At 42.3% G+C, this 144,179-nt stretch overlaps 2 protein-coding genes across 3 annotated transcripts; both read right to left on the bottom strand.

Moving 5' to 3' along the window:
• Positions 1-41,945: 41,945 nt before the first annotated feature.
• On the bottom strand, positions 41,946-61,851 carry ints2 (integrator complex subunit 2). 2 transcript variants are annotated; one of them, XM_031748057.2, is made up of 25 exons: positions 61,519-61,851; positions 60,561-60,869; positions 60,236-60,374; positions 59,752-59,854; positions 59,006-59,119; positions 58,054-58,184; positions 54,789-54,959; positions 53,892-54,112; positions 53,652-53,777; positions 53,360-53,431; positions 51,898-52,012; positions 51,362-51,430; positions 50,326-50,460; positions 50,054-50,230; positions 49,754-49,868; positions 48,894-48,998; positions 48,613-48,777; positions 47,745-47,946; positions 46,703-46,828; positions 44,827-45,028; positions 44,297-44,578; positions 43,706-43,813; positions 43,393-43,498; positions 42,910-43,086; positions 41,946-42,387 (listed from the first exon to the last, which is right to left on the bottom strand). In XM_031748057.2, exons 2-25 carry the CDS (start codon positions 60,863-60,865, stop codon positions 42,206-42,208), a joined length of 3,648 nt encoding a protein of 1,215 aa, XP_031603917.1. In that variant the 5' UTR covers positions 60,866-60,869; positions 61,519-61,851; the 3' UTR covers positions 41,946-42,205. The 2 variants fall into 2 exon arrangements, with proteins under 2 accessions (XP_031603917.1, XP_039474397.1); XM_039618463.1 differs by lacking the exon at positions 61,519-61,851 and adding an exon at positions 61,241-61,466.
• Positions 61,852-63,082: 1,231 nt separating this feature from the next.
• med13a (mediator complex subunit 13a) lies at positions 63,083-131,090 on the bottom strand. The gene is made up of 30 exons (XM_039618278.1): positions 130,476-131,090; positions 123,735-123,969; positions 111,267-111,435; positions 94,511-94,656; positions 90,273-90,473; positions 89,983-90,177; positions 89,706-89,868; positions 88,412-88,522; positions 84,806-85,561; positions 83,340-83,556; positions 80,104-80,134; positions 79,544-79,665; positions 79,267-79,351; positions 77,790-78,001; positions 76,937-77,133; positions 74,221-75,137; positions 73,803-73,970; positions 73,112-73,335; positions 70,935-71,124; positions 70,212-70,614; positions 69,821-70,052; positions 69,422-69,613; positions 68,521-68,744; positions 68,118-68,260; positions 67,796-67,954; positions 66,730-66,918; positions 66,285-66,427; positions 65,986-66,150; positions 64,386-64,486; positions 63,083-64,173 (listed from the first exon to the last, which is right to left on the bottom strand). Exons 1-30 carry the CDS (start codon positions 130,539-130,541, stop codon positions 64,041-64,043), a joined length of 6,489 nt encoding a protein of 2,162 aa, XP_039474212.1. The 5' UTR covers positions 130,542-131,090; the 3' UTR covers positions 63,083-64,040.
• Positions 131,091-144,179: the final 13,089 nt, after the last annotated feature.

Below are 144,179 nucleotides of genomic sequence, written 5' to 3'. Positions count from 1 at the left end.
AAGGGATGCAATATTTTAGCGATCAGTACCAAGGATATGTGACCCAAATATCTACAGAAAGGATGACAATTACCACAAGATCTCCATAACTGAGGCTCTAGAACCTCCCAAATAAAGGCTCACAGCTCGGTCTACTACGAGAAGCATGGCCACTTCTAAGACCTGAGTGTGCTCACAGATGGAAGGGAAGCTCTCCATCCCTTCATGCTTTTGGATGCAAAAATCGAGAGGTGCACCACCGAACGTGGGGACGACAACAGAGAGCATAAATGGGCCATAACAAATGTAAACAGGGCCATGCATGTATTTTAAAAGAAAGAAGGAGTGCTCATAGTCAGAGCAGTTTCTGTAAGCATCCACTGTGCTGTCCTGTGGTTTGTTAAATCAGCAGTCCCCAACCCCCGGGCCAGGAACCGGTACCGGTCCGTGAGTTGTTTGGTACCGGGCCGCAAGAATTTATGGTTTTCAGGGTTTTTATCATCAACTCTGTTTCCCTGGGTCTTTTCCTGTGTGTTATGAACAAATCTTCTTTTTATTGTCAGACATAAACCGGTGCAAAAAAGGTTGGGGGCCGCTCACACCTCAGTCATCTCTACATGTGTTTCTGTAATTATTAACAAACACAAACACATAGTTGAGTGTAAGGATCTGTCACACAGTGACATCACACGCACCCATGAAGCTCATTTTTAGCACAGCTACGCTGCGGATTCAAATGACACACACTAATAAGCACAGCTTCCCGTACTACCGAGCAAATTTCATTCTGACAGGGTAGTGGGAGAAATAAAAGCGAGCTCCTCTTTTCCCTTGTTCAGCACAACGGCAGCTTTGTTCTTAAAATAGTCGGCCTTGTGATTTAAATTCAGTCTGGAGTATTGAGAGCAATGAGACAAGATCAAAGAGGTCTCTTTAGACTCACTTACTGCAAAAAAGAGACGAGGCAAGAGAAAATACAAGTCTCGCTGGATCACACAGGGAAATTGTTCTCTGCACATTTCCAGCAAATCATATTAGATAGAGTCACTGTGGCAACTAGAGAAGATAATCTTTAATGTGCTCTTTAATGAGAGGGAAAATGTTTGTCTCTTGTGATTGAAGCCCTCGCTGTGCAAATTATATCCAAATCAGTTCACCAGCATGGGCCCTTCAATGATGAAAAGTAGCTGAGGGATAGCATTCAATTAGTGCATTAGATTGAGACAATCAGAACATGTAATGGGCTTTAAGGCTTTGGCTACGAGCTCGTCAGCCAGTGAATGTGACTCTTTCCAAAAAAGATCATCACAAGCGAGCTAAAATGCGATATATCTTTGGACTCCCTTTGCTGGACATTCGGCTGCTTTTATGTGCACAGTGTTGCGTTCCACCTGCAAGCAGCAGGTACGCTGTGGGGTGTAGACAGATTTGTCAGGTTTACTCTGGAGGACGGGCCTACTGGTGCATTGGCTGGTCAGGAAACGTAGAGGAATTGTTTTCTCCCATTTGAAAAGACAACAAAACTGACATTAAACTTATCCTGGCAAAAAGACAACATTAATTAGCTAATAATTAGGTGTTTTGTAGACGTTATCGTGTAAGATTGACATGTTTGCACATAATCCCTGACTTTTTACTACTGTGTTTTTAGTGTATGTCACATTATTTGTTAAAGTCACATGCCTTCTGTCTTCAAATTTAATACTAATCTATAACAAATAGATAGAAACTCTAATAACTCTAATAATAACTCCTGGAGCACAGGTCTTTGATGAGCTGTACTGCCCAATAAACCATATTATTATTAGTCCTCCCCCGGCTGGGTACCGCAGATAGCCGCCCCTCCCTGAGCCTGGTTCTGCTGGAGGTTTCTTCCTGTGAAAAGGGAGTTTTTTCTACCGCTGCTCATAAGGTGGTCGTTTGATTGCTAGTCAGATAATTCTATTAAAAAGTCACAATATTACAAACTGTAACTGAAAAGTCCAGTTAAGTGCATCGATTTAGCCAAAGAGAGGCCTAGCAGACAGCTGCTGGATACAACTCACTCATTTAGCACACCTGTCAATCAAAGTGAGCCTTTTAACCTTAAAAAAATCTGAACAGGTTAGTTTGAAAAACCATAAAGTTTGTATTTATGGCAATGTTAGCTTTATCTGTGTAGGTTCCTCTATCTGTTACGTAACAATGTTTCTTGTGACATTCAGTGACTGTTGTGTGTAAAGTGGAGCTAACTGAGGCTTCTGTTTGTAGAATTACAAGGTTATTAAGGTTTTTAAGTAAACCTTAGCAGCAGTTTCTGACTTTGCAGATGTCCATGTGGAAGATATATTGAATACAGTAAACTGACATTTAATATAGGAATGTTAATGACTAGCTGCTAGCTGCCCTGCTAACCAGCAACTAGCATACTAGCATAGCATGCTCAAAGACAGATGACACCGTGGCACTTTGATGGAGAATATAAGTGGTTATATGTTTGCTTTATTAGAGTATACAAACTAGTACATTGGCTGTGCTTCGATGTGAGTGGTCTACCATTTGGCAGGTTGGTGGTTCAATTCCCCAGCTGCACCAGTCTGAATGTTAAAGTATCTTTAGGAATTATGCTGAACCCCAGCTTTGGTCAGTGCTGGGCTTAGGCGTAGAAAACAGTGAATGTGTGTGTCATTGGGACAGGAGTCAGTCTGATTTTTTTGAATAATGTTTAAACTACAAGTAAATTACCTGCCAAAAGTATTCCCTGATTTCATAAACTTGATACTCATAACCTGACATTCACATTAAATAAGAGGACAGCAGATAGACACTGGACTCTGGGTGTTGAATATAGCTCGATCAACAATAAGACCTAATCCATGCTTATAACATGTCTTCAACTATTTCAGGATCTGGCAGAAAATGTCAACAGCTGCATGCACACAGACACACACTCATGTTTACAGTACGACCAAAGCTGCAGCAGTTATGGAGAATATTCACACACCCAATTAAGGCTCTTCTGTATGCTCTTTCTGTTTTCTTCTCTAGCATGCAAATGATACTAATGTAGCAAATTATACATTGAAACAAACACGCACACATAAAAGACTTTATCTGACTATTAGAGTTCAAATCGATTGTGTCGTGAAGAAACATTTTTCATTCTGTGGTTCAGTCGTTGTGCTTTATTACATCCACTTTAAATGATGGTGAAGAAATATTGTTAAAAAGCTTAACAAAAGAGAAATGAAACCTCAGACAAATTCAGCAGCTTGTGTTGTTAGTCATCTTTCTGTGTCACATAATGCGACTGCAGCTCCCACCCAGAGACTTCATATCGTGTGACCCTAGGACTGCAGAGCTTCCCCTGTGAGAAATCAGCCTGGTCTCCAGCACGGCAGCTTGAGCCGACCCATCGGCTCGAGTTGGTTCATTATTCAGGTCCCCCTGGCCACGAGAGTCAAAGCCAACAGTCTGATCACATTATCAATCAGAAGGATGTCGCTGAATTTGATTTTCTCGATGACAGGTGAGAGCAATGCAAATGCCTCGTGATATCAGTACCTCCCCTGCGACAGCTGAGATCATTAACTGCAAACTGTCATCTAAGTGTGGAAAATGGATAGCCTGCACCTCACCCCCTTTTCCTCTTTGCCCATCTGTGTAAATAGTAAAGCATTCATAGCCTGAAGGCAGGGACTAGGACAAATGGGTAAAATGTAGATTAAATCTTTTTTATAATAAGTGCATACAGTGTTATATGTGCTGTTGTAACGTCAGGAAAACGATCCTCTCTCTGCTGGAGAGTCGAAATGAGAAATGTAACAAAAACTAAAACTCAAAAATTGTCTGTGATTCAGATTTGGCCTGCCTTCTTTAAAGGTCATAGTTGTGTTCTGATCACATTTGTGCCTCTGCAATGTGCGCTGGATATCCTCCAGCATGTCAAAATAAAGACACTTATACTAATTTTAATTTTGGGGAAATGCAAAAGGAGACCTAAATTATCGCTGCACTTTGTGCCAACATACCATGGCCATGGCATGCAACACAGCTCAGGTCATCCTGCTGAACGTGCTCTCTCTAAATGTCTCAGCACAATCCCATTAACATGGGAAAAAACAAACGTGTGACCTGACGCACAGCCTTTGGGCTGTATGTGCTCCATCTGAAAACTGCTGTCTGATCTGTGTGCACTCAAAATAAAGTTGGGCCAGTTTGAAAGACATGTTTGCACCCTGTGCAAGTTTGAGGTCTGTGATGAAATCACATTGGGAGAGAGCCGGACGTCCACAAAGGAAAGCGACAGCAATCTGTGGATTCACAGGATGATGGCTTTAAGGGTAACTCAGTTCAGTTTAAATCACACGTGGTTTTTACTTCCTGCACTTTTCGATGGTACCTCGTATCCACACACTACCTGCTTCTTTTCCGCACGTTTAATTTAAAGTTCGGCACAATCGTAACACTAACTCCTGCAATTTGGGCTGAATTTAATTTTCATTCTTTAATGACACTGAATGAGACTTTAACACACTTCAGTTTTGTAAAAGTTGCAAGTTTTGAAGTGCTAACTCTGGGCAAGTTTTCAGATAATCAGCTCAGTTTATCCATATCTTTTATATGTATTTATATTACTTGCCACGAGAGTGCTTGCACTGTGTGATATTATGTAGAAACCCAAAATAATACATTAAAAATTCATAGTGTCCTTTTAACCCCTGCTGTGACAATGGAGCCCAGAGCAGCCTCGAAAAGCTCGTTTGTAGCTTGAATTCAGTGCTCCACAAGCAAAAGGAAAAAAACATCACAATTTATCTCATAAAGGCTGAGCATATCAGTGCTTAAATGAATCTCATCATGCCAGCAGCTTTAGCCATCACTATTAATAATATCCACTTTTCATAATGCTGCTGATTTCTTTTATTTACGCTCAGTCGTCTCTGCTGGCTGCCAGTGGAAAGCGGGCCTACATAATCACTGCTAATAAATTAAGCCCAATAGAACTGTCACATCTCATTTGGACTCATTTGCACATGATTGTGTTTGTTTATGTTCAGTCTGGTTGAGAAAAAGCAGAAGCTTTGACTGGCAAATGGGTGGAATTAATGAATTTCACTGCCGTTCCTCTCCACTCTCCCTTCCTCACCGCGCTGCCGGGGAAATCAAAACTGAAGCACTTTCTTTCTGTTTCCTCTGGCAGCAACTCAACGTGGCGGAGTGATCCTGAGTTGAACGCAGCTGTCAGACATCAGCACACTCTTCTTTGATAGTAGCGTATGCGTGTGTGCTATTGGGTCTATCTTCCTGGATTATTAGTGTGGTAAAAGCAATCAGCTGCCAAGGGAAGATGATTAGGCTAAAGATGATGAGATGCACTGAGTTGAGCTGTGAATGACAGATCAGCAGTCTCCAACCACGCCACCTTTATTCTGAATGTGTGATTCTTCTAATCACACATTCAGAAAGACACTTACAGGAATTTATGTTACACATTAATTGATCAGAATCTATATGATTGGACTTTAGTCAAGTGAGTTATGATTTTGGAAAAAATGTAAGCAAACTAACTTGTTGATAAAGTGACAAAAACATAAAGCATCAGAAGAGTTTGACCTGTACCTGCCACACACACTGTTCAATAGTTGTATCTTCTACCAGAAAAGTAGGTTAACTGTATGTGCGCTCCCATGATTGTCTGTTTTTCAGAAACTTGCTGGTCTGGCTCTATTTTATCGGCCGGCGTCCATCTGTCTGCTTTCTGATGCTGTCTGAAAAAGAAACAGACTCACACGAAGAGCTTCCAGGTTGGAATCGTCGTTAATCATCGGTACGCCATAAGGACAACTAAATCTGCAAAATGATTTATCTCTGTACTCGTTACAGTAAAATGTAACATTTTTTTTCAATTATGTAAAAAGATTCATTAAGAATGAAGAAAACAGCTACATGCTGAATCTCTAACAGCAAATGACTCTATTGTTCCATTAATTACTCACAACTTGTGTTAATTTCATTGTGTAATTTCATGCTGACTTGTGGTAGCTGGAGTAAAAACAACCTTTAACACAGTGAAGCAGAAGCTTGCTACGGCTGGGTATGAGGTATAAAGACATACTTTTAAACAAGCTGTAGAATGAGCTGCACCATGCTGACACGTATTGAACCAAATAATAAACCGACCACCATCAGTCTCGTGTTAACCAAGAGATGACCTCCACGGCTCCAAAATTAAGCCGCCCTGGATGGGCCGCACGCTGCAGCTCCTCGAGTGCAGAGGTCGCTAACTTCAATGAGCTGCGGGCCACTGTCGTCTCATGTGAGTAGCACGAAAACAAACAAACAAGAAAACACAAATATTTCTGAAAATGTTGTGTTTTGGTTGTTTTTTAAAATTGAGATATTGTATAACAAGACAAAACTGCAGATTCTTTTTTCTCACTCTTAACTAACTGAAGCCTTTCATTGAACTGCTATAAACACATTGGTCCTCTCTGTCTGTGCACACATGGCAGCACTTCTGCCGTCATTGTGTTCGTATCTAACAAAATAAAACTGCAGACATAAGTGTCCACATGAGTTTGTACTCTCTGCTCATATCGTCTTCATGTTAAATCATTTTTTGCTTTTTAAAGAACTTCTTTTAATATTGCATTCAACAACAAACAAATCCTCCCTCACAAAAAAAATAACTCCAAGAGCCAAATTGCGTTATATATTTCTTCATGTCAATATAAGTAGGGGTCACGTGGGCCGCAACTGTTTGAGACCCAGGTCACATGTTAAAATGTCCAACTTTACAATGTTAAAAAACATGTTTAGAAAGCTTTTGGCCTCTGTGTACAGTTTTTCTGTTGTAAGGACTCAGAGTGGGGTGATTTCTACCTGATACTGGTGTCGGGGGTGTGGCCACTTTGACTGACAGGCATCCAAACAGAGGACTCCAGAAAGGCTTGTCTGTTAGGCTTCATCCACTACTTTGAGTTAAATTGCAGCTCTTCAGTGTGTGTGTGCTTTAGGAGGCTTTGTGGAATATTGTAATGGATTATCTGATGAATAGGCTTGCTGCGGGGTTCAGATCATCACTGAGGTTTTTTGTGTTTTGATGTTTTAATGAATGAGTTTTTCAGTATTTTGTTAGTCTGTTACATGACAACAATTAGCTAATATGTCTGTCTTTGTGTTTTACCCATGATGTTTATGAATGCAGCTTGCTAACCAAGTAAGCTAGCATTAACCGAGTACTTCTCATTCATTTTCCAAAAGTCCATCCTCAGAGTTGTATTATTACTGTGACTGTATACTAAATGTATACTAAACTGCAAACTAAGTAAAAAGCTAATTACACTACTCTATTGCAAATGTATTTCACTTCAGTACAACTACAAAGAGTAATACTGAATGATTGTCATCGGTGATGAATTGTTTACTCCAAACTTTCACATCATTGAAACGTATTGAAATATAATTTCATCCTTTGGGCTTAAAAAGTGTGTAAAGCATAGAAAATACTGAATGCTTTGAACAAAGCCTGTGCAGCCCTGCCTGACACAAAAACCTGACATGACATATGACCGCGCTGCCTACAGAGCGGCTTCACCTGTACGAACAATAATCTAATGCAATACAAGGTGAGGTGTGATTCCTGCCTATTCAACATGACTTCCTTTGATAGCCGATGCCAACATCCTTCCCCCTTGCTATATTTCTCGCTCTGTTGCTACACCGTATGATACAGCTCAGCAGACACAGAGAGGATGAGATTAGAGTGTCCACAAGAGAGAGGAAGCAGAATTTTCCCTTAAAGGAAGGGAGGTGGCGTTAATGAAGAGAGGGCCTACAGCAGGTTTTAATTAGGATGTTGAAACCTCTTTAACCAGTAAAGCTCTCCAAACATTGTTGTATCCATTACCGACTTGTTTCGCTCCTCTGCCTTGCTTCCTGCCAGTCTGCTATGCTAAAGTCCAACATTTAAGTTTATAAATGAATCACTTACCTAATTTTTTGAATACAACGTAGCATTGGGTCTGAAACTAGAAAGAAAAGAACTAGAACGTGGCTGGATACTTTCTCTTTCTGGAGTTGCCCCTGAAGAGAACGCTGAACAGCTACAAGGATACTCAAAAACTCCTGGATGGAAATGGTCACTCCTAATATAACCCACAGTCAGAGACGCCCCAGGGATGGGAACCTTAACCCTGCTGTGCAAATCACTGGAGTTATGGTTCCCATTTTTAAAAAAGCAATTGAAACATGTGCTTGAAAACTATTATTTGGCAAGTTGCTAGAAAGGATGCTCATCATCCATCCCCTTATTCATGTCAAGCAATGTCCAGATTACACAACAATCCAAGCGCTGTAAAAACTGGAGCATCAGTCAGTGAGGACATTTCTACAAGCTCTCTGAGACGTACAAGAGTGTAAAGGCTTCAAAAGATGTTCCCTTGTTTCTGATTCAGTTTGATGGATGGATGAATGGATTGATGGATGAATGGATGTATGGATGAATGAATGAAAGGATGGATGGATAAATGGATGGATGAATGAATGGATGGATGAATAAATGGATGGATGAACGAAAGGATGGATAAATGGATGAATGAACGAAAGGATGGATGGATGGATGAATGAATGGATGGATGAATGGATGAATGAACGAAAGGATGGATGGATGGATGAATGGATGGATAAATGGATGAATGAACGAAAGGATGGATGGATGGATGAATGAATGGATGGATGAATGGACGAATGAACAAAAGGATGGATGGATGAATGAATGGATGGATGAATGGATGGATGAATGGATGAATGAATGAAAGGATGGATGGATGGATGGATGGATGAATGAATGAATGAATGGATGAATAAATGAATGGATGAATGAACGAAAGGATGGATGGATGAATGAATGAATGGATGAATGAACGAAAGGATGGATGGATGGATGGATGGATGGATGGATGGATGGATGATGGATAAAAGGATGAATGAACGAAAGGATGGATGGATGAATGAACGAAAGGATGGATGGATGAATGAATGGATGGATAAATGAATGGATGGATGGATGGATGGATGGATGAATGGATGGATGGATGGATGAATGGATGAATGAACGAAAGGATGGATGGATGGATGGATGAATGAATGAATGGATGGATGAATGAACGAAAGGATGGATGGATGAATGGATGGATGAATGAACGAAAGGATGGATGGATGGATGAATGAATGAATGGATGAATGAACGAAAGGATGGATGGATGGATGGATGAACGAAAGGATGGATGGATGAATGAATGAATGGATGGATGAATGAACGAAAGGATGGATGGATGGATGAATGAATGAATGGATGAATGAACGAAAGGATGGATGGATGGATGGATGAATGAACGAAAGGATGGATGGATGGATGAATGAATGAATGGATGGATGAATGAACGAAAGGATGGATGGATGAATGAATGAATGGATGGATGAATGAACGAAAGGATGGATGGATGGATGAATGAATGAATGGATGAATGAACGAAAGGATGGATGGATGGATGGATGGATGGATGGATGAACGAAAGGATGGATGGATGAATGAATGAATGGATGGATGAATGAACGAAAGGATGGATGGATGGATGAATGAATGAATGGATGAATGAACGAAAGGATGGATGGATGGATGGATGGATGGATGGATGGATGGATGGATTTCCCAGCTCAGTTCTCAGATTTGCCCGATGATGTGATGCATGAGGCAGGAAGGAAACCATTTTCAGTAGGCAGAGGTAGGTCACCCTCTTCTAATTAAGAGCGTAAAGTCTTCAGTTTACCAGTCAGTCCACATTTCAGCTGTTATATTCAATCATTAATTGTAGGAAGAATGACACATAAGTGGTACAGGCTGATCTGTACAGTGTCAGTAATGAATTTTGGCATCTAGTAGGAGAAATAATTTGAAATATATTGGTGCCCCTTGTTGAAAGAAGCCAAAATTGAAGGTTAAGGCATATGAGCAGGCCCAACTGATGGAAAACCCCAAACCCTTCACACTCTGAACACTTTGGTGAGATAACATATCTCGCCTGGATTGGGAAGGACTTGGGATTTCCCTTGATCGGCTATCCATGACCAAACCTGAGAAAAGCAGCAGAAAATGACTTGACAGATGGGTGCAGGAGATAACAGGATCAAATATGGTGATGCAGGAGGAGGCAGGGATAAGCTACACACTCAAATGCACTAATGCTGTCTTTTCTTTCTAAAGCATCCAGGAGTCCATTAAAACATTAGCCAGGATTAAGTTGCGACTGCAGATACCAACACTGTCCACGCTCATACCGCTCCACTCTGAGGTAGATTAAATGAAAAATATGTGTGGATAGCGCCAACATTGATTTTTCTCAAAACCAGAGTATTTGTCTGTTGGTGTGATTTTACACTACAGCTCAGAGTAACTGAAAGACTTGAAAGATTTAGCAGAAAAAGTGAAAATAAGAACCTGACAAATGTTGTGATCTAATATTTTATCTGTTCAGGTAATATTTTTCTACTTAAGTTCATTAAATATTTGATCACTGAAGGAGGATCTCATGCTGCTAACTCTTCATGAACTGCGTACTTCTGTTTTTCCTCTCACCAGCAGCAGCGTTTGTCATGGGTGGACTCCACCATATGAGACCCCAGTCATCCTGTAATGATAGGATGACTGAACTAAACATCAGCCAACCCAACCAGACACTACAATAATAAATGGGGTGAAAGTAAACTTAAATACACGGACAGAGTGACTGTTAAAAACCTTCTTTATGGAGCTTTTGTGAAATAAATACGCCAAACAGGCTGCCAAAGCACCACTGACGCATGGGCTTCACTACACCTCTGAAGCTGTGCTGTGGTGCCCGGCCTCAAGATATTAGCAACAGGCCCCTTAAGTCCTGTAATCTGTGAGGCCTCCGTGAATTGGTCTTGTTTGTCCAGCACATCCCACAGACACTTGGATTAAGATCTGAGGAAACTGGAGGCCAAGTTAACACCCAAAGTCATTGTTGTTCTCCTCAAACCATTCCTGAACCTTTTTATGGCAGAGGCCATTATCCTGCTCAAAGAGGCCACACCCAACGGGAAAAACTTCTTCTGTTAAAATAAGTAAAGTTAAGTTAAATTTTTATTTATATAACTCTTTTACAGACAATCATCACAAAGTGCTTCACAAAACAACAGAGCATAAAAAAAGAGTCAACTAAGTGTAGAAAGATGAATTTATTTTATTTTTTTAAAGAGTCCACAGATCTCAAACTGAGATGGACAGAGTTCGATCCTCTGGAAGCCTCACTGCAGCGTTCTGAACAGCCTGTAGATGTTCCAGGGAGTTTTTGCTTACACAATAAGAGATAAAACCAATAGTGAACCAGAGATTTGACATGAATAATAATTCCTGACAATTTATTTAACAAATGATGCAAGGGGGCCAAGAGCTGTCATTACACTGGCACACAAGGACTTCAGTTTTATCTTCATTAGGTTGGAGAAAGTTTTCATCCATCTAATTTTTAATGGAGTCTAAACATCTATTCAAGGATCTGCAACTTGGACGCATCTTGGGGCTTAAAGGAGATATTTAATTGAATATCATCTGCATAGCAGTGGTAGCAAATGCCTTTAAGGGGAAGGGTGTACATGGTCTGCAACAATGATTAAGTGGGTGGTATGTGTCAAAGTAGCATCCACATGGATGGATGACCCAGCAGAACATTGCCCAAAGCATCACACTGCCTCTGCTGGCTTACCTTCTTCTCATAGTGCATCCGGGTGTTAGATGTTTCCCAGGTGTCAGGAGTTTTCCTGTATTGCAACCCAGGTTGGAATAAAACGCTCAGACAGGTTTCCGTGTACACGGGGACTGGGGATCCACATGATACAGAAGAAAATGTGTTTCATCCGATCAGTTCACCTTCTTCCATCTGTGGTGCTCACATGAGGGGACAGGGGTTCAGCATAGGAAGCCTGATTGGTCTGCAGCTATGTATCTCACATGCACCAAACTGTGATGGACTATTTATACCAGAACCAGCCTTCAGTCCCCATGTGCATCAGTGAGCCTTGGCTGCCCATGACCATGTCACTGGATCATCACTGTCACTTCTTTGGATCACTTTTTATAGACGCTGACCACTGCAGACTGAGAACACCCCAAAACAGCTCTGATTTTGGAGATGCTCTGACCCAGTCGTGCAGCTCCTTGTTAAACTTGCTCAAATCCTTACGCTTGCACATTTTTCCTGCTTCTAACACCTCAACTTTGACGACACAATGCTCCCCAATATTTCCCACATATTAACAGGTGTCATGATGAAGAGATCATCAGTGTTAGGCCCCTCCCCTGTCAGCGGTCAGAATGTTATAGCTGATTGGTGTGCATAGACAGAAACAAGGCGGACATTACTAATGCTTCACTACATGAATAATGTACAAGAATGAGGCTCACACAGGGAGCTGTTACAGCACCATCTGTTTCATGATGTACATGTAAAGAACCTAAGATCTACACATGCTTAAGTTAAGTATGTGTAGTTTCTAAACATCTTGCACTCCACTCACTACCCGCAGTGACAATGAAGCACTTATTCCAGATTTACAACAAATCCCTACAGCTCCAGGATGCATGCAGACTGTAAAACTGTAAGTTGCATCATAGAGCACGCGAGCAAAACCAAAAGAAGAGAAAATACTGATCATTTATGACGCTGCGTAAATTAAATCATTTCACCGTGTAACCACTATGCTGAAAAAGTCAGTGTGGTGACTTGTCATCTTAACACAGCTTAACTAGTGCCCGGGTAAGGATACTTAAAGCTTGTGAGCAGAGGGTGACTCGTTGCTCCCAAATAAAAGAGCCAATTAAGGCGTATACTGTGTTTGAGAGAGATGAGACTGGAAGCACCAGGATGCAGGGTCAGTATGTTTGGCTCAGTGCTCTGTCGAGGGAAGCAGTGACTGAATGGGGAGAAGTGGGTGATATAAATGGTACCTACAGTGTTGGGAAGGTTACTTTTAAAATGTATTCCACTACAGATTACAGATTACATGCCCCAAAATGTATTTTGTAACGGATTCCGTTACTTTACTCAATGAGAGTAACTTATTCTGAATACATTGGATTACTTGATATATTATGAAGCTTTTTACAACTACATGAATGTACTGTTGCTGTGTGGTTTATTACTATTACTGAAGGCTACTCGCCAAACCAATACCAACTAGATGTTTAAATCTTAATATAAATGAGTAACAGTAGGTGGACATTAGGTAAGGCTGTGCTTTTTGCAGCGATCTCGTATAGAAAACTATTCCGCGCGTATATAAAACAGGTCCGCGGCTCTGAACCGTAGTAAAGGGACCTCGGGCTAATACGTCGGGTTCATGTCGGGCTCATAGCTGAAAACTAGCTTTACTTTGTTGTCTGGGTCAACTTTGCTAGCGAGAGACAGAGAGAGGCGTTGAAAGGCTGCTCCAACAGAAAAACATGAACACAGCGTACAGTCGAGTCTTAATAGCTTACTTACAGCTGGGCTCGTCAGGCACTGTTTTTGGCTGCAGTGGTTATTATTATATTTACATGCTTCCAGCTCCCGTTTCTGCTCGGGGACAACTCGTACTTTCCCTTTCTCTCCCTCCCTCGCTCACAGACACATCACGGGGATGGCAGTCCATTCTCCCTGCAGCACGGACTACACTGCCCATCAGGCTACATTCTTTAGGCCTATGCCTGTAACACTCTGCCTATTGCCTTCATCATGTAGAGGTGACATGGCATGAGATTGAGGCGCAGGCATTAGAGCCTCTTAACGCGTTTTGCTTGGGTTTCCCCCGGCGTGGAATTACCAGAAATAGAGAGGGGACAGCCGAACATATGAAGCAGCAAAAGACCGCCGTGTAATCCATTTATTTCAACAAAGTAACTGTATTCTGATTACCACCTTTTTAAACGGTAACTGTAACAGAATACAGTTACTCATATTTTGTATTTTAAATGCATAACACCAGTACATGTATCCCGTTACTCCCCAACACTGGGTACCTAGACCCTGGTGAAGCCCTATGGACATCACCCTTTGGTCTCCTTGCGACAACGTGTTGTAGGGTTGCACAACTCCAGGCCTCGAGGGCCGGTGTCCTGCAGGTTTTAGATGTGTCTTTGGTGCAACACAGCTGATTTAAATGGCTAAATGACCTCCTCAACATGTTTTGAAGTTCTCCAGAGGCCTGGTAATGAACTAATCATGTGATTCAGGTGTGTTGACCCAGGGTGATATCTAAAACCTGCAGGACTGGAGTTGGACACCAACACCGAACCACTTCATGAGATAGTTGCCATGACTGTAGAGCAGAGGCTCAGCCCTGCAATAAAGTGCCATACACTGAATTGCACCTTCCAGAAAATGTGTTTAACAATTTGAAATGTCACAAAAATGCCATGAAATGGATGTCCAGCATAAAAGCACCCATTTGTTTAAACCTTATTAACTGAGTAGCCCAGAGACAAAGGCGATGGTGTTTTAAGGCTGCTGGTGGCAAACAATGCTGACTGTATAACGCAGCAAGAATGCCTGTCAAGTTACCTACATAACATGATTACAGCTACAGCCAAGCGTGCAGTGATCCGGTGTAATTGCAGGATTATTTAAAGTCAAACATCCCCACCCTGTGGCCAAGGACAGATTCCACTCAGTGAAAGGCAGAGAAGTGTTCCTGGAAAGACCGACTCCTCTGCAGTATAATGTGCCCCCTGTGATTTACAGTCATAAGAATTTCAGTCAGTATGCGTACTTCTGAGGTATTCTCGTCTGAAGCCAGTGGTCAGCACAACTTTAAATCGATGAGATGCTTTTGGTGCTCTCCTATCAGCTGAGAGCCTCTGACACCAGCGTTTGACGAGAAATGAGACAGAGCTTAATGACGGTCTGGCAGCATTTAATAGCTAGTGGAGACACACCACTAAAAGACCGTTTAAACGATGACTCATTTTATGAGTCTGAAAAGCTCTCATCTGCTGCCTTAAGTGGAATGTGTTTAACAACGCTAATACATTCCTGTGATCTGGGAGATGAATTCAGCTATTGATTTTCCCCCTGCCTCTCTCACTTTAATCACAGGCTGAGCGTCCTGACACCGTGAGCGGCAGTTCTCATTCATCCAGACACCGGTTTATAGATCGATTTGCTGCGTGCTTCAGATTAGCCAACTCATTTAGTCAACAGTATTAGAGACTTTCAGCCTTTTTTAATATTACATGGATGAGTGGGGACTTAATGGAGAGCCCATAGTCTCCCCATAACCACAGTGAAAAACTGAGTCAATCTGATCGATCATTAGATTACCTTCTGTTTCTCTTTTAAGCCCTCCAGTCTTCGAACATCGGTAAAACAATCTGTCGCAGAATTGTGCGTCTGACCTTGAGTTTTTATAAAACGCTTGTTACTTTAGACACAAACACCTTCCTCAAAGACAGTTTAGAGCTTTTAAAGAATCTTTCACAATCGCTCCTGAAATTACTGCCATAAATGGCGAAAGCTATCTTGGGATTAGTTTAATTATATCTCATTCTCTTTGTGAACCATCGGGGGGGGGTGAACTAAATCTTTCTCATCTCATTATAATTCCATCTGAAGCTTTTAGATACAAGTAAAACGCACTGATCTGTTGCAAGGATCCCTGCAGGAGAAGATTTGAAAAAGATAAAATAAAATAAAAGCAAATTTCCCTGAACTGACGACATACTGTAAACGTTCTCATGTCATCATTAAATAACTCTTTACACACGTGTAGTATATTTGTATGTGAAACCCAGTTCTGTCCACGTGTCCTGAACGCTCCTCCACCACCACATTCATCAAAAGGACAAAGTGATCTTTGATTAAAACGGCTGTGAGTGAAGCAACACAGCTGACAAATGGCCTCTCACTTACCCCTCAGCACAAGCACCATAATAAACCCGGCCTCACACTATGTCTAAAAGGAGCTACTGTCACCTTATGGTTGCAAAGGTAGTGTGTAAATTGAAAGATGATGGCTTTTGAATAGGCCGACAGAGCGATCTGCGTCTGTTTGGTTGTGAATTGACAAGCTGCAAGTTGGCACAGATGAGGATCCATGTGTTGCTCTTACAAAAACAAAAAGAAGACCAGTTATTGTTTTGTATACTCTCTCTGCTGACTGACCCTCTCAGCATTTGCAGCATTGCCAGCATAAGTGGAAGAAGCTGACAGCTGGAGGCCGATTGTTGACGAGTGCTTGATCGCTCCACTTCTCCATCGCCACGAGTTTGAGGTGTTTAAACACATACACCTCCGTGCAGCCACAGGACTCATCGCTCTGTCACAGCTCTGCATGAAGCGCTCTTAGACACTCACTGGTTCATTACCAATCAAATCCTCTAAACACAACAAAGTCTCTGCTCTCATTTGAAGCACCATCACACACAGCAGGAACTACAAACAACATGCTGGTTCAGAACTTCAACCTTTTTCTATTCGAAATGCACAAACCGGCGAGGAGAGCAGTGAAAAGCAGTTCACCTTTGGCTCCACATAAGAGCAAGTCAACTGCTACTCTGGGACCAGTGTGCTTAAAACCTTGACCTGACTTTAGCTGATCTAATTCTGTGAGGCACTGAGGAGGTGACTGTAAATTAGACTGAAGCACTTTTGCTGCTTCTGGGGGATGGACAGGTTTAAAAAGAAAGCAAATAAAAACCATTGTGAAAAACTGAAAACAGTACTGGGCCACCTACACATCACACCTACAGCAGCTGCTCAGCCATCACATGAAGCTCACAGCGCACAGTTTTTGTTGAGAGCTCTGCTGTTATCGAGTCACCGTGCTCCTCGGCACTCAGCATCTTTCTTAATGTGTAATTTTGTATCCAAGTTACAATCAACGTTATTCGACCACGCTAAATATGCAAAGGCCTGCACACTGACTGCTTTCTGTTGTTCTAGAAGTTAAACTGTGAAGTAATCAAATTAGTGCGTAACATTATCCTGCTTAACAATGTATTTGTAACACAGCTCATTAAGCCCATATATGCTGTTCCTGTGTTTTAATCACTTAACCTGATGCATAAATGTAGTGGAGCTTTCAGGGACTCTTAAGACACTGAATTTACTGTCATACTGACATAAATATCATCTACATAGTGTTTGACCCGAGTAGTAAGTCTTTCAGAGATAAAGGAGGTTTCATGGTTTCATTTCCACACATCAGGAGCCGGGCTCACAAATCAGGACTTTCCCTGAAATGCTGTGTGTTTGTGAGGATAGTGGCTTTTCAAGCATTTTAATGGGATTATCTGACTAAATAATACGTGTACATAAAAATGTACTGTTTTATTTGCCTGCTAATTAGATACTTAGCCCTAATTAGCAAACATGTCTGACTGTTAACCAGCCTCGGTAGCATCAGCTGATAAACGGGAACGCTACTCCGGCTCCAAAACTACAGAACGACTCTGAGCAGCCACTTCGTAACATCTTTGTAGAACAGAGCAAACATCAGTAGTAGAAGACTCCTCGCTCTTCATCGTAAATCAGAGACATGCAGAAAATCATTCATCAGTTCTCATCCAAACATTAGCTTTGTCAGACGTGTGAGTTTCCCCCTGAGGCGTATAAAGTTATTATTATTCTTATTAAAAACCGTTGGGTCATAGCTACAATTATCTTTTGTCAATAGCGTGACCTTAGGTGCTATTACTGAATTACTTATCCGTGGCATTATTAAACTATGAAACTAAACTATGAATAATTGTGAATATGTGAACAGATAATACAGAAAATGGTAATGATCTTTAAAATAAAAAAAGTATCGCATTTGGATTTGAAGGATTTTGTATGGTCCAAAAAACCTATTTCCTCTGGAATCAAGTGTGACTGAAATCTTCCCAGATCCATGCTGGACCACGTTTCCCAACAGCGTGGTCTGGTGTTTATTCCATCAGTAGACCTTGGCAGGCTTGTTTTTTTCAGTAAGCTTTTCAAATAAATACTGCTGGCAGACACTGTTAGACATCATATACATATCAAATAAATATATACACCAACAAGATTTGTGCCAAAAGCTCATTTAAAAAAACAGATAATATAAATACTGCAGCAAAATGCAGCGCTGTGTATCAGGCGAGTAAATGCTATAAAGCCTCATACAAACGCAAAAGCACATTTGTTTCAGTTTATGAGAAAAAAGTGCAAATCCTGGACTCTCTACAGGATATCGCCAGCGTAATCGAGGCGCCATCAATGGAAAGACTGAGAGTCAATCTCTCTCTCTGTGATCTCAGTGGAAGGGGCCTCAGGTGAAGACAGCTGTCACCCTGATCTACAGCCCCTGGCAGCCTCAGTAATGTAGGCCAAATTGCCTGAGTCGCTGGAAATGATGCAGTCATTGTGGAGGAAATTGGAAATCAATTCTTGTCATCACTGAACATAACTCTTTTTTTTAGCAGAGCCAGGGCTCAAATATAGTTGTGTAGGCTTTGGCAGCTCCTACAAAGATACCGCTGCGTAGGCAAATGGAACCGGACAGGAGCAAGATAAAGGGATGAGGAGAGGATACAGCTGACGGGAAAAGCCCCTGTAACAGTTTAATCCTAATTCTGGTGTCAGGTTTTAACATGGATCCTGAGTGAGTGTAGATATCAGCGTAAAGAAACAATAAAAAGGTACATTAAAGATATATTTTAGTATCTGTGAGCCTGTACATCCCAAATACCCCCAGGCAGCGTGTGACCCCCCAGAATATTAATTGATAAATATAGAAGCACTAAATAAAGATTCCCTTGTTGTCCTGCCGTTCTGTCCTCGGGGTAACGAGTGCTCATTAAAGAGGTTTCTCACCAGTAATTCTCAGTAGTTCTCGGTAATGAGGTTTCCGAACGCTCTCGGCGAGAAAAGCTTTGGTTTCCTGGAGCTCATCTCGACATTGTTTACAACTTGGTTTATTTCTTCAAGGAGACTTTCGCCATCCCACGCAGCGTGTGAAAGTGAAGACAATAACGGTGCATTAATGAATTATAAACCAGCTTTCTCGCGGACTCAATGGCTGCTCGTATACTCTGTGCAACTCGTGTAGGTCATAGCACGAGGCATGACACAGTACAGTGCTCCTGCATGCCGAGTACCTCATAACGACGCTCCCAAGGGCGCTCGGGCTCAATAAGAAGCAATCAGCAATGGCGGCGTACCCTCTCTGGCTCAACTACATCTTCCCACAAGGCACTGCTCTGAGTCAGACCCCATCCATTATGCATCAAAACCTGCACTACAAATCTCCTCAAATAGAACAGAGTGACAGGCTTGATAAAGAACAATCGACCGAGGGGAGGGAATCAAAGCGCAAAAATTCCCAGGATGAAAAATATCCTGTTTTTCTCTCTGATGCCGCTCTTTGTTTTTCTCTGTTTGTCTTGTTATTTGAGCTGTATGTTCATGTCTCTCGTGGGACGTTTGCCAAGGCGCAAGTCATTCGTCATCCTAATTGGTTGTGTTTAGAGAGCAACTGTTGTTGTTTGATAGAGAAGCTTTTCCACTCCTTCTGGTCAAAACAAAGCCATAGTTCTGCTATCAAAGACGGATAGCTATGGAAATAGAAGTAGCCACAGATGTGATTATCCCAGGCTTGTCTGTTCATCTCAAAGTTGTTGGCTTTTTTGCCTCAGTGTGTTCAGCTGTTGCAATCTAGCATCCAATATCTTTACACGCCGGGAGCACGCTCAGACTCGGCTGCATAGGTGCTCTTAACACGTTAGTTAAGAAGAAACGATATAAAGAAAACTCGCCAGGAAAAAAATGTTCCAGACCACTTTTTAAAATCAAGATAAGTGGAAATTAATAATGACCTTATTTAAGGACAAAAAACCCATAAAGAAACAAAACCACTTATCTGAGAAAGAGAAATCTCAACAGAGGAAATTACATTTCAAGTAAATACCGAGAAACCGAGAAAGCCAACGGATCGGTAATAAACAGATTCAAAGCACACAGTTTATCCAGCCATTTACTTGTGCCTGTGAGCCACTTAATCAAATATTTTGTTCACAGAAAAATTGTTTTTCCTGGAACTGATCTGTCTAAATATGAGGTTTGGAAAGTAAATGTCAAACAGACTTTCCTTCCCATGATTCAGCTGGAATTGTGGGAATCAAACAAAATGTTTTGGTTGTTGTTTTTAAATTCAAACCAGAATTGGCCAAACAATAAATTGAGGCAAGCATTTCCACTTTTAAAGCTCACTTTGTGAGCACATTTGGGGCACATTTTTAACTTGTTTTCTAGCAACTCACCAGGGTTAGCGGCGAAGGACAAAGTCAGCCCCTGGGTGATATATTGGACAGGAGGGAACTGTGGGAAATCCATCTATGTCAATCTGCTACTTTACATGGTAACAGTATTTCTCATAACGGCCCATTTTTCACTCCATCTAATCTCCTCGCATCTTTCATTTCCTCCCACCCTCTCCTGTCAGATGGACATCTAATGGCACTGACCAACCATCATTCATATTAATGCACATTATCTGTGAAATCACATCACGTTTTATAACCTGACCGACTCTCGTTAGGTCATAAAGATTTTTAATTCACGCAGGTTTTGTAAAAGTTTCACAAGAACTCTTTCTTTAACCTACAGTACAGCAAGGACAAGGTGGGCGTGTTCAACGGGCCTCACTGCGGTGAGGTCGGTCCTCACAATGTAAAGCGTCCTCCATCATGTTTGGGACAAAGACACCACTCTTTACACCACCACAGTAGATCGGACATCAAACAATCAATATGTGCTTTAAATTACCGTTTTAATTTAAGGCGTTTTACAAAACGTTTGCATGAAGTGTTTGCAGCCATTTTTATACACTCTAAGCCATTTTTAGATGTTCATAAATAATGGGACAAAAACAGATTTTAATATAAAATGTTTCATACTTGGATGAAAAACGTCTGCAGTCTGAAATGTAGAAATCATGTTCGTCACAAATGTTGTGTTTTGTCGCTTGGACCTTTACTGCAGTTGCTGCTTGTTTGTGGATCTTTCTGCATTCAGTTTTGCATTTATTGGATTTAATGGAAACGCTCTTTTGGTGTGAGATCAGGTAACTGACTCGGCCATTTAGGAATATCCTGTTGCTTTTACATTGAAAAACCTTAGGCTTGCCTTTTCAGTATGCTTTGGTCATTATCCAGTTTGTAATGTGAAGTGCAGCAATTACATCACCAGTAAACACTACTGACCTGGTTCCACTGGCAGCCGTACATGACAGTGTTAAACAGATGATGTGGTGTGTTTTGAATCATCTTGGTTTCATCTGTGCAAAGATTTTGTTTTTGTTGTTTTTACAGACTCTAATCTCTCCAGACTGGTCTTGAGTGTAATCAGAGGTTTGCAGCCTGCTGTTTACAGTTTCCATTCATGAATCCATATCTTGATTGTAGACTTTGACAGTCTACAATCAGAGCTGACAGACTTTTAAATATTAGCATTGGTTGAAATGCCTACAACATATTTACGTAGATATTACTCATGACTCATGCTCATTTGTAATGACGTTGAAAGGCACAGTAATAAATCCACACAGTGAAATGTACCAGAAGCTGACCTAAAAGCAGATTCTTTCCTGTCCTGACGTGTGCTAGACGTGGGGTTGCATAACACTACCCCCAGTAACGCTGCAACCAAAGGTGCCAGAGGCAGAGAGACAGAGGACAAGACCATGTTGGAGTGAGGTCCCAGTGCCCCTCCACTTTAAGGCATTGTCCCAAGTTTTACAGGCCTTCTTCCCACACGAACATGGTTTCTTTTTCCTCCTGGTCAGACGAGCAGCCAGAGTCAAAGTGGGCTGTTGTGTGCTATACTATACTGCTGCTGCTTGTTTCCACACTTTTCATTTCAGTGCCACTGAAACCACAGCGTGCACATGAGCATTAGGTAGTGTTTTTTCAGGCTGAAAACACTATGCTTTGCAACTTTAAAGCAAGCAGTTCAATTCCCAGCTTAGGCCTTTCAAACTGCCATGTTTTTCTCCCATTTTAAAATGAATCCACTCTAAAGCAAACTATGCTGACCCCTGTCATTAACCAAACAGTTTTATTTATGTATCCCAAAATCACAACAAAAGTTGCCTCGAGGCACTTTAAGGGCAAGACCCTATATTAATAGAGAGAAAACCCAACAATCAGTCAAACCCCTGTGAGTTATGACACCCAACACTAGCCAGGATAAGACAGATGACACTGATGCAGAATACAAGTGTATATGTTGACTTTGTCAGAGTATGCTGATGTATAACCACTCATCTGAAGCAATGCACCAGTGTGGAGAAAATAAGTCTGCTGATGCTCGTGCAGCCGGCGTAAACCACAATCTGACATCGGTGTGTCTGTGGCCTGCCCCCACAATAATACAGACCATACAATAGTACAGAGAAAACCTCAACAATCCTGTGACCCCCTATGAGCAAGTGCTTGGCGTCAGTGGGAAGGAAAAACTCCCTTTTAACAGGAAGAAACCTCCAGCAGACCCAGGCTGGGAGGGGCGGGGCCATCTGCTGTGATCAGTGGGGAGTGAGGGGACAGAGGCAAAAACACACACTGTGGACAGCTTTAATAAATATTTATAAGAACGTTTGCATTTAGTTTAGTTGTGCTTCTGAATTGCTTTACTCAAGAACAATACTAGTTCTTTCACTAGTAAATGTAAAAATACCAAATTTCTGGTACTTTTTCTTCCCGTGCATTTCATTTGTTGCTTACTTACAGTCACATTTTTCATTTATATATGAAGGTAGAGGTAAGAAACCGTGCCACTTTTGGAGATGTAGACTTACAGAGGAAACTGTAACAATCTCGTTACAATGTTACACACACTGAGAGCACAACATCTGGAAAGCTACAGCAGCTCAGTGTGGCAGCTGTGCATGAAAATGCACATATAAAACAGAAGCGAGGTGTGAGCCACACACTCATGGCTGTTGATCCTATCTTTCCAGGTCTTCCTCCATCTGCTCAGCCTTCAGCACAGCTTCATGCAGAACACGCAGCAGCATATGTCTGTGTTTGGACTGGAGAGCTGAGCTGAGATCATTAGGTCCACCTTTCATCTGGTCCTTTGATGAGCCTGCTATCTTTGAGCTGTGGATTAAAAGGTGGATAGCACACAAACTTTCTATGCAAAAAAAATTGATTAGGATATACCAACAAGTGCCCTCCATAAGGTGAGTTATACTCTTCATCACACCAACTTCTTTTGTAAGAATTCTTAGAGAAAGACAGAGGTTATGAGTCCCTGAGCTGTATTATGTCTACAAATAACAGACAAGTTGTTTTAAATTGTATCTTTACTACTAGTAGCCTCTGGCAGTGACAAAACCAGCTCACCAACAAGGTGAATTTGGCAGGTTCTTGCCATAATGTGCAGTGTGTCCTTTGAAACTTGACAAGTGGAGCAGATGAAGAGTATCTGAACGTCATGTCCTTAAGAAACAGGAAAAAAACCTCCAACAAAGACCCGAGTCTATAGCTCCACTTCCATGTTTGCCTAGTTTAATAAACTGCTGCATGCATTTCCAATTTTCCTGACAAAATATAAAGAAAGGGGGTGGCTCAAGACTTTTGCACAGTACTGTACATTAGGGAAATAATAAGTACTAACACAAAAGTAGCATAATGCTTTTCACTATACTGAAAGCATAATCGATGCCTATGGTATGAGAGCAGTATGGAAGTGCGACTATATGGTGTCTATGTGTGTCTTGTTTTTTATTCTGTCCCCATTTTTTAAACGATAAGAACTCAGAACATTACTGCTGGCAGCTGCTTAGTGACTGTACATCATCTACTGTAGAGTGTAAATGTTTACTTATCCAGGATAAGTACCAGCACATCCAACTATGAGCCTATATTACTGTGTAATATCTGCTCATACCATGAAAATGTGCACGTTTATTTTGTTTTGGAAAATAATAATAAGCTTGGATTTTATTCTGACGGTGTCACACAACATAGCAGCAGCAGGGCTGTGCCGTTTTCTTCATATCTTGACCATCGACCATCAGATTGGAGAATATACAGTATGTAATATGGGCTCATCTGCAGGTCACTGAGATATAGAAGTGGCTTGAAGTGCTAAAGTCTGCTTCTAATCTCTGTATAATCCCCCACTCAAGGCTGACTGTGATCCAGCCTTCCCTGGGGGAGGCATGAAGACGATCCTACTGGGCCTATCAGCTCGACGCTATGATGAAAAGCACCATCTGATTTACAACTGCAGCTAATTGGAGCTCCACTGTGCTAATTAAATCAAGGAGCCACCTGGCGTGTGAAGAGCAGTGCGCTTGTGTGTGTGTGTCCTGTTTATGTAGACATCCAGATGATACTCGAGTATATTTTCTCCACACTCTGTAGCAGCATCAGCCTGGCCCTTTTCCTCATTTGCAAGCAGCCACATAGGAGCCTGAACCGCTTGGATGTCCTACGGTTTCCACAGTTTGAACCATAAAAAATGTTGAAATTTCTTGTTAGCGCTTCAAACGGGCAAAGAGGCAAAGAGGCAATTACGGCGTTTTGTTGTTTCCACCAAGGCCCCTGTGACACAATTCTGACACGGAGCCCTGCGTTAATACCGCTGACAGAAACATTACATTCCTCAGCTGCTATGAAAAACTAACCGAGCCATATTAATGCCTCCGTTCCCACCACCTCAATCTCCTATCTCCCTCAATCACCCTTATCTTTCTCTCCCCAGCCCTCACCTCCTCTTTCATTTCCGAGACAGTCTATCATTTGGCCAACACGGCGGCATGATTGTGGCTTCCGCCAGAGGGGGAGAGGCAAATGCTATCATCACTCCCAGGGCCATAATCAATAGTGTCAGTGATGGCGATGGCAGAAGGCGAACGGTGGATTGCTGCGGGGTCCTCGGAGATCATATTGGAGGGCTTTGTCTTTTCTCTGGCTCTCCCCACAGTCCTGTTAAATTATTCTGCAGGCGTTCCCACTGTCAGCCTCACTCCGCTGAGGACTGCAGGCAGGGAAACACTATTCTGTTAGAGAGGATATGGAGCTCATGTTCCCTGTTGAAAGGCTTCCAAATGTGTAGCTGCCAAGATTGTGCTGGTATATTCGAAAAGGAGAATTCACACAATGCTTATTTTCAGCCATGCTATGGGCTTAGTGAGAGGCATTCCAAGGCTGCTGACATTTCATCTTTCTGTGGTCATTTTCACTCACTGATGTAATACTGTTTTAGTCATTGTGCTTACTGCAGTGTTGATGGAGGCTGTAATAGCCTTTTTAAAAGCCATAATATTTTTTATGCTTCCAGCGCAGAGCCTAAAAATGTTTTCAGCGGAAAAGGATTTATTTCAGACGATATGCTTTACAACGTTTTGCGGTGCAGCAGGAGGAAATCACAGCAGGTCTACACACCAGCGGGACAAGCTCAGAGTTTGGAAATCCCTCCCAGGTAGTTCATCACACGAGCAATAGTAGCAGTAATGACAACCCCTATTAATTCATAATTCACTTTTATTGAATTCAGCGTCAAATATAGATGACATCGAAAAGTTTCCATCTTTGTCAAATGTATCAGAACAAGCAGCATCAGGAGGCTTTCGCACTTTAAGTGCAATAGAAAAAAGCCGCATTCACAGCTCTGCGTAGTGCTAAGCTGACCTCATGAACACTGCAAACACAGTGCTCAAAATACTTAAAGGAACACTGAAAATACATCAGATCTCAGTGGCTGAATTCAAAGACGCCCTCTGTAGGTCGATTTCATTAAACCAGCTCGTAACACAGTAGTGTGTATGCCCCCCACGTGCTTCTCTGCATGTCTGACAACACTGGTCCATGCTCCTAAAGAAGAGCAGATAGTCCTGCATGACGTTCTCCACGGCTTCTCCGGACTGTGAGTAACACAGGCCAGGTCGGGTGGCTGCCATTGGGCTCCATGGTGCCAGGCAGTGAGCAGTGGGCACACTAGAGGACGTCCGGCCTTTACATCAGTGAGCTGCTGATCTTCCTTCTTGCACAAAGGAGCAGATACCGGTCCTCCTGGTGGGTTAAGGACCTTCCACAGCTCTGTCCATCTCTGCTGGAGTAACTGCCTCATCTGTGCATCTGTCGTTAATTTCATTAACACCAAACCAATTAACGCCCCCCTCTGCTACTTAACTGACCAGATCAATATCCCAAAAGTTAAACTCACCTGATGCTATATTCTGATTAAAGTGTTTCATTTATTTTGAGTATGTATGCTGGGAAATTACACACTTAAAGCTTAGATATCCAAATCATTTCACGGTGCCACTACAGCCTTCAGACAGACTGTAGTGTTACAGACTCAGTTCTTTATTAACATAACTTGAGTGTGTTTGTGTGTACTGTATACAGATACAAGAGACTCTTAGAGAAGCTTTGACCTAGCATTGTGACAGATTCTGTAAATCCAGATGCCATCACCTCAAATGTAAACACTGTACTCCGAATGACTAAAAGCAATTGAAGTCTGTGCGTGATGAGGATCCCTCTGAGTTATGCATTCCAGTTCTTTGACACTATAAGCTTCAGGTCAATCCTATGAGCCATAAAGCTCCAGGCGCACTGCTGCTCTCATTTCTCCGTTAAAAGGCTTCAGAGAAATGTGTCCTCACAGGGGAAGGCATAAAGAAAATAGGCCATTGCTGGAAAGACATGGAGAAACAGCCTGTATAGGCTGTACTGGGCCTACTAAGCTGCCTGGCAGCCACGGCTCACTATAACAGAATGCTTTTAAAGATATGCTCAAACTAACCTGTTATTTTAACAGTTGGGACCTTTTGTCAAGGTTTCATTACATTTCAATAAAATGTCCCCGGATGGAGCTTTTCAGCACTGCAGGAAACTCTTACAAGCAGACAGCAGCCCTGTCTCAGCGATGGGAGAAGTCAGCTGTCTGGACTCTATTAAACCCGATCCTTTTTTCCCCATGACAAAACACAGAAAACCGACTCATAGCGTGTTAAAACAGTTATATTTCTTTTTATTCAATCATCTTCCAGAGAGAGAGACCTGCACAGCTCAAATGCCAGTTGCAAGAGCTCTAACATTAGAATCATCAGCTGTGTCTTATATGGTGTTATTTCGGTACTTCACACGTCACACAGGCTTCAACATTGCTTATATGGAAAGTTCCTCTTTTTTGTGTCTATATCTATTAATGTACCTGCGCACTACAACTTCCTGTTTTTCAGTCTGACTGAGCACTTATTTGTGAGTCAAAGGTGGCCTTGCTCTACAAGCCTTCATTATTAAAGTACATAAAACAATATAATGAGCAGATACACATTAAAAATATTTCTTTTATTCCTAACAGTCACTCATTATTAAAAGGTGCCTGATTATTCAGCTGAGGTGCAGGACGGCTTCACCTTACAAAACGCAGCACATATTTTGAAGGTAAGGAAAAGGCTTTTTTTTGAAGGACGGGGAAAGGAGCTACAGCGAGGGCAGAGAAAGCAGAAAAGATACAATTTCACAGCTGAGCACGCCCGCTTGGTTTTCCGGCGTGAGCGGGAAAGGATTTCACACCTGAGGTAATAACAGAGCGGTGGCAGAAGATAGGATCACATTTTTACACTGCTACCCATCTTTTTCTCTTCATCAGGGAAGATGGTGTTACCCTTTACAAGGTCTTAAACTATCACATGCTTTAAAAGAGCAGCATAGTGTCTTACATTCACTTAAGTTCACTCGTGCTCATTTTTCTCACTTATGCCCCCATTCATCTGATTCATCACTTGGTACCAGATTTACCAGCATTTCTGTGTCACTCACTGTAATGGTTAAAGTGAATTAAAGGTTTCTGTCAAGCTTTCAGAGCTTCTAAACACATATGAAGCTTTTACGTTATATGATGATGAAGATTAGGCACACATGATCCTGGCTAAAATCTGGATGATAAAATGTGCTAACATTGTTCAAGTGCAAGCTAACGCAGCTTCCACATCTATCCCTGTGGAGAGAGTAGCTCATGCTCACTGAATCACACACAGTTTTTCAACAGCTTTTAAAGAATCAAGACAAGTGACAGTCTGGCTGTGAGCTCAGCACAGGGCTGTTTTCATAGTTAGCTAAGACTAAAGGGAGCTACAATGTTTTAAAAAAGAAACCTTTAGAGAAAAATACAGTAACTTGCCTAGCACAGTATCAAGAGGTGCAACTGCAAATAACAATGTCACCGTTACTAGTGCCTCCCAGTGTTTGAAATACTTACAGTGCTGTCAAAATTAACGCGTTAACGCAGATTAAGCTGTCATCACGATTAACGCAGTAAAAAAAAAAAAAAAAAAAATTTTTAACACAATTAACACATGTTGGGCGCAGAGTGACTCAAAATCCCTGAAATGTTTCTGTCAACGCATTTCCGGCAGTTTGTCCAAGTAGAGTTACCCTCGCACATGCGCTAATGGGCAGTTGATCTGGTGAAGGGCAGCTGAACCAATCAACTCGATATGGAAGATGATAAACGCACATCGGCCCTCTCCATGGGAAATTTGAGCATTAAAAGAATAACAAGGCGGAACAGTCGACCGACAGAAAGTCTTATGCACATTGTGCAGGAAGGAATTTTCTTTTCACCGAAGCACTTTCAGCTTAAAATATCACACTGACGCGAAGCATACACTGTAAAATGTAATTCTAGCTGTTTGTTATTTCAACATATTATTCTATATCAGTTTGACGATAGATGACTGAAGTTGTTGTTATAACATAGAATTACAAGTTAAAAACGTCCCAATTACACCAAAAAAAGCTAACTTGAAAACTCATGTCCAGCTAAATCAGAAACTTATGTGAACTTGACAATGCGGGTAAGTTGAGCACAGCAGGATTCAAAACTGCCTCACGTGACTGCTACCGAGGTGCATCATGGGGAATTGGCGGTTAACGACATGCTCACTTTACTTGGACGTTTTCTAATCGTCTTCTTTGGAATATGCTTTCAAGGTGAGTAACATTGGTTATAACTATAAGGAAAGAGAGCTACAAAAGTTGGAACATGTTTTGAATTTATGGCATGATGTGTGTTTTTCTCTTTTACCGAAATGTTTGCTTTAGCTAATGTAACTTTAGCCGACAAGGTCCAGCTTGTGTGTCATGACCAAACTTGACCTAATAAACTGACACATGGCCTTTTTTATGGGTTTAATGTGGCGCTGAGCAAATCACAAGTATTGTGCCGCTAGCTTTAAGGTTGTGCACTCACCCTGTTGCGATATTAGCAAGCTAACTCAGCTAATTAATAAAGCTTATTTCATATTGTCTCTGTACTTGTAAATTTCTTTCAAGTTCACAGGCTGTTGTATTTTGGTGGAAGTTCATTTTGGCAATATTTCCAATAACTGACTGGGTTCAAAAAGAACTTTTTGGCAGGACTCGGATGCTTGTTGTCATCTGTTTACCCCTATGTAATCACTTAAGGTGTTATTAACTGCTGCATGCTAAGCTGCAAGAGTGCACTGAGGACTGAGACAAAATATGGTCTACAAACCAGCATTATATTAGTTTTTATCAGATAGTCCTCCAGTGTGCTTATTTTTTGCTTTAATTCTATTGTGCAGTTATTTGTTACCCTGAAATGCTTTATGCTTAACAACAGCTCACTATTTTCCCTTATTTTTGAACTCTTGTGATCAGTATGACTAGATTGTGTGAGTTTCCATACTAAACGAGCTGTAGTGATAAAATAATTGGCATCAGAGACACTGATTTTGGCATAGTATACTGCAGAAGTTTGTTTTTTTTTTGCATAATTTACCTTTTAATTAAACTGCATTCTCTGTATTGTAACAAAACTAACATTGTTTATATGTCAGAAAATTAGCAAACATGAATAAATGGCGAAAACAATATAATTATAACATATATTTTTATTTTACTTATTTTAGGTCTGTGAAGCCAAACTTGATGCTGGGGATTTATTTTTGTCAGTGGAGTCAAATGGTAAGTTACAATTTGTGCATTTTGTCATACTGGAAACACCTCAGATTATATTGTAACTTAATAGCTCTGTAGAACAAATGATATAAAGATTGTAGTGTCAGGGTACTTCTTAAGAAGTAATATGGCACTATTGATGATCACATGCAGGTGGCATAAACTAAATATTCAGACGTGTTACCAACAAATGATTCATTAACAAAAGCAATGGAGCAGACTGTTTAGGTTCTTGTGGTTGTAATAACATCCATAACTGCAAGTTTGTCATTAATTTATTTTCACAGGTCTAGATGATCACATCTGACTTTGTCATTTAAATGAGGTGGACTTGCAAACTTTGCGCTCTTTTGGGTAAATTGCTGTCCACTACATATACACAGAATGTGCACAGTATTTCAGATCTAAAAGGGAGTATGTAATGGACTTGCTGGCTTTAATGTAAAAAGCCTGTTGTGTAACTTTAATGAGGCAGTTGGACTAAAACAGTATTGCTCATCAAGGTAAACATCTGAGGAATAAGGAAATTGTTACTTGTCCTTTTACTCAGTGTTCTTTTAATCGCACGCTTTACTAAAGTTTTACATCACATAAGTCATTTTCACAATCATTCTACTTTAAAAGATTTCGAGACAGAGCTTATTGTTCTCTGAACTTCCTTGTTTGCTGAACGGCAGGTAAAGTGCATCTTTTGTTTGTTTGCTTTTGTGTGTTTGTGTTTTCTCTAATGGGCCTCAGATGACGGTTTGCTTAAATTTGGATCTCAAAGAATCTTTTTAATTCTGCCTGTACTCTCCACCCCTCTTCTTCTATTGCTCAGGTTGAAGCAGAATTTGCCCGTCTTACATCTGTTGACCTGAAAGGGTTCCTTTTGCTGTGCTTGACCATTATGGAGAGGTTCGTGGAGCTGTACAAAATCAAGAGCGGCATAGAAAGGCTAACTAGGCTCATAAGATGCTTCGGAGATGATGTAAGTGTTCAACTGCGAAATCTAATCCTTTGTTTAAGTTTTAGGTTATCCAGTTCAACTGATGAACTCATTGAAAGAAAGCTGATAAGTAAAGTCTGTCATCATATTTCACAACTGGACATTTAGTGTGGTAACTTTTACAGAATCTGTGTATATTGGTGGTAGGTTGGATATCATATTCTACTTGAATGTCCTGATAAGCCTGATTCAAAATCTCCAATGATAATCATATATTGATGGAATTATGCATCAAAAAGCTGTGAATTTGGAGCTGTCTACATGCTTCATAAACACTGTTTAAAAAGTGTTTTTGTTTTCTTTTGACTTCTTTGACCAGAGCCCTACACAAAGGAAGAGGACAGAGGACCTCATTTTCTAAAGGAAGATCCCTCACACACTTTCAAGACTGTGAAGGTTAGCATTGTTTCTTTTAGTAAATTTAATAATGACAGCACCACAGTGGATTTTAAATTAAAAAGTACATGTGTACTTTTTCCTCACCAAATGTATTATTACAAGATCTTTGACACTGGAGTTGGTCTGGGTTTCAGAGAAACTAACTGGCAAGCTAGCATTGATATTATTAGTGTCTTGTGTTTATTCATGTCTTCACCAGGGTCTTTGACATTTCGCTGCTGTACTGTTCACTTCAGCTTTACGTTTGATTTCTCACATTGTATATTGTAATGGCAGAGATATTAGGATATTTAAGGGGCTGCAGTGGCTGCTACAGCTGTGGGGGCAATACTTTGGTGAAATGTCCTGGACCCTGGAAAAGAGACTGTGTAGACTGGGTAAGCAATTAAAGGTTACTGGCCGAGAGTCATTGGGCAGCTGGGTAAAGGTGGATGTTGATATTCAGTGCCAATTATGCAACCTGTTCAGCCATGTCTATATGCTCTTTTTCATGCTGTTAATATAGGGGAAAAATAAACTTTAATCAATAAACTGATTAAAGAAGCATTGTCTATGGAGCCATAATCTGATCCTGTAGTGTAGCTGCAGTTTGCACATTTCATGTATTCTCAGCCAGATTTGGTTTAGAGCACAGCCAATATTTAGCATAAGTAGATTTAAATTCACACACTGGTGATGGCAAGCTACATTGTAGCCACAGCCACCCTGGGGCGCACTGACAGAGGCGAGGCTGCCGGACACTGGCACCACCGGCCCTCTGACCACCACCAGTAGGCAACAGGTGAAGTGTCTTGCCCAAGGACACAACGACTGAAACTGTCGGAGCCAGGGCTCGAACCGCAACCTTCCAATTATAAGACGAACTGTCAACTCTTGAGTCACGATTCAGTCATCCACCCATGTGTGTGAATGACTGAATGTGTAAAGCACTTTGGAGTCCTTAGGGGACTAGTAAAGCACTATACAAATACAGGCCATTTACCATTTAAATTGAAAATTTTGTTTGAATTCTGCAATTGAAGACATGCTCAGTTATTTATGAACATGGTCTTTGTTTAAAGCAAGAAATGGATTTGTAACATGGGGTGCATATCTCATTCTGAAAAACTTTAACAACTAATAAGTGTTACCCAAAGCCAATCACCATCATCCAAAGCATCAGTATGGCTCTTCTTTGGAAAGACATGAATTGTTAAGCACAAGGGATATTGTGTAATTGTAATTGTGTAATTTTTTTTTTTTTTGTCTTTGAACCCTTTTATAGCCGACAGGTATTGAAGACACGTTTTCTAAGAGGATGAAAGTTGGCATTGCGATGGTGAAAGAAGAAGACATCATCGATGTGTTGGTTGTCCTTGAGGCGGCAGTAATCCTGTCTAATCTGAGGGATGTCTCAAGTGCCATTTCCATGCTGATGGGCCTTCTTTTTGCCCTCAACATACACTATCCAAAGGAACTTAAGGACATCTTTGAAGTCATTCAGAACATCCTAATGAACATTGGTGGAAGGCAGTGCATCTCACTAGTGCATGGTCTAAGAAACAGACTCTTGCAGAAAGCCATGCAGAACTGTAATTGTATGTTCCTTAGTGTTAAGGACAGTTTTATTTTACTGTTTGTTTTTATTCTTGCAAGTTCTCATTCTCACTTTTGTATGTCACTAAATGACTACACTTTACATTCCAGATTAGACAATTACTCATTTGTTCATGGTTTAAGAAACTTATGTGAACAACAATATAATGCTGGACTTTGCAGATGCTTATCTCATGCAAGTCAGTAGTTTTTCCTTTGTTTTGCAATTGAGCAGACTCAAACTGATGTTTCTGAAATATCCATATTATCAAATGTTTCAGAAGCATGCAGTCATTTTCAGAGATATTGGTTCTGTGGAATTTGTTGCAATTGTAAACGAAGACAAATACAAGAGTTTGATGTCTTAGTTGTTATAAACTGATCTTTACTGTCACTTATCAAAGGTTTTGTACTATTTTAATATTTCAAGTTTTATGCTAACAGGTGTGACTGAGCACAATGAAGTTTAAAAATTTTGTAAATGTAAAGAATAACTTTTCTAAAATAGCAAGTGTCCCGTTGATACATTACATTAATGCAGACTTTATGTTGTTACTTCACAAGAATCACTACTGCTCCTAGAGTATTGGTCAGAATTTCATCTTCACCCAAACTGGGCTCAAGACCAAGTTCAAATTTATTGTTTCACAGGGAGCAGCCTTTGAGTTTTGATGGATTGTGAGCCTGATGAGCTACGTCACTGATTTTTCTGTTTCTCAGATGACTAAGATGGCACAATAAATGGTGAATGTTGGGTGCTCATGAGTAATTGTCTTGTCATGTTCTTAAAACAAACTTTCTGTATGAAATGATCAGATAGACTTAAATGGAATCTGTGGGTTTTATTTTTTTCTGTAAACAACAGAAAATTAATTTAAAGGAATGTAGATATTTAAACCTGAGATCTAAGATAAACCTAACAGGTAGTTTTGCTGAAATGGATGTTAGAAAGCTAAAAAAACAAAACAAAACTTAAGATGTTTAATACACATTTTTCTTAACATCCAGTCAATCAACTCTGATAATTAAAATGAAACTGATTTACAAGTTCACTCAGCTACCTTAAGGAGCTCAGTTAATTAATAAACTTAAATCAACTTAGCTAACAAATTATGTTAGTTAAGCTAAAATAGATTCCTAAGTTAAAAGAACTACTAAAGTATTTGAATTAACTAAAAACCCAAGTCAACTGAACTAGGACAAGAGTTTAAACAATAGATTATTTTAATTTAGCTGAAAGGGTTTTCCCAAGTAAAGATGACAATTAAAGGAGTTGAACTGACTAATAAATCTCAGTCAACTAAACTAAGATGAAAGTTTAGACAACATGTGATTTTTCATTAAGATAACAATTGGTTGTGTTATAAGAACAAACTCTATTTCTTGACTTAACTTAAAATTTTAAGGCAGCCCTTTACCTCATATTTTTAAGTTGAAACAACAAGTTATATTTTACAGTGTACGTTAGTCGGGGATGCTGCTAGCACTTTGGCTAACGCGTCACCCAGCTTGGACAAACCACTCACGGAGCATCGGGGACTCAGTAAGTCGACCTCGGACATGACTGACGCCAACTGGATTGCATCAAACTGCAGACCTGATAATATCATTGAGAACAGGCGCTTTGCATAGCTTTGGTTCCTCGTTTCAAGGACTTGAAGTGCCTCCCCCAGAGTGACAGAGAGAGAGGATACATGTTTTTTGTTAACATGAATGTTCAACATGTTCAATAAAGATGTTAAGTGCGTATATTTTCCCTTTTTTCTCGAGTCTGTTTGCTCATGCAAAATGAAATGCGATTAATATAGAATAAAAATGAATGATATTTAATCGTGATTAATCAAAATTAATCCAAAGCAACCCTGTGATGAATCTGATTAAACATTGTAATTGTTTGACAACACTAATATATATGATATATTAGTGTATACTTACCTATTAGTATATAGGTTCTTTAAAAAGTTGTATTTCACAGGAGAGAACCTGTGCTAAAAGAAAACTATTCAAATTCTCTTTGAATGTAAGCATTTAACATTCTTTGTCTTTATTCTTCATTATATTGCATAAATGTCAGTTACAAGCTTAAATATAAAGTTGATAAAGTGTAATTGCAGCCAGACTATTGATCAAGTAATGCGATTAATCGCGATTAATTACAGAAAATTGTGCGATTTATTAGTTAATTTTTCAAATCTATTGACAGCACTAACTTACACCAAAATAAAGTACTGCTCCTTTAACCACACAGCCACAGTTCAAAGAAAGCGTGTTACACTAGAGTCTTCTAGTCCATCGTATCTGATATGCACAGGTTTTTGTGAGCTTTGGAGACTCCTACATCATCAATGTCCACTCCATCATGTTTCTGCAGTACTTTATTAAATTATGTCACGAATAATAAAGCTCGTTGTGTCCAAAACACTGGCTCTTCAGTCGTGGTGGATCCTGAATCCTGCAGCTTGCCAACCTTCGTTCACTTGTCTGGTTAGAGTGAAATAATTTGGTGGTAGCCAAATCGTTCACACACTAAGGATTCACATTGGTTGCTGTGACTTTCTCCATCTTTAGTATACAGTCTGTATGTGGACAAATAAAAACAGAGAATCAGAAACATTATCTTAACTCATCAGGAGTGAGACATGAACCCTCCACACATGTATCCAACATTTCCAACAGCTACAGACAAAGAAGCGGCCGACCGGCCGACGCTGCAGTCCGTGGGCACACAAACACTGAGGACCTCTCCTTACACAATGACGCCCATCTTCATATTTTCCATTCCCTCCTTTCAGCCTTGCTGCATTCCATCATTACGCAGAAGCCATTCCACTCATTAGCTGTCAGTCAGTCAGAAGGGTAAAGCTGAGGAATCAATCTGCTGTTTTATTAAGGGCCCACTGGCAAAGGAAGACATGCACACCTCATATCTGCAGCAGAGGATAATCAAAACCCATAATTGCTTTTTAAATCGCAAAGTTAATGACAAGATCTCTTGATTGTAATGCATTGTAATCATGTCATTAATATGGATATGACTGCAGCACTGGGAGCCATCTGTTTGGCTGAAGGAGTGCTGGACGCTTTCCAAGAGACATACTCATTTCAAGGACTGTATTTTGGCCAGCGACCACAGGCAACATAATCAATGCGAATGCCGCCACCAGCGCTGGGAAACGAGGGACCCAAATTGATCCATCAATCACCTATTCAGACAATGTTTATTCAGCTTTGCCTCACTTCGCAGTTATTCACACTCGCAGATGAAAGCGCCAATAAAAAAGATGGCAAGGAGTAGAGAGGGGGAAAACAGGCGCTCTTTAGTGTTCGCTTTTGGTGAGGTAGGTGATTGCCTTGGGTTACCTCTGGGTGGAATCAATTATAAAAGCTTTTTAAAAGGCCCTCTTTGGTCTTCACTGAAAAGCGCGAGGCAAGCAAGCTCCCGAGGTATCTCGCATTATTCCTTTTTATGTCCTAACATCAAACTGTCTCTTTCTTTTAAAACTTTTCCGTACTTACTGCCAGAGTGGAAATGTGGGGCATTTGAGATGTTATTGCCAAACTTCAATTGCCCCGCTCGCTCCCTTTCCTTCTTCCTGTTATGTCGAATGTATTTCCAGTTCGAAAAGCATATGTTGCTTTTAAAGAAGCGCTCAGCAGCAACTGCTGCGGCGCGTTTGTAAGGTGGGACAAATCCAATCTTCCTTTTTTCTGTTAGCTTCACTTTGTGTTTTAGCTTTGAAAGAATGAAAAGGCCGAACCCTCCATTTGTTCTGACAGGGTCAGACAGTTTAGCCTCTGTGTTAAGAGTCTGAAGGCCAGAAACTGTGCGACTGAGCATAAGAAAGGAAGAAGATTTAAGGGGCCCAATAGTAAAACATGAGCTCGATTCATAAAAAAGAGCATACACCAATGTTACTAATGTCTGCTGAGTTTTGTTACATAAACACAGTCGAGACAGGAAAATCTGTTTCAGTAACTGCTCCCTTGATGATGATGATGATGATGATGAGTGTCAGACTGACTGCATGTCACTACAGACACCTTTACATGCAGTCAGTGCTGTTAGTTGTGCACTGAAGTTCACCTCATTTGGCGAACAAAAAAAGGAGAAGAAATAAGAAAGCTTAACTTACTGCACACAACACTTGCCGTGGCAGCCCTGCACCTAATTTGCAGCAGTTTCCAGGAGTTAGGAAACTCTTGAAAGAGAACATTCTCCTTACATCTTCCTCGTATAGCTTGAAGCATCAGAATGTGAAAACTACACGCTACCGTCTGTCTATTACATTGATTTTCCAGGCAATTTAAATTTAGGCCCTTCTTTTTTTTACCTGCTGAAACATTGGAGTGTTGGGTTTTTTAGTGTGTGTCTAATTGGCAAGCCTGCCTACACTCCCTCAGAGCAGAGACAGTCTGCAGGGAGGAGAGCAACCAGCGCTACGCATCTCATCTCTCTGCAGATTTCTTCATCTCGTGTAATTAATTGCATCTTTAAAAGAACAAAATGTAAATACACCACTGACACGCTGCCAATTAATTTTCAATCGCAGTCTTCCTGACGCTTTCTGCTCAACCGAGAGGGAAATCAAAAGTTTTTAGAGGGTTTTCCGAAAGCTTTAATAGTGTCCCTTTGTTCCCGGCAACACGTCGTGAAAAACGCATTCAGGCCTGACAAAGTGTTCCTGCTCCGTGTAATCAATTCCCTCAGCTGCCACCAGCAGAAGACGACAGGGTGGGGGGGGGGGCATCTCGCTCGTCTCTTTGATCGTGCAAAACAAACTTCTTTTCATATGGAAGAAATGTGGATAAAGAGAAAATCACCTAATCTACAAATTTTCTCTCATTTGGTGCCGCAGTTGGTGATTAAAAAGGTCGGTAATCATCGAGGTCAATAACTCCTCCACCCAGATCAACATGTGACTGCTGTCAGTGCTCTAAAGCTCTCGTGCCTGCAGCAACAATAAGCTGTGTTTAGTATCCAGCATGGCTCAGCAAAGGCCCAGCGTCTCTACTCGTGACTGATAGTTTGTCAATCAACATGATTTTTTTATCCTATTTATTTATAATATCAGTGGTTTATTTATTATTGTGTTCATATTTGATTTATTCTGCGTCATTATGGTTTCGTGTCAGCATCTCCCACACACAGTCCACATGGGGATGGAGGCTATTTCTGTGTGCTGGTTTTAATGGTATAGTACAGCTTAATGCGCATTTACAGAGTAGTTTTCCTCTTCTCGCCGTTACCTTTTCCTGTCCTTGCTGAGTTGGGTGTGATGATGAGTCCTTTTCCACACTAAAAAAAAAAACCTCCCAAGAACCCAACTTAGGAACTCTTCATGGCAGCATTTTTCTTTTCTCTTTGCTATTTGGGCTGATTGGGACCTGATGAATGTAAAAACAAAGAATTATCTTTTTACCTGATGTCGTTTCTGAGAAGTGGATTTCAGGCCCTTGTAGAGCAAAATTTAATGTTGTGGTCCAGACAGCTCAAAATGTGATGTCCACATATGTGGACGCCAGCTCCAAGATATGTATCCACTTGTGCTCAGTAAAGCACACTCACTGTCATCGTTCTTTGTCTTCACGCTGGAAGTGGAAAATGCATTTCTGTGTCTCTTTTCTCTCGATCACCAGCAGCACCGACGCACTTGTGTCTGGGCCAAACCTTAAGCATTATGGCGAGTGGATAGTTCCACCTGAACCAAGCGAGCTTTACTGTTACAACTAATGTAACAGTTTGATTTTGATTTGTGTTTGAGTTACTGCAGCCAGCCTGAATGCATTTCAGATGAAGCTTTTCTGTGAAGACCAAAGACGGCCTTTTAAAAAGCTTTTGACACGGCACCCTGAAGCACGCCACACAGGTTAAAGTACGCTGGAGAAACGATGCAATATCCAAAAGATCAACATGGGCTTTCTATGTGAGCACCTGCAGAGTTCAGTAATACATGCCAGCAGCTCCCAGTGTTAGAAACTCACACCAAAATAAAACAGCAGTTAACTAAGTGAAGGTGCTTTAGTGCTTCCATGAAATATTTCAAATTACAGTTACTGTAAGACACACTCTTTCTGAATATTTGGATGTTGCAGAGGGATGTGTTCAGTTTTGCTGTATATGATTTGAAACGATGTAAAAAGAGTGCTAAAGAGTTGTGTTTGGAAAAGTCACTGCAGACTGCTGATTTTATTTCACCAGTGTAAAAAATACTGTTTCTGTGTGAGAGAATGTCTTTTTTTCCAAATTCAAACAGACTGAAAAGTCAAATAACCGAAGAGCAACAGAGAGCCAAGCAGTGTCCTTCACATGGATGTCTCAGCCGTAGTCATAGCAGTACGTGGGCGTTTTACTGCATTTTACCTGAAGTGCCTTTCTCTCTAAGAGCCACTGAGACAAACAAGGAAAGAATGCTCTGCTAACCTCAGCGACTCTTGTAACAAGCTGGAGTGGGAGATGTGCTGACTCTTAAGGGCTTGCCTTTTATTACTAGCAAGTAAACAAAAGCAAATAGGAAACAAACGTGAACAAAAGCAACGTGAAGTGAAAATGTGGGCAAAATTATACTTGGACAAGTACAGTAAGAAAGCCACTTTCCCTTCAGTGATCTCGGAGAGATTTCTAAAGACATAAAAGCATGTTGTGAAACTGTTTTACCAGTACGGTTAGTCTCTATGCTCAGCAGCAGCTGCTGCCTGTTTGCTGTTTAATGCTGATGCACTGAATGTAAAACTGATGATTTGAAAATGATCATTTGATCTCTGAAGTTTTGGTCGGTGCAAAGTGAATGAGACACAATAGATAATCAGCAGCCGCTGCATCGTTACTGTAAATGTTAACTTTGTACATCAGTGAGAGACGCAGTGTGAACTCTGCGGCTCTTAAACGTGCGATCAAACACGTGTGACTGGATTTGTGCTGTTTGAAAGATGCCGTGACAAATTACTTGTGATTATTGTAAAGTATCAGTAACAGCCCTAAAGTGTAGTTTTGGTACTTCCCTCATTAAATATCATTCTTTAAAAGACGTGACGGTCTGGTTATGTCGACAGCACTACATCCCTGCGACAGAACACAATATCTTTGTGTCTGAACTGGAGCACTTTTGTTCTGTGTCACATTCAGATTTACCATTTCTTAAATTATCATCAACTTGCTGACAGACTCTAATTACAACGTCGTTTGGCATTTCCAAATCAGCATGAAACACAATAAATGTTACCTGGAGATTCTTATTTTCTTCAGCTTCTGTCAAACTGAACTGAGCAACTACATCGCTCTTACTTCTCCCCTCGCCGCACCCTTCTCCTTGCAGTTTGCAAGATGTTGTATTTTTGTGCGCTCGATGTTACAAGCACAGCAGTGAAAACAAAACTGCTCTGTGATTTCACCCTCACTTGCTTCAGGCATCTCTCACAGCACCAGGAAACTGCAGCAGCACAACAAACTGCTGCAGAGCACTTCATAGATTCACAAACACAGAGAAACTGTGCCTGTAACTTACTCACATCTCTTCCCTTAAAAGGCTACAAAACATGATGAATATCATCTACCAGTTTGTTTTCATATATTTCATTTACACGTGACTGCCGGTGCAATTATGTCCAAAATTCCTTGGTATGTATTTTATGTGCAGTAATTCTGGTCGTTTAAACAGCGGTGACACCATTACTCACTGTGTACTGACACATAATATGTGAAATCCTCCAGCAGCGTTTTGCATATTACTGTAAATCACAGGGTGGCTACATTCTTAACTTCTGACAGTAACAGTTTTATATTTGTGTATCAACTTTGAAAACTCCTCTCTGACTCCTTACTACTAAATCCACGAGGTTTCTGTAATTAATGGCTGTTGATGGGGTGGACGTGTTGTTTTTAGTGTGGCAAGACTGCCCTCTGGTGAATTATCAGGATACACCTGTCAGGATAGCACAGCAGCAACAACATACACTAAATGTGAAGTAACTAACGCAGTGAGTGAGTAGAAAGAATACAATATGATAACTTCAAATCAACACCTTTGTGCTGGGAAAGTGAAATAATTCCACATTTAAAATAGTTTGAAAGCCTCCCAGCTCTTTATCTCGACATCTTTGGACATTTACCTACTGCAACAGCAGCGTGACAGGACAGATACAGATCAGCCACTGACATCACTAAATGCCATCTTATTTCCTGATAGGCTGATATCAGCCCGCGAGGCCTGCAGATGATATTCTGATGCTTCCCTGGGTACATGTGAGATAGCAGCTATGGATTAGAGTGCACACAACAGTATATTCTGTAGATTTTTAAGAAATAGGCATTCGGGGGGTCAAGCCCAGCCTGAGCTCAAGAATTAGAAAAAACATAATTCTTTTTTTGGCTTAAGATTAAGCCTGAACAAGGATTTTTTTAAAGAGTTGGACAGTATTTTTATACACATGCTAGCAGCAGGTCATCTAATAATCAAAACCCAAAGTTATTATCTGAAGCGTGTGAATGTTAGATAAACAGCACTTAAGCATATTCAAAGTCTTTGAAATCAGCTGCTTGTTTTAAGTTTGTTCTAGCAGAAGGGCACGACACCAACGTTTGTGCTCAAAGATTTCATGTAAACCAAATAAACCATTTAATGACTTCAGTTACTGGAAACATTGTAACTGACAAGAACTGGTTCTTCTGTATTTTCCAGGTATTTATCAAGACTATTGTAAAAATATCCAACAGAACCGACTCGTTTGCTCCAGTCGTCCCTTTCTCTTCTTTGATGTTTGTGAACTTGTGTTAAACAAAATGTTAAAGTCAAAAACTTGTGAAACTCCTAAGACTTAACTGTAACTGGATTGGAAAGGTCTTTTTTTGATTGCATAAAAAAAGAAAGTTAACTATTTCCAGTAAAAACAAGAAATAAAATCTTAATTATATACAAGGGGCAGGAAACCCAGAACCAGGAGTTTAGATTTATGCTGAAAAGAGGCCACATCTATCCAAACTTCCCACTGCAGAATAAACCTCAGACAGATATTTCCTTTGTTTTATTACAAACAAATACATTACAAAACTCGACACATCTGAAGGCAACATTTTTTCAGTGCCTGAGAAAAAAAGGTCACAACACTTAAAGCTTAAAAAATATGCTTACAGAGGTCGAAGAAAAACCCCCAAAAGCATTTAACATTTTCATTTTTTTACTTTCTACAAATCATCACAGAGGCAGTGTTTGGAGTTGTTGGTTTAAGTCAAGTCCCTTTGAACCTTCCAGAGTCTCTGTGTGTTCGCTCTATAGTCCGTGAAGGGTGCAGCTGATAATGTCCATGAAGGTGGCCTCTATGCAGTAACAGAGCTGGACATCAGGGTCAGCCCCACCCAGCTCCTCTGCTGTCTTCTGGGGTAGAGTCAGCTTGCAGGGGCGTCCTCCTGAGACCACAGCCTCCAGCGGTTTCTCCTTAAGATACTGCAAGCCTGAGTGGAAAAACAAATGTTTTTCTTTAGCACTGGTAGATCTAAACTCATCTACACATCTGTCTAAACAAATTATTCTATGTCCAATCGAAGCATCCAGAAATTCTGAATAATTAAAGTAGATTAACCTTCTCTGCAGTAGCATACGTGGACAACACCTTTAAATGTCTATGGTAGGTATACTCCATCTACACATTTACTAGATCCAGTGAAATACATGACCTGTACATCTACAGTGAGTACAGGTCCAACAGCAGTGATACCAATACCGAGCTTCAAATCCTCAGTCTGAGGAACAGACTGGCGGTTGGTCTTTATGTGTAAGGCAACATTCAAACACATCAAAGCTAATAAATGATGAAGGATCTTTCTCACAATTCTTAGACATTTAGGACAGAAATGATCAGATGGCTTTAATTACAACATCTGGATTTTTAAAAGATGAACAAAATGATTTGTGTCAAAATATTTTTGTGTCAACGGTTACATTATTCTGCCAAGAAAATGAGTAATCATACTTACGCGCGATAAAGGGATCGATGTCCCTGGCTTTGGTGGCCACATCCGAAGAACAAACCTGGCCCACTTGTACTAAGAGAGCTGCCACGTCATCGTAGAGTGGAGGGAACGCCTGGCAGAAAGCCACCAGGCATGGCAGGGTGGGCATGAAGAAGAGGAAACGCTTGGCACGAGTCAGCACTAGGAAGCAAAACACACACACAAATACACAATTAACACTATACACAAGGCTGATAAACAGTTAATACAGAGAAATAATGTTGCACTAACAGCTAAACACCAGAGGATGGCAGCTAAACACAGGGATAAAAACATCTGTGTGCCAACAGCTGATTTATGTAAGATGAACTGTACTGTATGCAGGCAGCCTGCTGGGAGCAGATTTAATGTTTGACAGACATGATGATGAAAAGATGCACACTAAAAGAAGAAGTATATCACCAAATGCATAACCGTGTAAGATGTAAAGACAGGATGTTTACTGACCTGTAAGAAGTGTACCCATGACGCTGATGGCCAACCTGGCCACACTCAGGGACTTGGGTAGGGCGTACTGGGTGCACAGATATGATAGCAACTGGATTGCAAAGATCTGCAGGGACACATGATAACAACAGTGAGACATTTAATACATTTATTTATGTAGCAAATACGCAAACACTCAGCAGAGCAGCGAGCAGAGCTGGTTGGAGAAAATAAATAAATAAAAGCCCAACAGTGTAAGAGAGGCTCTGGCACAAACCCAGGGCAAGTCTAGGAGTGAAAGCCAGAAAAGAGAGGGGAGGTTGGGAGGCCTCACCTGCTTTTCCAGCTGGGGCTGGGCCAGCAGCTCTGGGATGAAGTCCAGACAGATATGGATGGAGGGAATGCCTGCCACAGTTAGAGGCAGCAGAGCTTGAGGGTAACCCTGGCAGACAGGGAGACAAGAGGAAACAGGAAACTTGGAATTAATCTAGCAACATAAGCAAGAAACCACAAATAAGCAGTTCATTTATTCAAACAGTCGTCTATGTAAACAAGTGCTAGCGTAAACATGCGTCTGCGCCGATGCATACTGCAGCAGCTTCTGCTCAGCAGCTTCTGCTCAGCAGCGTGGATGGATTACTGTGACAGGAAGCGTTGGTTTGATGAAGTCCACCATATGGCTGTCTGCTGCTCCTGGGAGCGCTGCACTCACTTATTACTTACGCCATGGCACAATCTGATGACTAATGGGGTCAATATGATTCGGATCTTCTTGAAAAACGCACTTGAAGGTATTTTCTGCTCTACGGTGCAATCCATTATCAATGACTGCAATGCTTTCAATAGGAAAATGTGGAAGGAAGCTACAAGATACAGCTATGCCTAATGGCACCATAAACCTGCCAGCATTTTCACAATATATTACCTGAAAGTGGACCAACTTGGCAATGTTGGGGTCGGCGATGAACATTTGATGCAGCAGACAACAGATGAGACACTGCACCTCCCTCAAATCACTGAGCAAACCTCCCTCTGGCTCCGCAGCCTCCACGCCCCCCTTGGCAGCAGGCCCCAGGCTTCCCTGTTTTGATTTCCCTGGCACGGGGCCCCGAATGCTCCTCAACAGGCTGTCTGTGGTGGCCCCCAGCTGCTGCTCTTCAGAGCTTGGCAGGCACACCTCCAGAAGAATCTGCACTGCTGCGCTGTCCTGCAGTTGAACAAAAACAAGGATTTATAATGACTGTGCATAAATGGCCCACCGTTACACTTTAGTGTCTTTTTGCATTTTTGGTTTTACTGAAACACCAGTAAGACAGAAATTTCACATAAAAATAAGATTTGCAACTTTTGCAGTGTAATATTTTGGAGGGATGAAGAAACAACGTGATACAGGAAAAAAGGTTAGGAATCAATGAATATGCTGTCAGATGGTAAGCACTCCTATAAAGCTCTGACCTGCGCAGATAAGAGAGCGTTCTTTAGCTCCTCCCTGGTGACCTCCGGCGTGTCTGGTTGTCCCGGCACACCGAGGCTCGACACAGTCTGGCTCTGTCGATCGAAGTCGGCCGTCTCCTTCAGGTGACATTGTAGGTAGGCTTTCGAGGCCAGCAGGTAGCCATTCAGCATGTGAAGGACGATGTCCATCACAGGAGGACACCTGGCCAAAAACAAATATTGTTAACTGACAATTAACCCTTTAACACCCACCATAGAACCGTCTGCCAGAGCTCATCTTTGTATTTTTAGATGCTGTAGTGCCAAGTTTCTATACATCAATACAACCATTATAGCCTAAATGTTAATAATATGTATGCATTAAGTCCATAGTAACTACATAAAAACACTGCAATAAACTACAAAAAAATTGAAAATCGTTTTTGTTTTTTTTTACTCATATTTCTAGTTAGAGAAATTTCAGAGGTTTATCCCTCAAAACTGTAAATACAAATTAGTTTCCAACCGCAGGAAATTTATTTTGAGTGTCTTCATAGTTTTATTTTTGAGATACACCAATTTTTATATACTGCAGGAAAAACAAAAATAAATATTATGATGCAAATTTGCAAAAACCAGCATGTGCATCAAAATAAACCATTTCCAACAGTGCAATTTGAGTTCTAAGCCTCCCAGAAACACTTTCCATGAAAATGACGTCACTTCCGATTCTGGGCAGGTAATGGCGATGTTCTGGGAATCCATCCTACCTGACAAACCATCCTACCCGTTGTTTCTGCGCATGCGCACAACACGAAATTCAGTGGCGAACCGTCCTACCTTTGTTTATAAGAGCTAGAAAAATACTCTGACGGGTAAAATGAAGTGCCAAACAATGCTACCTTTGTGAATGTGACCTACAAGCTCACTTTAACGGGTAAAATGAAGTGGCAAACCGTCCTGGCTTTATGAATATGAGAAGGTACCATCTGTGCAGTCTGCAATTCTGTTGAAGAAAGATGTTGAATCCATTTAATTATTGTAGAAAAATAATTGATTTCTGTGCATTTTTTAAAACACGTGCGTTAAATTAAAGTTGATTACGTCGATTAAGCATCATGAGGTGGAGGGTGGGGGGTGGTTCCCTATTTTTTTTGCTGGGAGTTTGCAACCCTATTAGTTAGGTTGTTTAATATTTCTGCTAAGTACTCTTTAAAATACCAGAATAGGGAGGATGGAGCAGGTTTAAGTTTATTAGATTGATCAGTGTTGCTGAACTATGAAATATTTTGGGTGCAGTGTATTTTTTACATACAGGTATAACAGAATAGCTTTAGTGTTGTTGTTTATTTAAACTTGAGTATGAACTTATACAAAATGCAGCAAGATATTAAAAAAACAGTTTTATTGATTTAAAAAAAATACACCATATCGGATTCATATCGGTATCGGCAGATATCCAAATTTATGATATCGGTATCGGTCATAAAAAAGTGGTATCGTGTCATCTCATTACTATGAACAGCTGATCGGATCGGCAAAGCGTGTTTCTGGAATATTATGTTTTTGTTGCTGCAAGTGCTTTTTACACAAGTATTGCAAAGCTATATGTGGAAGGAAACCGTGACCGAGGACGAGCTGAATGCATAAAATGTAAGTACAACTCCTCCGGTTTCATATGCAGAAAAAATTATTGCGCTAGCTTACGTGGTTGCAATTCTACCGGGCTTTAAAAACAGTCACGCAAAAGTTACGACCGGTCTGAAAGGGTTAATGTTTTGTATAAGAAGAAATTCTTCAATTGCGTTCAGTGAAAGCGTGGACCACATGAAAGCCCACCTACTGTAACATGTCTGAGACTGCATGTTTCAGTCCATGCGTGGCTTTTCGTAGTCACCTGTATACTCTCTGATCACAGCGCAGCACGATGAGAGGATCGACCATCAGGTCATTCTGGGTGTACATCTGCTGCCTGAGCAGCTTCGCCGAAGGTTGGAGGGCGTTTACCGTCATCACCCACAGCCTGTGACACAGACACACAATTTCATTCCCACCACACAAAGTTTTGTTAACTGAAGCACCGACTGTACCCGGCTTTTAAAGAACTAAGGCTAAGAACTAAGAAACACTGCCTTGTTAAGGGACAACATTAAAACTGCTCTAAGTAAAACTGACAGCATTACGCCCACTCTAAATACTTTGATTTTGGAAGATTAATATTCAAATACTACAAAAACATAGTGTGACATGGATTTCTGTGCAGCATTTCACCCTAATCTTCTCAGACCCACGTTAAACTCTAAACAGCAGGGTGCTCTCGCCAGCCTTCGTGCAGCTCGTGCACCGGCATCAATCAGTGGGCCTGTGTGAAGTTGCAGCCCTCATCCTTGATTCACCAGTCTCTCTCATCTGTCCCTCTGCAAGATTCAATATATGAGGGGGGGGTCAACAACCCCTTACATCTCCCTCTCAGTCTTCCTGGCTGAGCTCGTCTTGTAACAGGCTCCTGTTGGTTCAGTGGTAGCTATGCTCCTTTGAGCCCTGCAGCAGAGTGAGGTTAACCTCATCTGTCCACAGAGTTCACAAAGGTCGCTCACCTCAGTGCGTTTGATCTGTTTATACAATAATCACTGAATAAACAGCTGACAGTTAAGAGCAACATCTCCTGCTCTACAGGTTTCATGTCCCGTATTTACTCAGCCTCCCAGCAACTGTCTACAGTCCTAGAAGAGGAAGCAACAAACACCCCTGTAAGCCTTTTACTGAAAACATGTAGAATTTAATTTAACCAGCAGCAGCAACAGGAGTTCATTCACTTCAGTGATGTCAAATTCTAATTAGTGAGGACAAGAAAATTCTTTAGACCAATTTTAATTACTCAAGTGATTCCATTAATGCTTTAAGGCACAAATTCCCGACTGCATGTCCGGAGCACGTACCTGCGGGGCATCACGGTGTTCAGACCCATCCAGAGCTTGTTGGCGGTCTGTAGTATACGACGAGGCACAGCAGGCTCCAGCAGCAGAGCCATGCTGGCTGTGAGGGCCTCCGCGTAAGGGATCAGGTCTCCAGGTGAAAGCAGTGTTAAATGTTCCAGGATACGCATCAGCCTGGGACTACCTGATGGCAACTTCTGGAAGGCTGGGAGGAAAACATGAGCTTTAATCTCTGAGGTACAAAACTTTGGCTGCATCTCCATCAGTGTACAACAAGTGTACAGCACAATATCATAAATACACTAGAGAATTATTGTGCGATTGTCCCTTTAGGTTAATCAATAGCAGCATGGATGCATTTCAAGAGTCAGACAGGAAAAATGTAAATGAAAGATTAAATCCTACAAATGGAGTAAGGTGTTCAGGTGAAGGGACAGGCTCTGCAACACTCCAAGTATGTAACCATCACTCAGTTCAAACAACTTTCTTTTAAACTACTACAATGAAGATCAGAGAAACACGAGAACACCACATCACAGGGGCCAAATAAACGAGACGCCAGCTCTCTGCGGTTTGTCGAGCAGCGTCACACAGCGTCTGGATGTAGCTACACATCACATACATCTACTGAAACTGTTGATCCTTCAGCAGCTGTGTGAACACAGCATAAAAGATTAACCACAAAGATTACAGATTGATACATGATTTTATTCCAACCCAAGACAGATAATCTGACATTTCACTCGCCCAACTCAGTGGTGCTAGTAAAGCTATCAATTATCTGTCTGGGCTTTTTATTACTTTAAAATGTTTCTCTCTTAATATTTTTAACTTAAATGAAGCAGCTACATCTTAAATTTCCTGTGCTCACCCTGGTGAAGCTGTCTCTGGGTGTATCTACAGGTGTTGCTAGGAAGCATCATCTTCCTCAACAGGGGCAGGGTACCGGTCACCTCCTCCGCACACACCCAGTCCTCCACAAGGCATAAATGTGGGTAGTTGGTTGCAAGCAGTCTTAGTAGGGCCGAATGCAGACCTGGGATCAGTGAAGAAACTGCGTTCAGTCTAAAATAATCAAATCATTTATAACTTTTGGGGGTTTTTCTCCATGTGTTTAGTAAAAAAACAAAAAAAACCAAAACTGACTCTCACCCCCGAGTTCCTGCTGCAGCCCTTGGGCCTGGGTAACTAAGTACTTAATGGGGATCTGGTCCATCAGGGCTGCAGAGTAGGACTTTGGCTTCTTCTGCATCAGGGCTTAAAAAAAACACATAAAAAAAGAGGAAAACGGGACAAGTGAGTGAATCACAGAAACTGTACTAAATTAAATACTAAACAGAGTGAAAATGTGAAGCAAAATAAGGACGAGATGGAGGATAAATGTTTTATTTGATTGTGTGAGGACACCAGAGCCGCTGTGCCGATGCGTTCGAGAAGCTGAGGTGATTTTTCATTGACGTGGGTTCATTACCACTGCTGATGGGCTTCATTACTCCTTCCTTGAAGGCTGAGAGAGCACTTGGGTAAACACAGCAATTAAAGAGATGGGCATAAACTCTCACATAAATCTGGCCTAATGAAGGGCAAGAGGAGAGCTCGTCATGGGAGAGAATCAACACTGACTAGGCTAACTGCTAATGCTCAATCTAACCTACAGCTGTCCTAGTTAGCTTTGCTCCCGCAACCATTGTACTTGGCTCTTTGTCAGCCAACCATTTATTCTCTATGAAGCAGCCAACATTCAGTGCCAAGAGAGAAAAGGATGAATGACTGCACATCCAGAGCATCTCCTACAACTTAACAAAGGACAAAAGGTTCCTTTTTCTTCTCACTTGCTGACAAATTCCCTTCATCATCCACACAATGCATTCTTCAGTGAGGAAAATGACAATGGATGCAATTCAGACAGGCGCAGAAAGAGAAAATGAGAAGCAGGAGGGAGGTGAGCCAAGAGCACAAAGGGAAGCCAAACACAGCGCAGTGTTTTTGTTGGGAAACAGCCGCATACATACCCAGCTGTTTGGTGCTAGCCAACAGGTTCTCCTCGTAAGACAGGATGTAGTACAGGATAAGCAGTTGGGTGGTGATAGAGTAGCGCTGCCGTCCTGCTCGACTACCATCCGCTTGCTAAAGAGATCACCAGCAAACGTGGACATGGATATAACGGTTACAAACCTATTTCCAAACTACGAAGATCAAAGTGAGCAAAATTAAGGATTATGAAAGTGAAGTTATGTTTCAAACAAAATTAATAATAACCAATAAAATGCAATGCACTGGTATTTTGTAAGGGTGCAGATTTAGCGACTCACTCCTGCAGAGCTCTGGAAGACATTGAGGATTTCCTGCTCTGTGATTGGCTGGTTGGTGGCCTCTGGGTTTGCCTTGGAAGCTGGAGTAAGGATGGAGTTGATATAAGCATCAATTAGGGGAATAAGTTGTGTGTGGATGGGTGTTGTCGTCTCACAGAGTTGGCGATAGATCCAGTCCTAGAAGGCACACACAAGGGCAACGACGTTTCAAACAACTGTGCAGTAGTACAAAGTTACGCGATAGTCACAATCAGCCATAACGTGTGCATTACCTTAATAGACACTTTGTGCTTGGTGAAGGCTCGGCTCCGAAGCAGCTGGTAGATGCAGTGAATGGGCAGAAATCCTGTGATGTTGGCACTTAGGTTGTTGGTCACTGCAACCCTAACTGCATGAGCTGTAACCACCTGCACAGCCAAAGTCATACAATTGTTGTTAACAGTTCAGAAATGTAAAGACTGTATAAACATTTGTGCCACATTTCTTTTGTACCGCTCCTTCACTGGAAAATTGACTTTTATAACAGCAGCATGGGCCCAACCATCATCTTTGGCCAAGTTTCTAGGTTTTGAATCATCATAATAGTATAGTTGCTCCGTGGTGCCGTGGTTAACACATTCACCATATATGTGAATGATGGTTAATTTCATTCTGTTAGGAGATAAACCCCCACCAAGTGCACTCCTAGTCCCAATGCCAGATAAATGGGAGGGCAGCTTCAGAAAGGGCAAAGGGCATCAAATGTGTGCCAAATCAAATATGCAGATCCTTGGGAAATAAGGGAGCGGCCAAAAGTAGCTCCTAACTTTAATATCAAAGTGAATCTGAAAAAACAGCTTAAAAAGTTTGCTACAAAATAGGGTTAAAAGTCCCACCATCGTTGCCATTATGGGATTTACTGGTCCAAGACTCATGAGGTGTCTGATCTCTCTTATAACACTGTTTAAGAAGCTTACCCCATGAAACAGACAGACAGACGTGTGTGACGCTAACAGTCTGTACTGGTGTGAAAACTCTTGTGCACTGTGACAGTTTGCCAGTGTCAAGCAGTAATAACCTAAAGATATCAAACCAAAGTCACAAACTTTCTGTGCTTCCTATGAAAAAGGTTTCAGCATCAAATCATCAAAGTCATCATCAATGGCCTCCCCCCTCCCCCCCCCATTGGTCTGATAGTAAACAGTGAAAAAACCCTGAAAGGATGGAGGTGTGGAGTCAGAGATCTAAATCAAACCACTGACAAAAATGGTGGTTGCCCAGTAACGATACACAATGACGGGCTTGTAATATACATATATACATACACACCTGTTCAGTGAAGATCTCCTGTGTGAAGATGGTCTTCATCTTGCTCAGTGAGCTGGGCTTGATGGCAATCTGCAGGAATTACACAAAAACTATAAAAACATCCAGAATGGCAGGCTCGCTGTGAGTGAAAGCAGCCTGTAGGCAGCAGCGCTGCTATTTTGTAATTCCCTCTTTTCATATTTCATAAGAAAAATTCTACATGGCAAGCACAACACTGAATTGAGAGGACTGCCCTAGGGGTGGAAACAAACAGGCTCTAAATCCAATTACATTACACATCTTAGTGGGAAATACAGTGAGACAGGGAAACTACTTAGCACACAGACAAGAAACAATAGTGCACTTAATAAGTAATAACACTGAAAACTGGCCGCAGGGTGTAGAGCAGCTAGCTAGATACGTGTGTGCTGCAAATGTTTCATTAGTGATATAGTCTTTATATGCACCACTGCTGCAGCAGAAGAGAGGGGCCAGTGGCTGGTCAGCCAGACTGATGTATTGATCACTGCCTCCCTCCCTCCCACCTACCACCTTACCTTCATCCCCAAAGTAGAGCACACCAACTCAATAATGGAGCTGAGCTGGTTGCTATGGAAATACATGGCAACCAGTAATAGCATCTCTCCAAAAGAAGCAGAAACGCCTGCGGCGCTGTAAGGAGGAAGACAAACACATATGCAGGAGAGGCAAGTGAGAGAAGACATTTAGGTTTGTCGTTAAGCCTTCATGTTGCAGGACAGAATTTAAATAAAAGTGATTATGACCGTTACATCAACCCACACACACCCGAACCTTCCTCTCACAGCCTTTAGGTTAGTCAGACAAAACTGTCAGATTGATGGTTTATGGACTTGAGTCACAAAAGCATGGATTCATATTCAATGCTCAAGTTGTTGAAACAGGTCATATAGACTTCATACAGGCAAAACAAACCTCCAAGGAACAAGTTCAATACATAAAGAGGATTTAATACTTTCAACTTCTTGTTTCCTCGGTCACTTGGTCAAGGAGCCAGGAAACAGAGTGTGTAGGCATCTTAGATTATCTGCCTTTCCTTATTCATTCCTCTTCATCTGGCACTGAAATCTATCGAGCTGATTGTAAAGAAATGTTCAAATCCAGCAAACCGATTAGCGTGAATCCACTGATCCTCTACACCAACACTTACATCATCAGCACTGGAGCAACAACAAGGGGCCAAACTTGGAGATGCACATAACTATGTCCAATTTTCAAAATGAGCTTCTGGACTTTAAAGTCCCCTCTGATGTCCATCTCCACTATCCTGGATCTTATGAAAAAGACAGTGAACAGGCCCAAACAGAAATGTGTAATAAGCCTACAGGCAGCTTTGGTTTTAGCTTTGGCAGGTTAGCAATTCATATTTCTAGGACAAGTATGCCGTGGTTGTTTAAAAATAATACCCAAGATGGATGGCAGTAGTAGAAAAGACACCATACAGCTATCTATGTATGTCAGATATATACCAGTCAATGTCAGCACCAGTTATAACCAATCAAAACTGGCGAGGAAGCTGCCATGTAAAGAGCTCAGCACCTTTTTCTTATACCGACACCAAACTCTGTGAATGGTCTTGGCACTACTTCCTGAAATTAATTTTAATTTAAAAATTAAAATAAAAACAAACAAAAACAAAACAAAGCTGCTGACTCATATGACCAAAAAAGGAGGTCACACCAACAGCAGCTGTGTATAATATGTTTAACAATATAGGAGACAGGATCAGCATAGAATACACTAATACTGGATCGAAGTGCCACAAATGCTTCACATATGGGTTTATGTTGCATTATACACTAATTCTGTAAAGACATCATCCTATTACAGCTGATGTGATGAACATTTAAAGCTTCAGTACAATAACATGTGTGTCACAGAAAACTCAGTGACATGCGACAGCTTCCTGTGATGAATTTTACTCACTAATCTTTTGCGTCTCCATAAAGTCATGCCTTTTTATTGTTATAATTTTTTTACCTTTCAAAGTATTCCTCCTCTTTGATCATCCAGCTGAGCCACATGACCATCAGTTGTTCTTGCTCTGGAGTGCTGCACAGGCACACAGAGGATAATGCTCAGTCAACATATAAAAAGAATACTATTAATGCCAAAAAACACCGACAGGGCTTTTTGGTAAGCAGCGGGCACCGGCAGCAAATCAAAATTCAAGACCACCGGCAGCTAAAAAGAGCTTGTGAACCCCGACCTGTTTGTGTTGGCTGAATAAAACAAAGACATCTAAAAGTAAGAGTCAATAAACTTTATGTACCTGACTAGAGTAGGAAAGGCCAGCAGTTTGCAGAAAGACAAGGAGACAAACCGAACACCAGCAGGAGTGGCAGGAGGCCGGCTGGTCATCAGCTGCAGTAGCTGCTCTGCTTCCTCATCTGTAGGTCTGGAAGGAAACACAGCGATTAAAATACATTGTTACAATTCAACCATTTTATAATCAATAAAATATTGATTATAAAATCAAATGTAACAAAAGCTATCATGATCTTTGACTCACCTGAGGCCTGCAATACCCATGAGGGCGCAGTACAGTCGGAGCAGGGCGCTGGCCTTTACCACGTGCTCCTCTCTGAGGCCAGAGTACCCCGAGCCTCCTTCCTCCTCCACGTCGCCATCATTGGGCACGTGGGTGCTGCGTGAACGCGGCAGGATGGCAACGAGCTCCAGCAGCAGCTGTCTGCGCATCTGCCACAGCACTGAGCTGCTTTCCCTCTTACGCTGGCAGGATCGAGTGGGGAGAGGACACCATTGAACTTTCATGCTTCCATGGAAAAGTTACCGCTGGACCTTGTTAAAAGTTTTCCCAAGTTCATTTACAAATCTGATAATTATGATCATTAACTGACTCGCTGCATGAGCAGCAACTTGCCAGGAAATAATTATGAACAAATTAAAAATGAAATAAACGTGGAGGAACATTTTAGGACATTTCTCCAGTGCCGAGCAGAGGCTTTCCTCCGTTCCTCCTCAGAGGAGCTTTATTGCCTAAAAAAGCCCAAACATTTTATGAAAGGGAAATTTAAACAAATGATGACATTTGCAGTGAAAAGCTGACTAAAGCGTGTCTGCGCTCCATAAACTGCAAGAAATGCCAGCAGATAGACAGACTCGTGATCTCCTTTATATCTGCTGTGATATTTTGAATGTTTGGGGCAATCCAACTCGAGCCCTGAACACTGAGCAACACAAGACAGGATGGAGGCTACAAATGATGCTCCCACCAGGATCTCATTTTGAATGTCAGCGAGTGTTTGTATTACTGTCTATTGTTCTTTAAAAACATCACAGGAACGTTCCAGCATGTTGAGGACATTTTGGGTGGTCCACCTCTTGCACCTCCAGGAGTGACTGTTTATGTGTCGTCAGTAAATACGAGAGTAAACCGGGCCCTTACCTGTTGTCCATTGCGAATGAACATACTGAACCAGGTACGGACTTTGCTATTGGTGCCAAGCAGCAGTCCGCTGACATAAGAAACTAGAGGACTGACTGCCTCATCTGCTGCATCTGGTTTGTAATCCAGAGTGAGAGCCACACCCAAACCAGGCAGGTGACACTCCTCCACCTGGAACACACAGAGCACCCACAGTCAATTACAGAGTGTCACCGATTCTATCAAATATTAATCATGTTCTTTCATAAGTAGTCTATATTTGTGTGATTATCACTAAGGGCTGATGTGTTCCCGACATGCGTCTCCAAGGTATAGCTCAGGGGTCTCAAACTCCAGTCCTCGAGGGCCGCTATCCTGAAACTTTTCCATGTGTCCCTGCTGCAACACACCCGAATAGATTAGCAACAGCCTTAGAATGTGACTGCATGCTGAGGTGGCAATTCAGCCATTTGATTCATGTTACAGCAGCTCTTAACTGAATGAACATAGTGCAATAAAAGTATTGTTAGAATTCTTCCAAACACTTACATTTACTTGAGCAGGGTTAGGGGTTTCCACCTCAGCATGCAGTCAAGTTCTATAGAGTGTTGCTAATGAGCTACTAACCATATTCAGGTGTGTTGCAACAGGGACACATGGAAAGGTTTCAGGACAGCAGCCCTCGAGGACTGGAGTTTGAGACCCCTGTATAGCTCCTTTTCTTACCGAGGGGAAACATGAGCAAAGAAGCTGTCTTGCTGAGTGATTACGAGCCAAAACAAGGTTTGAAAATCAAGGAAATAAAAAGGGGGAACTAGCAATTAGAGATGGCACGATACCACTTTTTTATGTCCGATACCGATATCATAAATTTGGATATCTGCCGATACCGATATGAATCCGATATTGTGTGTTTTTTTAATCAGTAACTGTTTTTTTAAATATCTTGCTGCATTTTGTATAAGTTCATACTCAAGTTTAAATAAACAACAACACTAAAGCTATTCTGTTATACCTGTATGTAAAAAATACACTGCACCCAAAATATTTCATAGTTCAGCAACACTGATCAATCTAATAAACTTAAACCTGCTCCATCCTCCCTATTCTGGTATTTTAAAGAGTACTTAGCAGAAATATTAAGCAACCTAACTAATAGGGTTGCAAACTCCCAGCGAAAAAAAAAAAAAAGGGAACCACCCCCCACCCTCCACCTCATGATGCTTAATCGACGTAATCAACTTTAATTTGATGCAGGGTGAAAAAAAATGCACAGAAATAAATTATTTTTCAAGAATAATGAAATAGATTCAACATCTTTCTTCAACAGAGTTGCAGACTGCACAGATGGTACCTTCCCAAAGGAAAAAGTACTATAGCTTACTAGGGTATATTAGACTTAACAGTTACTATATACAGTAATGGACTTCTATACATTTTACATCAGATTAAAACTTTGGGTGTAAGATTCAGATAATTATTTATTAAAAGCTAGACATTTTAAATGAGAATAAGAAAGAAAAGTATGTCTTTGTGCCCCCTTTTCCCTGTTCATGCCCTATCGGCCCCCCTGGCTACACTTTGCTAGATCCGCCCCTGCACAGTTACCAGCCGTCAGCTACGTAGAAAAGGATCCTGGTGTAGAAAGTAATATTAAATAAATTCTAACAACAGCTTATCAAGCTTAAACGTGCTGCTGTTGTTTAGCCGCTGGTTTCCTCTTTCTGGTGCAAAGTGGGCCAAAAACAAAGAAGAGAGACGGACTCACGACAGAAAAGCCGATCAGCTGATCATTGATCAGTTTCATGAAGTAGCAACAGGAGAGAGAGAGAGAGGCAGTCGCTCCATATATCGGTTGTTAAGCTTAACGTGGGAACGCTTTACAAACATTCAGAGATGAACTTACACACCTGCTTTACTTCTCTCTGGGATAACTTCCTCGGAGATGAAATGCTGGTTTGGTAGCGAGGCTCCAAATACACACAGCCGCTCTATCACGTGAGCACACTGCTCCTACGTGCTACGGTTATGAGCCGAGTTACGCCGTGTCGCAAGTTTTGTGAGGCGTTTTTCTGATATTTAATGGATCGGATTACATTTTTTATTTCTCTCCGATATCCGATCCAGTAATTTAGGTCAGTATCGGACCGATACCGATACGTAATATCGGATTGGTCCATCTCTACTAGCAATATGGGTGTCCCTCTAATACAAGCCTGCATTGCTGCATTAGTGTCATCGTCTTTTTCTGTGCAAACGAAATATCATTGTTGTTTAAATTCATTATTCCTCGTCATCATTTTCTAACATTAAGTGTTACTTGACCTTGCTTGCTGCGAGCTCCACTGCTCTTCTCCACACATTATTTTCAGCACTGGATCCCATCAATTCCCAAACCTTATTGTTTGAGACCACAAAGTCCAGCCAAGTACGAGTTCTGCTAATGCATCATTCAGCAAGGCAATGAATTTCTTCTGCCTCGTTCAATAGGCGACCTTGTGCTGTAACCTCTATGAGTGAAGGAAATAAGACTCATTTCTCCCCCTCGGGGACAGCGCCACTAAGTGTACCACAACATAAATGACTAAACAGCAAAATCCTATCACTTTTACTGCCCAACATCAGGTGAGTTGATTTAAGCAGAGAAAAATAGTTCCCTGCACAACAGAGCCAGTCGTTAGTCAAGTCTATAATAACTAACGAGTGATGCTAAAAACAAACAAACGTCTACAGCTTACAAATTATTCATCATTTAACAAAGTGTTGTAAGCAAAACATTTGTCTATCAAATTGATTTTCATTCTTGAAATCTGTGCATGACTGTTACATTACCAGCAGTGCTACGTTTAGCGAGGCAGAGAAACAGATGAGCTTTGCTGCGTTAAATTTGTTACTAAGAGAAACTGCAAAATTATGGAAGATATGTTGTAACGGCAAATAATTATATTGAGATCACAATCAATATTTAATGCGGCTATGTTTCTGCAAACACAACCGTCGTGCTATCCAAACATTTAATCAGGAAAGCGCTTCATAAAAAAGGAGCAGATGCTCAAAATGTGCTGGTGCGAGTATTAATTTTATTTTATATATGCATAATTAATGGGATAAAACAGGGCAGCAGAATGAATGTTGCAGAAAATGTGCATCCAGAGTAGAAAAAGAGCAGCTACTAGATGAGAGAACTCATCTCTCATCTGAAATAAATGACTTTTGGGATGCTGTAAATAAAGTGTGATTTTGGTGTGAGCTCAGAGTCCTGTGATTATACTAACAGTATACCTACCACCATAGCCCGGATATTGAGAGCCTGTGAGGGATTCATCTGACACAGCTGCCGGAGCGCTTCAGTCCTGCGCCGCCCACCTACGCTCTCTTCATCTTGACGCTCGCCATTCTTAATCAGACCTCTGCATACTGCAACAACACAGAGGCACGCTTAAACACTGTGGACTTCCTGCTTACTATATCCTTACAGTAAGTGAGGAGGAAACTATGCAGACTTTCAACACTGTATAATCTGAATACTTCCAGATCATGATTACATCAATTCTCTGGCATCAGAGGCCGGCATACTTGTCCTTCACTTTCACACTGTATATTGTTTAAAAGTAAATTTAGTAGCTGGCATTATGGCAACGCTTTGAAATTGAATTAGTTTCCATCTGTGCTACTCCTGGATCATTCATACACCATTGATGAGGCGGCGGGGTTAAGCCTGGCTGCCAGCTGGTGTTTAACATGGCAAACCTTACAAACACTTCATCCAAGGATGAATTCATTGCACTTTCATGGCAGTGAAAGAGTAACTGCAGCAGCAAAGCCAAAAGGAATCTGTGATGATCACCGCTACGCAGCACAAATCTGCGCCTGACATGACTCTGACACTCCGTGTGATAAGGAGACAGTGAGTGTTTTATTCCAAAGAGCCTCTCAAAGGGCTCTCGGTGAGTCAGGATGACAGAATAATAATAATGTTCATCATCAGTCAAAGACAAATGCCTGCACTCTCGGCCCGCTGCCAGGAATAGGATTAAGAAAAACACATATAGTTGCAGATATCAGTGTGTAATTATAATAAAGCTATGAGAGAAACTTTTGAGGTAATCTCAGGTAAAGTCCTGTTTCCTCCACACGGACTGACTAACTATATCCAACTATTCCTGTCGATTAATCAGCCACTCTATCTTCCATTATCTGCTGACAGAATGTGCAGCGTTGTGAGACAGATGAATTACCTTCATTGAAGCTGTCAGGAACATTGGCAACCAGCAGACACAGAAACCAGTCACCATTGCGGACATGAAGCAAAGCCTCGGCCACGTCCACGATCGGCAGGAGCGAAGGCAGCTCTAAGAGAAAATCCAAACACACTTCAGACGGCAAAGTCAAAGAAACGGATTATTTTCAGACTAGATTTACAGAAATATTTGTTATTTTAAATATGCTGCATTATTCTGAACTCTCGGGAGCAGTAGATTATTTATCATTTGGATTATTTAGATTTTTCAGTCATTTTGTATTTATCAAAAAGCAAGTCACTGCCTTTTACAAGAAAAAGACAAAGCTGGGGGGAGATGAGAGTGGCTGGCTGCAGACTCCTCTTCAAGCAGAAATCAGCTACATGACAAAGTGCTGTAAACAACTGGTGTTTGAGCTTCAGCATGTTTTTAACACTTTGCCACGTTCCTGTTGTGGTTTAAGAGGTGACTGCAAGCAGATCTACTTTTTTCTATGCTGTGCTTTGGCTGTGTAGAAAAATGTAAAAAACAACCATACTGTATTGGGGTTGTGAGGTCTAAAGTTTGTCTCTTCACCAGGTTCTCTCTGCTCTGAATTCTGTTATGTGAATAATATATAAACCACTAATATATCATCTATTACTTGCAGTAAGAGGGCTCCATTTCATACTTATCTATAAATGTTGCTGCATTAAATGCAATGCTATTGTAATGTACCTGCAAACAAAAGGACTTTTTTTTACCTGCTTGTAAAATGCAGAGGACATCCGCAACCTCTTCCAAGTACACGGGACTTTCAAAGAGTTCAGAAGACTTTAAGAAAAACTCTCCATTTGAGTCTGCCACCTGAGAAACGACACGGGAATGTGAAACAGGCCACAGGGACGCATCACCCAGCTCACCCTATTAGATGAAGATGGATCTACTAAAGGACAACAGCAGCACTGAGACGCAGTTAATTTCAGTCCAAGCGAGAGCAGCTGGCAGAGATTTAGGGGTAATTCTGATAGAAATTTCAAACTTAACGAAGAATTAAAGAAAGCAGCGCAATCTTGTTTCTGTAGTCCACAGGTGACACTCATTAATATGATTCACACTTCCATTTCTTTACATATACACATCTGTCCCAGGTCAGATGTTTGTTCCACACTTCTACAATGCGAATGCTCAGTTATCATCGTCAGTGTCCAGAGATTTACTGAATTATAAGTAGAGCTTTGACTGTACCTTGTTCATGATAGCCAGGAGCTCACTGAGGGTCAGACGGAGTCTCCTGAGGGGATCACTGTGTTCAAACTCCAGAGTTAGGCCGTGCTGCAGCTGTGACACCAGGATGCTCTCTGCATTAGAGCCACCTGCCTTGTGCCTGGCAGAGGAGACGGTACATCATGTATACTGCTAAAATGAACTCCAAGTAGGCTTTTTTTTTTTTTTTTTTTTTTAAACACAGTAACAAACATAGCTGTATATGTATGACCTGATAAGCAGCTTTTCCCACCCTGTAACCCACTACTGTGCCAGTATAGTGTTACCATGTGAAAATAAGTCATACCTAAGCTGCTGCTCCTTCCGTGCATCCTGCTCCAAGGCATGAAAGTCAACAGACAAAAGTGCTACAATGGAGTTGACGGCTTCGACCCCAGAGAGCAGGCGGAGGATTAGCTTCTTGTCCTGTGCCCAGGACTGGCTCTGATCAGCGGGGGCACATAACGCCATCCTCACCAAGCAGGGCAGTAGCAGCCTCAGCTCCGGATCACTTAACGCAGCCAGGCGCACTACATCCACCTTCTGCATGGCTTCAAAAGCATAGGAGCTGACAAACTGCAGCCCTGCACTGTCTCCCATCGCTCCGTGCATACACCTTGGGGAAAACAGACAAAACTGACAGTTTAAAGAGGAAAACTGGATGCATTTTTTTCTACAGTCTACTAGTCTGTTTTCAACAGTACATAAACTTTATTAAGTTGCAGAGCTAACGGTTGTCATAATGTGACCATTCATTCCTCGATATACATTTTTAACGCGAGAGTAACCTGTACGCTGATGGTAATGTTTTTGTTTGATAACTTGTTCATAGGTTTAGTCACTACAAACAAAAGCTGTTACACGCCACTAAAGAAACAAGATAACTACCGGTTATAGCCACTAACTAAAGCAAATGCTAACAACTGCTGGGAGTAATACATGAACTAGTGTTTTCTGGCTCCTTGTGAAAATATTATCTGGGCTCACCCTCAAAAATCTTTAATATATGCCTTTTAAAGCACCAGCAATTCGGCTAAAATCGCTCGAACTCGTAGCTGAGTATTTTTTAAGGCTACATATGAGCTAGCAATAGCTAACACTCATTCAGTTGTACGTTCGCTTCTGGAAAGACTTTTAGCATAGTGCTAGCAAGCTAAGAGCTAAAAGCTAGGCTACTTTGTCACAGGACAACCTTGTGTTGACTGGTCCGTCTAAGCTATACAGAAGTGTAACATAAATACACGAATTCACAAGAACGCCCTTACCTGGCTCATTAAGATGACACGTACTGTTTTAAACAGTTATCACCACGGAGGCCTTCAGACGTCAGACTGTACCGTCAGCCCCCGCGGCCGCACGATCTGGGAGAGTCCTAAGCCAATAACAGAGGAACTTGTCCTGGATTGTGCCGGCACGTTTGTGGAAATGTCTTTGCCGCTGTTTGGCACTTTCACTCCATTATAGTTACCCTAAATCTCATCGTTACTCACAGGGAACACTGTGGATATTGTGAAAGCAAAAGCACTAATGTCGTGGGTGCCGTGGAGCAGCAATGACCGAACAAAGACTGAGGTCGGTCTGCAGACTGTACTCCAGCCTGCGCGTGCTGCGAGCACTCTGATAAATCACAGGCGCGTGTATATGATGGGGACTGCTATTCTTTCATAATTACAGCTAAATTAGATACGTTTTAATTTTCTATAGTTTGACTATGTTATTACGGACAGACAACTGTGGAAACCGTTTATTCTAGCTTATGTCAGACTGGTGGAAATGTTAAAAAATAATATGTAGTATTTTGATTACACTAATGTGTTGCAAATACCGCTTATGATGATGATATTTTAGGGCTTTTAGATTCCTGCCCATTTATAACTCCATTTAATCTCGATTTGTACTTACCCAAACATTTTCTGGTGTCAGTATAAATTCCACATTTTGAAGAATATTCAGACAGCAGTTGGTGAGAAGTGAAGGAAAACAGAGAGCAGGACCCGTTTATCCCTCTGTTGCTGACAGCGAGAGGAAATGCAGAAAATTATCCAAAGAATGAACTGCCAGCTGCTACTACATGCCACCCAGGGGCAACTCAGCAATTTACAAGCAAGATATCCCACTCAAATGGCTCTGCGTGGTTATTCGAATGCCTTTTCCCACATGTGAATAGTGTGGTAACAAGCTTGCAGAGATACTGTATATTAGACGCAGATGGTTACTGCAAACAACCATGATTTTCCAAAAAGAAAACATGGCAAAATAAACTTTCATAGGTTTTATTAAATATTGAATGTATTTATCTACACTCAAAATAAGACCAAATACATTTTAATGGTCAAATTTTCCAAGCCAACAGACGCTGGCTAATATGAAAGATAAAGAGCAACATCAGTAGATGGAGGAAACATCCAGACAGAACATGTTTCTCTTTGCACAAACACTGCATGTCCAACGGGCAGCCATCCATAGCTGGTTAAAGTTCATTTACACCACACATCTACTTTCACACTGAAGTAAAATGGGACTGGTCTAAATGTGTCCATAACCAATCAGAAGTGGTGCCAGGAGGCAGACCTCAGCCAATGGGAGTAAGGAGAGGTGTGCTACAATAAAGGGATGTGCTGAAAAAGGACACTGCATGTCTCTTCTCACAGTCTTGCTTTCATTTTCTCCTCGAAGAAAAATAAACGGATTAAAAAAGAAATAAGATTAAACCTGAGGTCAGCTACTTCCAAGAGATGCCAATAGTTGTCACTCCGCTCCACTATCGGTGTCCTTGTCCAATTGCACATCAGTCCCCTCCCCAAAGCAATAAACACAAGCACAGGAAAATAAGTTGACGCACTTTATTCCTAAAACAGAAGCCACACCACCAACTGCTGGCATGGCATTCATATAGAATTATTTTATATATATTGCCGTTTGGTTTTTGTGTCTAAATGCGTGGTATAAAATACTATATACAACAATGTACCTCTTTATTTGAACACAGTGAAGTTCATTGCTGTACAAGTCCTCTGTAGCTACAGCTTTGCTGTAAGGTCTTCATGCTCAAAGGCATGAAACATAATTCTCCACTCTAATTCTTCTGTACATTGTGACAATACAAATATTCTGTCTCCATTACAAAAAATAATACTCTAAAAGCAACCTACTGGGACTTTCATTTTTATGGGATTTTTTCCTCTGGTGTTTTTATTAATTAAGACGATTACATATATCTTAGACCAATTGCTTTAAAGCAGGAAGGTGATATAAACCTTCTCCATTTTTTATATATAAAAGAGGTTAAGAAATAAGACAAATTATACATTTAAAAACTTACAATAAATAAGATAAATGCAGGCATTTTGTTTGGATACAATTACATCCAAAGGAATAAAAAGGAATTTCATGTCTTAAACCAAAGATCCATTCTTGGGTTTTTTTCCTTGATCAAATATGTCCCTTTTCTTCCGATAACTTTACAGATAAACTTGTCTCATCAATACAGACTGGCCAGTGACTGTGCTGCCACGCTACATACCATGACAACCAATCTGTCATTCTTTCACGTTCATTGAATGCAATTCAGCTTCTAGTTTCCCCTCTTTTTTATTCCCTTGTCTCTACGTGCATGTCTTTAATTCACAGGGACAGAATATCCAGTCTCACGGGGGGCGGCGTGGTGGAGAAGGACTGGCTAGGCTTGGAACACCATCTAATCCCATCTTGGTGCAGGATCCAGCTCCGTACAGTGGTTTTCACTCATTATGACCCCCGCTGCCTTCTTCCTGTAACACCCCGATGTTTACAACATGTTCATGATGAAGTTGTACATCTGGTTGAGCACCACAAAGTGAATTGGTAGACACGATCGTCGGTCTTGCGTAGCCGGGTCACATGTCAGCCAGGAGAGGGCGTTGTACTGCTCCAGCACAAATCTGTGGAGGAACACGGGCGTACAAAACGGTTACGCTTCAGTTTTCACCGCTTCATTAAAACATGTGGCAACTTTTGCCAGCATTGTGCACAAACCAACGTCAGTCTGAAATCGGCTACAAATAGAAAACTCACCCTGGAAACACAGTCAGCAGGGTGGTAATAGTAATTTGTGCACTCGACCTGATGCAGAGTGTGTGCTGGTGTTGTTTACCTGAGTACATCTGAGGTCTGATTGGAGTCGAGGGGGTGGGAGTGTTTGCTGTGCAGCAGTTCATCTGATTGCACTGAAGACACATGGAGGTGCAAAGAGGCCTGAGAGGAAGCACGGGGGGGAAGAGGTGGTGTCAGAAGCATTATAATGAAGTTATCAACCTTTCATTACATGTCATTTAAATAATGATAGCTTTTCACAGCAGAATGGTAACAGCAGTGAGTCTGCAGCCAATTCCAGAAGCAATGGATAAAAAGGCAAACAAAACAGAACTACCTTATTATAAGCACAACACACTTTGATTGTGTGCGATTACACACAAGGCTTCAATCACACTTGCTCAAGCAGCAACATTCTTCACCAGTCTTACAAATTTACTGCATTTCCAACATAGTTGTGGTTTAATGGGGTGGTGAACCAAGTCTATGCCAGAGCGGTGACTTCCTGGAGTCAGCGAGGTTTCCAAGCAATCAGCTGAGACCGGGATTAACAACCAGCACTGTTTATAATGGCCACGCAGAGCTCTGTCATAAAAAAGTGTCAGTGCATTTTAGTAGAACACCCGCCAGGTGATAAAAAAGGTCAGGGTTGCAAACCACACAGGACACTGGTGTTGGGCTTTGAGTGACAATGTTCAGGACGGCTACTTAAATTCACTAAGGTAAGGAGAAGGGCTGTGCGATATGACCAAAATCTCATATCCTGATACAAGACATTTATCGTCCCGACAACGATATAAATCACAAAAATGTTACATTTTCTGTAAATTCTGTGAATCTCGGGCAACTCCACTTGCGTGAAATGTTTCCAGCTGGGTGCCGTGCACGTGGAGTCTGGTGTTTTGACCGATGCATGAAGCTGTACATTTTTAGACATAAGTTGTAACCGCTGCCGTTTTCTTTGTGAGTATTTATTAGGTGGTGTGCTGCGGGGAAAAGCCTGTTCTAACGTTTGAGTCTGAGGTTTATTTGGAGCACCTGGCGGCTCTTTTTTGCTTCTCCGTAAACTCTCTCCACACTCTTTCACGTGAATCTTGTGTAGGTGGTAGCAGAGGTTTGTCGTGTTCGAGTCTGAGGTGGGGCCGGTTTCCTGCGTAATTTGCAGAGTACAGTTTTATGGTCCGTGTCAGACTTTTCATAACCAACCCATGTCCATGCTACAGAGGGAGCCCCTCGTTTAGGAATAAGGTCCTCGATTTGTTTTGACTGGTCTTTCTGTTTGTCATCATGTTTATTTTGAAAAATCTCAACAGGATCTTCAGCTTTATTGTGAAATGTTTATGTGGAAAATAAACAAGTGGACGGCAGAGCCACACACTGGGTTTACTGTCATTGTTGCTAACGACAACACATAAAAACAGTCGCTTATCCGTCCGTAGCGTGGTTATTTTAAATATAAGAGAAAGAGAGAACTTTAAGAAATTCATATAACCGCTACAGTGACCATCAGAACCATGAAAAACTGTTGCTGTAAACAGTTTATTTTGCGACACCATGAAACAAACGATAGCGTAATATGAAACGTTTTCATATTGTCATCAGATATATATCATCATATCGAACAGCTCTAGTAAAGATGTGAGAGCGTTCTTAAGTAGTACCTTGAGAAAGAGTGGGCACTGGTTCTGAGCCTGCGGACAGGCTGACCAGAACCAGTCGGGTAGTGGGCCGGCTTTGGCCGTGGAGACAAAGTAGCCGAGTGCCAGAGGCTGCTGCAGGAGGTTAGGAACTTCTTCGTGGGACTCCATACGATCGGTACTCTGACCCTGCAACGAGGTGGAAACTCGAGATGAACTTTTTGCTTTTTAAGCATCATGCTGCACAGTGTGTGTGTGTGTGTGTGTGTGTGTGTGTGTGTGTGTGTGTGTGTGTGTGTGTGTGTGTTATGTACATGTTGTACCTTGCTGCCATCACCTCCGTGGTGGTAATGAGAGCCAGGGGAGTGTACCGGGGAGGTGGTAGGTGAGATGTTGATGATGTCTGGATCCACTAAATCGTTCTCCTGGTCGAGCAGGGCCAAGATCCCTATAGCATCAGAGCCATCTGTGGAGAAGAGAACAGCTCAATAGGATCTGCGATTTGAGGGTGAGTGTGCCATTTACTGTAATGTAAATTGTGACTGTAAATATGGCTTCCATTTCTGACCAACAAATGCATTTTTCACAAAAGAAATAAGCTGAAGACCCTTGAGGCTGCCATAGATGCAGAAAGAATGTATGCAACCATGACTACTAGAAAGGTAAACAGGGAGGATTTGGAAACAAACTGCACTGAAAGGCGTGATTGCTGTGAGACAAACAAGAAACAGCTGCTGAGTGAAAGACCGATAAAGGAGAACAACTGACCAGTGGTGGGATTGAGAATGTCGATGTTGGTGTCGATGTTGGTGTAATTGGAGCTGGCGACCTGGACGATGGCAGAGGTGGGGAAGACCAGGATGTGGGTGCAGGAAGTGTCCTGCGGCGTGCTAAGTTGCGACGTCTGCATGTTTAAGGTGGTGCTGCGGCCAAACACCGAGCCTGTCGACACCGAGTCTGAGAGGACGCACAGAGGAGAGAGAAAGGGTCAGTGAAGAGACACAATACGAACAAGAATCCATTCACAATCCTTTTGTCTAGTACAAGTAAAGTGATTAAACTGGTGTTCGCTGAGCAAATTCATCCCATCCCAGTCGTTAAAAGTGATTTAATTTCACCGCACCATCGTGACTATGTCAACAGAACTGAAAACCGTTAGAGTGAAAGCCGAGTTAGAGCTTTAACTGATTAACACGGCTCTGGCATTCAAAATTGAAAGAATTAACTGATTAAATATTAATATGTGTTAATTTTTACAGCTAAAAATCGCAGTATTAGGTTTTCAAAAACGCATTTTAACAAGTGTCCTCACATATATACAGACCACGGAGGAAAGTAGATTCTGAATGTCAGAACAGCTGTTACATTTAGTGCCAACCCCCTTAGTCATAGTCATCTGAGGCTAACACAGCCTCGCTAATCTCTTTCAGCTTGAAGGGGTTTTTAGAAAGGAGATGTCCTCAGCTTGGCATAGCTCAACAGAATCCTGGTATGATGCACTGACAATCCCCCCCTACTCGTTTCCCAAAATAAACCCATTGATCTAGCTCTCCATCACACTGCATTGAGATCAATGGGTATCTGAGAGGTAGTGCTTTATGAGCGAAAGGTACACGATCTTCCCTGCCATCAATCTGCCCTGGATGGGGAAGGGGGGGGGGGGGGCACGCTCCTACCATCCATCATGGCGCACACACACACACACACACACACACACACACACACACACACACACACACACCGCCTTTCTGAGTGAAGTAAAGTCACTCAGATACGACGTGTACATTAAATCAGTAAGTTTATTTAGAATCTTTGTCAAGCGCACACATTGTACCTGGCATGATGATAAAGGATCCCTGTGGCTCCATGGCAACCAAGCACACGCTGAGGATGCTGGGGGTGTCTGAGGCAGAGATGCCACACATTCGGCACATGTCCTTCAGACGTCGACTCAGTGACTGCAGGTTTCTCCTGTTCAACAGAATGCTCCAGTCTGGGACACAAAGAGAGGCGAGACAAAGGGAAGATGACTGAATCGTACACGTACGAAAACACTTCAGTGCTCGACAATCTGTTTTTTTGGCCTTGGCAAACTTAGAAAAAAAATAATAATAATAATAATAATAATAATAATTCAGTGTGACTGTCCTCCTTACCTTTTAACTCTCCGTGCCCAATCCTGCCTAGTCGGCCAATCACCACCCTCCAGGGAAGGGATGTCATCTGCACGAGTCCCAAACACCAATCCCACAGTTTCTGCAAGCCGAGACGCCGAACTGACCCCTTTTTCCTCCGTGCCCTGCAGAACACACACAGCACAAACACGTCAAAACCTCGCGTTAGCCACTCGGCAGGGGTTTAATGCAGGATAAGGTGAACCTCTTGCCTGTCGTCTCAAGTCTAAATTTGAGTGCTAAGCGTCGTCAGACACACTGAGTGACATCAAAGTTAAACACTTGTTGTGTAGAGTAATATTAAACAGCCAGGTTTTGTTTCATAAAAACATGCAAAGGTTCAAACTGTGAAGACGGCAGGTTTGTAACGCTTATGCAGTCCTACCTGTGGGGTACATCTATGTTGATGATGCAGGTCTCCAGGAGCTCCCCATACAGATCAGTGCAGGTAGCCAGAAGCCACCGCTGGTCGTGGGACAAACAGTAACCTACAAATAGCACGTTGTACTTCTGAGATGCCTCTCCAAACGTCTCCCCCAGCTCTGTCTGCTTGTCCTTCACAGGTGCGAGGATGAACGGCGGCGTGTACAGACGCAGACACTCTGGCCTCTGCAGATGGAAAAAAAAAGATTCAGGATTTATTTTTTACCTCTTCTGCACCAAATGACAAATACTCGATCTGTTCTAATTTTGGCAGACTTCCCATATTATCTATGGACAAATATGCTAATGTCTCTGTCCCATTGTCCCACCCATATCCCAGTTGTTCCTCCAAGGTACTTCAAGGCTTGCCAGTGTATAAAAGGACAAGGTAGCACTTGCTGTGAGGAAGGAAGTCAGCTGAATTAGGTCCTGATCTAAAGCACCCCTTTGTCTAAACTGGGAGTCAAGATCCCATTATGAAGGTCTCAGGGAGCTAGCCAAGCACATAATGGAAAGAAAACTCTGAAGGAGCCGAGGGTTACAAGTTCCTTTGGTCCGGTTCCAGTTAAAAAAAAAAAAAAAAAAAAAAAAAAAAAAACTCTGGGGATGGTTAACTGTAAAAAGTATTTCTTTCTGGTTGCACACTCACAGCTGGGTCTAGAGGCTGGATCATATCAGGTCAGGTTCATGTTTGGTTTGAAACACTGCTGCTGGGGTCACCCTCTCTTTGCTCTCGATCGATCAGAGAATGGAGGATACCAGGACAATAACGCTAACTCACAGGGCCAAAAGAGAGCTAGCACTGTGAGTTTGACAATGCAATTAGAAGGCAACGCCTACAACCTGGCTTTTGTTGCATTTACCTCTGGGCTCTTCAATGCAGTGTCTATGGCCAAGCCTGGGCCGAAGCCAGTCAGTGATTTGACGTTGGTCGAGGTGGGCAGTGGCCGTCTGCACTGAGCGAACACTGAGAATGCGAGCGATTTGAGGTGCTGGGCGTAGATATGACGGTCTTCACCTCGCACTGGCTGAAGCAGGTACTGGCATGGAATAATCTGGGGTTTAAAGGAAGAGAAGGAAAAGGACAAAGTTTTTAAAATGACAGGTAACCAAACTCTAAACTCTTTACCAATGCTGCTTTAAATCCAATATGAAAAGTGGGAAGGAACACACATTTTATGGTTGTGTAACAACACTGCAGTTCCCACGATGAGAATGAAATCAAAACAATATAAAGGACCTCTCCTTTGAAATCTCCTTACTTGTACAGAAACAGAATTGCGGATGTGTGGAGGCAGCGACTGAAGCATCTCAAGGTAGCAGCGTAGCAGACCCAGCGTCCACACACTGGATTGTGCGGGCACCGGCCCCGCGCCCCTGTCAGCCTCCTCGTAGCTAAAGGGGTCCACAATGTAAACAACGATGGCAGGTGGATACGTGACAGCGTGGGACTCCCCATCTGTGGGCACTCCCACCTTCTCTCGCTCCAAAGTGCTACAGAAAATACAAGGACACTCATTTTACGCTCAGCCAACTTATTCGTTTTAGATCATAAATAGTAAAGTTTTTTTTTTTTTTTTTGCATGAAAGTAAAGTGTTTAGTATTAATACTTTTCTGTTGGATGTATGAGGGCTTTTGTGTTCTGACTATACCTCTCGGGGGGCTCTGTGGGCCCCTGGGCTTGGCTGCTGGAGTTGTCCCCTGAGACACCAGTATTCTGGGTACCAGCCTGCTGTCCCAGCTGTCCACTCTGGGGGCCGCCTCCCTGGCCCTGGCTGCCCATGCTCCCAAAGGGGGGAAAGGAGCCGGGCTTGGCAGGTATCGTGCTGCCGGTCTGGCCTGACGATGTCACAAGGTTGTTGGATGATGCAGAGCTGTTTCCGGGCCCGCTGTTGCTGGGAACAGTGGAGCCAGCAGCGTTCACTGAACCCTGCTGGCTGGCTGTGCTGGAGGTGGAGTTAGATAGTTGTGTGGATGATGACTGGTTGGATGAGGGTGTGGGGCTGGGCTGCGTGAGGAGAGAGCTGTCCAATGCCTGTGATGCGAGGTATGGAGCTGTATCCAGAAACAAAACAGGAAAAGAAAAGCACACATCGTTGGACTTTTATCAATAAGATGAAGCACACTGAAAATAAAAAAAGATACTCCATTTACATCCTCCTACTCTGATCACGCTTCTTTGGAAGCTCTGCTCTCTTTCAAACAGTCAAGGTTCTCCAGCTAGCCTTTTTATAACATAGCAATATATTAATAACTACACCAAGAGGTGTTAAAAGGTGGAAATTGAGCACCAAAGAGCTGAATGAACCACATATTTTCCACCAGAACAACCAGCAACCAGACAGAATCAAGTAGTAAATGTCAGCGTAACGTACCGAGGTTGTGGCGGCACACTTGTGCATAGAGTTTGAGCTTAGCGAAGGTGTCACTGTTGCTGCTGGCAGCCTTGAGGAACCAATCACTGACTGGCTGATCCATGGGGGTCTTGGCTCCGCTGCCACCAACAAGGACTATGCCGTCAGCGTAGCCTTTGGAAATGGGCCGGTGCTGTCCCAGACGACACGACTGGAGGAAAACAGATAATGGCGCCGTGTGAAAAACAGTGAATGAATGAACTGATACATAAATGAAATTTCATTAGTTTGATTTAGCTAAAGACAGGGTTCGTACGCTTTTTTCAGGGTCAAATTCAAGCACTTTTTAAGCACTTTCAAGATCCGTTTTTAAGCTTTTCCAGCACCCCCTCCCTCCCGCCCCCAAAAAGAATGCATGTTTCAATTCGCATCACCTCAGTAAGACCATGTGAAAAGACACCTTAGCTCCCCTTTTGTTCAGACATAGAAAAACGCACCACACAAAAATACTCCAAAAGGATTTCACTTAAAAATTAAGATGTGCAAATGTTAACAAATCAACTTGTTAGAGATATTCTTCTCCTGTTGAAAAAAAAAAGCGAAAAATAAAGAAGTAAGTTAGATAAGATATTGATGCTTCTTTCCTGTGTGCCAAAAAAATAGGAGACAGATGTTTGTTTGTTTTTAAGTTATTTCCCAATAAAACTGTTTTATTGCTAACTACATTGCTGTGTGTATTATTGCTGAAGTCCTAAATGATCACCTTTAAAGTGTTTGTGCTAATAACATCAAGTCAGACAGGCATGGAGAACAGCACTGACTGTTTAAGTAGTTTAATGTGTCGGTGGCGATAAACACATTTTGAATGAAAGCCGGGAACTTCTTCTATTCTTTGTGACCATATGGATCACTCATATTACCATTATTTTCGTTTAAACGTCATTGATTGCGTTTACACTGCAATCTGCCTTTGGTGGCTTTTTGCAGCAACTGTAACGTTCACTAGTAGAACTGACACACAAAACACAAAACGACTACACTACACACTAACTACACAAGACAACACACTAACTTGAGACTCCAAACACGATAAACGTCACAAATCTCTCACGTATCAAAACTCTCTCTCTTTATCGCTCTCTCTTCCCTCTCTTCCCAACAACCAAATGCCACATGTTGCCGTATCATTTTTTGACTGGTCGACATGGTACATTTTCCCACCAATAGGGAAGGAGTGTTTTCTTTTCACTCACAAGCAAAGCGTGTTTGCTAGCGCTCTCCTTAGAAAACACAGTTTTTACCGTTTCTTCCCGGAGTAAACGCCACTGTTGTATTCAGACCCCCAAAAACAAAAACATCGGTTTTACGTGGCCTATCAACACAATTTAAAAACTGGTATACAGTTTGAAGTCCGCACGTTCGACCCAAGTTGAAATGGAGACTCTGGGTCCGTCGACCCCAGAGGGTTAATCAGAAAGCCTTAAGTTAGCTAGTTATGTATCGGGCTAATGTTTAAAGCTTTCACTTGAGTAAATTACTCATATTACTGCTAAGTAATGTTAGCTAAGTTCACAGCATATTCCGTAATAGCGCTGCCATACTGCATCACACTCAGTGCATTTCAATCATTTCTCCAGCGAGTTTGATAGCTAGCGAAATAATAATCTTTTTTTTTTTTTTTTAAAATAGCATGTGTGTAACGTGCAGCGTCGCAGTACTGGAAAATTATTTACTAGGACTCACCTATCATGCGACCAGAGAGCGCAAACTCCACCATTGTTGTTTTCCATCATTAAAAACATTAAAAGCATTAAAACAGCAACCTACAGGTATGTTAGCGCACTCATCCCCAACGTCCGAGGGAGGGGCGGGGTCACATATTAAAACAGACGCAAGGCAGCCCAGGCGGGGAAATTTTGCTTTTGCTTTTTGTGACTCATTTTATTTCTCTATCTGATAAGAAAACAATTCAATCAGATAGCTATTTATTGTGAATGAAATACAGTTACATTTTCAAGCACTTTTAAGCACCACATCTGAAATTCAAGCACTTTCCCAACCTTGAAAAGAGGACATTAGAATTCAAGCACTTTCCAGGATTTCAAGCACCCGTACGAACCCTGTAAAGAAAGTGCTGAGAGTAGTTGTTGTGTGGTGAAAAACTAAAGGGGCATCGTAGTTGGACATGTAATCTTTACCTCATAAACAGCGGTGAGGTCTCTGAAGAACGTCTTGGCGCCGCTGAGCAGAGCCTCGTTGTCAGGACAAACAACCAGATAGCCGATGTCCCGCTGGGAGCCGAAGGGATCCAGCAACAGCTTCTCCCAGTAGGGCAGACCAAATGGAGACAGTACCACAAAGTCATACTCATAGCCCACTAAGAAGGTGGGGATGGGTAGAGGCTCCGGGGACTCGTCTGTGCCTGTGGAAGTGATGGGGAAACAGGAGAAGAGTGAAGGTGAAACCAAGCGTGGGTGAAAAGAAGCTGAAAGCAACAGGAAGAAAAACCAAAGAGTAAAAATATTTAACTGGTAAGATGTCACATTCAAACTTTCACTGAGGTCACCCAACAATGTGCCAGCTCCTCCCAGCAGAACCACAACAGAGGGGCTTCACCCACTACTGATGTGACAGCTTTGCTACCTCGAGATTCAAATGTCATGCACAACGTTTCTTAATCCTCATACTAAAAATTAAGGGTCTGACCGGCAATTCTTTTTCAGTTAGCACTTTTGCACTCACACAAGGAAGATTCAGGAATTTTATTCCTCTCAGTCTGACCCTCTTCAGGTGTATCAGGAAACAAAAACAGTGAATTGCTAATATCTGTCGAGTGAGTGAGAAGTGCATAGCAGTGAGGTCTCAGTCAGAATTTAAAACAGGATTTACCATAAGAGCCCCGTCCAGCCATCTTGTGGAACTGCTGCCAGGTGAGGGGACCCTGAACGCCCCATGACCGCACCGTCCTCTTCTTCTGGATTGCATCCTGGAGTACAGGCTGCAGGGACATCAGCACCCGCAGCACATCCTGAGAGCACAGCGCACTCACGTCCACTGCTGGAGGACAGGTGAACACAGGAGTCCGAGATTAATCACAACGCCAACATTATTGGGGGGGGACAAACAAACACACAAAACATGTCCATTTCCTTCCAAAGTCAGACTTTTAGTACATTTAATTAGATATTTTTCATCACAGATTAGATGACCTGGACTTTACACATGGTGTTTATAGAGAAATTATTTTGCTTCTCAAAACAAAAACTATTAAAAAAGCAGATTCTTGAAGAAGGCGTTACGTCCTTACCATTTTGTTTGGCCCAGTTGTGCAGACAGGTGCTCTTGACAAGCGCCTCGTCCACCTTGCCACCTGACATGTTGTCCATGAACTGCCTGCCGTGCTCCATGGCCATGTAGCAGTCGCTGCGGTAGTCCCTCTCCTCTACCCGTACACATGGAGGTATAGGAGCCCCGCCTGGCCCCCGAGTCACTGCGTCATGCTCCAGAACTGAAATGGGTGAAAAGGGGTTGGTGCACTGATCCTGCATGAGCAGAATCAGCTCATCCGAGATATGGTCGCTTCTCCCAACTCCATTTCTCTCCAAGGAGGAAAGCCGCAGCTCCTCGAAGCGCTTTTCTGCCTCTCTGCTGATGTCCGTGCCGCGGCCGATGATGTCCAGCTCGTCCTCCAGGAAGAGGCCCGAGCCGTTCCCATAGCGCCTGTTGACCACGGCGCTGAAGCCACAGCCGCACTGTTTCTGGGCCTCGCTGACTGGGTCGCTCAGGTACACGCCCGCATCCGCTCCTTTGATGTTCATGTTGCACTCGCAGATGCAGCAGCTGTCAAAGTTGCAGTCCTTGAAGAGGTTCATGACCGTCTCGGAGAGGATGAGGGTGACGTACAGGCTGTGGGCTTCGGGGATGGAGGGTACCGTTGCTGGCTCCACCGAATTCAGCGGTCGGCAGGTGGAGGGGGTTGACGCCGCTGGGGAGCAGAGGTCAGAATTCTCGTACTTGATTGAACCCTGGACGCTGGAGGGGCCACGTGGCGTGCGGGGGGTGCGAGGCGTACGTGGGGTAGGGGCGGAGAAGCGGGGGGTGGCGGGTGAGGGCAGGATGCCGGTGCCACCACTGTTACTTGGTGGAGCGCTGTTGATCATGAAAGGCGTCTGGGTTTGAGGGGTGTACTCTTGGTCCATGGTGCTGCCCACACTGGGGATGTTACTGAGAAACGCAGAGAAATGAAGGAACATAAATTAGATATGTCTCACGTATACGAGTCCCCTGAACAGAGAGTCGTCGGCAATCTAACTGCGGTATAAAAATATGGGAGACACCACACAGTTGCACGCAGAACATTCTTCTTGGGTGCCAGATCAGTAACATTCAGTACACCGCTTGAGATAACAGCATACTGCCATCCACCTGTCTTGCTGAATTTGCCAAGACAATTTGAGTAATAAGGCAGTAGGGCACACCAACATTCAGTACAATAAGGAACGCAGAGTGGGCTCAGACTGCGCACATGTTTACACATGAGGGAACAAGAATGCAGGAGTGAGAGAATGAGAAACTGGTATTGGGAAAAAAAAAAAAAAAGGCAGCAGAGGGAGAGGGGAAGACATTCAATAAACATTTCAACAAGCATCCCTCTGAGGTAAGGGACATTTTTGGGCTTGCAAGCAACTGTGAGGAAGCAGAGGGAGAGAGAGTATGAGAGAGCCAGAGAAGGGTGGGGGTGGGGGTGGCTGAGCACATCATGTCCCTAGCTGCATGTCGGGGGAACAGCTCCTGGCACAGACCCATTAGAAGGAAGTCCCAGCACAACACTCTCCAGCCAGGACACAGTCGCCATGGGATGCAGATGGCAGGGAGCACCATAGCAACAATATACAAGTGCTTACAGACACCTCTGTCTACCCACTCAGGCTCAACTGGGCTTAGCATTCCAACAAGTTAAACCAAAACCTTACTAATGTTACAGTTATTCAAATATTTAAAACAAAAAAAACACTGACCACCTTCTTTGCTTGTTATGCTCTACATCTGCAGTCATGCTCCAGTGTACTCGAGAGAGAAATGCTCTTAAATGATCTGAATCATCAGGCAAAAGTATAACCCCACAGATGCAATTAGTTCTGCTTTAAAAAAAAACAAAAAAAAAAACGACTTCTGGTGAAAAATTTAAAAAAATAAAAACAAAATAAATAAATCAGTCAACCTTTCCAACTGAGAAAGAGCAGTTCCTGTAAGTAAAAAGCAACGTGTCTCATATTTCTAACTCCAGGAAACAGACTGGCGTTTGGTCCAGGCCAGTCATTTGACTTAAAGGGTTTTTATTATTTATAGAAAATTACATGGTTTGTTGTGCATTTTATCAATATGCATGTATATTAGTCAAACACACAAAGTAAGGTAACACTGGTTAATACTGAAATAAGAAGTGCATCATTGTAAAAGAGGAGCAACAGAGCCTAGATAGCAATCAGCAAACACAAAGCTAATGTCAGGGTCGACCGCCCTGAAGAAAGGCAGAAAAACCAAATGGTTAGAAATAAGTTTCCATGTTTGTGTGGAAAATAGCAGAGCTGCATGTGTGTAGCCAACACCAGCACCGACAGATCTACTATAGCCGGCATGCTGCTATGAGCAGCTAGGTGGCATGGAGCCGCTGTGGGGGCTCATCTCACCACTCCGGTTATAATCCTCGCCTTCAACCAAGAAGGCATTTTACACTCGTATCCCTGCTCCGCCTGAGGCAGCCATGCATGGGAAATTGAGCTGACTGCTAAGGTGGTGTCCAGGGATAGACCAGAGGGTGTGTGGACAGACAGAGAGCAGGGTACACACTTCCTCGCACACCACACTCAATTAGAGTCCTGAATCAGAACAATTCTTTCAAACAGGCTGATGTATCTGAATTAGTTCAACTGACTGTCAAGACAGAGAGAGAATACAGACCTACAGAGTCACACCTGAAGGTAAAACTCCAAATAATATCACAGAAAAGTAGAGCAGCATACCTGTCCTTGTTAAGGTAGGTCATCACAGGCACGGGGTTGAGCATGTCCCTGCCCATGGTCCAGCTTGGTCGGTAGATGCAGTCCTCTGGTACTTTGATAGGTGGGAGACACTGACTGGGCAATGTCTTCAGCGGGGCAAACATGGAGCACCCTACGAATGGCTGACACAGCTCTGGCTTGTACACAAAAGAATAGTCCTGCAAAATGGACAGAAAATAAGGCATCACTGTGTCTGGTCCTTGGGGGGGGTGGGTGGTAGCCACAAACAAACACATCCACAAGATGAATCACAAGCACCCCAAACAAATCCTGTGGCAGCTTCTTTTTGCATCCAGATATTACCTGATACAGTTATTGTATTGACAGTTTGCATGTTCTGTTTTGACGTGCTGCAGAAAATGAAATCAGATGCATGCACAGGCATTCATCTGTTCATCAGGACATTCAGTACTGGTGCTGCCCAGATCCCGTTTGCAATATTTGCATCAAAGTACAAACAAATATCACTAGATGACTTTGACTGGGGCAATTACATTTTTTGTTAAAAAAAGATCATTTTTCCTTATTTTCTAGTAGATGTTTTTGCACGTTTATACATAATTCACCCTACAAGAAGAGCCCTCTGAAGCACAACAGACAAAATATTCAAAATTCTGTGCATCACAACTAAAAATTGCTATTCTTGCTCTTGGTAACCAGCCCATTACATTGAGGTATTGATTCCAAATCTGTTTTAAAAACCAAATCCACCAACAATCACCAGCTTTTACTTATGACATCTACAGTTTCTGGGAGTAAATCCACCCGACAGAGTCAGGCAGTTGTAAGTGACACACCAACCGCTCACACCCACCTTGATCTCAGATGGCTTAGGGCTACAGAAGCTCTCCTCCACCTCAATCTTGAAGTGCCCCCCTAGAGTTGAAGGGCCTTCCACTGTTGTCATGCCCGTGCCGGGCTCCATGGTGCAGTACTCCTTGCTGCACATGTTCATAGGTGAGTATCCCATGATGTGCTGCTCCAAGGAGGGAGGCGTGGGAAACATCTGGATTAGATGATCTGAACCTAGAAGAGAAGAACAAGAGGGTAACGATGTAGGTCAGACTGAGGCTATAACGTGTCTGAAGAGGAACAAGTGCAGCAGGTTTAAGGCAAACGTCTATTGCAAGACTACTGCTGTTATCACACAGCTTACACTGGGGATAAAAGTAATTATAGTTCTGTATCCTATGTTTAAACTGGTCTTCACAAACCATTTAGTAAGATAGTAACTACATACATACATTTTGGAAATGGCTTCAATTCAATTTCAATTTTAGCTTTAAGTGTTACTAAGCATTCTGCCAGTCTGCCTGCTGATCTATGTTTTATGTTTCTGTAATCAAATATGACAGCCATGGTGGTGTTACAGGCAGCTATAGATAGCTATGTGACTATCAAACCAATGAATGTTTAATTCCTTTAATTCCTCTAACAGGAATATCACCCACATGTGAGGAAAAGTTTGCATTTGCATTAGGTATTCAATGCAAGACTATTTTCAGAATTCAGCTGGGCTGTTGAAACTCAGCTGTTGCAAAGGTAGATGATAGTGAAACCAGCAGCTCCTTTATATACTTCTTGCATTTACATAAAGATAAGTCTGCAGCAGAATCCTGGTGAAGAGGTTAAATAAATAGATGGCCACAGTATGCTGAGGGAATATCCAACAACTCTATTTTTGTTATTGTGAGATGCATCTGGGAGACGACACACAATTTAAAGTAAAGGCCACGGCCCTGGACTGTACATAAAACTAAAGACAACGGTTGATCTGAGACCAATTTCCTTCACAGTGAAATATACAGCATCTTTAAAAAGCTCTAGTGTCCCAGTGCTCCAACCCAACACTAAGCAACAAAAACAGAAAGAAAACAAAAGAAAAAAAAAATCTGGGCTGCAGCTGACCTCAGACTAACAAACCAATAACAACTTCCAGCAGCAGCATGTTTCTAAGCTGTCTGGTAGCGAACAGTCACACTTTTCACCACTAGGTGGCCAAATCCAGTCTGAGCAACAACTGTGTTTGAGCTGTAAAACATGAACTTGATTTAGTGGATTAAAGGATATGAGACCTTTTACCTCAGCTGAATACTAAGCAAGGGGAATACTGTGTTTATGTCTCAGGTGGCTTCTGGCAAAACCTCAGTGTATAATTCTTAATTTTCAGGGGCCTCACAGGTGCGACCAATCTGATTCTACATCTGTGTTTGGGCCTAAGGAGACATGGCACATTACTGTGGGGGGGGGGCAAGAGAGACATCAGTGGTGGGAGACTGAGTGATACATACAGGGTACGGGATCCAAGATGGATGATTTGGGTTCCTTGTTGCCAAATATCCCATCCGTTCCATTCACTGGTCGCCTGGAACCCGGCTGTAGGAGGGAGAGGGAGGAAAAAGAATAAAACACACCTGATAAAGTCTGTATCTTTGAGAGCCAGTAAATATAGCTATTAATTCATTCCTGGTATTAGTCACACACAAATGGCTTGTAAGTATCAGAGGTACCACTGCTCTGGCACAAAAGTGAAAGACACACAATACCACACTCAAGATCTCTACTCACCGCCAGCTCATCCTCGTCTGAGTTGAAGAGGTTGTCCAAGTCATTGATGGAGACCACCAGGTCCGTCTCGTGGATCAGGCTGGTGGAAGCCACGCGGTTGTGAGGCGCTGCACGCTGAGGATCTGAGCACACAAACACGAGCTTTAAATATTTCTCTTTCCACAAGTAGACGGCGGCTGTTCGAGAATCCACTGAAGGCAAAAAGGTGCTCTGAGCTGCGATTGTTTATTTAGAATTCCCTGAATGGACTCAATCCACCAACAAGATTTTCTTCTTCAAAAATTCAATTAGTGAAGTGCTTTCAGCATGACAAATCTGTTATATGAGATTTAAATTAAAAGTAATTGAGAATGAATGTTACTTATTTGGTAAATTAATTTCTATTGACAGATTGGAAAATGTAGCTAACAGGTTTCATTCACTGTGGTGGCTCGCCAAAATCCATCTGAATACTAAAATGAAACACGCACACACACTGGAGTTACTATGTCCGTCTTCTGAGAGCAACAGTGCAACTGAGTGTGTTGGGGTGATGCTGGAAAATGGAACAGGCTGCTTACCATCTGATGGACCGGTCCCTCCATCCTCACCCTGTGAGAGAGAAAAGAGATTGGCTGCTTAGACAAACACTGAACTGTTACTGAAATGCTCTTTCATAGCTTCATTAAACAATACTCTCAAATTAAATTGCACTGATATCAATGAAATTTTCACACTACTGCACGGTTACAGGTGTGGCAAATCCTTTAAGCCCAAAGCTGTGATTTAGAAAATGTACAAATAAAGTGGAACTACAAAAACACAAAGAACTATTTCAAAAGCCACACACTACTTTATCCAATCAATGTGCAAAATAATTCAACCTATCAATAACAAGAGTACATGGGAGAGAAACTGGAGAGAGGCAGACAAACGGGGAGCGGTAGATTCTCGTCTCTGCTGAGGGAAATAAGATTTCCAGTGAAATCACGATCCAAGGAATGGCCTGTTAGGCTCCTACCCAGACATCAATATCTGGGAGGCCTGGCCTTCTGTGCCAGCGTGCTCTTGTGGCGTGTTGTGTGTACACTGTGTGCTGAGCAGTTTGAGAGGGGAACAGCAATGTTATGTCCCAGCCATTGATTTCATTACGCTCCAGGGTTTTCTCTGAGTAACGCAGGCTTTAATCTGTCTCCCTTAGAGGCCCAGTCCACGGCAGTGCACAACATCCCCACCAAGGCCGTAATCTATAGGCGGCAAAGACACCTTAACCCCTTATCAATAGCATAGCCTTGGGTGGGAAGGTGTGTTAGCATCTGGCAAAAGACTCCAGAGCAGCCCAGCTTTCTTCTCCGTCTCACAAGATGAGCCACCAGCAAGTGGTTTAATAGTCTGATGAGCAGTAAATATGTTTGACTCGACAAATAAGCGTTATTAAAAATAATGACTTAATCTCACATTAAGATTTAATTTGACACAGTAAAGTTATCCTTCACAGGCAGATTCTGAAGGTTTAGATTAAATATGTGGCAGGTAGGAGGTGAAATTCATTGCAGCTACAACGATGAATGGCTCTCAAGGGGAAAAAACAACAACAACAAACTGAAAGACAACAAAATTATTAGTTTAAGAAATAACCAGTCCACGCTCACACGCAGAGCATGTGGTGGATGTGCACACACCAAGTAAAGCACACAGACTGAGGAAGAGCTCCACTGCACACACTGCTCTTAAGAGACTCTTCACTCCACCGAGAGCTGCCTTCACCCTCACATTTCTGCACACATCGGGGGCGTGCAGCGGGGTCGTAACCAGACAGAAGAGAAGGAAAATAGTTGAGTGCGCTTTTTAAGGCTCAACGCTTCAGTGAGTCAGGTTTGTGGCACTGTGACGTCCCACTGGAGACGGGGACACACACAAACACCGAATCGCCCTTTCAAAATCGTACCAGCCAACAGGTGGCCCTTCTCTGGAACGGAAGCTAAAAGCCACAGAGGCGGAAGCAGAGCAGAAGAATACAGCGAGGAGGGGAAGGAGGAAGAGGGCAGATCAAATAGGAAAAACAACTCCTCAAAGGAAATTGGAGAGGCTAACTATTTGGTGTTCCTCTGGGCGCAAACAACAATAGTGATTCAGGAATGGTTTCCTGCTCATTTAGACTTTGGCAGTGAAAGCGGATGCATGCAGAAAGTGGTTGCCCTGTTATTTTTAGTGCAGTGTTGCTGAGGATGCGGATGGCCTATTTTCTAACTCGCCTGCTCCCGGATCTTAAAATCAGCCCTCTTGTCCTTTTTTCACCCCAGGCAACTAAGTGAAGGACGGCTTGGAATAAAGTGGTTACACTCAAAAAGGCTTCGCACCAACACGGCTTCTTCCAACTGTTACTGCAGCTTTCTGTCATATGTCCAATGGACTGCGGCTACAAGAGCGATTAAAAGCAGCCGAACCGCCTCGCACAGCTGTTCTCTGAGCAGGTAAACTAGCATTAAAACTAGCTGGGCTTCAAGGTGACGAATCCACAGATAAATCACGATAAAAGTGTCACCTGATAATCTGCCTTTGATAGGAATATCTGCTGACTCAGGTTTATAATCATTACGATGATCAGAGGAAAGCAGCTAAGCACATTTAATCCTCATACATGCCTCGACTATTTATGTCACTTCATGCAGTTTTTATTCCTTATTGATTTAAAAGCTGCAGTTACAAGTTGTTCAGTATAAAATGAATTTATATTAAAACCAACAAGGAATTTTTTTTTTTTTGGAACAAGTCCTTTTTACATGGGATCAGTGCGGCTGGGAGACTTCATGTGATTTGGAAACTACCTGCAACATTTGTGTGTTTTGCATCACATTCACGCAGATAAGCAAAGTCTGAAATTTAGCGCTAAACAACTGCAAGCTGCAGACATAATATTGTGCTAAATAAGCTGGGCCTGTGAAAAGAGTGAACGCGACCCATCTCATAATCATTTATGCTTTAACTGAGAATAGATCTCCGGTCTGTGCCCGCCTGACTTTGTAAGTTTAAACTTTCATTTTTTTCACCAGCACAGCGGCCATAAATCTCATAAAGGAAAAGAGAATGATGGGAAACGTAGTGAAGACGACAACGACAAAAGGACAAAAACACCAAAATCATAAAGCTGTTCAGGACAGGATCATTCACCTCTGCATTTTTACCTTACAAACTATTAATACAACGTGCTGTCAGTGTACCTGTCCTGTGCAAACAGAGCTAAAGACAAACAAACACAAATATGGAGACAAGAAAGTGAGTAAATGATAATAACAGGACATTGTGTTATTATCAATAACAGTTAGAGGTTCTATTTTAGATCTTGATTGCAATACAGTTACAATTATAACTGTAAAGATTACAGTTACACAAATATACAATTATAATCTAAATCAGAGAATGAAGAACATCCACATATGTTTAAATAAGATGCATATGGCAGAGCTGGGAGCTGGTTTGCAGCGTACCTTGTGGGTGACTTGTACAAAAGGTCATTTTGGATTCACAAAAAGTACTGCTTTTTTTGTTCTGAAAATGTTGCAAAATCTATTCTGAATGCATCTAAATAAAGTATTGGACATATAGGAGAAAATGTAACAGAGAGCAGGCAGAGCTTACAGCCTCGGTACAACTGTCTGATGCTTTGGTCAGAAGAACAATAAGCAAAAGGGGCCATTTTTACAGAAAGGTTGGCATAATGCATCCATTACAGCACGCAGTACAGCCAGAGTCGTATGAAAGATATCCTGCTAACAGCTGAGGAGCATTCCTCGCTACTCCACTTGGCTGGCCTTACCTTGTGTTTCTTTCCTGGCTCCCGCTCCCCGCCTGACTTATCCTTCTTGTTGGAGAATGTGAACTTGACATCTCCTTCCTCAAAAGCGTAGGGGTCGACCTCAGGCTCGTGATCTCCATCTGTTACGGCAGCAGCGAGATGCTGGTTCCTCCTGGCTCGATACATCTGCACGCGTTCTTCGGAAACCTTGAGTGGCCATTTAGACGTAGACATCACCCTGGATGGGGGATTAAAAAAACAAACAAACAAAAAAAAACAATGCAGTGACTCCTAGTGTTTAATGTAAAGAGCTTCATAAAGTAGCAGTTTAACTGATGATTGGGATTGTGTGTGAACATGGTGAGAAAAGAACACTGCCCCAACTGCTCTGTTTTGGTCTGACATCATGTACCAGTGTTTTTTACTAGAGTTACAGAAATGGCAGTGACTGCAACTGGTTCTGACAGCCGTCATGCAGAAGAACTAATGCATCCTGTTTGCTGTCAGACAATTACATTTCTGCTGGATTTATGAAAACACGGTGGCTCTGACAGCTCACACTCTTCACTCTTTCTGACACACAGAATTATCACCTGTTGCATCGGTACCACTCATCAAAAACTCCGACTCTGGCCTACGTACTCATCATATGCAACAGCCCGGGACGACACGGGGAAAGAGGAAACCACCGGCCGCTTAACACGAAAGGAGGGGCTCATTCTGTTTAGGCGTTATCCTTGGCCTTGCCTGCCAGCAACAACTCTGTGTTTCTGTCCTCCTGTCATGCCTGTCCAGCTTTGATGCAAGGTGATGGTGTGCAGTGACCTGGGTCGGAGCTTAGCCAATATTCAGAGATGTAGCTGGGGGGATTACAGCTAGGATAGGCCATCCAAGTGGCTGGCCCCACTCGGGATTGCATAACTTCCCTGATAATTCCCTCTCTGGTCTTGCTGGTCTTCCTGCCCATCCTCACCCTGGACCCTCCAAGCTGCTACTATCTGTGATACCTCACTAGCAGCTGTTGCTCAGTCAAATTCTCTCTCTAGAACCTGCCAAACTGATAACCAGCAGATAGTACTTTATCAGCTCCACCTCTATTACAATAGCAGTGTTTTATCTTTATCTAACTCCATCATTACTCTCTCCCTCATTGCTCTCGTGTTTGTGTGTAGGAATCAATGAGTAGTGCTGGCCCTGCATATTGGTGATGTATGAAGTCAAAAGGTCACAAAGCAGGAGATTAACATGCTGTGTGTAGCTAAGCGTTACACTGAACAGGAGGAACAGGAGGGGCAGCGATCTGAGAGAGCAAGGGTGAGGAAAGAGGAGGCAGATGTGTTATTATTTTTAAACTATTTTTTTCTGGGCTGTTGAAAGTGCTTCAAAGCGGCTCACTGGCACCATATACAAAGAAAGCTGGGATAGCTGGCTTTCCCAAACAGAGGCCACTGAACGGTGACAGTGACTGAAATGTAATTGCCACTCACTCTGTGACCGACACCAGGTTGTCTTGTGATGCGGCCGCCTCCTCTCTCAACTTGTCTCCAGGCAGCAGCGGCGTGGGCAGCTCGGCTTCTTTCCTTCGGGGTAAGTTGAATAACCTCCATGGTGCGTGGGAGCCGTCGTCCTCCAGGTTGATCGCTGCACCCACATACACGGTAGGCTCAGGAGGCTCGGAGTAGGCTGAGGTTCCGGGGTGGGGGTTGGGTTGATGGGATTGGAAGTGCTGATTCAGAGCCTCTGGCCCTCCTTGCTCCTCGCTGCTGCCCTTCACACCGACCAGGCAAGCTTCCGGCTGCGGCTGGTAAAAGTGTTGGCTATTGGGGGTCGAAGGGTTCTTCATGCCCTCCCCTGACTCCTCACTGCGTTCACAAGGGTGGGGACTAAGTGGTGGGGGCTGAGGGGAGTTGGCCTGTTCTGATGGCCCAGTGCTAACGCCCCCACTGTGGAGCTGGGGGGCTTTTTGGATGGCAGACACATCTGCAGAGCGAATACTAGGAAATCTTGCTCCGTCCTGACTCCTCAGGGCCAGCCGTTGTCCAGCTGTTGCCTCGGTGTCTATGGAGGCTTCATCGCTGGCCAGGCAGCGATGATGAAAGGGTGTCTGGGGTCTTTTCTGCTGCTTGTCACCTTTCTCTGGCTTTTCTCCTCCAGTTTTGTGCTTGGTCGGAGGTTGGGATGGCTGGCCAGCTGACTGAGCCTGGCCCGTGTTATTGGCTGTTCGCTGCTTCACTAATTTGTATCTGCAGGAGAGCACAAACAGGGAAATGGAGTGAGACCGTGACGTATCGATGACAAGGCGCTAAACACTCGCACATACAGAGAGAGGCTTTTACAACAAGTTGTGCAGCTCATGTGAAACTTCCTTTTAAGCCATCACATCTGTTGCTCTTATAAAACATCAATTAGTCCAATTATGCTCACGAGCAACAAGGCAGCACCGCCCCCCAAATTTATCCCAATACAATTAGCAGAGAACACTTCACGGATCAGCTCCAGAGTAAAGCTGCAACAGCTAAACCAAAGGCTAATGCATAGTCATACATTTCTTAATTATTCACAGTCAAACTGATGACATGAAAAAAAAAAAAAATCATCTTCTAAAACGTCAATATTGTATTTTCCTCAGACAGCCAAATAGAAATTAATGAAGTACATTCACAGAGTTTCGTCAGAAGAAAAGAAACAATATATCAAGTAATGCTGATACACACCAAGGATTCACCAGGGCCATGACCTGCTAGAACACCCAGTCAACAAAAGCCACTTTCCCGTACAAAGGGATGGGTATCGAAACCCGGTTCTTGTTGAGAACCGGTTCCCACTGTTTCAATTCCTTGGAATTGTTTGCCATTTTTGCAAACGATTCCCTTATCGATTCCAGTCGCCCCGAATGACGTCACCACGTTGCGGAGCGTCATTTACCTGGCAGGGCGCCTAAGCGGCTCAAACGCTCAAAAGTTCGGTTATACTTTACGAGAACGGATGACAACAGGGCAACTTGCAATACTTGCAAAGTAGATATTTCATTTAAAGGAGGAAACACTACGAATATGCAAAAGCATCTGCTCACAAAACACGCGATGACCTTAAATGAATGTCATGTTTTTAATTCCACTCCGGACTCGTGGATCTCAACCCAGCAGCAGCGGTAATGTTTGCACGTCCTCTCCCGTTAATGCGGCAGGTAAATAATCAGCTAACAGTGCATATTATGTTAGCGCGATCGGCCTTATTACAAAACCTGCCATTACTGTGCATTTAGGTGACCATGATGAGACAGACAGAGTCTGGCTGGCAGTTCTCGCTGCAGTCTACCGGCAGCGTCTCCTTTCAGGCCAGGATAGACGAATGTCACCGAGCAGTGACTAAGTTTGTGGTCAAAGGCTTGCACCCATTTGCCACAGCAGATGCCCCGATTTTCAGTAAGTGAATGTGTTTAATTGTAGGCAGGGACATTACTGGATATTCTTGTGTAATTGCTACAGAATAATTTATGTTATACTTTGTTATTGCTACAGAAGAATATTTATTTTATTATTTTACATTTACAATTTTTTTTTCCCTGGGGACCCTGTGACACCCCATTGAAGAGCCGTGGCTGTGGATCTCTTAAGAGCTCACTGTTGGGTTTGTAAGGCCATGTTACTCCTAAATTTCTATCTTGTTCAAAGAGAAGATATAAAACAAAGTTCTAAGCTAATCGACCTTAGTGTTCTAGTGTTGAATCGATAAGAGAATCGAATCGTTAAACAGAATCGAAAATGGAATTGGAATCGTGAAAATCTTATCAATACCCATCCCTACCTGTACCTCACCTTGCTATCACCTGGCTCCTACATCCCATCATACGTTTCAAAGAAAAATAGTCTGGGGTCATCATAGTCCTCCTTTTCCCCTCTGTTTTGACGGCTCAGCACTCACGCTACAAGCAACACTTACACATTAGTGTCCCTCCTTAATAAGCACGCTTTGTGTGTGACCTCACATTCAGCTGTCAACATAAACAGACACGTATGGCTTCCATCTACAAAACAAAGCTAATGGACAGTAAAACTGGCAACGCAGAGCTTCCCATTCATGTGTTGCCAAAGAGTTGGGTGCTTTCCAACAAATTAACATGCTCCAGCTGACTGGCCCAATTCACTCTGCTCATCTGCAGTCCAAGGTGCACGAGCCTGGTGCAGAGGATTCCCCAAACACGCACACAGATCCACTTTAGATAGCGCTTTATTATCAACCACAAAGCAGAACTTTCTTTCAGTTGGTTTGGACTTCTGACAAAACCAGTCAAGCATCCAGGCATATAGTATACTGGTTAGATGTGCAGACTGGAGTGGTCAGGCGTGTGTTTCAGTGGATTAAACAGCTGCCTGAATCTGCAGTTTGTCAGGAGGCAGAGAAGATGATGACCGTGGGACGCAGACATAGCAGCATGATCTGAAAGCTGTCATTAAATAAAATGTGATAGACAAGAATGTCTATATATTAATCACAGAGGACAAATATTAACCATCTGCAGGTATAAGCAAACAAAGAATAGAATTTACAAGGTGTTAGATTACTGTATGCAAAATGATATTAATGCATATGATGGGTGTGTTATTTTATCCTAAATAAATACAGAGGAGGTTGTTTAGCGAGGACTTTATAAGGACAGCTGGGCCGATTCAGACCAATAAAACACCAGGGGCATTTAAACAAACACATGATCGGAGCTTCTTTGTTCACATTAACAACATACATTCCTTTTACCACCCTCAACAGCTACATCAGAGGTCAAACTATTCTTTCCGCCTGAAATCATTCCAGTCAGTGCAGGAATAAAAATGTCCGACTTACAGAAACACACAAGCCAGCAGAGGTTTCAGCCTCGCCACAGCTGTCGCTTACACAAAATAGTGATAAATTGAAAAATGTGAAGAATAATATGCTTGTCAAAGTCTAGACGCAGATATAACTTGCAGATATTTTGCTGACTACGGCCCTCTGCGCCGCTGTTCAAAGCCCTGTGGACTCCGTGTAACCCTCTTTGAAATGTCTTTGAGCGCACACGTATGAGCAATACCTGTGCGTACTGCACATCGACTGACCTCGAACAGCTGCAGTACGACCTTTGTGAAGACTCCACAAAATCCCAGGTTCCCAGTTTCTCACTTGGCTCCTCCTCGCAGGTACCGTTGGTTGCAGCTGGAAACTTTCGCCTAGGGAGTTCAAATAAATAAATAAAAAGTCGAAACAAAATTCTACTGAGACTTTTCAATTTCCCCAATTCTTTCAAGCAGCATTTATGTGAACAGCCCCATCCGCTTTTTGATAATATTTTTCTTTCACATACAGTAGCGACTGGTAAAAGCTTTGAGCCAAGGCTGATTTTATCACCCTCCTTGGAGCGGTAATAGTTTGGCTGACAAGCCGACAGCCAACTATAGTGAACGTTTTGTGCTTGGTCAAGGGGCAACAGATCCCTAGGTGCACCCAACGTGTCAGAGTCACTGCTGTAGAATAATAAAAACAACCCAAGGCCTAAAACTGTAAGCTATTAATTGACTAAGGACAATTATATCTGTCCAGTTTTCTTCAGAACTCCGAGTTTATATCAATAATAAAAAGCACACAAAACAGAAATGTAGCAGAATAATACATCTATCTATGTCTGTGCAAGTAATGTGGTTATTTATGATATTTCTAATTAATATAAAATAAGTAATAATCAGATCTTCAGTTTTATCTGCATATATAAACACAACTCGCAGTAATACAATAATCAGTGACCATGTTTGTACCAGTTAATTCATCTAGTTTGATCTAGATTGATTTTGCTAAAGCATATAGTTAGGCCTGGATCAGGTGACCCTGAATCCTCCCTTGGTTATGCTGCAATAGGTGTAGGCTGCTGGGGGATTCCCATGATGCATTGAGTGTTTCTTCTTCATTCACTATGTGTTAATAGACCTCTCTGCATTGAATCGTACATGTTATTAATCTCTGTCTCTCTTCCACAGCATGTCTTTATCCTGTCTTCCTTCTCTCACAGCAGATGGCCCCGCCCCTCCCTGAGCCTGGTTCTGCCGGAGGTTTCTTCGTGTTAAAAGGGAGTTTTTCCTTCCCACTGTCGCCAAAGTGCTTGCTCGTAGGGGGTCATATGATTTTGGGGTTTTTCTCTGCATGTATTATTGTAGGGTCGACCTTACATTATAAAGCCCCTTTAGCGCTGTGTAAATAAAATTGAATTGAATTTACTGTCAAATGTTTTCCCATAATCATACAGTGAAGACAATCAAGTCTGATTGAGAGCAAACCCAATGTAACCGATAGGAGATGCATCCATTACGGCATACCTTCTGGCAGTTTTTATGTTTAAGCGCACTGCACAGTCACACGTACTTGTTCTGGGCTCGGTTGATATTGCACTCTTGCCAAACACGCTCCACCATCTGACTGGCTAGCCGGCGTGGAATCTTTCCTCCGTGGTGACTTGTTCTATCCACGCTAAAAGCATCAGATGATGAAGGCATCTTAACCCACTTCTGAGCCGAGTGAGAGTCCACTGGGGAAGGAAAGAGGAAGGTTAACAGACCATCTGACAAAAGATGAACAATTCTTTCAGTCATGTTAAGAGAAATCCTCAACTTAGGACTCAGCAGGAGTCTTATGTCTTTACCTGTCTGCGCCTCTTCGGGTGATGTGGGAGGGGTGAGTGTCACCAAAGACATGGCGGGCTCTCGCTGGGAAGCAGGCACTTGGTGGCCACCAGAGTAGACGGCAGTGCAGTGGGAGGACCCCACAGGGGTCACAACAGGGATGTCTGACTGGGGTACCAGCACCAGGCAGGCTGGGTACACCATACGCACACCACCTGAACGAAAACATGTAAAAAGTTCAGGATCACAAATCAGTCAAACTAAACTAGAAATTCTTAAAATTGTGGATTCTAATAAAATAAATACTGACCAACGAGGACCTCAACAGAGGCCAGAGATTCATCCTCCCAGTCCATGTCCTCTACTTTGTCCTCTGACACATTCTCCTTGGCACTGGGACTGATGGGATAGAACTGGTTCCACTCCTCAATCAGCTTCTGGGTAGGTGGGTCTGACATCTTAAAGGACTGGCCAGTCAGTGTTCCATTTAGACCAAATGGACTCAGGATCACTAAAAAGGGGGAAGAAAGAAAAGCAGCAAGAAGGAAAGAGTCAGCATAACTTTGGGAATCTTCCATTTTGCATCTGCATCACATCTTCCACAACTACATTTAAAAACTAGTTCCTGTTTTCCCATTACATCCTGGTCCTCCTTAATCCTTGTCCCTTTTTTCTCTAAATCCATACCGCTTGTGATTCCTTTCTTGTCTGTTCTTATTATCGCTCAATTCTTCCCATCTTTATCATTCATCTCGTCTTTCTTTGTACATGTGTTTTCCTTTCATTGTCATTCTGCCATCTCTGGACGAATCAGGAGCGCTCTGACCTTTCCAGACGCCAATTATTGAGAAGCAGCAGCCTCTCAGAGCCCATAAACAGAGGCTTATAAAAGGGGCCAGTCCTTGGCAAACACACTTGACCTCACAGACATATGAGAGTGGCAGAGAGAGCCCATCAGTCAGCTTACAGAACAGACCAACATCCATCAGCCAAATGCAGATAGCGCCATAAACTAACATGCATAATGCATACGTATGAGCACAGAAACCAACTGGCAACATGCATATACACACACCCCCCCATCATCTTGCTATGCATCCATTCTCCTTTCTCTTTGTCTATTATGCACTGAAATGTGGAAAGGGGGGTATAATGGTTCTACGAACAGACTGGCTTGGTGGGTGTGTGAGTGAGCATTTGTTAATGTCCCTCTCTGCTCTGCCTTCCTAGTATGTCATTACTAGACTCGATGGCCTCTGTCCCCAGGTATTGATTGAGCGGCTGGACCGCAGAACAGCTTCCATGATAGGAAAATGGCAGGAGACAATGGAAAAAGAGCAGAGGGTAGAAAAAGAAAGCCTTTGTGCACAAATAGTCTTTCCAGGAAAGAGCCTGGCACTTTGAGCATGTGCCGATAAAATCCCATTTATGTTCAGTAGGTTATTGGAAGCAGCCATTTAACACATTTCTATTAAGCAATTTTTAAAAACCTGTATGTTAGCTTTTAATAGCAGGATCGAAGTGACCCACCTGAGTAAACGCACGAGGGGCAAAAAATGATCAAGGAGGTTAAAAAGTAGTTACAATGAATCATTAACGTCAGTTCTTCACATCAAAAGCTTTCAACTTTAGACTTATCATGAAGGAGCAACAGGAAACAACGACAATCACATTCTGTGGCAGGTTTGGTTGCAAGTGGATCCCTTTTAAATACCGAGGGAGAAGCGGAAAAGGCTCAGGAGCAACCACAGAGGGCAGCAGGCTGCACACCTAACTTCTGAACAAGATAAACAGCTGCTTCCTGTTTCAGTGAAACTTGAAGTCACACCCTGATTTTCCTCACTTTTGACTGGCAATCCAAGTTTGTTTTTGGTACAACTTTAAACAGATTCACTTGCTGCTCTTCTGTTGTGCTTCTGACAAAGTCGGGGCTCAAGGAATTCAGCATTTAACCGCACTTGCTTTTACAAGCTAACCATGCCCGTTATCAAACTGACCAGGGCTGAAATCTTAAGGATTACAACTTTAAACGACACGGTTTGGACACAAAGGGAAAAAAAAGTGACAAACAGATCCGACACTTCGGGATATTTCAAGGACGCCGCTGGCAGGTGGCAGTGGAAGATAAGTAGCACAGCAGCAGATTGGAAGCAATGTTGAGCTTCACCAGGCAAAGTCAGGTGACTTGGAGGAATAATGTTATTTTGTTTTTTTACTGTCAAATGAACCTCAGAGCAGAAAGAAATTATGAAAACATGTCGTCTAGACGCGAGCCCTCAACGCCTCTCGGCGTACTGTTTCGCTTCAGCCTACAGACCGCACTACCTCAGCGAAAACAACCCAACAGAGAGAAGAACAAAAGGTTATTTACGTTGAGATGCACGACAACATCCAGCTATGGACGATCACATTAACCTTGATTAAATTCAGCCCTGCTTCTTTTCCCTTTCGTTTCTGCATTTCTTGCTGTGCACACACGCGCTCGTAAGACCTCGGGACAATTGTGGAGGAGAGATCAAATTCAGCACAATTATGGAAATGGTTTACACCCCCTCCCCCCCAATCGCACCGCACCTCATCCTCCCCTCTCTCGAGCTACCCCTCCTGCCCCTCTCTCTGGCTGTGAGTCCATCTCTGGTTCCCTGAAGACATGTCAAATGTGCTCAGATCAGTGTAATGGGCTGAGAGTTCATTACATTCACTCTGCGCCCTTTTATGAGGTCACATCCTGGAGAGGTCTGCCCGCCAGAGCGCTCTGCCGCGCAGTAAACCAAGCTTGGCAGGGGTGAGTGGGGGGGCGGGGGATGGATGGATGAAGGGGGATGGAAGTCAGGCCTTTTTCGGTGCTATGCTTGGTTAGCCAGGAGGATACACACTGCGGCGGTGAAAACGCACACCTGCACACAGACACACACGCTCTCACAGTAGAGACAGGTGTACGTATCAGTTTCACATAACTGGGGTGCATGAGGGTGTTTCCAATGCTACAAAAATGAATGCATCATTCTAATAAATTGCTCCTGTGGATCACTTGTATGAGAGTACTCAGCAGCATTATCACTCAGTGAAAAGAGAAGAGGTGTCAGTGTGCATCTCTGAAAATCTTGAGCCCTCAATTACCTGACCAGGATGGGAAATGGCAATATCTCGCTAAGTATTTAAAGTGTAACAAAACAGTCGTAAGTTACTCTTAGCTGGTGACTGGTGAGCAATATAATCCTTCTAAATAACTGGCAAACCCCATAAACATCACCATACGCATCTGCATGCTAAATTCTGATAGTCTTTTTATTTTTATCTAAAGTACTAGTCTTTAACTGAGAGGTATTATCACCTCCCTTCAGGAGGTCTCTAGAGACAGTAAAGGGGCCGTCTGTACAGGAATTACTGTGGTGAATGGAGGAAGTGATCACTATTATTACTCTGGAGGGGGCGTACAGAGAAAAAGAGGACAGCTGCATCACATCTATCCAACCATAAATGAGAAAGGTAAAGGCGGCAAACTTTTCCTCTGGGAAAATGTCTCACCCAACTGGGGGTTTTTTTAATTGGTGCACAAAGATTAAATAAAAATAAGCCTCGTGAGGGCTCGTTTGTCAAATTTCCACAAAACATTCGTTTTAGCTATGCATGATTTTAATTTCTGCATCATCACAGCCGAGCGCATTCGTGCGGTGCAACGCTGCTGAGGGAACACTTGGGGCAAGTCAGCAAAGTATGCAAATGAAAGAGCCCAGTACAGCTAGTTAATGACACGACACTCATACCTCTCTACTAACAGAAGAATCAACAGGATGGGTGTGTGATAACAGTTTTACATCTAATGACCGTATTCATAAAGCAATCCATTTTTTCCTACACGAATATGAAACAATGTATATTAAAGTCGTTACACTAACATTTGGATGGGGTGTGACTTTTCTTTAAGCTGGCTGTGAGCCAAAGAGTAATGAAAGACAGCACGACAGAAGATTACATGTGATTTATCTTACAAACGGCACCAAACACAGAGACTGCTGATCTATTTCATTCAGAAAAAAATGTATAGGTCTACACTTTTGTTGAGCATATAACCTTTAGTATTTGTATTAAAATCCATTTATGCGTTATGCATTTATGCGATCTTCATTCATAAGGTCAACTTGAAATTATGAGGTGACACCAAAGTCTTTCTAGAATGAATTCTTGCTACTCTACAGACACTTTAGTAATACCTCTGGACAAATGCTTGGACAGTTAACTTTAAGTCTTTATCTAATTAATGAGAAGACAGTTTAAATATTCATTTCAATAGTTGTGAAGATACAAGTTGTTTACATTGCACTAGTTTAATCTGCTCAAGAAAAATGTAAAAAGAGACTGCTGAACTAATTTACACATCGATGGCTGCACTATGATAACAAGTAGGAGTGACATGCCCTTCACCATGCAGCTGAAACCATTATAAACAATATTCAACAACATGACGACGTGACTTGTTGATGTTATGTCACATGTTTGCCTTTGAGCATGTCATTGAAGGCTGGGTAACACACAGCAGTTACCCACCTTGGAAGGGACTGGATGCCTGCTGAGCCAGAGTAAGGTGCTCCTCTGTGAGATGGTAGACAGGCTGGTGCTGGTTGATCTCCACGCTGGTGCACACATTGCTCTCGCCATGTAAGAAGAAGGTGAAGGCGCAGGACAAGTGCTCACTGTGAGGAAGAAGAGGGGGGTGAGAAAGAGAGTGAGATGAGTCATTTGGGATTACACTACTTTCAAATGCACCTTTGAAAAGACTTCCAGTGAATAACTCCAGCAGACTTTGGAGTAGAATAAAGAAAAAGAAAAGAAAAAAGGATGAGCAGATCACATAGTCTAGTTCAAGTTCTTATTCACAAAGACAGAAACAGAGGAGATGGCAGGGAGAGGAAAGGTAGAGAGAAAAAATGATTATAGAAACCTGTGTGGGTTTCCTCCTTTTGTGTGTGTGTCAGATATAATGGAATCTCACTTCTCACCTATATCCTGCTTCAACATGACAGAGACTTTGGATAGAAAGAAAAAAAAAATGATTCCAGAGATAGACACGAGGGAGTAAAGGAGGAGAAGCTACTTATCTGATTCAAAGATGCCTCCTATGCCTCTATTAAATTGCTCCGATAGCCTGCGCGACTTTTTTTTTATTCCGATAACAGAGTGGATGATAAAGAAAGGTTTCCAGAGTTCAATCCTAATCCCTTCAATCGATGACACACGAGTGGGTATTTAAAGACTTCAATAGCATGTGCAGAGACCGGGATGCAAGTCAGTCTGCACAGCGATGCTTACAGGTGGTTTGGAGTTCAAGTGTGCTTCTGTACATCTCGTCTAGAGTAAAACAAAAACGCGAGCCACAACTACTTCTGGCATTGTGGCCAAAATGCTTAACTGCAAAACAGTACCTTCTCTCTCTTCCTCACTCACACACACTCTCTCACACACACACACACACACACACACACACACACACACACACACACACACACACACACGCTCTTGTGCTCACAACAAAAGCCTGCCTGTGCCAGTCTGACCTCAGTGGCAACAACAAACAACTTAAAGAAGGAAAGCAAGGACGGGGCAGACTGAGGGTGAAGGGAGCGGGGGGGAAATGCACAACACTGTCGGCAGGCTTTCCTCTCTCTGATGTGTACACACACGCACGCAGTTAGCACAAGAGGCAGCATAAGATAAGATAAGATAAGATAAGATGGCCTTTATTAGTCCCACAGGTGGGAAATTTGTTTTGTTACAGCAAAAGTGCAAAGTTATGTAGCAGAAATTAGAAAACACTGGAATGCAGTAAAATACAATAAAATAAAATACTATATACAATAGAATAAAATAGAAATACAAATACTATATACAACTGAGTAGGAAAATACAAAAACACAACTTCGTCAGAAGAAGAATTGCAAGTCATTTGCATGTGTGGCAAATGACCAAATGGGTAAGGACGACGTGAATTTGGAAGTGGATCAGAGAGGATTGCCTCCTCTGAGGATTTGGTTAAGCAAATATCAGTCTTCTCTACCCGTCTCTCCGGCACTCTGACACACCTACTCTGCAGAGGATTAAAGAAAAGGAGCAGAGCGAGGCAGATCGACATGGGGAAAAAAAAGACCTTCCACAGTCTTGTGAAAGAAAAACAAATTGCCTTGATAAAGTTCTCCTAAGGTCTGAGCAGCCTGAGCAAGTGAACACTATTGCAGATGGCAATCAAATTCCACACATCAAGTGGGCATTCTCCATTGTTATGAGGTTTTTAGAGCACGATTCCTTCTTTGTCTTTAATGAGCCACACATAATTGTTTGTAATAAGATGTCGTAATCCCAAAGGTCAGTGCCTGGGCCGAACTTGGCACGTCTGATGGATCAGGTTTGGCTAGAATAAAGTTAATCAAAGTCCAATTTCTTTCTTGTCCGCTAATGCAATCTGTGACCTCAGCCTGTCTTTTCAGCCACATTTCTACACTGCAGATCTCCCCTGCATATGCAACTCAATTACTGAGTGATTTTTTTTTTTTTTTTAAAAAAAAAAAAAAAAAAAAAAAAAAAAAAAAAAAAAAAAGCAAGAAGACAAATTGTTTCAAGCCAACCGCAAGTGATCGCTCCTGTGGTTACAACGACAAACATGAGAGATCATATCATTAAATCAATAAGCAACTGTAATCCAGGAAATATGACTTTTGACACTTCCTCTCAGTGTCGATTTTGGGTACCCCCCCCCCCTTTTTTTTTAACCCCAAACACTTTAAAAATGAAACAAAGTCACATGTGCAACAGTCACACATCATAGTGCAACTGTCCTGTACCTGTCGCATTCATTTGCCATGGAATACCCTGAACCAACGCCCTCTGTGCAATCACAAAATGACAGCTTTGCAGCTCCAAAGTCTTTGAACATTTTTCTAATCGTATCTAAACGTGGTTCTCGTGCACTGTTGATTCACGTACATGTGTTTTACAATTATTTTACAGTAAAATCTGAAAGACTAAAGCTAAAGAACCACCACAGATCTTGTCTGTACCTACATATAAATAATAACAAATCACATTTATTGCCATTAAGTTTGCAAGGAGACATTTCTTAACTAACTGATGCAAGGAGACATCTGGGCAATTAGGCCACATGCTAGGAGAGAGCAAAGACACCTTTGTCTGGGAGGTGTGTCGCAGTAGCTCAGGTAACCAGGCAGCAATATACGACAGGAGTGTGCTGTGAAAAACACCCTCCAGTTACGGAGCCAAGACGCGTCGCCAAACCACCAGCAGCATGTGTGAGAAAGGCGAGTGGCAAAACAAAAGATAGGAGTGGAATGGGAACACACAAGCCCCTCCCGCTTTCACGGCGTGGAGCCAAATTGTTAAGGTGGCGGCAAATTTTGACTAGTACAGGCTCGCAGGGGTAGTGGTGTCTTCCCCCCCCTCAGGATCTATTCTTGGCTTTCTAAGAATCGGATAGACTGCTCTTGTCGCACACTGAATGCAGTGTCTTTGTTGCTGACCAACAAGGCCAACTTACTAATATAGTAGTGTATTTATGTAGATGGAAGGAAAGAGGTGAACAGCTTCGAGAGTGACAAGGAGAGAGAAAAACGAGGAAGGGAGCGAGTGAGAGATAAAAATGTGCCGGCACATTCTGCAGACATCAACAGAAATACAGCACGCCATTCTCTTCTCACATGCAAAGAAAACCTGACGCCACACATTCACACACATCTGTGTTTGTGGGGCACTTGTAAGCTTGAGGTAAAGGGCTGCCATCTGTGGCTCAGCAGGCAGAAGTACAACCACATACACACTCTCTCTCTCTCTCTTACACACACACACACACACACACACACACACACACACACAAGCAGAAATCAATTTCTTTACAAATGTGATTATACAGATTGGTGTGTCAGTGTCAGCTGACAGGTTAAAAAGATTACGAGATATGCCAGCTGCTGACATTTAAACAGTCATACTAAATTATCATATTACTTCCCAGTGTGAGAATCTCACTTTAAACACCCAAATGTCACGTTATCCTTCTGTCGTCTTGTTTCAAAACTGTTTAAATATGTAATTGCAGCTTAAAATAGATTTTTTTTGTTGGCTTCTGTAACTTCAGTGATTCATGTGAACAGATAACCAAGATAATCCTGTAGGCCGGCCACATGATTGATGTGATTTTTAAAAGTTGCACAGCAATTTGCACAGAGATGCTTTTAAATGTCAACAGGTGCTTGATCAGCGCTTGGCCTAAAAAGCACCGCAACATCAACAGCATGAGATACATTTCCTCACTGCTGCCTCGCGCACACACACACACACACACACACACACACACACACACACACACACACACACACACACAGAGTGGGATTTGGTAAAACTTGCACTGTGACTAAATGTAGCACAAACTATCATGTCTCTCTGCACTAGTGTTCACCATCCTGTCCCCACGTGTGACATTCGCAAACACACAGCATTGATCCAAATTTAATCCTTCTCCAAACACCCACAGCAAGCTGGTGGATGTAAAACTGTGTCTTACACACTGTGTGTGCGTGCAGACACATACAGCGGCCAACAGCAGCTGGTAAGAATGGCAGGTTGGTCCGCTAGCTAAGATGAGTCGAGCAGGTCGAGTGAAAGTACTGGGACTTCTGAGTAAATGAGTTTGGTACAAGGCTACTATAGGCGGGAATCACCAGAGCAGACACCCCATGGTATGATATCATCACAATAAGATATATTATATTATGGCATTTTGCATTGCTTTTTTAAAAACAGGAAATTATGTTGTTTTTTTGGCTGCAAAATGACAGTGTCACTAAAACCTGCCATAAACGCTGCTATAAGACATCAGTCTGCTATCAGTCTGAAATTAAATGTGGTCAAGTTTGCAATTACATGCAATCTGTTTCTGATAACACCGCAATAAACTGGGATAAATCACTGAAAGTCTCATCTGTTGCATTTAATTATTACGTTTGGCACAGCAACCTTCCTGTTCGGTAGGAAACTAACCAAGTGGCAGCAAGTTGATGACGGGCCCACACAACATGTGACAAAGATGCATTCAGACTGACAGCAACATGTTGGCAATCTGTCTGCATTTATATATTAGGTAGCAATTATTTGCACAACTTTGACAAACTCTCAGAGTGATCGCACTCGGTCCAAGTCAGACTGCAACTGTTTGCACAAAGGTTGCTTCCTATCGCCTTTCGATCAGAAGTTTGTGTCAATGCGCAACAAAGTCTGGGCAACCAACCTGCCAGACATGCAAGGAGGTTGCTGTGCTTGCTTTGAATTAGGAGGCAACTTTGTTGACCTAAGTGTGTCCAGGGTTGGATGCTTTCTCAGTTGAACCAATTTTATGCAAGTTTGCTCCGCTGACCTTATCCCAGGACTCTCGTGCGTGAGATGAACTCTCTTGTTTATAGTATTCAGAGTATTTGCATTGATACAATGCTCTATCAATTCACCCCCATCTCTAATCATTACTGACCTTCATGCTGAAACTGAATGCTCTCAAGTCTGTACAGAATACACAAAATCACAAAAATGTAAAAGTCATGTGCAAACAACACTCCTTTAAAAGCAACACTGACATCCCTGCAGGAGTCCCATTCCAACTTGATTCCAAATGAAATTATGACTTCATTTAGAAGCTTTATACTTTGCCTAAGGATCACCAGGAATTCCCAGAGGGATCCCTTGGGGCACGCAATGTGTCTGTTACTTTGTGCTGAACCTGCCTCAAGACTCAGCTTCTCGGGGATTTCAGAATGTCATCTCCCCTGCAGCGAGACACTGCTTGCACTTGGAGAGGAAAAAGAGGCCAAAAGTCAAGGCCAGGGTTGAGCACCACAAAAGACTGCATGCCTGCAATTAAACCACCAGCTGTCAACAGCAGACAAAGCTCGAGCTAATGGACGCAGAAAGAACTAAGTATATCTCCTCTGGTCTGTCAAATTATTAAAGGAATTCAAGCCATCATTTCAAGAATGATGTGATGAAACAGGTTGCAGTGCATCTAAAGTGCTGAGTTAAACAGCCTTTAAAACAGCGTGATGCTTGTCAGAGTATTATGTTCATTAACTAGATTTGTGGGATCTCGCTTCACATTTTTATGTGCCTCTCTCCGTGTCTGTCATGTTTAGAACGACTATAAAAGAGAACAGGCTGACGTAGCCTGAAAAAGCAACCTCGAGATCTTTTAATCATCTTTTCTATCCGTCTCCACCTTTCCTCCCACTTCCCTCTCTTCTGCTCTTCATCTATTAACTGGCAAATGGCTTAGGCTGCTCTCTGATCTGCTCGGTTCCTTTTACTGTCTTCACTGTCACACACAGCGGACGCTTGCTCACATGCCATTCTGATTGTCCACAGAGGCACGGCCTGCTTCACCTCTCAAATGCAAATGGCCCTCAGCTTGGTAAGGAAACAATAAGACAATCCGGTGAGGGTTTGAAGCGTGGCTACATACAAAAGGCGGCAGGTGGGCACATTTGCCTTCAGCTGGCATGGCATGAAAATGAGGTGCTGAAGACCAGCGACCTGTGCGGCGGCACAGGTGGACCGGAGCACAGAAGGGAGCACAGAGAGCACCTTCAGCGGGGATAGTTTGATAAGTAGCACACAAACAGATGATATGATAATGACCGTCTCACTAACAAACAAGTCATCTGTACAACTGCAAGTTTCTTGTATTCCTCCGTCACCTTTTTCACTTCACGTGCATCAACACACACAGCCAGAAAGCATTTTCAATTCTGCCACCTCGTCCAGCCTCTGGGTTTCTTGTTAGTGCCACAGTCTCCAAAGCAGGTCTCACTACCGTCTTGTTGTCACCTCCACCCTATTCTTCCCCTCTCGTGTCCACTGCCTGTTGCTTCGGATGGTTGACTCAGGTAATTAAACTTATCAACCTTCACTGTTATGCCCGTCTTCTCATTCAGACACTTTTTGTCTTGCTCCTTCTCTGGAGAGCATACCTCCACCTCTCCAGTAGTGAGTGCTCCCTATGCTCACTGCACATCACAGTGTTGTCTACAGACTCCTGCCTGACCTCATCTGTCAGCCTGTCCATCACTACAAGTGCAAACAAGAAGGGGCTCAGAGCTGATCCCTGGTGGAATCCCACCTCCACCTTGAACCCATCTGTCACTCCTACCACACACCTCACCACTGTCCTTGTACATATTCTGCACCAGCCTGACATACGTCTCTACCACGTCTCACTTGCTCAGGCAGTCCCACAGTTCTCTTGGCACTGTACCACATCATTTCGCTAGATCCAAACAGAGTGAAGCTCCTTCTGACCTCTCAAAGCAAACATCACATCCATAGTGCTCTTTCTCAGCATGAAGCCATACTGCTGCTCAATGATCATCACCTCTCGTCTCAGCATAATTTCCTGGTGTGGCTCAATAGCTTAATCCCCTGTATTTACTACAGCTCTGCACATCAACCTTGCTCTTGAAAATTGGCAAAACTACGCATCTCTCTCATACTTTCATCTGGGTCAGCTACCCTTCTCCTCTTCCCAGCTACCCTCCCTTCTCCTTACCAATTATCTGCACTTCCTGATTCACTGTGCTCCATAGACCCTCAGCTTTCATTTTCTACATTCATCACCTCCTCAAAAAGCTCCCTCCACCATCTGAGCACATTCCCTTCCCTCGTTAGTACATCCTTAATCACCCCAACCTGCTGCACATCCTTTCCAGCTCGATCTCTGTGCCTGGGTAATTGATACAAGTCCTTCGTTCCTTCCTTAGTGTCCAGTCTCACATACAACACAATTAGCTTTATCTTTTGCCACTTTTCTATTTGCTCAACACCCAGAGGTTGGGGGTGGCTGCAGCTCAGGTCAGCTACTAACCGGAAGGTTGGAGGTTCGATGCCAGGCTCCTCCAGTCTGCATGCCAAATACGCTCTCCGATGCATCCATCGGAGTGTGAATGTGTATGAATGTTAGATACTAAGCACTTAACAACCTAGAAAACGTGCTTGTGTCAATGGGTGTGATTGGGTGAATGAAGAACCAGTCCATTTACCATTTACCAGAATCCTAGTACACCTGTTTAGCTTTGTCACTGCCATCACCTGAGCTACAGCCATCAGGGGTGGCTGTAGCTCAGGTGGTAGAGCAGGTCACCTACTGATCGGAAGGTTGGTGGTTCGATTCCTGGCTTCCCGTAGTCTGCATGCCAAATATCCTTGGGCAAGATACTAACCCCAAATTGCTCTCCGATGCATCCATCGGAGTATGAATGTGTGTGAATGTTAGCTAAAAGAAGCACTTAGACAAATGTGCTTGTGCGAATGGGTGAATGCACAAGTTGTGTAAAGCGCTTTGAGTGCTCAGAAGAGTAGAAAAGCGCTATATAAGAACCAGTCCATTTACCATCTACCATCATCTTTATCCAAGGTTCCCAGAAATCAATGAAACCATTCACTGCCTGAGCTACATTAAGTTCATGTGAACTCCCCCCTTTTTTGCATCACACGACACTGTTATAACCTTCTTTCTTGCTTTTCACATTTGTTTCTGTTTATAAGTCATCCTTTTGTTGGATAAAACCATATAATAAAGCATTTTATTATTGTTATTAATCCCATTGTTTTACACTTTCTCAATTAAAAAGTGTAGAGAATGCCAAAAAGTCTTCTGAAAACTGTTGTATTGTTTGAGCATAGGAATGACACACCGACGCACAGAGTTATATAGTAATATGAAACTTGACCTGTGCAGAATCATAAGTCGATTGTAAGCCACGGAGCATGAAGTGACAAGAAGAGTTTGGGGGGAGGAAGTTGTGAAAAGACAGAAGAGAGAAAAAGGAAGGTTACAGTAGAGCTGTGACATTCCACAGATGTTTGTTGAGCTTGTCCGGCTGCTCCGCTCTAAGAAGTGGGCTTCCGTTTAGCTGCTGTACACTTCCTCAGCACAACAACCAGTGCACCTTCCTCAGGGGAAAACAAAGGCCCTTTCACTTCTGGTCATTTTGCTTTACTGTAAACATCAGTCACCTCTGGGCTGTCCAATACATGGATATCTGCCATTGTAGCAGCTTGTTATTACAATCTGGGGCATGTAAACATGTTTTGACTGGTCATGTGCTGCTGCAGTGACAAGACATGCTGGCATAGGCACAGATTCTGGCACAACATTAATAAACAATGATTCTGGAACTGGAGCTCACAGCAATCACACATGGCAAGTGTCTTTTATGTCACTGCTCAGTCACAACTGTTTATCCATGTTCATGCTAAGAAAGTGTGGTTAGTTATGAAAGGCTTTTCTCTCACAAAGAACAAAACAGTCTGTTTTCCTTAACAGTGTTACTGTTTAGTTTGCATGCCTGTTACTAGGAAATACACAGAAAGGTGGTGCAAATCTGACTTTAATGTACAATGCCATGGTTGCCTTTGGCTTGAGAAATGAAACAGAAGATTTTCATTTGTGTCATTTTGCTCAGCAGGGCACGGCCAAGAAGAAACAGAATTAAAGCGGTAAACAGCAGTGAATTTGAGGACACATTTCCAGGGTGATATAATCTTCCCTACTGTCTAGCCACCTGACCACTGGGAAAAAACAACACCGCTGTCTACTGCCAAGTAACATAAACACAAAAACACGAGTCCCAGAGACACACACCAGCTCTAGCTGGTGTACACAGGAGGCTCAGAGCTGGGGAAAACACTAAACTAAAAATCTTAAGGCCAGCACTTTCACACATGCAGAGCTCTATTACGCTGAATTGATTTCTCTCTGCCACGAATGGAGAGGGGGGCTGAGTCTCTTTATACGTGTCAGATTAAACTTGGAGGGAAGGAAAAATGGATAGAGATAGAACGACAAGCCCATAAAAAGAGGAGAAATCCGATCCTCTGCAAGTGTATCACAACCGCACATGGATACTGCCGGAGCTGACTAAAGATAATACTGACATAACCCTGACAGCAAGTCGGGTTCTAGCTCCCTCTCTATTTAGCATGTAACTAACACGCACGCACGCACGCACGCACGCACGCACGCACGCACGCACGCACGCACGCACGCGGGTCCTTCTCTTACACCTACCATCAGCTAAAAGCCATTTTCTCAATGTGAGCCAGACATTACGCACATTACCACATTTACATCATCACTTTGCAACTGTATCACAACTGTGACGGTGCACATGTTCTTTCATGTCAAAGAGGAGCTCGTGTCACTGCAGTGTGATACGAATCTGTCAAAATATTCAGTCTCTTCAAAGCATGTTACACTCATAAACGAAGGGAGACAAAAGGAAGAAACAGTGCATACCTGTCGGGGACATTTACTATGCTAGAATGCAATGATAAAATAATTTTAAGCCTGTTTAAAAGTGTGCTGGGTTATTAGATCATTATGACACAAGTAAGCGAGTTGTGCAGTTGTAACAATAAAGATTCATTACTCAGAGCTATGGGCAATTAGTCAGCCTTATCCCGGATTAAAGCTGGGCTTCTGCAGTGAACCCACAATGACAAGGCCCGCTTTGTCCCTTTTCTTTCTAATAAGCTGATATGCTTTTGGAAAACTATGTAACACTTTTACCATCTATAAGACACTATACGCAAATGTAAATGAATGCCATGACCAAATTTGCAGGTTTTATGAAACAAAGAAAGGTTAACAGAAAGGCATAATCTCTTTCATTAACAGAACAATTTAATTAGCGTGTTATCAGAATAAATATCAGAAGCCTGCAAGTATGAGGCCTAAGTCTTTACTACAGGCTCAAGCTGCACATGTGGTGAAAAGGTTTTAGCCATTAATTAAAACCTTCAAGCAAAAGGAAGAACAAGGACTCTTGCAACAGACGCTATGGCCCTGAAAGAGCCCCGGTTTCAAAATCACGGAGTCAGCTCGGGATTACATAAAGAAATAAAAAGATACTGGGGGTAAAATAAATCCACAGAAGAGCTGTGGCAACTCTGATGCTTGGAGCAGCGTGCTTGGCGAGTACTGCTGCAGATTACTTTTGTTTTTCAAAATCACTTTAAATCATAATAGCCCAGATAAGATGGCATTTACCTAAATCCAAACATCTGGTTTGTCATTATTTTGACAACATGTGTGTGTAATTGGCAATGTAATCTATGGAAGGGATTACACATCTGGCAATCCATAAATCTGCCTCCATCTTTTCTGGACATTTAGGGCTAGGTCAGGCTGTGACGCAGCCGCACAGGAGTCTGCAGTGATGAGGTGAAATGCCCCCAACCATAATATATTATCTTTAAATGTGACCATCTGCCAGAACGTTTGGATTAAAGACAGTAGCACACAAATCACAGTTACTTAGAAAAGAGCAGAGCAGATGAGAGGAAGTGACGCCTGACGGATTAACTATGACGACTTCTTTGAGACCTTTGCTTGGTCCTCCTGTACTGCACCATAGCCCCTGGTCACATGGGCTGCTGAGGAAATGAGAGGGTGAGAAGAAGAGGGTGACTTAGAGGCAGTGGGGGGAAACCTAGCATCGTTCACTATGACCAAGGAACTCTGTTCATGCTGCTGCACTTAAATTCCACTGCTGACTTCTAAAATGTGTTTCCTCAGTGGTACAGTACAAACAGAGACTGATGACTGCAAACTTCAGAAATGAGATCAATTCTGGCTGGCACTAAACAGTTGAAACTGCTCCGATATTCAAAATTTTAACCAATTTACAGTAACGAGGTAACAAGTTCTGCATCACAGCTGACAGGTTTGATGTTGGTATATAGTTAAGCTTAGGCGACAGCTACAGATTATAGTCTTACTAAGATGAGGGGTGCAAGGGCTTTAAAAATGTAACACTAATGTAACGCCAAGGGAAATGGATCATTAATATTGTATCACTGGGCAGCAATTAAGCAAACAAACCATACCAGTGAAAGCTATTGGTATTTTCCTTTAAGAGCCATATTTATCATCTGGACAGGATCACTCCAGCAACATGATATATCCAGAGCACCGGGTCACATGGTCCCTCAGCCCAGTCTCCCTGGAGTTCCTGTTGCTGCAAAGAGAGACTGATGAAGTGTGGGCAAGATCAGGGGGTAGGCAGTCGAGTGCTGGGGGCAGGGTACTGAGCATAGGTGCTGAATTATCCTGCATGTCTATATCTGTGCGACTGCACTACATGTGTTTTCCTCGCTGACTGCGGGTCCTATGTCCAGTCACTTCAATGAAAACACTGTGTGCCAACACCGAGACTGCCCTCGATGTGGACTGGCTCAAATACTGATTGTTGATGAACATGTTTGTGTGCCTGTCTCCCTGTGTGTTTGTGTTGTGCTGGGAGCAGGGAGGGGATAAATTTAGCACTTTAGCCCCAGACTGGAGGCAGTGGCCCTTTATCCTGCACTGTCCTACTTAACAGAGTGCTGCTCTCTGCTTCCGCCTGCCACAGCGAACCAGGACTCGCGCATTCACCTCCCAACATCGGGCCAAAACAATAGCGGAAGAATGTGCTCATCCACATAAACCACAGTCATGCAGAAAAGTGCAGAGAGTTGCATGTGTGGGAGACATGTTTGTTATTGTGTGTGTGTGTGTGTGTGTGTGTGTGTGTGTGTGTGTGTGTGTGTGTGTGTGTGTGTGTGTGTGTGTGTCTCTCTCTCTTGTAATATGAGCTGCTGCAGACTGGCCTCATTTCATAACAGCTTGATTTGTTAACGATGCTTTCAACAATAACAACAACAACAACAACTGCATGCACAACAAAAATACACACATATTTAAATACAGTGGAGTGGTAATCTAACTCTCTGATTGCAGCGCAGCTGGAGTACATTGTCGATGTTGTAAATGCCGCTTCAAGTACGGGGCACATGCCATGCAGATAAAGAAATAATATCCCTTTTGTCCTGATCAAATTGAAACCTCAAAGCAGGCTGGATTTAATGTTGCTCTGAATTTCAGTGGCACAGCCAATTAGGAGCAAGTCGACGAGTTAGTCTGCCTTAAGCTGACCAATGGAGCACGAGCATCCCACTTCACCTTGGAAACACTCGATCCCAGGGTGCATTTCCCTGCTGCCATGACAACCAAGAGGAGCTCTCCCTTGCTTGTTCCTTCACTCCCCGCCTCCCTCCCTCCCTCTCTCTGTCTTTCTTGGAGCCAGTGTACCTCGCAGTAGAAGGTTCACAGAAGCTACACAACTTGGAGCCGCCTTTTCACCAAACAAAGAGAATTACTGTCAGCTGGATCGACTCATGCTGCTGCAGTGAGCTCACGTTTTAAACAAAAGGGATTTAACTGATATGCGTGCAACAGTTTTTTATCAAATGGAAACAAGTCTGGCACCTAATAAAAGATAACTAGAGGAGCAACTTTTTGCAGTTTTTTTATTTTAATTATTATTATTTTTAGATTGAGAAAAACTGTTTGCCACATACAGCATGCTATAATGAGAAGCGAAGAGGAGGAGGAGGGGCAGGGATGATATAAGCTTTTCAACACGGGCGTGCTGAGGTCTGGGGTTGAGGTTATGAACAGTGTCAGCTGGCCCCAGCCTCCACCAACTGGAGACTTTGGATGCTGCACAGGAGCCGCCTGCTGATCAGAGGGATGACCGGCTTTTCCCATCTGCAGATCTGATTTTTAGCTACACACCCAGCAAGATGTTTCAGTATTTATTAGTTCCAGCTTTTGAACATCTTTTTCCAATGATGTTGGAAGTTTGGACTGCTGACTAATTCAAAAGTATGCCCCAGCAGTACATTCATGTACACTACACTACACTGTGTATTGCATTAAATATCCGCTGTGACTTATACTTATCGTCCTATGTATCTACAGAAAATAATATGCCTATCACAATTTCATATTTCCCCAGATGAGCACAACTTCTCAAAGAGCCTACACACAACTGATCTACCAGTCTATCATACAACAGCAATAAACAACCAGTCGGTCTGCATCTTATGGATTTAACGTCAAAGTAAACAACCATTTCCTGCTAAGCATCGTTTGAATTACAGGTGCATAAAACAAAGAAAGAAAACTAATGAGAGGCACAAAAGTGATACAAAGCACACACATGCATTTTCCTCCAAAACTGGGAAAAAAATACTGAAAAGAGGCAACATGACAACAATTCCATGGAAATACTTTGGACCTGTTGAACACAGATTAATACAGTGTGTAAATACACCGTGGCTCAGTGCCAGCCAGGAAACAACAAAGCAATCAAAAAGCAGTGAGAATTTAACAAGTGAACATCCAGCAATAGTATATGTAAACCTTTGCAACTACCACTGCTGTGTGGTTCAGCTATACAAGACTGGGCTCTCTGCAGCAGACACTTGCATATTCTGCAGAACAACATACTGCTGGAATAACGCATCAGCACTCATGAAGGGGCAAAATCAATCAAGCCTGTTTGGGTTTAAGCGAGGATTCAACTGCAGTCAGTTATCGGTCGTTTTCTACACATTTGGTAACTTGTTGATCACATCTGAAAACAGCTGCGAGTAAATGTTACAATTCTGAGAAATGCACACAGTGAGAGTTTACAATATATTCTCATTGATTTTTTATTTTTATTTCATGACTGTTTAAGTCAGTTTTTATATTCATTATTCCTTGAATAATGAATATACAAATGTGCTCTTTAGAGTGCATGCTTCTGCATAGGTGACAGATCAGGAAAGACATAAGCGAGCGAGGTGCCTAATGCAAGATGATTATATAACCTCATTGACTGAGGTAATATAATAATGATATATGTAATAATAGTCTAAACACTTGGTTTTGTCATGTTGTGATGGAATTCAAATTCTCACCTTCCAATCTTACAAAAGTCAGTTTGAATTGTGATGAGGGGGAAACAGGATAGGACAGCCCCCATAATCAACCTGGGGATGATTTTTCTTTTTAAAAAAAGACTAACGGCCATTCAAGAAGAGCTCAGTCTACCCAAGTACACGTTGATCACAGAGTCACTCACTAAACTGGGGTGCCAGCATGCTAGGACGACACAAGCAGGCCAATGTGAAGGTTTTTATGACTGATACAGTAAGAACAAACCTGGCGCTATAACTGCAGGACACTGATGTCCTGGACTCAGTCTAGAAACTTCAAATCTACTTTTTGACTTTATGTTACACCTCTTCAATGAGGAGGTCTTTAAAACTACTGTTCTCCTAATTAATCTCTCCAAATGAAAGATAAGACAATGCATCCAATGAGCATCTCCTGGACACAGCGTCTCTGATTATAGTAATCAGCTACAAAGACTATGCACACCTGCAGTTTTCTTACCATGTCCTGATTCTCATATTTTAGCTTTTGCTTTCTGAAGTCGATTAGTCTTTTAGAAGGAAAAAGTCACACTAAATTAAATGTACCTACTCATCACTGAAAGGAGAGCAAGGTGCTTATGTTGGCAAACACTGACTGTGTCAAGTAATCCAACTACATGGTGTTACAATAGTTGGGGTGGGGGGCATCCAGGGGTAAGACAATGTACAGTTAAGTAGACTTTTCACAAGACAATGAGAGTGGGAATTCCCTCCGACTCCACTCACTCCCAGTGGAATCAACCAGTCATCGACAAGGATGTTGGATATGTGCACTGACATAACAAGTCATAACGAGTCATGCTACACACCACGATTAGGTCTCCCGAGGGGTAAACACTCCGTTCTCTATCACAGTACTGATAGGGCAAGCTTCAATATTGCCATGGAGACAAGAGGCAAAGAAGGATAAGACAGACTCTGCTCTGTATTCAACATTACTAGTGCCATTTATGAACAGTACAGCATTACATTAAAGGCGGTTCGGGACACGGCAGTGACACTAGCCTGGTTACTTTTCTGTCACCCTTTTGTGGCGCTGTTTTTTGAAATCACAGCACGGCTGGGGAACTGCAGATCACACCAAAGGAGAGGAGGAAAAGAAAATCTTTGACGACAACTGAGATTCAGGGTAGTTGCACCACTATTTATAACCTGCCCAGTCTGCTCCGTGACAGCAGAGGGGGATGGAGGGAAGGGGAGAGAAAGAGAGTGAGGAGAGAGGGAGGCAAAGCCAGACGCACAGACAGAGGGTGGCCTGTGAATTCCAGAGCAGAGGAAAAGACCATTGTGTTTTTTTTTTCCCCTTGACTGGGGCCCTCTGCGATCAGCGTACTGGGTAAAGAGGCGATAGAGCTAAAAACAGGGCATGTGTACAGCTCAAGAGAGAAGCTACTTGATCTTCAGTACCATTTTGTCTATTATTATAACAGTGTTTAAATGAAGCTACCACACTTGTTCTGAGAGATGAGAGTCACTGTCTACAGATGTAGGAGAGTGAAACAGTATATGTATTCGTACGCGACAGTGAGGCAGTGATAACAACAAGCTGGCAGCTGATACAGTTTACACAATTTCTAACCTGGACGCTGCAAATGTCTCGCAAACACAAACAAACGTGGCTGTGCCTACACAAGATCAAATAGCTGGACTGCCCCGTGGTCAGCTGTCTGGAAAATCTGACCAAAAGCACCACACCAACTCCAAATGGTTTAGTCTTAGGCAGCACCTAACATGACAATTGCAATTTTTAAAAGCATTATCTACAAAGACCTCCAGTGCGGCTTTCAGCCAGTGGCTGTGTGTTCAGTGTGAAGACAAAGTGAGGAAGGTAGCTGGTGGGGAAGAACTGCTATGGTCATTTTGTCCTCACTAGCCGTGTGTCTGTTATCATTGAACTCTGACACAGACGGCAAGAAACCCAGCTCAGCAGATAGCGATGAGGTGGAGGATTACACCTCAGCTGCACACAACACACACACACACAAACAATAACACAGAGTAAGAGGAGAGAAAGGAAACAGACGGTGCTGGCACAAGGGTAACCCCCCCTCCCCCGAATAACTAATGCATATACAATGCAAAAATACCCCCATCAGGACTGAGGTCAGTCCAGGCTTCAAAACATCAACACACACATATGAAGCCAGATCCTTTGTTTGCTCTGGTTCCAGCAAAAGGGCCAAACATGAAAGATAGCCCAAACACAATGTTTACTGAGAGGATCTGCAGTAAAAACAACAGGAAATCCCTGGTACAATCCATACTATCCGATACATGCTCCTACCCACAGCCTGCACACGAATGCATGTATTCATGCCAAGAGAACAGTGGGAACAGAACCACTAATGTGAGGGCTCATCCCATTAACATCCTCATCTCACAGCCTCACTCAAAACGGCAATGTTATAAAATAAAAAGAGGAGGATAAGGACAAGAACAAGAAGTGCCAGCTTACCTCTTGTTGATGGGCTTCTCATCTTTCTCGTAGGGTTTGACAAACCACTTGCCGATGCGAACAAAGCTGCGATTCATGAGGCAGCGCTCCAACAAGTTGTGGATGGCTTTGAATAGCAGAGTGCGACACTCGTAGGAAAGGCCATGCTCCCAAAGCCCATCGTCCTCGGCTGGTAAAGAAAACAGAAAAGAGCTATCAGAAAGGTGAAGATTTGAGTGCTTTCGTACCATTTTTATAGAGAAAACAGTAAGAACTCTGCAGGGCAAACAATCAATCATGTCAATCAGGAGAGCACAGAGGACGGAGCGTGTCGCTGCTGTGCTGAGGAGAAGCAGCCTTACACTTGATCAGATGGCTCTGTCACTAATAAGGATATTTATCAGTGTTTACAAAATTACATATGGCAACACCAACTGTCATAACTGAACATATCGTCACATCACACCCAACACTGAGGTTTACACTAAAAACGTTTCATCACCCAGAATGACCTCATTTGACTTCAAAGTGGGTGACACATAAATGCTGTGAAAGCGTTTATTTTTTTAATAACACATCACTGCTGAATATGTATAAACTTCTGACGAACTGAACACGAGCACACCGTGTCGACGTCCACGGCTTCACAACAAAATTCATGCTGACTAAACAGCCCTTTCAGTCCATCGATGTCATTATGAAACACCCTGCAGCATCACAAACTGTCAAATAAACTGACGTGTGGCAACCAATCACACGCGTCCGGCGGTGTGAATTCATATTTATGGATGACCACTAGAGGAGACCGGGTTACAGTCTTGTAACGTGATGATTGTCACAGTCTGGACGCAGAGACACTTCTGCTACAGAAATTGAACATTTCCTGGAATGCAAAACAGTCAGAAAGATGGCAAACAGGCCGTGTACATGCAAACAAGAGTGCGATCACTGAGAGAGGGAGAGGTTAAGTGGAAACCTGCTGCTGCTGCCGCTGCCTGCTTTCAGGTGGTGGAGGTTTCAGATGTTTTGTGTTTAGTACCCGGGTTTAGGAGTGGAAGAGCACAGAAAATTCACAGTTCAACAGTACTCCGGTTTTGTTTTCAGTTCACTGGGGAAAAACCGAGACTTCACTTCTTCTCGTTTTGAAAAAAAACTTGCAGATGTTTGCTGTATTCACTGTCTGTGACCATTATGTCCACCAGTTCCCACTTAAATAAAACAGTTTGTATGTGATTGTGTGATGCCAATGCCATTTCTTGGTGAGCAGGGATCTCCAGACTCAACAACTTCTGCTGGAAAGAGTCCACTGTATTAACCAACACCAAGGCAGGCTGGTATTTTTGTACCCTTTTCACTTGCTCAGTGCACTTATAAACAGCGGCAGGTAGGAACCCAAGTTAGTCTCAGGCAAAGAGTAAAAAGCAACTTAAATGTTACAGGCATGCAGCAAAGTGACTTTACTAAATATCGCGTTGCTCAGAATGGAGCTTGCACACGTGAACTCTATCGGTCCAGTATATTTATACACCCATCTACTTTCTTACCGTTATTAAAATGCTGGTGACATTCCTTTGCATGGCAGAAACGCTCCTGCATGCAAACGATGAATCAGCCTTATGATGACTTGGCACCTGAATCCCCCTCCTCCTCTCGACTCCTCGTCCTTTCATGCACTCTGATTCTTTCCCTTCCACCTTTTACTCAGAGCACCATTCGCTTTCAGACCTGACAAATTTACTACACATGTCAATGACATGAATTATTACTTCAAACCACCTATAACAACAATAATAATAATAATAATAATAATAATAATAATAATAATAAGATGATGCCTGCGCTGCTTTCACCTGCGAATAAGTCTCCTCCTCACAGACTCTTCCTGAAAAGTAATCGCCGATTCCACACGATACACGTGCGTAGCTGTAAACACTCTGCTGATGGGGTGTAATGTTTATCGCGGAAAGCTCTTTAAGAAGGAGACGTCTCAGGAATGAAAACAGAGGAGGGGGGAAATTCCTTGAGATAATGGCATCACTGTTACCTGTGCGCCAGGCTGATTACGATACAACAGCAACATGTCAGTGTAATGCCACAGTTTCGGTTACAAAAAGTCAGGTGTGGGTTTTTTTTTCACCAAAAGACACCTATTAGAGCTTTGTGGAGACCTGGAGGCAGCAAAAGAATTTGAAAAGCGCTGCCCTTGTTATTCTCTATGAAGGACCTTACACAGCTGCTACAAATGAAATTTGATAACAGAATCAGAGCTTCGTTGTCCAATGGTGAGACATCATTTTTGCCCACTGTACTGGGAAACTACAATGCCCTAAAACAGGAATTGTCCTAGCTACAGTGTTCACCTGATGTTGTACTACTCGTAGAAGCACAGGACTGTATTTAATTGGTCTGTATGTCTAACTGAAATAAAACAAGACACCCATTACAGAAATGTACAATCAGGCCCATATCAGAGCTGCTTTGTGATTCACATTCAGTGTTGGCCTGAATGCCGACCTAATCTCATTAACAGTCACTGCTTACATCTTATAGCACTTAAGCTCCTTTCAGTCAAGTCTGCAGCAAACATCTCCCCGAGTGTGCCGTCTCTGCGTGAGCGCAGTCGAAACAAACACCAGGCGTGACCTACCTACGTTCACGTCAGCTCGCCGTGTGCCAGAGAGGTACGAGTCAGCCAGGAAGCAAGTTAATCAAAATTTTATTGAATTATTAAGCCAACTCTTGGCTTGCTGTTCTAATGCGAATTCAGGTAACGACATTTTAAATTAAAATGATTGCAAGGTTATTCACATGGGAAATTACACTGGTTTCCTTTTTTGGATGAGACAGGCTCTATGCCATCTTGGCAGGTTTAAGATGCTGAGAGCTTGTAGCTTACTAAACTCCAGAAAAGCACGGATGCAAGGATGAAACATCTGCTTGACATGTAAAAGATGCCCAATTCAGAAGGAAAATATCCCCAACACTATCAAATCCACCTACAAATGCCTCAGCTCCAGTCAACTTCAGCTCCGGCTAGCCTTTAAATCATTACACTCCAGCAAAAGAAAAACAACCTCAGGCTAGCTGCCAAGTAAAGGGGCTATGTTCCCAACGATTTTCAGAGAAACAAACTAATTCATCAGGTGTACACATATCTACGGGGATAAGATCAGGAACACAGAAAAGCAGGGCAAAGGCAGGAAATGGGCAGGAAAACAGCAATTTCCCCATTAAAAATTAACGGTAACAGTGGATTAAAAATATATCAACAACAACATAAAGCCATTAACTTTCTAGAAAATGTGGACATAGACAAAAGGACCTTCTCTTAACCCAAGAATGCTTTCAGCGATTTAGCACCTGGTCTTTAGGCCATCCTAAAGAGGTATTACAGGCGAGAGGGCAAAAAGTCAGCAAGAAAAGAAAGCCGACTAACTGAGGCACTGATGGCAGATTAAAAGAAAGGACATGAGGGGGAAAAAACAAAATAGGATTTAGGCCAAATTCAAGGATTCGAGAGACAGATCATTGAGACCGATAACGTTCAAAAGACGGAAAAATCGCAAAAAAACCATCAAAGTAAGTGCTTAAACCTCCAGTCCCATTTCAGCCCTCCTCTGTAAAACTGGCAAAAACCTTCCCTACACCTACTTTTACATCAGACCGCCATGGTTATCCCATTTGCTTTTTCTGCCAAGACCCACATTTGCCCCGTACGTCCTCCTCCCCGTCGCCTGTCCCTTCCCTGCAGCGCCAAGTAGCTCTTAAACAGACATCTGGTTTGCTTCAAGTGTTTTTAACGACCTCGTGCTCATCATGCAATGCCCGCTGCAATATACTTCAGACAGACAGACACAAAAACTTTCTGGTCAAAATCTACCAGTCTGTCTCTCTAAACCAAAAGAGCCAATCACATTTAAAAACAAAAAAGAAAGGAAGGAAACCAAACTTCCAACCTTGGGCTCTACCAGGGCAGAGAAGAGCATGAAATATACCTCTGCAGTGCCACAATCTATCAGAACAACAGGGGGAGATTAATACTAAATCATTTCAAAAACACTTAAACAAATCCCCAAATGTGTTTGTTTTCCTTTCTGTACGTGTCGTCCTGGGTCCCTGAGCGACACCCATTAGCCTTCTTTGGGACAAAAGCAAGAACAGAAGCCTCAGCTCTCATTAACATTAATCCACATCAAGTATCTAAAAAAACACAGCGGCTTATGAGGTAACCACTTTTTACTCCCAATAGATGACAAATTATATGCAAATAGCACACCTTTAATTTAAAAGAAGTGGGTGAGACTATGTAAGAGCGTAAAGTGACACTTGAAGTAACTTAACATCCATCCACTTCACACCGTGCAAAGGTCACAGTCAAGGTGACGAGCTGCAGAACATACAGAACTGCTCCATAAACAAAAACAGCAAACATCAGATGGAACAAACAATAATATTTTCTCAATTAACGGACTAATCACTATTTATAAAAATATCCCTCAGTGTGTATGAACGACATTTATTTAACCGATTTGTTCGTTTTCACATCAGCCCAATAGTCTCAAACACAAAGATAATCAGCTTCACTTTAGAGGACACAAAGTTAAGCATAAATCCTCCCATCTGAAAAATGTTTGGCATCTTTGACTGGAAATTACTCTGAAAATAAATAAAAATATTCAAAATATTTCCCAAACCATGATAAATGTGCACTTGTCCAAAATTCCAGCTTTCTGGCAGATCAACGAGCGCACATGTGGTGCATGGTGGGCGGTGGTCAGCACATGGGGGTGAAAGATGAGTGGCCTCATTTAGACAAAGATTTATGGGCTCAGCTGATGGTTAGGACACTTTCATGTCTCTGCCTCCTGTGCAGCAGACCCAGATGAGTTGACCTTTATAAAAGCTCTTAGGCAGAAGCACAGCAGCTCATCAGTATCAGGCATACTCACATCTACTTCTATAGAAAAGAAACACAAGCTGACCGAAAAAAGCTGGAACACAAGGGCCGAACTGCTCGGTGCAAAGTTTTCTGCCCCACGAGCCAAACTGTCCGAGGCCTATTAACATCTATACACTTGAAGATTCTCCATCACTCTTAGGCTGATGGAGATTAAAAGTCTCTCTCTCTTTTTTTTGTCTTAATGTTGCTATGCTAGCAATCCATTTATATCAAGTCTGTCAGATATAAAAAGCACTAAAAATGTTAGGTCAGCTCAGTGTAACCTGCCAGAGACTGTCAAGGCTTTTGGAAAGAGCTTTAACTGTTGCAGAGGAAATATAAATTAATGACAAGCAGAAACTCGGCCATCACAGATGATGAGGTGTGTCCTCTGTGTTTACAAAAACAGAGAAGGACATTGTGAGTTGAAGCAAACAGAAGGTTGAAACGTTCTGCCAGCTTTAACCCTTTCAGGCTCAAATTAAGTTTTTTGTTGCTAATGCACAACCAAGTCCTGCAGTGGTACTTCTGAGTAAAAAAAACTCATAAAATATGTATGTGGGGTAATCAGGTTGTTAGTTTTTAACTGTTGCAAATCTGCAACGCCTGCCCTGACAGGGTTAAAGGTTAAATATGAACATTTCACATTCTTTGATGTTTATCCAATTTGTTTCATTTGCACTTGAGATTAACTGAGATCAGTCTCATGTTACTGACACGATTTAAACATAGTGAAAAGTTTTAAGTTCATCCTTTGTCCCTATAGAGAGCACGCTTCTATTTAACCTACCAATTATAACTGAAGGGTGAAAAAAAAGAGTGAGGCCTGGCCTATTTTTGAACCACAGACCTCCTTACTATGATGCAACAAGAGTAACCGGTGAACTAGCGGTAAACCAAAAAGCACCAAAATGTGCTGCGCATTAGACAATCTCAAAGGTATTTATTTATATATTTTACAGGCCCCGCTCCCACCCCCACATATGTTCAGCTGTGTATATAAGCAATTAGAGCAGCAGTCAGTCATTAAACAGCAAGATTAATGTCTTGTGATCAACTGTGCTCAGGGGTATTCTACCAAGTCTGGCAAAAAGGTTCTCTCCTCTCTTTCCACTTTCTCCTTCTATTCATCCTTATCTGCAAGGAAAGAGAGAACCAGCAGTGCTCTGTAAAGTCTCCATTACTAATTAATGAATATTTCTTGAACAGAGAGGGAAAAGAGGGATTGAGAGAGAAGTGAGGGAAGAGTGCACCCATGGGCCAGAGCTGCATGCATGGCCGAGTCCCTGCACCATGCCAGCCAAAGGAGATCCATCAGAGAGAGCGGCCGAGGGAGATGGAGCAGGAGGAAAAGAGGAAAGCGGAGGGTGGTTCACAGGCAGGAGATTAGCCCTGGAAAATTGATCCCCAAGCACAAAAAGCCGTCGGCCTCTTCCACTTTTTCTCCGTAAGACCTGCTCTGGGTTTATCTATTCATCAATCTCTGCATTACACACTCGAGTTTAGAACCACCTTTAAAGGAAGAGGGGGCCAAAAAGCCCAAATTAGGGTTAACCAAGTGTAACTAATAATCTCCACTATACATCCCCAGCGTATAGCTCAACAAATCTACCGCATGTGTGGGCAGAAGTGTTTGGTAGCAATCAAAAAGTATTTCCATTAAACATCCTTTTATAGCATCATTAGATACAAAATGCAACTTTTACAGTATCTGTAGGACATTAACTTTCAATCAAACAATCCAAAAAAAAAAGAAGAAAAAGAAACAAAGTTTCCTTTCTAAATTGTACGCCAACCACTCTCCACTTCAAAGCTTCTGTGGAGTCTTTGTTCATGTTTACAGCTAAAGCATGGAGATTTCAAAATTCAGTCAGACTTTCACGGGCTGTCCGCCTCAATAATTTTTGGAAATTCTAAAAGAGTGAGTGGCGTTTCTCCTTTCTGAATCCTTGCCTGGGGCATCCACTGGGCTACAGCATTTACAATTGGCCTTACATCATCGTGGGACTGAATCTGTATCACAAGTCGTGTTGCATGTCATCACTTCTGTTACTATCCAAGTGAGAAAATATGCCGTTACAATCTTAGACCGCAGAGTCAGACACTCACATAACGGATGGCTCGTCATTTTTTGTGCTAGGACTATGACTCTGCTACGTACGCATATGATCCCAGGGTTTCATCGTTCCAAGAAACAAATGTTAGGGAGATAAAGACAGACACAAGTCTCAACCACGTCTTTCAAACCAGGCAAATGGAAGGAAAAAATGATGAGGAACTGAGCTTAATGTAATGGAAATTTACTGAATCTAATAAAAGTGTTGCTTTTATAAACACATCTGTCTAATTCAGATTGCAAAAAGCCACTTATAGGCTCCACATGCAATGCATCAGCATACCACACAAAGAATAAATCAGCTCACAGAGCAATTTCAAAAGGGTAAGCCCTGCTTTAAACCAATCACAAGTCAGCAACCAACAGCATCTGTTTGGACTCATTTGTAATTTAATCTCAAAGAATATCATTTTAGATTATGAAGTCTTATGGTGATATGTCGTGTATCCCACATTTAATTTACCTATGAAAAAAAAAATGGCCATAATTAATGCTGTTCACTTAAATGTGGCTACAAAAAATTAACAGCAGAGGCAACCTTTAAACTCACAATGGTGAGTCAAGAATCAGTGGTACTTAAATAATGAGGGAGTGCAATTCAAACAAGTCTTAATATCTGAATTTTGTGAATATTGTCAACATGCATCTGTATCCTGTGGGAAGCGCTTCAAACAGAGCACCTCTCACAGATCTGAGGGCAGTTCAATAAATACGCAGTCGAGACATCTTCACGGGGGGGGGCTGTAAGAAAGTGAAACTTTCAGCTAACAGACCCCTCACCGACTACTGAAATATGCCCTTTGGAACTGGAGATTCTGCCCTGAGGTGCAAAGCAGGCTTGTTTTGATTTCATCCTTGATTCAAACACAGAGAAAAGTCATCAGACGACAACAACAACAGAAAATCCTCCGAAAGTTTGGCAAAGCTAGAAACACATTACAGCGTAACAGCAAAAAAACAAAACAATTGTTAGATGATCAGTGCAAAAACAAGCCCACAGAGTGCTGCTAAATCGCACTTTTCTTCACTCCATCGCTGAACACGTCTCAGTGTGTTCATCATCAAACTGACGGAGGAGGTGGGCATTGTAAATGCAACCTCTCCGCCTCCCCTCCCCCTTCGTCTTTCCTCTCTTCAAGAGATCTAACCCAGCACCCAGTAATGAATAGATGTGGGGCCACCAATGACCGAAGCAGAGAGGGACCGCTGATAATCCGTTCTGGACAGCAGAAACAGATCATTTCAATTTGAAATCTGTCGACTTGGAGGCAGATTAGCTATTATAATACAGCAACACTGAAGTTATACTTAACCATTCAGTTACTCTTTAAAAAAAATAAAATAAATCTTCTGAATTTTTGTCTCCATTTTTTTCAGTTTAAACTTAACATGGAAATGTAAAAATGTAAAATCTGATATATGTGTGCAGCTCCACCAACTCTACGGTCACGTCCAGCTGGGGGAACACTGAACTTGGAATCACCCCAGAGAAACGTGGTGTCAGGCTGCCGGCAGCAGAAGTCTCGGTGGGACTTAGTTTGCAGAGAAAAAGGACCTGAGCGAGCTAGTGGAGACTGAGGACAAATGTGCAATGGAGCAATTACCCTCGCAGACAGACATCCACTCCCTAATTTCTATGCAAAACAGAAAAAAAAGAAGAAAAAGAAGAAAGATCAGTGGGTCTTTGAGAGGAGGAAAAGGCAGGCATTTATCTTTCGCTCTGGATGCCCCTGGTCAGGAGACTCCACCAGCTTTTGAGGGGGAGAAGACGATGAAGAGAGCACTGCATTTGCATAAGAATACATGCCTATAGTAACCCAGTTCTCGTTGTGTAAGTGCAAGCAACGCGGGTTGTCCAACAGTGTGGAAAAGGGGCTTGGTGGTTTGTTCCCCTTACATTCCTTCAATGGTGATTAAGAGTCTGACGTTAAAACATCCCTTAAGTTTTCCGCCCTTCACTACTCCCATCTCTCTGGCTCACTCCTTCTCCCCTCATCTCCCTGGAGAGAAGGGATTACTGGCACACTGGTATACAGAAATGGCACTTGCTCAAAATTAAAAGACTTTCACAGGCTGCTAATCTAATGAGGGTGGAAAGGAGGGTGTGGGGGAATGAGCAAACGCCATTTCAGCTGCTGAAATGAAAGGACAAGAGCGGATTTTCATGTTTACCGCCAACATTGCACTAAAGACAAAAAAGAGGCTGGGAAAAAAAACAAAAAGAAAATAAAGCTTTTTCAAATTCCCAAGATGCCAGGACCCAAAGAAAAGAGAACGACAACAGCAACAAAGAGTGTGTGGTGCTTAAAAGGCAACAACAGTTGTGACATTCCAGTTGAGTGCACAGGTTGGACTTGCCCTGCCGATGCCAGCGGGTATCTGTCAATTCGCACCTCAACAGGGAGGGTACCCAGAAGAGTCCACAAACACAAGCAAGTGTTCATTCATCACCCTGCTTCCTCTGGGACACCCGGCCAGAGACCCACACTCAGGTCGAGCTCTGATTTTCAGTCCTGGTGTTCAGGATGATCATTTTCTACTTTATTAACATTCAATTGACTTTCTGTTGCCAGCTGAAGTGAATAAAACCTGTAATCTGGGAACTGAGAAGTTTTCCTGCTTTAAGACAGATGCGCAGCAATTTTCAGCCATTCATGCTGGCAGTACAACACTACTGCAGCACACTGATGGAGAGAGGCTGGTTAGTGCTCTGTGTGTCTTAATTAACCAGTCAGACATAAACAGCAGTAAAGGTACAGATTTTACAATTTCACTAATGTTTACATGCACTGCTGCCATCTGGGACTCTTAATTCAGAGTTCATGTGGCTTCTCTGACTTTCCCATTAGGAAGCACGACTTGATCAGGTGTTCCAGTTGTAAATTCTGACTGAGAACTCGGGAGATTCCGATTTCCGACTTTAAACGGAACGCTAGGGCTGCACGATTAATCGTTAAAAAAAAATCGCGATCTCGATTCATACTTATGTGCGATCTCATTTCCAAATGACAACGATTAAAAAAACAAAAAAAGACGACGACGATTGTACCGCATTTTGATCCGGGACGTAATCTGCATGAAAACAAGCGCTCCCTCTTCCTGCTCAACAAATGACAAGGGCGGAGCCTTATACCACGTGATACAGAAGCTGTGCCGTGATGCTCAAATTGGCAGGGAAAAAACAACGGAGAACACGTCAGGGATGACGAGAAAGTGACAGGAGAAAATTAGGTCCTGGTCAACCACCCAAACATCAATAACGGGAACCTTATACAGCGCTTCCCTATACACGTCGAACTCCTGCAGGCACAAAGAAATTACGGAGGCTGTTACTTATCACCTGACCAAAGATATATCAACACTGTGCAAAACGAGGGATTTAGGAAAATGACAAACGCTACACAGTGCCGTCCCGCAACTATTTTTCTATTGTTGCACTACCTGCTCTATACACGCAGTGTCGAGCAACGGTGGAGACGGAATTACAAGCAGTACAACATTTTGCGGCAACCACAAAATGTGAGGCATTTATTGTTTTTATGTTTATTTATTGTTTTTATGTTCAGTTTCAACTGTTATGAAGTTGATGTGCAGTTAATAAGTGCAATAAATATTTATATTGGAAAAGAAAATCGTGAGAGAATCGTGATCTCAATTCTAAGCAAAAAAAATCGTGATTCTCATTTTATGCAAAATCGTGCAGCCCTACGGAACGCGCTCTTTGCCTCTGGTTTCCACTTCTCCTCCTATACCAGTGCCAATGAGGCGGTTTTGTCTGAGTGGTGACAGTTGTTGTTCAGGAGAATACTGCTGCGAGTGCTCACACACTCAGCACTGGCATTAATGGTACAGAGCTGTCACAGGCCCAGCCCCACGAAAAGACCCAAAGTCAGAGGTGCAAAAGACCTCTGACTGTCTGCGTCAAGATTAGTCCCAAGAGGAAAAGGCACAATGGAGGTTAATTAAAAATTCAAATAACACCACACCTAAAAGAGGAGCTGCCAAGAGTACTGCAAAAACATGATTCATCGTTTTGGTGTTAAAATACCTGGAAGGAAAAATACCAGTCCAGGTTTTCTAAACAATATTTGATTACCTAATATCCATCTCCTGAAACACTAAATATGTTTAATCTGCCCAAAGCCAGTATAAGAACACAGCAGTGACTCCAGCAATTTCGAAACACAGCCTTTTGAAATGTAGCACCCTACATCAGAACACTTTGGGTTACTACAAGGACCCGCTAAGAGTTAAACGTGCTGCCCATCGCAGCCTTCAGCTCCCATTTTGAGGCTACTTCAGGCACAATGCCCCATAATAAGGGGAGGGTCACAGACAGGCTGTATTTAGCTCAGACTCCAAACTGCAATCTACATGGCAGAGAACATGCATAAAGATGGCATTTTCCCATCTTCCACCAGTAATTTTACTATTACTAAAAAAAAAATGTTAAATAAGAAGCAGAGCAGGGTCAGGGGTGGGGGTGCATTTCCCTCATTTCTGCATGGCTGCCCCTGCTCTGCTTCTTATACCTTCTTCCTTTTTTGTTAACCCTGTGCAAAACGGTGACATGTGACTTCCAACTTGCTTGTTCGAGCCAAAAGGCAAGCTGCTGATTCCTTAGCCGCAGCCCAGGGACCACTCAGACAGGTTAACCCTGTTTTAAGCACATGGGTAATAATAACACAGCATGATGCCCAGTGTCTCCAGGGAGAGGGAGTTAGCCCTGCAGATGTTGGCACTACCAGTCTGGCTGGCTGGGTTATCAGTCAGAGAAGGGCGAAGGGTGGGGGCACTATGGAGGTGTTGGATTACACAGATAGCGACACTTGCCTGAGGCTCGCAATTTCAGCGTACCTCCGCTGTGCCTACCTGACAATCAAGCGGTGACATCTGTATCATTTTTCAATGTACAACCAATAACGTTTCTTGATAGGGTGATGCATGTTCAAGTGCTTCTTTTACACAAGCTGCGAGTCCTCGACACTTTCTGCTATCTTTTACAGCCATTACTCATTTAGCTATGTAACCTTGGCTCAGTCTAACAGAGGCAGCAGAAGTAGAATTTCATATTCCTACAATAGCTTTTTTGTCAGTCATTTCTCTGACAAAATAAAAAAAACAACAAAAAAACATTCCACTTGTACTCAATCTAAAAAAAAAAAAAAAAACCAAACAAACTTGCCACACTATCTGTTCATCTTTCTGCAGTAGTGTAAATGAACTGCTCTTAAACAGTAAGGGGCATCTCTTTATAAAAATGCGGCGTGTTCCTCTGAACTCTGTTACTAATCTGGCTATTATTCTATAACTGACTCCGACCTTCATAGAGAGGAGAAGCTGCAGAAATGCAATGCACCTAAACAGTAAATGTAACATGCATTACTATTTATTCAAATGAATGGCACTTCTGTGTATGCAAAAGAGTTCCCACCTGCAAGCTCATTGTGGATGAGATCAGCAAAGTTTGGGTCGTCACCCCACCAGAAGAGCCAAAGCTCCCTCCGACCCTGCTGCTGGCATCTCCTCCACACGCTTAGTATATCAGCCTTCAGGCAGCGACTGAAGCTGCATAGGATGGGGTCCTCCTCCGTCACCGGGAAGAGGATTGGTGCAGAGGTGGGACCCTGCCACACAAACCTCTTCCATTTGATCCCTGTCAAGTCAGCCTGCAAGACAAGAGAGAAGGGGGGGGGGGGAAACTGTTAGTGTGCAGAGTCGCTGCTTTAGGACCCACTCAGCACCTCTGAGGAAACATGTGCTGAGCAGAGTGTTAAGAGTAAGTATTAATCCTCTTTTATGGGGCATTTCACCCCCTAACTATCCTGACAACACCCCATGCTGTCGAGACTGGGAAGGAGAAAACATTTCGCTACAGCCGCAAACAAAGTGGGACATTCGACTGTTTCTGTAAAAGATCTTGTACTTAATGTTCCAGCTGCTTTCAAAGTGATCATGAAAGACATGTTGGGAACACTCAAAGGAAAAAACTAATGCTGGTAAATGTGGTCTCACCAGCTTAATCCTCATTATTGGTGAGTACCGTGTGTGTGTGTGTTTGGGGTGGGGGGGGGGGCTTTCTATAAACACTGTCTGGCTTTTATAAAGAGAACAAAACACACAGGAAAAAGCCTCATAGGCAGTAAATCACTGGTGGGGTTATTAAGTGTTAAAACAGGAACATTACGCTCTGATGCTGGCTGGCACTGCAGCTTATCACCCAAGCGCTGACTGACTACCCATGTCTACCTAAACAAACGCACACGTGCTAACTACCATAAAACACACACACACACACACACACACACACACACACACACACACACACACACACACCCCCCCCTTAGGGGCACATCATTTTAAGTAATCTTCGACAACACAGACTGTTCATCTTCCTGCCATTTAGTTTCATTTCGTTCTGGCCGAGTTGGCAAGCTGTCTGTCTGTATATTCAACCAATTAATCCATTACAGTTCAAGGAACGTCCTAATTCAAGTGCAAAGGTGCTGAGCCAGAGCAAGTGATTACCAGCGGTTGTGGTCAAGCAGTGGCGTTAGCATTATGGCGTTAGCTGGGACAGGGAGGCATTGTGTTGTGTCAGCTGGAGCCGAGTTGGATCACAACAAGAAGTTAGGAGATCAAGACACCATGATTATTTACACCCACAAGCAGAAAAGAATAATTAAAAAATATCAGTTTAAGTATGAATCCTGTAAACGCTCGCTATATGATACAGCATGCAACAAACAGCCTGGCTGCTTGTTCAAAAACAGACAAGCTCGACCACTAAACCGAGAGTCAAACACAAAAAAGCCCAAGGTTGCTTTATAGTCATGTGTATGATCAAAACACCATGGTCTCTGATGCACAACCAGACTCCTGGGGAATTCAAAGCAGCTGCACATGCTGAGGACAAACTCCAAGATTTAAACAGCATAAATGGGTCTGTGTACAACTGTGTGTAACAGAGCTGCAGCAGTTAGGCTGCTCCTTCCTGCTGGAGTGCGAGAAGCGCTTCTTTACACCTGCACCTCGCTCGGAAACATCTGTGCACACAATGCAAAGGGAGGGCAAAGACAACGGTTAACTGTGAAACCAGATCATAGGCAGTACAGATAGGCAATTAGCAAGTGAACAGCCCTCATCAGCTTACTGACCATGGCCTGTCCCCGATGGCATTGTGGACTTCACCATATAAAAGGTTTTGGTCTTGAGTGCACTACAGATTTTATTACAGGCCTCTCACACTCATCCATATTGGTTTCACACATTTAGAAGTGATTATGTGCTGCAAGGAATCAAGTCGGTCGCAAGACATCAGCCGTTATTCAGACAAGTTTCTTGGGATATTGGCAATTATCTTTTCCAGATACTTGCACCATCTGAAATAGTTCCTGTGATATTTTTTTAGATAACTGTCGAGCCTTCTATGGAGAAACACTGCAAATACAACTGGAATAAGCATTACCTTGACATTTTGCTATTGCCGAGTTATCTTAAGCAAGCAAGCAATAAAAAGCCTTCCCTGAATTTACATAGTGGCTACAGGGCTCTTCTATCTAATCACTTCCTACTCTCTTCTTTCACGTAAGTATTACATTCACAGGCAATTAAGCGATTGTAATCTTTAATAAAACAATAAAGATCATTAATATTTAGTCAATTAAGTGAAAATGTATTTCTGACAAGTTCCTTAAAAAAAAAAAGAGGCTTAACTATACCGTGTTGCACTTAAATGCATAAAGACAGATCAGCAGAGAAGATTAAACAGTTGGTTAACTCTCCACATTCAGTGTGGCTCTGAGATTTACCTACTATTGCCAAAGTCACTGCTAAAACACTGAGTAATGCTTCTTCTGTGCTTGAATGAATGAAACAGAACATTTTCATCTTACTCTGCAGTTGCAGGCATCAGCTGTTTGTTACACACTTTCTTATACTGCAGTTAATGTGCAGTATGCAATCAAATTACAACTTAGAATAATAAACCTTAAAAACAGCACACACACAAATTGTTTCAGTGAAAAAGTAACAGCCTGCCTTAGTGTGTTTTTTTTTTTTTTTAAATCTGACACTTCCAAACCTCGATATGTGACTTTATGATTAACAGAAACTTTATCAAACTGCCACAGCCTCGTCTATTCTTTTATTTACTTTGCAATAAATGATCGCTGTTACACAATGCAACAACTTAGCAGGACTGTCAATGTTATCAGTCTCATCCTTATCTAAAAGGTGAAAATATGGTGAATCGGTTCAACAGTGAAATGCTGTTAGTCAAAAACTACGGTGGCTGCTTGAATACAGCAGACTGAGTTTTATGAAGCTTGTCCACAGTGTAGGACAACTTATGCAACATGTTAAGTGAACCCTTAGCAAATGTTTAACATTTTTGTTATGGGTTCATATCTGTCCGTGGACACATTTTCTTACACAAAAGAAATAAATGAAAAATTTTGACTTGAACCCTAACAACACATCGACCGAGCTACTCTGGTAAATACTGTACCGACGAGACGTGCAGAGGGGGAGTTCATCTGGTCTATTCCACTGACAATAGGTTTGCCAAGCAAAGACCACAAAAAGCAGCTCTATTTTATCGACACATCTGTACCCGCTAAGCTTACTGGGAAGAATCGGATAAGAAGATGTCTCAAGCCACTTAGTAATAAAAACCAGTCTCCTCCTGCAAGATGTCAAGCAGAATCTGCTTTGTTTACACGGGAAGTAAGCCAAATATTTCTACTGCTGATTCATAACGGATGGACTCAATGAAGACGAATGAAAAATGTGTTGATGTAAATTCTAATTCTTCAAACAACACAACATCAAATGCTAAAAGTCCATCTTTGCATTTATAGATTATCACACGCACACAGAGACGATTTGATAAAGTTCTCGGCAGCGCTGCTGGCCAGCAACGTTCTGTCGTTTAAGTTGCACACAACCTTTAAACAACATCTGAAAGGCTTTTATACAACCTGTTTCTTAAACAAGTAATCTCTCAGGGTGCACAGATGCACAGTTGGCTACATCATTTAGGAATTACACTGGTGTTAAATTACATTTGCAACTCGTGTAGTTCAAATGTAGACAACTTCAGTCAGCCTGCTTACAGTTTGTTTCCCTGCTTTTTTTTAGCTGTCATAACAGTCTTTAACCTGACACAAAACACATGTGACAGTGTACTAAATCAAACTGTACCACATATTTCCCTTTGTCCTTAGATTCTCCTGAGCTTCAAGAGGCAAGAGACTGAAGGCCGGACACGTCAGTACTTTGCTCCCCATTAACAATATCCAACAGGCGGACTGCCCTATCAAGGATAAATGCGCCTTCTGCAATTGTTCTGTCTGTGCTTTCAAAATAAATTAGTTGCAGCTTGTGTGTGCGCAAAAAAAGAAGAAAAAAAAAAAAAAGAACGGGGGATGCCAAGGATATCTGTATTTCCTTCCAACATTCATGCTCTCCAGGCTGTGTGCACGAGTGTGCCTTGAAAATTTCAGGCACCCGTCTGTGTCTCAGTAAATGCTCAGGTATGTGAGCAGCAGCTTATACAGATGTCCCAGCAGCGTAAGCAATGTGGGTCACGAGAAGTTTTGTCTTTCATATGCCAAACCAGAAAAATCACACTGCTGCATTACGAGGGAAGCTGAGGCCAAAAAGCCAGTGGATACAGGCAGGAAGTTTGCCTGAGGTGATGCATGCTCAGGGGAGGTTATGACCCCTGCTCTTGCCAGCTGCTCACCTTCCCTCCAGCAACTTAAGAGTTCTGGGTCTTGGTATGGGAACACTGTGTTCGAGCAGATGCCTTTCAAGATAAGAGACAAGCAACAGGTGAAGCTTCACTAATCATACCACATATGCTCCTTTTATAGCAAGTCCCTCTTCCTGCCTGTTGCCCCTCTCCCACCGTTAACCCTGTCAGGAAACAAACCTGAAACTACCAAGTGTGAGTTTGCATTTCGAGTTCAGGAGAATGCAAAAATTCAATCAGTTTCAACTGATGCACATCGCTGAAAGGAAGATCTCTGCCAAGTGGTTCTTTAGAGTTTACAGCCTTCTCCAGCTCATAAATGTATCGCAGCTCCAACTATAAATTTCACAACAAGGCAGCCACAATTGTGTTTCATAGTGGAGGAAGAGATAAATTTACCTTACACTCCAAGTTATTCCAAGTAAGCCCACTTTAAATATGCCAAGAAGAAGAAAAAAAAAAAAGAAGCATGCAACAAGTAGTATCATACTCCAGAGGAGAGTATCCACGGAAAAATGAACGGGGGGGGAGAGACTACCACAAAGTCTTCGCATTCTTTCACCATAAAACCACAAAGTGGAGTCTGTTCAGTAAGTGAGTCATAACAGCAGTGGTGTTATGCTTAGTCTCAGTGTGCAGGAAAATGTCAGCCAGACAGGCACAGCACCACAACTACCAGCCTCTATCTCGCCTGTATACTGTAGCCAACGCTGCCTTCAAGTGCTGTCGTAAACATTGTAATTATGAGTTCAGCACACACAATCGACCCAACAGAGTAGTACCGAGAGAGTGGGGATTTTCTGCAGTGAAACGTTACCTTTAGGGGGCGGACAGCTTGGAAGCTGTGTCAATTTGTGGTAAGAACAGTGTAATATTTCACTCAACTATTATTATGCTAGATTCTGTGTCAGAATTACTTGTGATGCACTTGTAGTCTCACTTCTTGTTTAACGTTTTCATGTAATAATATAATAATTCTAATAATAACATTAACAAACTGTGTCACAATCTATGCACTTTGCAGCTTTGCTACTGCACCACAGAGTGGTTCTATGTCATTTAATCTATAAGAGAAGTCTCCTTTTTCTAAAGGGTGCATTTCAGCACTTGACAATCACATTAACAATTTCCTGCCGTTGAAGACGAGCACATTGTGCTCCTCAGCTAACCTACAAGTGAAACTGGAGTTAAGCCTGCTGACAAGCCAATTAACTGCAACAACAAACACATTCAGACAGTGTTCCTGATTATCCCAGAGACGCTCTGCTCAAGCAGCACCTTTACATTTGCTGCTGTGGCTAAGACTGTAGACCACACCATTGGCTCTTAGTGCACGGGATTTAAAAGAATACTGAGGAGCTTTGAGCGGCTAGAAGCATAACCACAACTATTTAGGGTGATGCCAACTAGCCACAACTGGCAAGATGCTGATGATGGTGGTAGGTGTAGAAAGTTAGGTGTAGCTGAGGTGTGTAGCTTCCCCGGGTGTTGTAGTGCCCAGGGATGAATGCCACAGATTATATAATCAGCCTGGGGCCTGTGCCCTAGTTGGTGTGAATACTAGAAAATGAGGTCCAAGGAGATTAAATTCACCAATAAACAAGATGATGACATAATACATAAGTGGTTGCAGACAGACAACTGTGGCGGTAATATCAGTAACATGCCTGTTAAAAGGAAAGAGCTTTCGAGACAAGACTTATTAAGGGGCGTGTTTCTATCGACAGGCTCTGCAAGTTGGGCAATGACATTCTTTCATCCAGGAGTTGTCAGTGCCACACACACACACACACACACACACGGGAGAGAAAATAGTACTCAAAGGCACCACAGCGTCAGACTCTGACTAAACGCCACAAACTGAAGTCCATGAAATGTTTGGTTTACGGGTCAACACTCGATAAAACACAGTGGAAATGCAACGAGAACGAGGCAGCAAGTTAATAATAAACAAGGTGTTGAGACGAAAGGAGAGAAAGTGCTACAACTCCACTCTGGGCAGCACGGTCCTGCCTCTGGCAGTAAAATGCACGACATTTATTTCCGTGCTAACAAGACTATATGTTGCTCTGTATGTGCATGTGTGTGTGTCTTATGACATAAAGTAAATGAAGCTTTGCAAGCCACTGGCGTTAACCTCAAGTGTGTTGTTTGTGAACTGGGAAACGGAAATGTAATGGAAAGAAGATTATAATAGGCAAGCGGTCACACCTGGGGGGCAAACTTACAAAAAAAAACAAGCGTACGCGGTAATATTAGCAAAGTGGGACACCTTGTTGTCCTAAAACGATGTCAGCTTCGACAGGGCCGTAAGCCTAGCTAAGCTGCTATCAACTGATGCCTCTGTGGCTAGCGTTAGCTTAGCCCCCGTTCAGCTAGTTAAAAATGGCTGCTTTCCTTTAGTTTTAAATCTCTTACCAGACAGAATAGATTGGAATGGCAATCCTCCAAGCTGGCCCCGTTTGGTACAAAACAAGAACTCATTCTTCTTCACTGCGAAATCCAACTCTCCATCGTTTCACTTCCCGGGAAATTAAAAAAAAAAAAATGCGGATCGGTGTTTTCTAAGATGTACAGGCTTAATCAGCGAGAAATATTTTTTTCTAACATTTGGCTGGAGGATAGTTAATTCAACAACCTTCCGATTACAGTTTCCTCCCGCCGGAGATAAAAGCGGATAAAAAAGACAGCGTGGTCTTTAAGTCGACATGTCAAAAGCACACAGTAAAAACGCGTTCAAGGAAGCGAAAAATGTTCATAAAACAAAAAGAAAAGGAGAGCAAAGAAGCAACTCTCCCCCTCCCCCTTAGCCCTAAAACGGTCTCCGCTTAAAAAAATAAAAACGTCCTGTCTCACTCCTCCATCACAAAATTTAGCCTAAAATCGAAACACATCCTGTAGCAACCTCTCGAATTCTGGCACCGGCCTATATTTTAACGATTATTTCGATCATTATTTCAGCCTCGGTTCCTGTTGGTTTCCATTTGAATTCATGGATTCCTTTCTTTAATGGCGGCCACAGGGACAACTCTGCCTTCCACAGCCTATTGGCTCATTCGTGGTCAAATCTTTGGCAAGTTACTCGTCCACGTGCAGACACGCGTCAGACAGTAAGGTGCACTTCCGGAAAAATAAAAGCGTGCAATTATTCCTCTTTACAATTGCAATAATATCATAAACACGTGGTGATGAAAAAGATATTGAACACTATAATCATTGCATATTTGATTTATATTTATTCATCAAAATAACGCATTTGCTTTTTTTTACATGCAACATGTCAAAAGAGAGCCTGCAATTTTTTTTTACCGCTCTTGGGCGTCTTACTTTGAAAGTCACGACAATGACTTTCGATTTTAGTGCCGCTGATTTGACACTGTCGTGGTCATGAGGGCTGTAATAACACAAGACTGATAGGTATTGCCGCTGGGCCAGCGCAAGTGGCGCTACTGAGCAACAGATTTTGTTACTAATGATCAAACCCTATAAACTTGCTCACTTACACAGTGCACCACCTAGCGCATGTGATGTTGCACTTGCAATTGAAATGCACGACCAAAAAGAATTGATGCCTCTTTTGTTTTTACTTTATTCAAAGCAAATGCGTCAATTTCACCGTAGTTAAACATTGTGTAGCTCAAGCGACGAAATGAAAGCAGTCAAATCTCATATTTATAAGGCGCTGAACTGCAGGAATGCAACACGTGAAAGACATTTAAGAAGCAAAAGTTCAACTCATGGATAAATGAGATAAAGATCGCTGTTGATGCCGTTGCAATATAGCAGAGGATGTTCCACACAGTCTTCCTAAAATGTGTCGGTAAGGATGCTGTTTGTTTATACACATTAAAAACCAAAGAGAGAGTAAAGTTACACTGTAGGGTGTTTCATCAGATTTGAAATATAAGAGAACCCGTTAGATCCAAGCAGCGTTTGTAGTGAATTTGACACCGAGTCAGTATTCACGTGTGTCAGCACCTGATCACACTTCATAACATGCAGATCTTTGCTGATTAGAGATTGTTTCAGGGAATGATAAACACATAAATTCATGGCAGTATAATAATATGATAATATTAATACACTTCTAAATGTTTTGTGTCATTATTAGTAGCAATCAATCCACCTTAACTGGTCCCATTTGATTAGGAAAACGCTGACAATTTGAACCATTCTGTTATTTCTTTGTTTTGCAAATGGCTGAGAGCAGCCACATAAACAAGCCAACAGGTTGATCAAAGATGCCTTATCAGGACGGATGTTTGTAGCCTCAGGGGCCTGAATCAGACCTTCTAGTCAATGACCACATCTCTAATCATCACACCATCTGACAGGGAGCCCTGATAGGGTTCAGGGGGTGACATCTGAGATATGCAAGGGCCCAAAATACTGAACCGCAGTGTGGCTATTAAATATTTACCTTCCAAATAAGAGTAAGAGTTGCATTTGAGTACCACCAACTACAGTACACAGACCAGGGTAACTACTGTAAGTTCTTTTCAAATTCTTCTCTGTAAGAAAAGGTTTAAAGAACTTCCACTTTAAATTGTCTGAAGTACAGAGTAATAGATTGCCATCTAGATAGACTGCTAAATCCTGCACCTCTGATCTCATCCAGCCAGCATCCAAGTTGGTGCTGGGCCAAATTAAAAGGATTTCAATTAGTGCTGCAAACGGTATGCAAAATAAACCCAGTTAACTCATTTGTCCCTGTCTTCTGTGTATTGTAGTGTTCATTAAGCTTAAGGTTATCTGTTTTTACAGACCCTTTGTTTCTGCATCACCATGTATATTGTAGTTGTCATCTGCATCTCTACATAATTTTTTTTAACAATCGATTTTTAATACATTTATTCAAACCCATATTACTGGTCACCTTAAATAATTAAACTCAGCCAGAGTAATGTTTGTTTCCTTTTTTAATCCTTAAGATGTCTACTCCTTCTAAGCAGTGTAGGTTCATGGAATACTAATACTTTTTTGCAGTTGGTTGTTCCTAATTAGATTACAGTGTAAGCTGTCTTTAGTCATAATTTCTTTAAAGAAATGAATGGCCGATGGTTGGTTGGGTAGCCAGCCTCTTTTGTTTCTGTTATATGGGGATTCATCCATAAGGAATTACAGTTCTTAAGTGTAACATTTGGATAGAGCAGGGCGATATGGCCAAAAATATTTATCACGATATACATTTGAAAATTTGCGATAACGATATAACTGACGATATAATTGATGTGAGACAAAATACAACTCCACAACTTTACTAGCGCAAAAAAAGCCCATCCATTTATTTTCACTTAAACAAGCAGCTGTTTTTTATGTGCATTAAAGCTATATAAAAATTTAACAGTGCAAATGCAAATTCCTTGCTGAAAGTTTAACCAAAAGGCAATTTCCAGTAGAAATGGGCTGACATATCCTGAGCATAACCATGCATAATATCCACTGAAGTTAAAAACATTAAACTGCAGTGTGCCAAATAAAAAAGTCAAATAAGTATTTTTCGGACCATAAGGTGCACAGGATTATAATGCACATTAAGTGAAACAAAGCAGTCAGATAAATCAAACTTTATTCAACTCATTCTTCTTGCTTCCTCCACTTCTGTACCATTGATTCATTAATGCTGTATTCTATCACAGCTGCTCTATTCCCATGTTGTTACAGTATATTAATGACTAACCTCGTATTGTGGATGGATTATCTCAGTTGTTCTCCTGACTGAAGTTTGGTCCATTTACAGCATCCTGCCATGTGATTGCATTTGTCCCTAACCATCAGGAACCCTCACGTTAACTTTTATCAGTGGAAAAAAGTTAGCGTTCATCCTCCAGCTTCACTGTGTGTATGCTATGCTAACATAGCTGTGTCGCTAGCGATCACGTAGCACATCATTATATAGCAGCTAGCCCAACTTCAGTAACCCTACAAACGTCACTGCTGTTTAGTTTTCTGTCTTCATTTATGTTGGAAGTGATAGCAGAGCTGTACGTTTGAATGTTTCAGAAATCTCTCAGTCAGAACATGCTATATCATGTTTAGGTAACTAGCGAAACTAGCGAGCTAACTTCCGCTAACTTCTAACTCCTTTAAATGTAATAAATTCTGTTTTCATGGATGCCTGGATGTTAAACCTCATAGTTACACCCGGTAAAGCAGCAATGCTGATCGTTTTATTAAAGATGAAAGAATTTAGACAGTTTTTAACTCTCAGTGATGCTCTGTGTTCGTTTGACTTTGGGACCTAAAGGGATCTTATCGTTGCCTGACATTGTACCGGTACAATGAACAGTGAACGGTATAATATCGCCCAGCCCTACATTTGGAATAATCATATCTCTATATCTCGTCATATCACATATTTTTTCCTTTGATCCCAACATAAGAACATGTCTCTGTTTTTCCAAAATTCCTATTTTTATGACATTATTACAGCATTTGTGGACTTTTGTATGAGCCTGGAATATTACGCTCACATAATTCAGAGCTGAAAAACCGCCTGCAGCAGTTCATTTCCTGTGTGCCCAGGATAAGTATAAGTGACATCTGCTGTTCACAAGACTTACAGTGAGAACAAGGAAACAGAAAAGCGGTGATGATCCTGAGACCAGAAGCAGCTGGCTGCTGCTGAAACACTGATGGAGTCACAGTGCGGTAGCCTGAAGAGAACATGTGAAGAAATCGATTTGTTCCCAGACCTTATGAGGAGAAATTTTCACCAAGATCACCTGCAGAACATGAAAACTGTACACACTTGAAGCAAGTGACATTCTCTTTGATCATTTCTTCTGTTTCCATCTTTCACAGTTTGCTCACATCTGTTTGATTTGTGCTTGAACCAAAATTACATTTGCTCGCTGTTTAGACAGAGAGCTGTTTGTCATTTTTAAAAATCTAGCATTTAGCAAAGCTATGTTAATTGTTCAAGCCCTTAAATGCATTACAGATGCAATATATATAACAAGAGTTTTAGCTCGTTCTGTGCACTCCCCAAAGCTCTGCAAAATCAGCTTTGTCTTTCATCTGATCCTAAAGGACTGCGCAGCTTTTTAAACCTTAAATCTCCCCATAGGAATGGATGTTAATCTCACTTCCAGAGCTTCCCACGCTTTATCATCACTCCTTGATATGAAAAACAATTGTGGCATGATACCATCTGTATAAGACTGTTTAACAGAAAGGGGGGAAAAAATCTAATAGTGTAGTCGATGAGCACAGTTGTCATACCAGAGAAACTAATGTGGATAACAGATTGCGATCATATCTGCCGATAGTTTTCTCTCACTTATCTCCAGCTCCCTCTTATCTGAGCCCCACAGAGACTTTCTGTCATATATATTCTATCCCAGCAGTGCAAAAGCATATTGGGGAAGGAAGAGTTTAGGATAGTTTGAATTTGGCCAACTGCTCCTTTGACATTTGATTTGACATGCTCTGTGGTCCCTGCCAGTCTGCTGTAGGAGCATTTGTCAAAGGGCCCCTGTGTCTCTAAATCCTGCGTGAAAAAGTGAACATTAAATCTGTTAAATTTAGCCAGAAGGAAAACATGGGCTGAATTTAATGAGGGCCTGCAGTGAGATAAGACAGGAAAAACATTACAGTACTGGATGGAAAAATAGCCTTGATTATCATTAAACATGCTGAAACGATAAATCATGAAACACTGAAGATGAGAAAACAGAGTGCAGAAGTGTAACACAAGCCTTTGGTATGCTTTTTGCTTTGTGTGTGTGTGTTTGCTCTTGTTCTCGAGTATGTCCTATGGCCTTAGGCATGAGACGAGAAACAAGACAAACAATGCTGCTACTGAAAGATCATAACAGTCATGTGAAATATTTGAAAAGCTTTCTGTAAATCAATGAAAGTGACCACCCAGGCAGGAAGAGGTTTTCCCCTGCACGGGCAGACACGGCCGAGGCACCCGGCAGTTAAGAGCACGACTCCGAGGTCCAGAGTTCAACAGCGTAACTTGTGTTTACGGAGGCTAAGTGGTAATATCCCACTCTTAGCCTCTGCAGAGGTTAGTTATGAAGAGGGTCAACAACTGTGCCACGTTCAAATAAAGCCACCCCCCTCCCAGCCGCCATGTTAACGCACACGGAGATATATGTTGTCTTTGCTCCCCCTGCTTCCTTCCTTCCTTGGCTCCTTCCCCGAGTGCTCATAATTAGCCACTAGATTGAGAAACGCTTTCAAAAATAGTGAGAACAGCTTCTTACTCTGTTCATTCACTCAAATAATGACATATGGCACCGACTGCAAAGTTATTGACACAGAAGAAGAAAAACGTCAGGCATGCCGAGGTTGTGCGTGAAATTTAATATTCTCAGATGGTAATCACCCTCTTCATAATCCACACTGAGGGAGAACATTACACATTTTCATGTGTTACTTCATTCATCTGAAAGAATTAGCCATATAAGGAGTAAAGAGACAAGTAAATGCATGTAAACTAAACACTACAACTGTGTGTTGATGAGCCTGAATCACAGACAGAAGGGGATAAATCTAACACGAACCGCAACATAAAACATAATGATGCAGGCAATGAAAATAAAGACATAAAACCTGACCCATGAGGTGGAGGACTCATCGTGCACTGCAGCATTTAATTGGCCCTTGTTTGGTTTGTGTCCAGACGTATTTAGAATTCATTATTAAAATGAGTTTTGTTGAACAAGTATCGTGTAAATGGTGAACAGAGTGTGGGCTGTTTGTTTCATTGTAGCAGCTACAGCTACAGTGCGCAGTCTTTATAAAGGGGTTCACTGTGCGTTTGCTCTTTTAGATCTTTGCAAAGATGCAGTCATGATGCAGAATGCTGTGCACCTTTTCAATGGGGTGAAAGATCCCATAAGGAAAGTGAAAGACTGAAACAAAATACGTGAGACTGATGGTCGGTGGAGAGAGCTCGAGGCCTGCAGATCAGGTACGTGTGGAACGAGAAAGTACAGCATGTAACGCACGAGCTGACTGATAGGTGTTCAAGGAAGATTTTCAAGCTCAATCAGGCCGCACCCAAATCAGCAAGCTCTGGAATGACAGACAAACAAATAGCGTTTCATGTTACCAAACTGCTTTACTCCACTATCCTGCTGCTCCACAGCTCGACTTAAACTTGGCCTGAGCTTGAATGGGAACTTCCAGCAGCCCCTCCCACTAACAGAGGAACATAAAGGAAAGCCAAACTGAAAGTTTTTTTTGTTTGTTTTTTTAATGATAACACGAGACAGCCTTCTTGTTATTAGCTTAAAAGGGCTGCAGAGTGCTGAGGACGCAGAGCAGTTGGCTCCATGCCCTCAAAGCCTCTATCCGGGCAGTAGTGTGTAAAGGCTTGCTGAGTGAGGGGTCATGAATAGCTGATCGTGAACTACAAGTGTTTTAGCTGAGAAAAGTGGATGCTTTTAGACTGTTTGCACGAGGGATGGATAAACTTGTTTTTTTGTCAGCTGACACCTGCTCGCTTCCAGCTCTATACTGTGCTTTGTAACAGGACCGTGTGATACAACACAGAGTCTCTTCAGAAACAGCGCAACGTCAAACAGCGTTACTCAGAGACAGTTAGGCAGAGAGCTGCCCTTTGTTGAGTCACTTCTGTAGCTAAATAGTGTGAAGTGCTTGTCAACTCGGTTGCTGCAACAATGCTTGGCTTCTCTATCTGGGGTGAGGTCTAGCTGAGGTTAGCGCCGCGCTCCCTCCCTTGATGGAGCCGAGGGTTAGTTGTTCGGGTGCTGCCCCTGAGCACACAGGAACATTCCAGGCACACAAATAAAGCCGTGGCTGTGCCTTTGTTGCAGTGCTGACTAGACAAGAGCCTTTCTGCAGGGCTGCTGCCTTTAAAAAGGCGAAGTCGTGCATCCCTGCTGGTAAATGATCTGACACACTTTTTGCCGCTGCAGTCTTTTCACGAGTCCTTGTTGTGAGGCTGTCGTTGTTATTCTGCCTCTCCATTCCCGCCTACCTTGGCTCCTTTACCCCCCCACCCCTCTTTCATACAATTTGCGCACACATTGCAAGCAGATGGAGGAAAAGGTGTCTATATCGAAGATATCCCCCCCCCCCTTTTTAAGCAGTCTCCGAGCCTGCAGAACCAGCATGGGATTAATAAATTCAATATGAATTGAAAGCTAATGAAATGTGAACCCCCACCTCTCCCTCCTGACTGCCAGCCACTGGGAGGCACAGAGCTCCTCGAGATCAGGCGGAGAGAGGGAGAGAATGAGATCATTGTCACAATTACACCATTAAAAGCAGCAGTCAGCAAAGCCATAAAACTGGCCCGCTGTCAGGAGGCTGACCTGTGCAACTGGCTACAACATGCCCAGCATTCTTCTGTGACACGGCACTTTGTCATTTTTCTCCACAGTGACACTGAGGGGACGGGGCCCATCCAGGGAAGAAGCATTCACGCTACGTGTCGTGATTATTCCAGTTTACAAAAGCCATTCCTATAAACAAGCGATAAAAACCTTCAAAAGGACACATGCAAATGATTGCACCCAGATCCAGCTGCAGTGCAATCCTGAACTCCTAGTCTCAGATTATGGAAGGTTATGCGTTAAATAAAGGACACAGCAGCCACAGGAAATACTGCACATACAGGCTTGCAGACACTGCAGTTTTCCCAGCATCCATATGGACTACTGCAATTAAATCTGAAAACAGAAGCAGACAGAAAGAGAGAACAGGAACACGAGGGTGACAGCAAGACAGAGCGGAGAGTTCAACTCAAGGGCATGCTGAGAGGCGTGGAGTAGGGTGTCTGAAGGACTGTTGATGCAGTGGAGGCTCTTGTGCGGCAAGACCGGCCATGTTTCCAATTAGAGCAGCCTCATTCCATAATTGTTTAATTGGACGTTGTGTGTGGGATGGAGGAGGCTCCAGAGCCCATGTGTTTCCCCCTTCTAGTCAGCTAATTGATATAGAGGCCCATTTACCACCCAGCAGACTTTTGAGTCCTCGTGATAGGATCTGATCTCCCTATCAGCCCCAACACCAAAAGCACATCCACACCCCCACCCTCACCACCCCTCACCTTCCTGCACTGAGCTCATTACACTAGTTGGTCGTGCTGGAAAAATGCAACACTGGCAGAAATGGTTAAATTAAAGTGGTGCTGTGATCGATAGGTATCACCGTTCTCCATTTCTAATAAAGCAACATGTACTTGTTCGAATCACTTGATGTGCACGTTCCAAGTCTCAATTCATTTTCTTGCTCATAAATGTCAATGTCTGACATGGTCAAGTCACCTCACAAGTAGATTATAAAACAAATGGGATCAAATCCAGTATAAACATGTAAGAATGCCTGTCATTTACCCTAGTAACAAATTTATGAATACTTTCAAAGTTATAATTTTTAGTGTCTAATTCATTGTAATGTAACAGATTTTCAGACTTAACAATTAACAATTAGGATACAAAGAAACTTTCCACCAGAACAAATATTTAGGACTTTTTACAGACAACTGTGACATTCACACAAGTACGTTTCAAACAATTCCACTCATGAGTTGATCTCCTGGGTAACAAGCAACAGTACCTACGATCTAGGATCCAGCCTAGGATCCAGCATGATACAGTCGGCAATATTTTATAGACGTTCAGCCTGGTTTATTTGAACATACTAGTTACTGATCAATAAGTTTACCAAATGCAGAACCCAGGGTCTCTGTAAACAGTCACTGCTGTTCAGTAATCAATAGATGGAGTACACTAAACCTGTTGTAGTTGCCAAGAGACAGCTATCGGTGTGTGTGTGTGTGTGTGTGTGTGTGTGTGCACACATATGTGCATTTAGGAACATTATTCACGTCGCAATATGTCAGAAATACTTTCAACATGGTGCACTCACATTGCAAGTGAACACTTGCGCGCTCATGCATTATGCATGTTTGCATCTGCGTCTTACATTTACTGTGTAGACTGTCTTGTTCTGAGGGGCAATATGCTTGGCATAATGTGTGTGATCAGCTTGCACCGCGTCCTGCACTCAGTGGAAGTTTCTCAGCAGAAGCTCAGAATCTCAGCTTGGATACATTTTTTCATGTTTCTGTTTTACTGGCAACATTGTTTAACTTATTGTTTCAATGCACGGATAAGTCAGTTGTGAAAATTCCATCATGTTTACAGTAGTGATACTCTGTAAGGGTTTGCATGTCAAATCATGCATGCATAACCTACAGTCAGTTTATCTGCAGCGTGTAGCTGAAAAAAAAAGTCTGTATACATAATTGTAAGTGACGTAATTCTATGTTAAATGCTTTTTAATACACTCTACTTATGAACAACTGAAAGTGGCTGTTTTGACTGAGGGTATTTGCTTTGCAAATCAGATATGCCCTTACATGTTTGAATGCTTTCATGATACCACTTACAGAGCTTGGGAAGGGCGCAGCTGGTTGAGTTCAATTCATTATCATGACTGCAGCTTTGACTGAACCACTGCCACTGACACACGAAACTGGCCTGTTGCTCCAATTTTGCAAGTTAACTTCCCACAAAGGTGGAGCAGACAACAGCAGCATATTTACTGCCGTTTCCATGTAATAGATGGCAGATGATAAGGTTGCTGTGTTCACTTTGTGTTCTTATTCATTAGAAACAGCCGCAGGGACTCTCTATTGATGTTCTAAAGACAGCTAACAACCACTGCGCATGTGCACAAGGTACACACCTTCACTTTGGCCTTTTTTCTTGGATCCAAGGTGCTGTGTGACCTGGTGAGTTGGCCCCAGTGACACAAGAATAAGATGTGAGAGTTCCAATACATCACAGGACCTTTCCCTTCCTTTGTGGAATGACAGAAAAGAGGACGATGCACAAAAAGGTTTCCCCAGGATCTTTGATTGTAAGTCATATCCTGTATGTTTTTAAAAGAGCTTCTTCATCTTATGTTTTAGATAAAAGAGCATCCATGCAGCGTGTCATTCAGACCATCCCCTGTTAGGTATTTGTTTGGCACGGGGCTCAAAAGACAAGAGTGTCCTCTGCTGAAATTAGTTTTAATGTCAGCCAGAAAACAAAACAAGTTAAACAAAGAAAACATGGTTGCATTGTGTCATGGTTGTGCGGTTGTTGGGGCTTTGTGTATTAATCTTTGAGTTTCGTTTTCTGCCTTGGTTTCATTTTCTTTCAGTGCTGATTCCTGTGCACTGTTCTTGCTTTTAGTTTTGATTCATGTTTGTCATTTGTTCTTGTAGTAAGTTACAGTCAGTTCAGCTAATCTGTCTGTCGCACTACCTCTCGGTGAAATTTCAGGATCCTTCACGCTGGTACATAGTATACAAACACATCTAAATATTGTTGTAACTCTACAATTACAGGTAGATATGTTTTGGGAGACAATGTGCCACATTAAAGGACCAAAGACCTGCTTTAAGTATCATCTAATTACACTGTTATTACATACACCAGGGTATATTTGAAAAGCTCGTGGGCTCAGACAAAAGATGGGTGCTCTGTGCATTAAATGAAATTTTATGTTTCTCCCAGTCATCAGTCACAGAAGGGAAGCAAGCAGCTCGGTGGACGGCCAGTGCCTGTGCTCATCGAGGTGAGCTCCCTCTGAGAGTCAGACAGAGTCACTGTTCAGACAACAGGATGTGACCATGAGACCACATTTAAAAACCTCTGTGGCCCCTTTTTGAGATGCTGGCAGGATTATTATAAATTACTGTATTTCACCAAATTCTTCAGAAAGGCAAGGAGAAGAAAATGCATAATTAGATCAAACATATACAACACATCACGTACTAAACGGACCAGACTACTGCACAGACCATTTCCATATATCCAGGCGTTAAATTAAGACAGGGATAAGTGAGGAACACTGAAGGAGTGTGTGGCTGTAAGCAGAATCAGAAGTGAGAGCAGAGAGCTTTAAATATTTTACAACATGTGTTCCTAGAGCTCTACGAAGGCTTTTTCTTTTTTTCTTTCTTTTTTTTTTTTTTAGGTCAAGTGGACATTATTCAATTATTTTGCATGTAATCACTTTTAAATGGGTTACACTCAAAATCAATGCAGCACAAAATCAGCTTGCACTTGCAATTTTGTAGGGAAAGAACAACCATTTGAAAATGACACTGCAGTGGCCCCTAAACTGTTAATAACAAACATTTAGTCAAAGTTTCACCAGGTTGGCCAACTCCACACCTTGTAACGCTCTGCACATATATGAAAGTATGAAAGTAAAATTTTGTCAGTTCAGTTGAATTCAAACAGCCAGAAAAGCAGAAAAATCTATTATTGTTTTATTATCTATGTGATTTCTGTACAACAGAAACAACATACAAACAACTGTAATATATCATCCAAAACAGACAAACCTCTACCCAAATATAGTGCAGTGGGAAAGATTCTTTTATTTTGATTGATTTCTAATAATAATAATAATCTCATTATTTTTGCATTTAATTCATAACTCAGTAGATGCTGGCATTCCTGTGATGAGGAAACCGTGGCAGTCTTTCTCCCTGTGTCTGCGTGGGTGAAATTGGCTGTAGATGTAAAGTTAATCACTGTGTCCTTCTCTCTTTCTATTAGCCCTCTGATAGGCTAGCTGCCGGGTGAACCCCGCCTCTTGCCCTGTGACAGCTGTTAAAGCCTCCACTCGGCCCACAGTTTGAACTGTATAAGCAGTTAAGAAAAAAAATATTATGATTCTGGTAAAGGAAAAAATTCATAAGATGCTGGATTCACTTTGAGCAGGTCAATGATTAAAAACAAGAAGCGTGCAAACCTCCACCAATCAGCTGACTCTCTGGGCAGTATCTACCTTTAAAGGAACAGTTTTGTATTTTCTATATATTCATTTTATTTTCTTTGTTCTTTGAAAACACACTTTCAAAAGTTTGCTGTGCGGTAAAAATCAGATAAGTTCAAATGTGACATGATATTGGGATGCAAATTATAACATGATAGAATTCCCTTATTTACCACGTTGTCAATGCAAACAATGGCAGTAAGAAACGTGGTTGGATACGGCATCCTTCAAACCAATCTATTGACCTTGAAGCAGATGTTAGAGGTCAAATGTGACATAATATTTTAAATCTTTATACAGTAATTTCCATATATTGACAACACATAAGAATCATACTCTCTAAGTTATAAGGCTGCTTGTAAAGTTTGACTTTGGATTGTGAACTTGACCCCTCTCTGCGCCCCTACAGTTTTATCCAAATTGATTCAAACCTTTTCGAGCTATCTTGTTCATAGACAGAAAGAATGACACGTGCAACCAAAACCATGCCCTCCTTTCAGAGGTCATAATGATTTTACTGTAGGAACTTTGAATTTGTGCACAATCGTTCAGCTATTTGATGTAAAAAGAGAGAGAGGGAGACTATCTCACTGAAACCTGTGAAGACATAAAACCACACTCAGACACCCTGCAGCTGTTTATTAAAGTTGCTTAAAGAAAAGCAACATTTTACGTTTATTGGTTCGATGAAGGAATGTGTCTAAACCAGGTTTTCATAGTTGTGCACTTCTCATTAATGCTGAAATTATTATTTAATATTTAAATATTAGGAGGACATTCCCTTTGCTACTCTGAGTTTAAGAAATGAATAGTGAATCATCTATGCTGTTCTCCAGTATGAAAACCAGCAAAGTCCTCTAACTGTTGTGTTAGTGATTTGTTGTTATTGGCACTGACTGGCACCCGGTGCTTTTCCACTACTTAATGCTGACTCTCATTGCTCTGACAAAAATCCTTCTGCTCTCTTTGTGCTAGCTTTAGCCTTAAGCAGCAGACACTGACACTCTTCACATGAGATAAGACAGAGATTAGATGTGTCACGCACTGGGATTGATTCCTCAGTCTTCTTAGGGTTTACGGCGTTCTTCCACCTCTCTCCTCACGAGGACCTAAAAGTGAAGATTATTTGCCAAACGGGGCGCAGTCCCTCACTGTAAGGACTGATCGGGGTTAATCATGTTGTACGTAATACGATTAAACGACTTTTGTTTTTTTATGAGCCCTTTTGGTTCTAGCTATCAGCTGACCATTCTAGCACTTCTTGGCAAATCAATGTTCCCCCAAAATGAAATATGTTTATTTCATGAACAAAAGAAAACCAACATTTGTATTTTGTAATTTCCCAAAAAGCTGATT

The sequence above is a fragment of the Oreochromis aureus genome, linkage group 10 (genome assembly GCF_013358895.1).
Source record: "Oreochromis aureus strain Israel breed Guangdong linkage group 10, ZZ_aureus, whole genome shotgun sequence".
Classification (NCBI taxonomy): Eukaryota; Metazoa; Chordata; class Actinopteri; order Cichliformes; family Cichlidae; genus Oreochromis; species Oreochromis aureus.
Note: the sequence above shows the minus strand (reverse complement) of the source record. Positions and strands in the feature narration are given on the sequence as shown.

Coding starts and splice junctions, on each gene's coding strand:
- ints2 (XM_031748057.2), bottom strand. CDS start 60,865: ATGCACGGAGCGATGGGAGACAGTGCAGGGCTGCAGTTTGTCAGCTCC. Junction 60,375..60,560: donor CGGAAGGAGCAGCAGCTTAG/GTATGACTTATT, acceptor CTCCTCTGCCAG/GCACAAGGCAGGTGGCTCTA. Junction 45,029..46,702: donor TGTGATCAGAGAGTATACAG/GTGACTACGAAA, acceptor GTTTTTGGCCAG/GTGTCCTCCTGTGATGGACA.
- med13a (XM_039618278.1), bottom strand. CDS start 130,541: ATGAGTTCTTGTTTTGTACCAAACGGGGCCAGCTTGGAGGATTGCCAT. Junction 66,919..67,795: donor ATCCTTTATCATCATGCCAG/GTACAATGTGTG, acceptor GCGTCCTCTCAG/ACTCGGTGTCGACAGGCTCG. Junction 66,151..66,284: donor ACGGAGGTGATGGCAGCAAG/GTACAACATGTA, acceptor ACCTCGTTGCAG/GGTCAGAGTACCGATCGTAT.